Consider the following 144,179-nt stretch of genomic DNA (forward strand, 5'->3'; position numbering starts at 1 on the left):
GTCTTTAAATCAACATAATACTGGAGCGCCTGTGCAGCGCAAAATAAGGCAAAGAAAAAAAAAGAGGCATAGAGATTGGAAAGAAAGAAGTAAAACTTTCTTTATTCTTGGAAACATAATCACGTATATAAACAATCCTACAGAATCTACAAAAGATCAACTAGAAATGATAAATGAGGGGAGCAGGGGAGCAGAATACAAGGGCAGTATACTAGCAATTAATTTGCAATAGCATCGAAAGCGTGAACATAAAGAGTAATTTAACAAAATGTGTGCAAGATCTGCACACTAAAAACTACAAAACTCTAGGTCTACACTTGAAAATGCACCCAAAGGCAGGCACTCTGGGCTGCACAAACACACACTCATTTCCAACCCTCTTGCCTGCCTCTGTCTAGGAGCTGAAAAAAGCTACGTTTCCATTTTTATTTATTTATTTATTTTGCAGCTACCCTTACAGCTAATGATAGTCAAAAGACCCATTTGTGGTAAATGAGAGAGATGTAGGCTAATCTTCCAGGCCACTTTTGGGACAGCTGCACCCTCCAGCTTCCTGCCGTGGATGTAGATGTGTTGCCCGAAGCTGTGGAAACCTTCCAACCAGGAAGTGGCACACGAAGGAGACAAGTATTCTAACAGCTCTGACCCCCTACTTTGATATTTCCCGTTATATGAAATAATTAATTGCAATTATTGCTTAAGTCAAAGTTAGTTAGCTATCCTGTTACTTACATTCCATGGTGATACATGACCTCACACAACTGGGAATAGATGGGTAATGGCCCTCAAAATGTTAGGTATTCTGCTGGGCGTGGTGGCTCACATCTATAATTCCAACACTTGGGAGGCTGAGGTGGGAGGATCACTTGAAACCAGGGGTTTGAGACCAGCCTGAGTAGTGTAGTGAGACCCTGGCTCTACAAAAAATGAAAGAAAATAAAAATTGGCCGAGGCAGTCAGATCACTTGAGGTCAGGAGTTCAAGACCAGCCTGGCCAACAGAGTGAAACCTTGTCTCTACAAAAATTACAAAAGTGAGCCGGGTGTGGTGGTGTGTGCCTGTGGTCCCAGCTACTTGGGAGGCTGAGGTGGGACGATTGCTTGTGCCGGGAAGGTGGAGGTTGCAGTAGCGGAGATTGTGCCACTGCACTCCAGCCTGGGTGACAGAGTGAGACCCCATCTCAAAAAAAAAAAAAAAAAGAAGTAAAATAAATTAGCCGGGCATGTTGGCACACACCTGTAGTCTTCTGGAGGCTGAGACACACGGATTGCTTGAGCCCAGGAGTTTGAGGCTGCAGTGAGCTATGATCACACCACTGCACTGCAGCCGAGGTAACAGAGTGAGAGTGAGACCCTGTCTTTAACAACAACAACAACAACATCAACAACAGGACAGGAAGTCTCATTTGGGAGTTTCACAATTCTAATTGGGTTAATGCAGTTTTTCTTCATTCTCCTTAGTCACCTCAGTTCAGGACAGCTCCTATAGAACCCCTTAAAGCTGACATCCATATGGAGAATAAGCACTTACAGAGTAAGGGAGGCTAAATTTGGGACTTGCACTCAACAGACAGTGCTCTGAGTGTCTGCAGGATCCCTTCCCCATCTTCCTCCAGAGGGTCCAGGAGACCACAGTGGGAAGCAGAGGTGGCCCCCAGGAGTGTGCACTGCTGTGTTTATAGTCTTTGAAGCCTTCCTGTGATGATCTAAGTGAAGTTGTTGAGAGGTTTAAGAATTGGGAAATCCTTTTAAATCTCTCTCTCTCTTTTTTTTTTTTTTAACATTCCTAATTTGTCTTATTCTCTTTTTATTTATTTATTTATTCATTTAACTTTAAGTTCTGGGGCACGTGTGCAGATCTTGCAGGACTGTTACAAAGATATACATGTGCCATAGTGGTTTGCTACCTCCATCCCTCCATTGAATTGAATCTCTTATAATAGCTATTAAATCATAAATTTCCTGTAATTAATAGAACTCAGGAGCAACTGATAACCATGACATTTTTGGGGGGTCAGCTCTCAGTCAATGGAATAGCACTAACACCCATGTGGTTTTTTTTGTTTGTTATTTTTTTAATTAATTAATTTATTTTTGAGACAGAGTCTCACTCTGTCGCCTGGGCTAGGGTGCAGTAGCATGATCTTGGCTCACTGCAACCTCTGCCTCCCAGGTTCAAGTGATTCTCCTGCCTCAGCTTTCCGAGTAGCTGGGATTATAGACATGCACCACCACACCCAGCTAATTTTTGTATTTTTAGTAGAGACGGGGTTTTACCACATTGATCAGGCTAGTCTCGAACTCATTACCTAGTGATCCGCCCGCCTGGGTCTTCCAAAGTGCTGGGATTACAGGTGTGAGCCACTGTGCCCGGCCATGTGTTTCATAGACGTTAGAATTGCTGTTTTCTAGAGACAAATGCACACTCTCTTCTCCCACCCGCAGAGATTGAGCTGCCTAGTATTTGGACTCACTGTGCCAAAATTTGTTTTCATCTAACAAACCAACAATTCTAGATAGCTAATCGCCCCAATCACTTTTCCATTAACTGCTGGAATTTGACAGGTGCCCCAGAAATATCTTGGGACATTCATTTGAAATTTAAATGAGGGGGCACATTTAGGGAGCTTTGGAAACACGAGGGCAGCTCTAGCTTTGCCCTCCTCAACCCCATGTGTGTTATTGTGCTACTCACTGAGTCCAGTATGAGAACCAGCAAGCTGGCCAATGCATTGTGCGCTTACGAACAAGGCACTCATCTATTTCAGGTCCCTCTTCTGAGTGCAAGAGTCTATGCACAGTCACTTCCTGATTTCTTCCTGATCACTACCGTGCAGGGTGAGGAGAATGGATAAGATCTCTCAATTTTACATGTCATATCATTAATAGACCACTTAAAAAATAGGTTTAACTCGTACAAGTGCATAATCAGCATAGCAACTGATGTAGAAGAACTATTTGAAAAATCCAACACCCATTCATGATAAACTCTTTTCTTTTTTTAATTTTTCTTACTCCTGTCCCTCTAGAGACATGATAAACTCCTTAAAAACTAGCAATAAGGCTGGGCGCGGTGGCTCACGCCTGTAATCCCAGCACTTTGGGAGGTCGAGGCGGGTGGATCACTAGGTCAAGAGATCGAGACCATCCTGGTCAACAAGGTGAAACCCCGTCTCTAGTAAAAATACAAAAAATTAGCTGGGCATGGTGGTGCACACCTGTAATCCCAGCTACTCGGGAGGCTGAGGCAGAATTGCTTGAACCCAGGAGGTGGAGGTTGCGGTGAACCGAGATCGCGCCATTGCACTCCAGCCTGAGTAACAAGAGAGAAACTCTGTCTCAAAAAAAAAAAAACTAGCAATAGAGGGGAATATCTTCAAATTGATATAGGGTATTTATAAAAACCTACACTGAATGGCATACTTAATGATAAAGGCTGACTATGTTCCCCTGTGAGAAAGAACAATATAAGGATATCTGCTCTTACCACTGTTACTCAACATAGTTTGAAAAGTCGTAGCCAGCACAGTAAAGCAAGAAAAGTAGTCAAAAAGATCAAAAAGGAAAACCCAGAATTGTTCCTATTTGCTAATGACCTACTTATATATGTAGAAATCCCCTTGAACCTACAATAAATAAATAAATAAACAAACCCTATAACTAATAAGTGAGTTCAGCAAGTCCACGTGATAACAAGATAAATAAAATAATCAATTGTACTTCAATTGTTCATTGGTATACTACCAAGGAGATATGCACACCAGAATTAAAAATACGGTCCCACTTAAAATCATTTAATAAGTACTAAAGTGTAAATCTAAAAAAAAGGTACAGAACTTGTATATTGTATACTATGAAACTACAAATCACTGATGAAAGAAATCAAAGAAGACCTAAAGAAATAGTGAGACATCCATGTTTCATGGATTAGCAGACTCAATATAGTAAATATTTCAATTCCCAAATGGATATTCAGGTGTAACATAACTCCAGCAAGACTTTTTTTGCAGATATAGACAAGCATTTGTAAATTTAGATGGGACTGCAAAGAAATCAGAAGGGCTAAGACAATTCTGAAAGGGAAGACTGAGAGGAATTTGTCTGCTCCATTTCAAGACTGATTGTATAGCTATACCAATTAAGATTGTGTAGTACCGGCAGAGGGATAAACACACAGATCAATAAAGCAGAAGAGGAAATCCAGAAAGATATCCATGGAAATGTTCCCAAATGATTTTTGATAAAGATTCACAAGTAATTTAAAACAGGAAAGATGGCAGAATGCCATGGTTCATGCCTGTAATCCCAGCACTTTGGGAGATCACCTGAGGTCAGGAGTTCCAGACCAGCCTGACTAACATGGTGAATCCTTGTCTCTACTAAAAGCACAAAATTAGCCGGGTGTGGTGGCACATGCCTGTAATCCCAGCTACTCAAGAGGCTGAGGCAAGAGAATCACTTGAACCTGGGAGGCGGAGGTTGCAATGAGCTGAGGTTGCTCCAATACACTCTAGCCAGGGAAACAAGAGCAAAACCCTATTTCAAAACAAAAACAGAAACAAAAAACAAACAAGAAAAACAGGAAAGACTGCTTTTCACTGAATGATTGCTGGAGCAACCGGACATCTACAGGCAAAAAAGTAAACCTTTCCCTAAGCTTCACAGTTTATGGAAAAATTAACAAGATGGATCAAGGATTTAATATAAAATGTAAAACTATAAAACTTTTAGGGAAAAAAGTCATAGAGAAATCTGCAAGAACTAACGTTACGCCAAAAGTTCTTAGACTGGACACCAAAAACGTGATCCACAAAAGAAAATATTAATAAATTTGAGTTCATAAAACTTAAAACCTTTGGTCTACAAAAGACCTTGTTAAGAGGATGAAAATGTAAGCGACAGACTGGGAGAAAACACATATCCACAAACCACACATTTTCAAACCACATATCCAACAGTGAACTAGACTATGGAATATATTAAGAACTCTCAAAGCTCAGTAGTTAAAAAAACCTCAATCTAAATAGGCTAAAAACAAAAAGAGACATTTCATAGATGAGGATCTACAGATGACAATCACATGCAAAGTTGTGTTATTGGAGAAACTCACTATCATTAGGAATATTTACTGTCTCTCACACCTTGCTTTGCCTTTGTCTACAGCATTTATCATCACAGTATGTATCATGTATTTATTTGTTTCTTTATTGTCTGTTCTTTTCAAGTAAAATGTAATCTCTATGTGGGTGGGAACCCTGGGTTCTGTTCACTGCTTTTTCACCAGGACCAGAATTGTGCCTGGCTGGTGGTAACCACTCAGTAGGTATTTGTGGAATGAATGAATGCATGCCCTTGCAAGTTTAGATGGAACTCAGCTATGAGTTTTATCCAGGGGGTCCTGGTCTTTTATTTGTTTTTTTTTTTTGAGACGGAGTCTCACTTGTCTCCAGGCTGGAGTGCAGTGTCCCTATCTCGGCTCACTGCAACCTCCGCCTGCCAGGTTCAAGTGATTCTCCTGTCTCAGCCTCCTGAGTAGGTGGGACTACAGGCACATGCTGCCGCGCCGGGCTAATTTTTGGCATTTTCAGTAGAGTTGGGTTTTCACCGTGTCAAAAGTCTCCTGAAGTGCTGGGATTACAGGCGTGAGCCCGGCCGCGGTCCTGGTCTTTTTAAAATAATAGATTTTTAAGTCACTTTTCCTTTCCTGTCTATAGTAATTTAGTTCGATTTTCTTTGTTTTTAAGTTAATTTTTTATTTTTATTTTTGAGCTGGAGTCTGGCTCTGTCACGCAGGCTGGAGTGCAGTGCTGCGATCTTGGCTCTCTGCAACCTCCGCCTCTTGGGTTCAAGTGTTATCCTGCCTCAGCCTCCCGAGTAGCTGGGAGTACAGACGTGCGCCACCAAGCCCGGCTAGTAATTTTCTGCTCCTTGGGTAATTAATGCTTTCCTCGAAAACTATCAGTTTCCTCTACATTTTCAAAATAATTTCCATAGATTTAGTAGTCTCTTATAATTCATTTTGTCTCTTTTTAAATCTATTTTTTATAAAGATCACCACAAGTTTTCTACTTTATAATTTTTTTTTGTTTAATGGATTAATATTGCATTTATTTTTTGTTGTATTTTTACCTCATTGAATTCACTTTATCTATTTATTTTATTCAGATTTATTTTATTGTCTTTTCCCCCTAATTTCTTAAAGTGACTGTATTAGTTAGAATTAAGACTAAATTGCTGCAGCCAGGGGATCCCGAAACCTCTTTATTTCTCTTTCATGGAACAGTCCAGGAGGGGTAGGTGATCTATTCCACAAATATATTTCAGGAACACAGACAGACAGTGTGATGCTGCCACTCTCTAAGATAGGGATCAGCACACTGCAGCATGTGGCCAAATTCTACCTGTGACTTGTTTGGCAAATAAAGTTTTATTGCAATGCAACCATGCTAATTTGTTTACCTATTGCCTGTGGCTGCTTTTGATCTGCAATGGCAGAGTTGAGTAATTATGGCAGAGACCAGATGGCTCACAAAACCTAAATTATTTTCCTTCTGGCCTTCTTTGGAAAGAGCTTGCTGATGCTGCTCTAAAGCAGTGTCCCGTCTGCATGACCAAAACTGGGTCACCAGCATGTCCTGGCTGGTTTCAGCTTGCGGGGAGGGAAAAGGAAATGTGGAGAAGCCACATCTACTGTACCAAGAAGTGGTACATAGCCTTCCACTCACATTGTACTGGTGAAACTAAGTCACATGGCCACATCTGGCTGCAAGGGAGTCTGGGTAATGCAGTGTAGTTGGGCATCAGCTACACACACCATGGCCCACCTACTATTCTTTCACTGTGGTAAAAGGAGAGAATGGGGTTTGGAGGATAGCTACCATTTCCTCCTTAGATAAACACAAAATGCCCATATTTTCTGTCTTCTTTAATAATGAAGAAATGTCAAACAATGCTTTTTTCTCCATAATAACTTAAACTTAGACTCAGAGTTTCTGGTATGACACAGCCTCCTTTTCACTGTGTTTTTTTTAGGTAGTTTGTAATTTCACTTTGGATTTCTTCTTTAAGGAATATTTTGGAGGATGTTTCTTAGTTTTCAAATATGTATTTTTTAAAGTCACATTTTAATTATTTATTTCTATTTGTTAAGAGAATGTGTCCCTAAAATGTATACTTTTACAAATATGTTTATGACCAAATGAATAAGGAATTTTGTAATACCTGGACACGCATATGTGTGTGTATGTATTCCTTTTTCAAATGACAAAGATTTACCTAATAACTACACACAAGCTTGATTACATTGTCATTTCTAATTTTTGTCTTTTATATCTAATTCTGAAAGATTTATTAAACTCCTTCATTCTAATACAATTTTTAGAATTAAGTTTTTACATTTCTAATAATTTCCATTTATATATTTACCTGTCAACAAATAACTTGAAAACAGGCTCATCAAATCATGTAAATTCATCCTTTCCAGGGAAGCAGAAGATAGACTAGTCCAGGTTATCCCCAAGGCCACATACATCCTGCTTCACTGCTGCTTGCACTCTGCTGGGTTTTGATCCTTCTTTGGGTCATAGTCTGGATCATTTTCCTCATCTCCTTCTTCTTCGCCTTCCTCATCCACTTCTTCACCTTCTTAATCATAATCATCATCATCATCTTCAATAGCTTCTCCAGTAAAGTATAACACTAATCTTGGGATTATATGCTCACGTACGAAGTGACCAATTTTGAAGTCGGCCGCAAGGATAGCTTCGGCATCATCATCCAGATCTCCACTCTGAGGAACTTCAGGAGGGCCAAAAAAATTAAAGAGTCACTGGAAACTGTTTTAATCACAGTACGAACTGTCCCACGTCCCTTGTGTTTCTCCTGCTTCTTAATAGTTTTCAAAGTGACATTCTTTCCTTTTTCCCAATCTATCTGGCACTCCGTACAACCCATAATTTCTGGTCCATCAAAAGAAAAGCGATCAGAATCATCTGGTTCTGACCTCATCCTATGTCTTTGGCGGCACTTCATTTGTAAAATATCACTGGGTTCAAAGTGAAATTCTAAGACAAAACTCATAGGTTGGCCAGCATCTGAGAACTTCACTTTAATATCTTTCAAGTGCTTCAGAATAGGTTCATCATGTTCCTGAACCACATCACTGAGCAAGTCAACATTCTTAAAAACAGTTAACCAAAATTCAGGAATTCCTTTGGGGTCTTTTTTTTTTTTTTCATCTTTTTCCTCATCTTCAATCTTGGCCTTTTCTTTCAAATCTTCTGACGTCTCATCTTCTTCATCTGGTTTCCATTCACGTTCTTCTTCCATAGGTTCATAAATTGCATTAATAATCTCAAATCGCTTATCAAATAGAGGCTGATAGAGAACGGCATACTTCCTTTCAAGATCGTGAACTTCCTCATAGAATTTGGCACATTTAACTTGCAGGTTTTTGAGAGCATTCGCTGGTCTTTTAACTACCTTAAGGCAGGCTTTCAGTGTATCCTGTTGGTGTTTCTACCAGACCATCAAGTCTTTCTTGAAGAGCTGGAAGAATCTAAGGATTTTGAATCATCTGAACAGTTAGCTGACGTGCTTTGATTTTTGTTTCTTCACCAGTTTCCTCTTCTTTTACTTCTTTCAACATCATCCGAATCTTGATCAAGTTCAGACTGTTTGCTATCAATGTCTGTCATGTTGTAAGAACTCCAAATATCTGCAGCTAGTACGGGGAGCCAGGAGGCTGGAGATGCGCAGGCAGTGACTCAGGGCGGCAGCAGCAGGAGGAGCAGGAGGCGGCGCCATGAGCAGGTGCTAAAAAAGTCCTGTCATGTTTTCAAATTTGTTTATTATATTTTCCTATTTATGTATTTATTTATTGAGACAGGGCCTCATTTTGTTCCCCAGACTGGACAGTGGTGTGATCTCATCTCACTTCAGCCTTGACCTCCTGGGTTCAAGGGATCCTCCTGCCTCAGCTCCCCAACTAGCTGAAACTACAGGCACACATCCAGCTAGCTTTTGTATTTTTTTGTAGAGACCGGGTTTCACCATATTGCCCAGGTTGGCCTCCCACTCCTGAGCTCAAGTGATTCACCTGCCTCAGCCTCCCAAAGTGCTAGGATTACAGCTGTGAGCCATTGTGCCTTGCCAAGTGTATTATATTTTCTTTAAACATTGTTTATTTAGTGTTATTTGTATTTTGTGTTTCTTTTTGAATATTTAATCTTAAGTCTATGTTTTCTGAGGTTGATGTCAGTTGTGATGTCTTTTTGTTAGTATTAATTGTAGTGTTCACTTTTTTCCTAAGCCTGCTTCTCTAGTAAGAGAGAAAGGAAAAAAAAAAAAGCCTTACTAGAGAAGGTATATGAGGATAAAATATGCTCTGTCTTTTGTAAGGCTGAAAGAAGATAATGGCTGGAGAGTGTAAATCATAAGGAACTACACATATAAGAAATACGGTTCATTCTGCTACTAGGTCTATGGACCTGCCTCAGTTGTTGCTCTCTGACTTCAATTATACATTTCTGGGCAGATCACATCAATTATCCATCTATTAATTATCTATCCATTATCTCTCTATTTGTATCATCTATCTATCTATCTATCTAGGTTATGATTCTAACCAATTTAATAATTAGCAGTGGGCTGTATCTACTATTCTAACATGACTATATCACACACCTGCCTATTTTCATTGCCAATACCAGGTAGAATATTTATCCCATTATTATTTTGGAACTCATAAAGTATGGAGTGAAAAGTGTTTATTTTCTTACTATTGTTATCTAAAAACATACGCAGTGTTTCAAGAAAACCAGCTACTGTGAAACATCAAATAAGAAATACTCTGGTTGGGGGCTGAGGTGGGGAGCCAGCACATTTCTTTTTTTATCAATGTTTATTTTAAGTTCTGGGGTACATGTGTGGGATGTGCAGGTTTGTTACATAGGTAAACGTATGCCATGGTAATTTGCTGCACAGATCAACCCATCACCTAGCTATTAAGCCCAGTATCGATTAGCTATTCTTCCTGATGGTGTCCCTTACCCTGCCTCCTGATAGGGCCCAGGGTATGTTGTTCCCTCCCCATATGTCCATGTGTTCTCATCGTTCAGCTCCCACTTATAAGTGAGAACATGCAGTGTTTAGTTTTCTGTTCCTTTGCTAATTTGCTGAGGATAAAGGCTTCCAGCTCCAGTCATGTCCCTGTGAAGGACATGATCTCATTTCTTTTAATGGCTGCATAGTATTCCATGGTGTACATGTACCATGTTTTCTTTATCCAGTCTATCATTGATGGACATTTGGGTTGATACCATGCCTTTGCTATTGTAAATAGTGCTGCAATAAACATACATGTACATGTATTGTTATAATAGAATGATTTATATTCTTTTGGGTATATATCTAGTAATGGGATTACTGGGTTAAATGGTATTGCCGCTTCTAGATCTTTGAGGAATCACCACACTGTCCTCCACAATGGTTGGAGTAATTTACATCCCTACTAACAGCGTAAAAGCTTTCCTTTTTCTCTGCAACGTTACCAGCATCTGTTGTTTGACTTTTTAATAATCATCATTTGGACTGGTGTGAGATGGTATCTCATTGTGGTTTTGATTTGCATTTCTCTAATGATCAGTGATGTTGAACTTTTTTTCATGTTTGTTGGCTGCATGAATGTCTTCTTTTGAGAAGTGTCTGTTCATGTCCTTTGCCCATTTCTTAATGGGGTTGTTTGTTTTTTTCTTGTAAATTTGTTTAAGTTCCTTGTAGACTCTGGATGTTAGACCTTTGTCAGATTGATATATTGCAAAAATTTTCTCCCATTCTGTAGGTTGTCTGTTTACTCTGATGATGGTTTCTTTGGCTGTGAAGAAGCTCTTTAGTTTAATTAGATCTTATTTGTCAATTTTTGCTTTTGTTGTAATTGCTTTTGGTGTTTTTGTCATGAAATCTTTGCCCGTGCCTATGTCCTGAATGGTATTACCAAATCTTCTAGGGTTTTTATTGCTTTGGGTTTTACATTTAAGTCTTTAATCCATCTTGAGTGAATTTTTGTAAAAGGTATAAGGAGGGGTTCCAGTTTCAATTTTCTGCATATGGCTAGATAGTTCACCCCGCACCATTTATTAAATAGGGAATAATTTCCCCATTGCTTGTTTTTGTCAGGTTTGTCGAAGATCAGATGGTTGTAGGTATGCAGTCTTATTTCTGAGTGTTTTATTCTGTTCCATTGATCTATTTGTTTGTTTTTGTACCAGTACCATGCTGCTTTGGTTACTGTAGCCTTGTAGTATAATTTGAAGTCAAGTAAAGTGATGCCCCCAGCTTTGTTCTTCAGTTTAGGATTGTCCTGAATATACAGGCTCTTTTCTGATTCCAAATGAATTTAAAAATAGTCATTTTCTAATTCTGTGAAAAATGTCAATGGTAGATAAATGGGAATAGCATTGAATCTATACATTACTTTGGGCACTATGGCCATTTTCACAATATTAATTCTTCCTATCCATGAGCATGGAATGTTTTTCCATTTTTTGTGTGTGTCCTCTCTGATTTCCTTGAGCACTGGTTTGTCATCCTCCTTGAAACGTTCTTCACTTCCCTTGTTAGGTATATTTGTAAGTATTTTACTGTTTGTAGCAATTGTAAATGGGAGTTCATTCATGTGCAACATTTGTATGTAGAAAACTATGTGATACCAATGAAACAAATCAAAGAAGATCTATATGACTGAAGAAAGATACTAAGTTCATGGATTGCAAGACTTAACATTTGAAAGATGTCCGCGTTTTGCAAATTATATATGCAATACAACTCCAGTAAAAATCCAAACAAACTTTTTAATAGGTATCAATATGTAGATTCTAAAATATATGCAATCTATGTAATGTACACAAAACCAAAGGAATAGCCAAGACAACTCTTAAAAAGGAAAATATACTTGGAAGATGCATGGGTCTTGATTTCAAGATTATTACAGTAATTATGATAGTGTGAGACTAGTGAAATGATAAATACACACATCAATAGAACAGAATAGAGAGCCAGAAATAAACAACTGGTGCTGAATCAATGAACATCCAGTTCATCCAGTCGCCAAAAAAACCCAAAAAACAAACAAAAAAACATAAACCTCAAACCTCAACACATACTTCACATCTTATACAAAAATTAAATCAAAATGGATCATAGGCCTACCTGTAAAACATAACACTACACAATCTATAGAAAAAAAATCTAGAATATCTTCACAATCTTAGTTTTGTTTATAAATTTTTAGATAAAATTTGAAAAGCCCAGTCCACAAAAGAAAAAATATATATAAAGTGAACTTCACAAAAATTTGCTTTTTTTGATACTGTTGAAACAATAAAGACCAGCCACAGACTGAGAGAAAATGTTTACAAATCATATATCTGATAAAGCATTCATATCTAGAATGTATAAGGAATTCTTAAAACTCAACAATTAAAAAATCAACCTAATACAAAATTAATCTAATAAAAATAGACAAAGGATCTGAATAGATATTTTATTAAAATTGTTTTGTGCAGTTGGAAAATAAACATATAAAGATTCTCAACATAATTTGTCATTGGGAAATGTAAATTAAAACAGCAAGGAGCTAAAACCCTGTAAGACCAATATCAAAATACCTTGAGGATGCAGGCAACAGAAATTCTCATTCATTATTCATGGGAATAAAAAACTGGTACAGCCATTTTGGAAGACAATATGAAAGTTTGTTATAAAGTTAGAAACAGACTTATATGACTTCAGCATCACACAGAATCTTTGCTACCTACAAAGATTAAACAGGAAAAAAAGAAAAAAAAAAAAGGATCCTTCATTCCTATTGTGTGTAAAGGCCATAAACAAACCCCTAAAAATTGAGAATTTTTTCTGATACTTAACAAATTTCATACCTTTTTCAGATGCAGGTATTATACACCAAGCAAATAAAATTCACTTTCCAAGTGTATTACATTTCCAGGTGCAACTTAATCTCAGATAGAACCCTGTAGTCTTACTGACTTGAGAAATCAGACAATAGAGTCTGGAGGGAAAACAGCAGCTGGAAAGTGAAGAAGGAGGTGGGAATCCCGGAGAGCAGAGAGACCCAGAACAGGAGCCAAATTCTATGTATAAACTTTGCTCACATTTCAGTCTGACTCTTGTACCCATACAATGGGCAGACCCCAAGGGGCCAAATTTAGGTTGAAAGAATCTCTATATCAGAGGCTGGGTGTGGTGGCTCATGCCTGCAATCCCAAGCACTTTGGGAGGCAGAGGCTGGTGGATCATCTGAGGTCAGGAGTTTAAGACCAGCCTGCCCAACATGGTGAAAGCCCGTCTCTACTAAAAATACAAAAAATTAGCCAGGTGTGGTGGCATGTGACTGTAGTCCCAGCTACTCGGGAAGCTGAGGCAGGAGAATCACTTGAACTCGAGAGGCGGAGGTTACAGTGAGCTGAGATTGTGCCACTGCACTTCAGCCTGGGTGACGGGAGCAAGATCCGTCTAAAAAAAAAAAACAAAAGCAAGCAAACAAACAACAACAACAACAAAAAACTAGAAATACAAAAAAACGGGAATATGTGAACCACAGACAAGAGAAAAGGTGATCCGTGGGAAGACCCTGGGAAGGAGCAGTGGCTGGGATGAGCAGAAAAGGATTTGAACACGATACTGAAAGACATAAAAGTACATGCTCACTGAATGAACATATAGGAAATCTCAGCAGAGAAAGAGAAATGATAATAAACCAACTAAAGATTATAGCACTTAATCTGCCATCAGAGTACATTTAATGAGATGGTCATCCAGAGTTACGGAAAATAAAAATAACGCTAAAGTTTGCTTGCAAAGTACTGGAGTTGTCCAAGAAGTGCCATGGGGGTGTGTGTAGGTAAGGGAGGTAAATGGCTACTTTTGTGTGGAACAGGGTACAGGAAAGGAGTCGGAACAATTAGTGTGTTATGGCATGTTCTCAGAAGGAAAATAGTTGGTATTTTCGTCTACAAATAAAAGAAGAGTCATGTGTGATAAGATTTAAAAAGTAGAGGAAGACCGGGAGTGGTAGCTCACGCCTGTAGTCCCAGCATTTTGGGACGAGGAGGTGAGCTGATTACCTGAGGTCAGGAGTTCAAGACCAGCCTGGCCAACATGGTGAAACCCCATCTCTACCAAAGATACAAAAAATTAGCCGGGTGTGGTGGCGGGCGCCAGTAATACCAGTTACTTGGGAGGCTGGGACAGGAGAATCGCTTGAACCTGGGAGGGGAAGGTTGCAGTGAGCCGAGATCGTGCCACTGCACTCCAGCCTGGGCAACAGAGCGAGGCTCCATCTCGAAAACACAAAAACAAAACAAACAAAAAATAAAACTCAGGGGAAAAGGGACTGTAGTGATTAAAGAGACGAAAACATGCAAAGAAACATCAAAGCTAACAAGGGGAAGAAGTGGAATGAATGATTAACTCTATCAAACTCAGAAAAATAAGGTAAACGAAAAAGAGAAACCATCCTTCAAGTAATAAGCACCAAGAGGAATAAAATCAGTCTTAACTATGAATGAACTGAATAAACTCATTAAAAACAAAGACTGTTAGATCAGGTGACAGATTAAAAACTAATAGTAAGGTATCGCACACACAAAATTATAGCAAAAGGTGACCACATCACAAACGGATAGTGAGATTTTTTGAGTGTCAGCTTGGTGAGGTCAGACTGGAAGGACGACAGTCAGAAGGGAGTTTCCTTTCAGTGGAGGTTAAAGGCTCCCAGCATGCAAATCCTGTGGCAGCAAAGGTGAGGGAATGGGTGATTTCCTGGCAGTTCCAAGTCCCCACATGGATCCAAGAACAACTGGAGGATTTGAAGTGAGCAATTGCCTGAGTAAAGATGATGGGAAGGAGGAACTGGCTACCGGAAAGGGCGCCTCAAGCACCATCCGCCTTTTAGAGAGCAGGCTGAATTTCCGATAGTTAAGCTCTTCCAGAATGGCAAGAAAATGAGCCCCATCCTCAACCCTCCTCCCCAACCAACCCTCTTTCTGAAGCCAGAATAATTTGAGTTCCAAAGGCTAGTAAGTTCAGTAAAAAGGAAACTAGGTATCAATTTCACATATTAATATGGAGTCAAATGTTTAAACAAAGTATTAGCGTAAAGAATCCAGTAATGTGTCAACAACAAGCAGATTGTTCCCGAAATGCCAACGGGTTTCAAAAAAAGATGAAAACGCCAATAAACGAAAGCAGAAAACCTACATGGACGCATCAACAGATGCTGAAAAGGCATTTCCTAGAAGTTGGCAGCCAAACTTGGTAATTCTTGCATGTGATAGAGGCGACCGTCTGTTCTGCTCGGAGGGGGCTTTTCAACAAGAGGGGCCGGATGCAGGCGTCACATCCACCGCGCCCCAGGTCGCAGACCTCGGCCGTCCGTCCTGGCAGTCCCAGAGCCGCAGGCCCGGCACCGCCCGCGTCCTCGGCGCGGAGCCCGCAGCCAGGTGCGGCCGAGACCCGCGCGCCCGGGGAAGCGGCGCCGCGGACGCCGGAGAAGGTTCGTGGGGACAGGCTGCCTTGGGCCCAGAGCGCCCACGCAGGACGAGCTGCGCACCACGGAGGGCTGCTGTGGGGGCGCCAGGCCGCCTTGCTCCGCCCCTGGCCACGCCCGCGGCCCCGCGGTCTCCAGGACCCCGAGCGCGGCCACCCGGCCCAACCCTCCGAGGGAGGAGGGTCCAGGTGCCGCAGACTCTGAGCCCCTGGCCCGGCGTCCGCCTGGCAGGTCCCGGCACTCCTCGCTGGTAAGACCCGCTATTGCGTGCGCGGTGCTTTCAGAATATAAGGTTCTTCAGGAAACAAACTTGTAGGAGAGACGCCTGGATTTTCCCCAAACTATAAGGGAGTATCTTAACTATATTTAAAAAATTCATTTCAGTTAACATCAGGAATGAGACACCAATGTCTATTACCATTATTAATATTTTCTTGGAGGTTTTAGTAACTGTAATAAAAACAAAAACATGACATAACTGACATGGACATTAGAAAATACTGTATTACTTTTGGTCTAAATTGCTCCCCAAATTGGATTTTCCAACTCGAACTCCATAGCACCTTGTTCTGTGGTTCCTTGTATGTCTCCAAAGGGTTAACAGAGATCTTTTATTCTTTGTGTGTGTGTGTGTGTGTGTGTGTGTGTGTGTGTGTGTGTGTTGGGGTGGGGGGGTTGGGGGAAGAGGGAGGGGGAGAGAGGAATTTGATATGTCAACCCTAGCCACTTTTATGATTATCAAATAGCCATTGAGGACATTTGTACTACATTAGGATCAATCGCTTTCAAAAATACTTACTCACTAGCAAATTATCAATAATTTAGATTTAACCAAGTTATTGGTAACTCCTTATCACCACATATTTATCTTCTGCTTTCTGGAGATGTCCATATTGATTCGATTTTTGCTTCTCTGGGTTATTTGTAATTAAAAAATACAAAGTATGTTTTCTGAATCCTTACATATCAGAACTCGTCTTTTGCTTCAACACCTGGTTGATAACTTCAACACGGCTCCAGGGACTTCCTTCAGTGTTTCAGGTAAGTCTCATGCTGTTTCAAATTGTAGGTCTCTGGGCCCTGTGTATTTTTTCTCTTTATCCGTCTAATTCAGAGCTTAAAGCCTCCATGATTAGAGCCTTGGAAGTACAAAGTTAGGAGAATTAGAATCCTCAATGGCTCTCTAGTTTTGGTCATTGTAGGGAAAGCATTTAGTGATGATGCACTTGTGAAGAGAGTACACATGTAGCCTCTCCTCATGTTGATGCAGAAAACCAGAACAAAAGGAAGTTTAAGGATGATTACACACTCTTCAGGGTATAAAATAAACTTTTCCATAGAACAGAGATACCCCATGTCAAAATTATTTTATTAATTTCTAGTGTCAAATTTTGAAAAGGTTTCTTTTTTTTTTTGAGACGGAGTTTCGCTCTTGATACCCAGGCTGGAGTGCAATGGCGCGATCTCGGCTCACCGCAACCTCCGCCTCCTGGGTTCAGGCAATTCTCCTGCCTCAGCCTCCTGAGTAGCTGGGATTACAGGCACGCGCCACCATGCCCAGCTAATTTTTTGTATTAGTAGAGACGGGGTTTCACTATGTTGACCAGGATGGTCTCGATCTCTTGACCTCGTGATCCACCCGCCTCGGCCTCCCAAAGTGCTGGGATTACAGGCTTGAGCCACCGCGCCCGGCCCTTGAAAAGGTTTCTTAAAAAATGTCTCTTAAATATTAAGATGGCCGAGTCTTTCAGGGAAAATGTTTGTAATTCATCCAACAAATACTTGATTAGCTGCCCTGTGCTTGGAACTATGTGGATAGGGTTTTGCCCTTATGTACTAGAAAATGTATTATCCTGAGATGATCTAATCAACTGGAATATATGTTCACAGGGCAAATAAATTACTGTTCAGTGAATGAGACTGGAAGGCTTTGTGGAAGAGAGAGAATTAAAAACGGGATGGAGGATGGGTAATGGGTAAGATTTCGGCATGTAGAATTCCCGTGCAGGAGGAGAAATCCAGCATTCCGGGGATGGCGGACAACTGGAGGCAAAGGGACAGATAGCACAGGCTCCGGTGTAAGGAACAATGAGTAATTCCATATGAAAATCATGGAAAAAGGCAGAGGAGGAAATGGCCAGGTGCTGTTAAGGATGGGAACATTTTCAGGGTCGCTGACTAAATAAAGCTAGCACATCGGAATAAAAATAGGCATATCATATAAAATAATTTATGACAAAATACAGAAGTAGCACCTGCTGGTACCACTGCAAAAAAAAAAAAAAAAAAAAAAAAAAAAAAATTAACTCAGCTGGGGATGAGTTGAATTTACCGGCTGGAAGTTTTTAGACATTATAGTCTTCAAGACATTTACAGGGTTAATATTTGCTACAGCCACTGATTACCATTAATTCTGGGGTGGAAAAAGCCGACATAACTTAAAAATCTTTAAATAGGGCATCATGGTTCAGGTCATTAACCTCTTTACACAATGAACATTCCTAGGTCACAAGAATCTGTTTACAGGAACTTGCTTAAAAATATGAGGTGTGTGTGAATCCTAGTAACAGATCGATTATGTATTTTTAGAAACAGCAGTTTACTAACATTAATCCAGTAAGACTACTAGCAACACTAGCAACACTTTGAAAGGAGCCTCAATAATTAAAGTTCTCTAAAGACAAATGGGATAATCAAAAGTAACACCTTTCTAAAAATTCTAATACCATAGAGCAGAAAACCTTATTCGAGGGGCCTTTACACATCCCCCTCTCATTCCCTCAAAACCCTGGGACCTTGACTGAGGTCTTACTTTAAATGGACTATCCGCCTGTTTTCAAAAAAGAGATCCAAATTTATAGAATTTTCTACTTGTGCATTTATAATACACATTGGGTTACATTTAAAATATCTATTATCTTTTTTTTCTGTTTTTTTTAGATGGAGTTTCACTCTTGTTGCCCAGGCTGGAGTGCAATGGCGTGATCTTGGCTCACTGCAACAACCACATCCTGAGTTCAAGCACTTCTCCTGCTTCAGCCTCCCAAGTAGCTGGGGTTACAGGTGCCTGCCACCATGCCTGGCTAATTTTTTAGCAGAGATGGAGTTTCACCACGTTGGCCAGGGTGGTATTGAACTCCTGACCTCAGATGATCCACCCGTCTCGGGCTCCCAAAGTGCTGGGCTTACATGTGTGAGCCACCGCGCTGGGCCTAAAGTATCTATCTATTGAGTAAAGCAAAGTGAGCCTATTTACATAAAAAAAGACTGTTCTCTTTCATCTGCAATAATGGCAGCCAAAGAATACAGTGAAGAAGATGTTCTGTGCACTACTTCATGGATACAGTCTCCATCACGCACGGTGCTCTTTTGCCATTCCTTTTCTAAAGCAGACAGAACCTGGGGATTTATGTGCTGTGCTGTTAACAGTGTATCACGGAGAAAAGGTGTTTCCATTTCCTTTAAGGTAAAACCAGCTCCTCCAAAGAATGGCAGTGACATATTCTGAAAAAGTAAGGCAAAAGAGCAAAAGTATATTCTTTCTGTGACGTCCTCGGACTATTTCATATGAATTTAAAACATATTTAGTGTTAATTCTAAGAATATAGAAATGTTGTGTTAATTTGCAGAAATTAAACAAGGAAAAAGAGGAAGGAACTGCCAAACTGGAATTATGTTCATTTTCTTTACCCCTCTGAAAGTAGGAAAGCTGAAAAGGTAATGGAAGAATTTTTCCTATTATACTGAAAGAGGTGCCATGAGATACATAACAAATTATTTCACAGTTGGTTCCTGGACAGGTATTAACTAAATTTTTAGAATTAATATCTGTCTCGGAAGCTGTGTCATTGACCATTTAGCAGATGAGTTTTAGCTGAAATGATATGTGTGTAATTGCCATTTTGGTCCACATGAATTGTCAAGGGAGCTTTCTTCGGCAAAATTTTAGGCAAACAGCCCAAAGGAAACTCTGAAAGAATAATTTATGGTACTGACAATAAGTGTTAAAGAAATGCTAAATGCCAGTTTTATCTCCCAGAAACAAGCAACTAATATCCTTTTTTGAATTCTAAACTCACTTAAAGTTTTGATGCACAGTCTTTTGACTTTTTTAAATTTACAATATCTATCCTTCCTCTAAAGATACAAAACTTTTAAAACCAAAAACCTAGATTTTACATTTCATTTCAACAATAAAGTTCTGTCCTAGAGCCAGCTATTAGAATATTGTATTTATCAAATGAGAAAATACTTATAATTTGAAGAAAAAATGTGATAGCAAATAGAAAAGTATCATCTATTAAAATTTCAGGAAGATCTACATTATCTAAAGCCATTCTATAATTTTATTCATATATTTTGTGGAATTCACATATCTTATTCTTACAGCAAACATAACACTGTAGGCCACAAGAAGCTGCAGTACTATTGTTTAATTAGCAGCAAATTAATATTTTATATCTGGGTATATGGACAATAAATAGCCTGCTTCTTTGGATGTGAATGTTTAAAATGTAGTATCACTGCAGCTTCATAATGTGATTATTTTACAGAGCTTATACACACACAAAAAATATGATCTTTGTCTATATTTTATACAAATACAACAGTAGTTTGTGAATACATTTTAAGTACATGATATACATGATAAGCCACTTGATTTCCCAATATCACAGAATAGCAATTTCAAATGCAATAAAAATATACAAAATTCAGCCTGGAATGCAGATTTTTTTCTTTTCTATTTTGACTCAAAACTTTATCATTAGAACATTTTTAGAGTACTAGTCCAAACACTTTTTCATTAGCTAAAAATACAATTTCAGCAGTCCAGCTTATGTTCAGGTATGATGCAATCCGTTTCCTAATGGATTCCCAGTTTTTGTTAAATTCAAAGGGCTGTTAGTAACATACAGCATGTTCTTCACTCCACACCCTATTATAAAGCCCACTTTCCATTCTGAGTTACAGTCACCTTGTGGACAAAAGCTGGGTTTGTTCTGGTAACATCTGCGTGTCCGAGATCTCCTTTTGCAAGTGCACATGAATACGTTGTGGTGGTGTAAAAGTTTGTTAATGACAAATTAAGTCACAGTATAAAAATATATTGTACACTTTTACACCTAATGTAGTCCTTTTTCTATGGATAAAAAAATATGACTGAATGAGACAGAGAAGTTTGTAGCACCATGAAGAGTTGTAGCCCAAGTTACATTAGCAGCATGATCCAACATAATATTGAAGGAGTGTTTCTGAGAAGATAAAACATTCATTCTGGTTCATCTGTACCACTGAAGCTTATACAATGAAGTGTTTTATACATTAGCAATAGTTCTGTGTCATTTCTAGTCTAGATAACATCAAAAAGACACTGCCTTCCATCCTCAGAGGGTTGACAACATCATAGAAAGGCCCTAAGTGTGATCTGGGTTTGCCTTCACCAATGCTGGTCGCATAATCTTTTCTTCCATGATCCCAAAGGAACTCTCTATGGGTTTTTTGCACAAAACTATACAATGTATGTAGATCTATGTGATCACAACAGACCATCTATGTTGTTGACATGGCTGCTGACAGTGTGAAAAAAACAAGACAAATTCAACTTAGGCACACATTTACCAGAACTAACAGTCAGCCATTGCTAATGACGAATACTCGACATTTAAAAAATCTCCTCCAATGTCACCTGGATCTCAGTAGGCTAGAAGCAACTTGGGTGAACTGGTATTTTTTAACTTACGTACTGGGAAGACAGTGTGCTTTGAGACACGTAAACCTTGTAAAAAAATAAACCATTGTAAAACCTTATGAAAAGACACACACTGATTCTGTGCAATATAGCAAATTGATAAGAAAACACTGTAAAAATGTACCTGTTTAAAATACCATCTACCATTTTTGTACACAAAGCATTATATATCAAAGGCCTAAGATATATATCATCTAATGGCACTTGAAACGAATTATAATAAGTCTTAAAATAAAAGGCATAACCTATAAGAAAGTTTCTGTAAAGGTTTAGATTCATTTTGAAAGTGCTATATCTTGTAATATGTGTAGTATAGAGGTTGACCAAGCTCTATTTTTTAAAAAAATATTGGCCTATAATATGTGTATTGCTCACTAGATGAATGATCCTGAAAATATGTACTCTTTAACATTCATTATTAGCTTAATAAAGCAATCAGCTCTGGCTCATGTTTCAGTCAGTATATGGTTTTTAAAAACCGCTACTGTCCAAATTAACACAATATATCACTATATTCCACAAATGACTAAGAAAAATCAAGCAGAAGCAACAAATAGGCCAAAATACACAGCTTCAAAGGAACACTAAATGAAATTAAAAAGTTGCATGAAGAGTGATTCATGATCAGCCAGGACAACTGAAGTTTTTAAAAACTGAACTTGGTAATGATTTTAAAATGAAAGTTTTAACAGTGATCAGTAACTATAGAGTACTCGTATACATCAATGGATAGCATTGCTTACAGTGCCAAGATCCTTCCACACTCACACTTTCGTGTTTGGTGACCTAATTTGTACACACATGTGGAAGTGAAACTGAATGAGGTTCAATATCTTGTCTGAGGTCCAAATTCTAAGCTACGTTTATTTAATGTTAATCCCTTTTTTTTTTTTTTTAACCAAGCTAAGGCACTACCAGAAATTTCAAGGATAATGATTCTGGCCACTGGAGAATGAAAACAGCATTGGCAATACTCATTTTTAATCATACCTAGTTGACATAGAAATAAACAATCTTTTTCTAGGAAAAAAAAAGGAGCCAATTCTGTGTTACAGCCTTATTAGAACATTGTGCAATTCAAATAAGGAAGTCTGCCTCATCTTCAATAGAAATTCTCTCAAAAAGGGTTTAGTGACCACTACAGTCAATTTAAAAAACAAATTTGCTGAATTCCCTCTTACTCTGAAATGTTATTTCAAGCCTGTGGGGGCGGCAACAGGCAAAGAGGTGTGTATTTGAAAATTAAGACTCCACAATTTTAACACTGGTGCCCTGAAAGATGTGCCTCCATGTATCTGAATTCCATGCAGGGTGAGATTTAGGTATACCTATATATATATATGTATACCTAAATATATATATACATATATATACCTACATATATATATATATGTATATATATGTATACATACACATATATGGCGCTATTCCCCATTTCCAAAATGCTTTATTTAATAAATTCTGGTACTCCCTTTTTTAAGTTAGCAGTGAATACAGCCTAGTAAGGCCAATGTCTCAGTTCACTAATGTGATGATTTATTAAGTAAATTTTAAACAGAATAAAAGTAGTGCTTCCACACTTGCTATTTGTGATTTCTATTTAAACATAGGTTTTCTATTTGTGCTCTGTCACCAATTCTTTTCCTTTCATATGGTGATTAAAGCAATATTGAACACTAATCATTCAACTAAAGATTTAGGTAAGCAATCTGTTTCATAGAAACTAAAGGAAGCAGTAGTGAAGCAGAGCGAAGAGCCTACTTTCAGAGCAAATATTCTCCTAACCAAAAGCTAGGAGCAGTTTGAAAAATTTAAAAATGTACTTCCTTATTAACATATATAATTTTAATGCCTTTGGAACACACTTTTTTAATAAATGCAATTTTTCATAATAAAATTTAAATAAGTATAAAAACTACTGCTCCTAGGATTAAAAAAATATAGGAGCATGATAAAATATCAGGAGCCAAAGCTCCCTCAGAGAGCAACTTTGATTCTATGAAGTGCGATATGTGTGTGTGTGTATTATATATATATATATTGAAGCCCCCATTTACATTATTACAATTTACATTTCTCCACAAATTATACTACTCCCAAATATTTTAAATAACGTATTATATTCAGTAATCTGCACTCATTTTTAAAAATTCTTGGTAAACATTGCAATCTGCAGTGATAACTGGCCCTACAAAAAGGAAAGAAGCTTCCATATAGGGCTAATGAGTGCTCAGAAATATTTTTCTTTCTTTTTGTTTTTTTAAAGAGATATATACTCTTCTATAAACCTCCCACCCTTGCCCTGCCCCCAACGGAGAGGGTCCCAAAATAAGGTGTTAACAAGTGCTTATTAGATATGTTTCTTAGGTTAATATCCCAACTGACCCTTAGAAAAATACAATAATTAGACCTTTAAGAAGACTTTGTTGGTGGTCTAACGTGAAGAAAGCCTATAATAATTATTCAGTGAATATAACGTTCTCAATTGTTATTTTCATGGTAACCAAGATAGTCTTGTTTTACTTTACTTTCTTCCCCTCTACGAATTCAACTTATTTGCAACACTCCTACCACTGCCCACAGATGCATGAAAGTGGGATTTAACTGCACATATTTCTAGTCACTTAAACCTTTGTGGTAGTTCCTCAGGTAGTTTTCTAATGCATTTAACTTCAAATTCTCCATCTAAAAAAATTGCAAGGAAAGATTCATATTGAATCAGAAAGATAACTTGGGGGTAGGACTGTTGTTTCTGTTTTCTGCTTTTGGTTCTTAAGGGAAAGAAAAATGTATCAAATTCAGCAAGAAGAGATACAAGCGATATGCTTTTACTTTACTTCTGAAAAGTCCAGTTTTTAATCCTGGCTACCAGGGCCATGATCCCTAGATAGTTCCCAGATGTAACCATGTGCTTCCCATCTATCTTCCTGCTTAGGAGTCTGTCACCCACAGAGGCTGAGTCAGTCCACTCTGGGATGAACACACCTCATGGCTGCAGTTCCACAATGGCCCTAGATTATGGACTAACGATGGATCAACAATCCAAAAAAACTGCTGGCTGCACTTGACCCACCACTTGGCTAGGAAAGGTGGAAAAGACGAAAGAGACACTGACTCTGAAGACTCCAATGCCATGCACTATTACTATTATTAAATGAAAAGATGGCATGTTAAGAAGGATGAAACACAACAAAATATCCTGTATACTAATTTAGGACCAACTATTAAGTGACACGAAACGCCATGTCACCTTATAAAGTCTCTTTCTGATGTAAATACTGGTGCTTTGTATTTAGGGGTTGTTTTCCTTAAAGGCTCATAATAAAGATGGCAAATATTTTAGCTAGACAATAGCGAGTCTTCAAAATACACTGATCTGAAATTATGGTGTATCTAAGAAACATCTGTTATCTCCCCTAAACTGGACTCTTAATTCATTTGAAGCACTTGATTATTAATGCATTTAGAAGCTAGAAAAAATTTTAAACCTTGACTTATTCACATGCATTTTATACAATTTACATTCTATTGCTAAATTTTTTAATGAGCCAGATGTCAAAAGGTGGAGCCATTGTTATTAGACAACAATGAAAATTATAAGATCTAAAAGTAATTTGAAAATGGGATTTGTAAGTTTACCACTAATAATGGCTTTCCTATAGGGAAAAAAAAAAACCTCTTAAAATATGACAATTGGCAGTGAATCAGGACAAAATACCCAGGTAAACATAACTGAACACAAATGGTTCCAAAGCTCGTTTTAAACGCTAGTTTCTATTATACTGGCTTAATGAAAATTTGTATTATACAAAAGCAGAAATTTTTATACTGTTTTAAAGTAGGCACTAAAATAAAAATGGTCATCTAGGGCACGGCTATACATATATTTCTGTAATAAATCCATGTCCCAGAATCCTACTGAAAAGCTTGATGGAAACGTGGGAGGGTGGTGCTTGTGCTTAAACTGCTGGTGAAAGCTGCTGACAGTGAGTGCAGAGACCCAAGCCCTATAGTGTTTGCAGGATCCTGAAGATCCTGTGTTTGTGGGGGGAGCTGGGAAACAGAAGAATGTGCTTCTTCCTGGGAATAGCTCATTCCAAGGCTCCCCACTGATATAGGATTATAGGGAGGACCATTTAAAGGTATGAAATTAAACAACTGAGAAAAATCCAATGCTGGTGTGTTTAGGGGGTCACTGATGGAGATAGAGCTTTTGGATAGGGAGAGGTCCCCTGCACCATCATCTAGGGACCCAACCTGAGGATCCAACCCTAGCTTAGATGATGATGATGCTTGAGAATCTTGGGATGAAGAGGGCACGCCACCTTGTAACTCCATCAGATAACTCTCAATTTCCCCCTTTAATGGCTGTTCTTTTTCAGGAATAGAAATTGCATATGAGGTAGAACTGAACGGATATTTGAAAGAAAGGTGGTGAGAGGGATGAACAGTGTCCATATCTATTGGGCATGTCATTCCCAAAGGTAAAGTTGTGATCATTTGGTGGGCAGATCCCGAGCTCTGCATGGACTGAAATGGAGTGTTGTAGAGGTTTAACTGCAAAGTGTTTGTAAATGGCTTTGATAACAGTTCACTGGAAGGTAAGGACATCACTGGAAGGAGCTCGTCTTTTATAGGCACAGACACATTGCAGGTAAATGGGTCAAGGAAATCCACTGGTTCTGTTTTGACCTTCAGAAGCTCTTGATTGTGACTCTTCTTCATATGTCGAGTCAGGTGATCCTTGCGTCCAAATCTCTGTGCACAATACTGACAGAGGAAGTCCTTTCTTCCAGTGTGCACCACCATGTGTCTCCGGACATCCTTTCGGGTGTAGAACCGGCGATCACAATGCTCGCACTGGTGCTTTTTTTCTTTAACCCCACCAGACGACTTGCCTGCATGGGATTTAAGGTGCTCCAGAAGCACTCCTGTGCTTTCAAAAGTTTGCAAACATACCTTGCAGGTGAGGTCACCACTCGTGGCGGCATGCAAGGCCAAGTGACGTTTAAACCCAAGCTTGGTATTGTAGTTCTTGCCACATTCTTCACACTTAAACGTCTCTTTGTTAGGGTCGTGTGTATGGAGGTGATTCTTCAAATGATCTTTCCGGTGAAACATTTTCTCACAATAATTACACTTGTGGGTTTTCTCAGGAGAGTGAGTAGCCATGTGCCTTTAAACACAGATACGGTCTATAAGTAATTATCATGACAAAAATGGCACGTATTCACTTTTCAAATGGAAACTAAACTACTACGCTAACACAGAATTCCCTCAGTAATGGAAACTGTTTTAACTTAATGTATACCACAAGGATAGTTAATATACCTAATTACTGCAAAACTTGAGCCATTTAAGTTGCCACTTTAGTTTTTGCTGGTTTTCAGCTATCATTACAAAAGCAAATGAGCAAGACTGAATATACTCACGTAAACGTCCATACCCTTTTCTTGTCGTAATTTCTTTCTACAAATGGAAATTCTACTCATTAAGCATTTTATCTTAAAAAGTCCAAAGACACTAACACATAAAAGTATGTGATTTAGAATACTAAAAACTAACCAATGTCTAATCTACTTAACATTTCCTCTGCAAATCAGCTGAAAAATGTGTATACAAATACATACGCTTACAATGGCTTCAAATAGCCAACATAAGAGAAAATATAATCTGAAAGACAAATAGAGTTTAATACCTTTGTAATTTGTACTTAGAAACAAAGGCCTTGGTGCAGTCTTGTTGTATGCACTTGTAGGGCCTCTCTCCTGTGTGAGAGTAGGAGTGAACCTTTAATTTCTCAACACTGTTAAAGGCCTTGTCACACAGTTGGCAAGGAAAGTTTTTTCTTGGTTTGGTTTCACCACGCTTACGTTTCCCTGAAGGGACTTTCTGGGTATCTCTTACTTCTGACAAATCACCAGGAATGACAGTGGCCATCGCAGCCTAAACCAGGCCTTCTTGTTGGACACTTGGGAACTGCCCAACTCCACTAAATGATATAGCTTTAGGTGGCTTCTCAAGTTTCATGTGGTCGTAAAAGAAAGCAAAAAGGGACTGGAAAAAAAAAAATAAGAAACAACTAGTTTGTAACTAAACTCAATTTTTAAAAATTTTATTTGCTATGTGATGCTTTTGAATTAAAAAAGAAACCAATAAAATGGATTCAGCTGGTCTAATGTAATATCATTACATTACATTAGAAACCCCATAGGTTTCTTTATATTTGTCAAAATACATAGAAATGCATTGCTCAGAATGAACAGTTCATACATACCCTGAAATTCCACTTGACACATGTTATACTTAGGCATAGCAGTAGTGATTTCAGGAACTCTCATGAAGCATCAAAACATGACTCTAAAAGTCGTGGCATTAAGCTTCAATTTTTACAAAAGATGAGAGAACATAAATCTGACTAAGAACGTTTCAGCCAATATTTCAGTCTCTAAAAATAGTTTGATCTGTACACATCAGCTCTAGTCAGACTGCATTGTAGGAAAACAGAGATAAATAAGCAACTGGAAACTCTTTTAGGCATCTTATGAACCATCGAGTCTGTGGAAGAGGTACTTCAGCAGAAACTCTAGAGGCCTGAAAGAGTTGAATGCACCACCCAAAATAAAAATTTAACCATTGTACCAGTGTCATCATACTCTGAGGGATTCCTGAGTCAAGAGTAGAAATGATTCATCTTTCTAACAAATACGAATTCTTCAAACAGTAAAACTTTTTGATGTTTTATTAAGTGAAGAGCATGGCTCTTTGTCATTTTGGGAGAAAGACATGGCGAATATAATTTTCCTCATTGTTTTTCACATCACAGAAATTTTAGGCACACTGAAGTTAGTAGGTAAACTGGAGTCAGCAGGCATCCCTGAGAGCTGAGGGCATCGGCCTTTGGACACACCTGCAACCCCTGTGCAACAGACCTGTGTGGACCTCTGACTTAGCATACAACACATCCTCAAAGAGGTGTTTCAGGCTGGTAAAAAGGTGTATCAGAATTTCAATTTGTTATTGGTGCTGCAAAAAGGAATGAAATGTACATATTGTACAGCAAGGAGTATATCTTTTTAAACAAAAAATTCAAAAATGAATTAAAACCTTTAAAAATCCAACAAAACATAGTAAATATTATAGACTCTATTTCTTAGGGTAAGAAAACCAACTCCTCAAAGTTCCAGTTCTTCAATGTTTGTGAAGGCTAGTTGAGTGATGCACCTTCTTTTTTTTTTTTTTGAGACAGAGTCTTACTCTGTCGTCAAGGCTGGAGTACAGTGGGGCAGTCACAGCTCACTGCAGCCTTGAATACCCCAGCTCAAGCTATCTTCAAGTGCCTCAGCCTCCCGAGTAGCTGGGACTACAGGTGCATGCCATTATGCCTGGCTAATTATTTTTAACTTTTTTTGTAGGTACAGGGTCTCAGTATGTTGCCCAGGCTGGTCTTGAACTCCCAGGATCAAGCAGTTCTCCAGTCTCAGTCTCCCAACGTGCTGGGATTACAGGCGTGAGCCACTGCACCTGGCCTGTGATGTACCTTTAAGAGACTGTAGAAATAATACTTGCAACCTCATTCAAAAATGTCTGATTTTTTAATTGAAAACTTGAATATGACTAAATGACTGTTAGCAACTACTAATCAACTGAATTTTCCATCCTATTACATGTTTAAAAAAAGAAGACCAACTTCCTTATATCATCTGTGTTTTGACATCAGACTGTCTGACACTGACACTTGCCATCACAAGCTAAGTCTATTAGGCTGACTTTCACGGATTTTAGTCATACTTTCACAGGAGCTCTAAATAGCTACATTTTTGTAAAATTAACTGTATGTTACAATAGGTCTTACTGTATTTTAACGGAAAGGCTGTTCCTAAACAGGCAAAATACAGCATTTATCCACTCGCTTGATATGGGTAAGTTAATCAGTATTTGCTTCAAGTGTCTTTCTTTATTAGGTAGATACAGGCAAGGGCTTTGTGCTATTCAAACTGTCTAAAAATCCACCTTGCAGTTTAAAAGTGACATTAACACAATGCAACTGACATTACTAACACTAACATATGCTCCTTTTGTTTTAGATTTTCTGGATCTCAAGGACTTCTTGCTCTTTTTCTGTTATATCCTCATTTAAAAGCTAGCTCCTCGGCCTCCCTCAGAAATATCTATTATACAGCTATTCTTCTGTAACCAGTAATGACGCTACAAACTGGTATAAAGCATTCTGCCAAGGCAGGAAACAAACTTTAATTTTCATTATTTGATTTCCTAACATGATACTTTCATGCACCTATTTAAAACATCATGGGAAACAAGTTGATCATTTTCCAATTGTAAAATCTACATGGAATGCAAAGTATCTAAATCCCTGTATATAACTAATATTTGAAAATACTTCAAAGACTGGTCATATTTGCCATTGTGTTATAAAATCTAACTATAATGGGCAGAGAATTCCAGTTAAGAAAAACAACTTATAAGTTATTAAAAAAAATTATTAGAAGTGCACCAATATGTAATATACAAACATTTGATTGTACTAAAATTGGTGATAATCAATATGGAGTAACAAATGAATTCTGTTATCTTTGGATGTACATACTGAGCAATGGAAGATTGCACTGATTTCAAATATTACACTTTTCTAAGACCAGCTGAAATTTTTTTCATGGCTGATAATAACTTTATTTTAGTATGTTACAAAACTCAAATTAATTATCACAGGTGCATTTCAAACTATAGGATAAGGTTATGAGCTCAATATCTAATAAAAGATCATATTCATAATATGCATATCAATCAAATACTTTAAAGGTGCATGCATAGAATTATAGTGATTTTTAGTTTAATGCATACCTGATTACAGATGGAAAAAGCCTCAGACTTTGATCTTAGCCAGTCCCATTGACTCTTCGTGGAAGAGAGTGGAATCCAATCCTTCCCATTTTGGCCAATCTATGAAAAAAAAAGTAAAAATGGACTATCCTCTAAACGGAACCAGTGTATAAATGATGGAAAATACAGGATAAAAGAATTGCGGTTTCATGGCACATGCTTACATTCCATACTCTGCTTATGAGTCATGCATTAATTTTCACCAACTATGTATGTTTTTAGGTCTAAGCACATTTACATGACCAAATAAATGCATATATAAAAAGTAAAATAGTATTACCTAGATCAATAGCAATTTGTGATGCTGAATGACTCCCCACTTCTTTCCAAAATTCATTTATTTATTTTTAAACTCTAACTTACTGATGGAAATGTGTATTAGGGTTACTGCTTATATACCAAATGATCAAAATTTTATTAAGTTTATTAATGTTATGGAAGTGACAAACTTAGGCCCCTTTTGGAGGGTACATCTGGAGCCACCCAAAGAACAACAGGCTCCTGGTGAAAGCACTCACACCCATACTGTGGACACTAGCACAACTGGGGCTTCTCAGAGTTACACATTTGCTATCTGCAACACCTGCCAATTTATTTTTCAGAATGCTGCAAGGATGGCTGAAATGTAGCAACAACTCTGCACTCTAGATTTCAAAAGCATGCAAGAGAAGTTAAATATAGATTTGCTGCAGAAGAAGGGGGTGTTAGGAAGAAAGCATCATTTGGTTTAAGAGGTCATTGTTGAAAACACTTAAAATAGCTTAAAATGTGTATTAGTATCATGATCATTAGTAGACTGAGATCATACACAGGAAAAAAATCTGTTAATAATTCTTGATCGTACAAGTAATCATGAAAAGAATAATGGTCAAAAGGCAGAATAATCTAGAATTATCTATTGTAGAGAGCACAAGGCACAAGAGATCAGTAAACTCAGAATATTTTAAAGATGAACATTCAGAAATCATGATTATAAAGGGAAAATTAAATCAAATAGTTAAAGTATAATAACAAAAGGACATGTTAATGATAGGTTAAAAAAAATAACTTTCAAATTCTTAACAACAATCTAAAAATGTCCCCTGCAATAAAATTTTTATACTTGAAGAATTTGATGATGTCTAAATAAATTATTTAAAAGAAGGCATTCAAGCATCATTATAAAAATACTAAGGGTATATCTGAAAGCAGCATTATTTTTATAGCTTAAAAGACAAGAAAACCAAAAATTTAGACCTATAAAAGATATTTTAAACATTAAAGCAAAAGCTCCATTCTTTTGTAAAGCACAGGACATGCATAAATGGAAGAACGGAATTCTGCACATCAAAATTACAAAATAATAAAATTAACTTTATAAATACTTACTTGCCCAGAGCACATACTGAGTTTTTTGTAGGGTAATTAAAGATATGAAAGACCATTTTGTGGGTATTGTTATTTTAAGAATATAAATACCTGACACGTGTGGAGTGTTTTCATCTCTATTATCTCCCTGGAATTCAATGAATCTGAGAGGTGGATGTGTTTACCATCACTGCCATTTTAAGGTGAGCAGCCCACAGTAGAAGAACAACTTGACAGCGTTTGTGTGGTAAAGAAGGGATGAATGCCCTAAAACCACGACTTCACCTTTTTATTCTACTGTTTTCTATGACAAGGCAGGTTAGCAAACCAATCTGCAAGTGGATAAATCCTGTCACTATACTTAAAAGACCAGAAGAGGGGATGGTGCCTATTTTCTCTTCTAGAGTTGCCAAATATGCCAAATATCCCAAATATCCAAAAGGAATTAAATTTAGAACTTAAAAATTTAAAAGACAGTTTATTAAGTCAGTTTTTAATAATTTAAACAACTATTAATGTAAAATAATAGCTAATACCTCTGAGTGGATAACAATTTGGGTAGAAACAAACAGAAAACCCAAGTTAACTAGTAAACAGTAAGTTTATATATTTTTTCCTTTTTTCTCCAATCCATATATATTTTATTGCATCTCAAATACATTCATAAAATCTTTATTTATGCTTATTGTTCAATGGCATTTTACAATAAAAACTTTAGCATCTAAGTATTTCAACACAGTTTAAAATTATGTATCATGTGACATATTCCAATAGTCTAGAAATTACCCATGCTATATATTTTACAATCTAAAATAAAATAACACACCAGTCATTCTACTTTGTTATTCTAAAATATAATCTCAAAGTTCTTAATTTCCTTAAATTGAACCTATTTTGAGTTCTTAGGAGTCGTCAAATAATTTCAAAGTTCTGTTAAATATTTCCCCCCAAAAAAGAAATCAGGACTGGTTAGAAATAATTATTTGGATGGATATAATACAAATATACAGTTTGTATTTATATAAACATATTTGGAAAGTTAGAAAAAATTATCTGTATATTCTCTTGTATAGTATTAAGAAAAACTTAAAAAGCACTAGGAGCACTATTCTGAAAAGTGCAGCAAAACTTCGTTTTATATCTGTTTTTCCTTTCTACTTAAAAAACAAAAACAAAAACAAAACTCATCAAAGATTGGTTATTGTGCTTTTCTTTCTTTTTTATTTTTTGAGATGAAGTTTCACTCTTGTTGTCCAGGCTGGAGTGCAATGGTGTGATCTCGGCTCACCGCAACCTCCACCTCCTGGGTTCAAGTGATTCTCCTGCCTCAGCCTCCCGAGTAGCTGGGATTACAGGCATGCGCTACCACGCCTGGCTAATTTTGCATTTTTAGTAGAGACGGGGTTTCTCCATGTTGGTCAGGTTGGTCTTGAACTCCCAACCCCAGGTGATCCGCCCGCCTCGGCCTCCCAAAGCGCTGGGATTACAAGCGTGAGCCACCGCGCTCGGCCAACGTTATTGTGCTTTTCGAGTGATGAAAATTTTTCTTTGCCTTGGTCTGAAGAACTGTGAACCAAAGTAGAAAATACATATGCCCATATCAAAGTGCTCTAAGATGAACAGCAGTTTAGAATACCCTTCTAGTTTTTCTTGGTTCCAGAAGAGGCATTTTTTCCCAGGGCAATTTTACACAAACAATAGTTAGAGAGAGCATGGCGTGTCTGTGCACACACACACACAGGTTTACCTTCCGATGTTTTACATTATTCTAAAACAGTGACTCATATAGAAAAGTAACAAGCAAAAATGAGTCATTTACTAAAATCAATTCCTATGAGATAGCAGCAAAAGAATAGGCCTGTATTGAAACTGCTTCCATAGTTCTGATAAACATTTTGCTGAGAGATGTGAATTTTTCACTTACCTGCATCAATAATTCTTTCATATTTAAAAGTCAAAGATTTAGCTAATTAAGGGCAAATACCATCAACATCAAAGTTTTATTCTCCTTTATGCTAATAATAAGATGTCTTTAGTAAGTAACACAGAAAATGTCAAAAATTTCCTTAAATCAGGTTTTTTATATAGAGTAAATAAAGTAGGTTGCAAAAGGAAACTTACCAGTTCTTAAAATGGTAACTGATGTGAATGCAACACAAGAGAGTTTTGAATGATGTGAAAGAATCTATTACTAAGATAACAACTGAAGGCAGTCAATTTTGAGGTAAAGGCAACAGTATACTTAGAACATTTTTAAGAAACAACTTTGGTGTTTCTGTATGATTTCTAAATTTTTATAGCATTCACTTTCCATAGGTCTGCAAAATCACTTATTTGTGAGAAATAACAGGAAAAAACTATCTTAAAATAATGTAAGAATGAAAAATAACTGTAGACAGTACAAGGGCAGAGAGGTTATGCCAGTTTTACTCACTGTTGTTTCTCATAAAAGGCAGTTAAAATAACTGTTGAATGAATGAAAAAAATTAAAACAGGGCAAGTGCTTACCAGCACCACAATGACCTACAGGCTTGCTTAGTCATCGTAATAGACATAAGACAATTTATAGTTGGCCCTCTGTATTTGTGGGTTTTGCATCCATGGACGCAGCCAACCACAGACTGAAAATATTTTTTAAAAACTGCACTTGTACTGAACATGTATAGACTTTTTTTGGTAATTATTCCTTACACAGTACAGCATAACAACTATTTACATAGTATTTACATTGTGTTAAGTATTATAACTAATTTAGAGATGATTTGAAGAGTTCATGAGAGGGTGTGCATAGGTTATATGCAAATACTATGCTATTTTATATCAGGGACTTGAGCATCTGTGAATTTTGGCATCCCAGGGAAGTCCTTGAATTAATCTCTCATGGATATCAAGGGACAACTGTATATATCTATATTCAAGTCAAACATAATGTAGTATGAACACAAGGTGGTCTAACAAATTGAATAAGCTAATAGAACAGTATTTTGTTTGAAACTAAGCAGCTATTTGAAAAGTCTTAAAACAATAGCAATTATAATAAAAGGTTTTTAAAAATACTTATTTTGCCTCAGAAAACAAGCATTCACATTCTCTAATGTTAATACTAAGAAATCAACTAATATAAGTAGATACCATTAATTTGGCTCCCATTTCTAATAAAAATTTCCAAAGCGAAAATATGCCTGGTGCCTGCATTAATCCCTGGTAGAGGCAGAAAGGACGAGACTCTCAGATGGGCTGCTGGTCCCTACAGAGGGTAACAGAAAGGAGCCAGAGCAACTACTGAGAAGCAGGAGACATAGCCAAGACATGCACCTAACTCGCCTGAGTTATAGCAGGTCCCCAAAAATGCATTTTATAACTAGAATGTGGAAAACTACAGTATTTACTTTCCTGAATTAAATGTCATGGTTAACTAAAGTTAATAAAAAATAAGGAGGCCCTTTCTGAATTACTGTGTTTTATATTTTTAACTCATTTTGAGCAATTCATTAAAATAGCTCTAGAACATCTTTTTGAAATTTACCATAAAAATTAGCCTCACTGATGTTTAGAAATGTTTTATATTTAGTATACAGATAATAAAAACTAATTGAGAAGTGAGGGGCAATGGCCTGTCTATAAGAACCAACAGGAAAAAGTCAATGAATTCCAAAGTGGAATCAGGAAACCCCAACATCAGTTCTCTTATCTGTACAGGTAGGATGTTCCTTTTCAGGTCACTCATTTTCTAGAGTACCCAGAGAAAGTGAACAGATAACCAAGTGAAGAAGGAGTATCAAATGAATTTTATCTCCCAATCCAGACATATTTTCCTTGGTTATTTATTTCATAGAGCAAAAATACCACATTAAGTTAAAAAGTTCTTTTTCTCTTTTGAAAGCTACCTTTTATTCTTTTTGGAGACAGGGTCTTGCTCTGTCACCCAGGCTGGGGTGCAGTGGTATAATCTTGGCTCACTGAAATCCCCAACTCCCAGGTTTAAGCGATTCTCATGTCTTAGTCTCAGCAGCAGCTGGGATTACAGGCGTACACCATTACACCTGGCTAAATTTTTGTATCTTTAGTAGAGATGGGAGTTTTGCTATGTTGGCCAGGCTGGTCTCAAACTGCTGGCCTCAAGTGATTTGCCCGCCTTGGCCTCCCAAAGTGCTGGGATTACAGGCGTGAACCACCTCGCTCAACTAAAAGCTCCCTTCTAATGATCCATAACTTAGAAGCACTTCATTTTCACTGCTATGTGGGGTGGTGGTGGGGGGTTCCCTATGATTATGTATTTTTATCAAAATAAAAAGATTTAAAAATACAGTGGATGGTACAACACTGAGATATTTTCATTTTCTTCACATAGGGCCATTAGTATTTGCAAAGAGGAAATGAAGAAGAAATTGTGCAAAAGGGAAGCAATGATGCCTTAGAGACAGCAAAGAAGGGCAATTATATCTGAAAGCAAAGTAAAATTGCTTAATCAATACTTTATTTTTAGAGAATTTCCTGTGCATTTTTTTTTTTTTTTTTTTTTTTTTTTTATAAAACATTCCTAAATATTGGTGATCTGCTTCTGATTACAAAGTAGGTAGCCCACAGGTCAGCTCAATCTGAAAACTGCATGTATCCCAAATTGTGGTAAGTTCTTGATCTTATTACCATTAACCCCTTAAGTTTCTGGGGGGTACAACAAAAATGTTTGATACCAACTATAAAAATGTTCACAATGAAGGACCCTAAATGACTGGAGAACATGCCTCCATTCATGTATGGTTAATTGCCTAATGCTGTTAAAATCGCAAATACAGAATAATCCAGATGTCATGTTTGAACTGTCAAACACCATATTGAATCTTTCTATAAATTCAAACACATAGACCTCAGACTCTTTATAAGAAAAGCACTAAAGAAAGAAAGTTTTACTTAGCTATAAATTTAAGTTTTACTCAGCTATAAAAGCTCAAGCAGAAAATTAGTTTTAAGCCATCTCAAAGTAAAATGCACTTTAAAGATGGGCTTGTGCTGTGGCATAAATGTATACGTGCTGATGCTTGAGTAGCACTACAAAATGTAATGAAAACAGAATTCAGTCTGGTTCAGGTGTGCACATGCCATCTATCTGTCCTCTGTAACTTATGCCCATGTGGATGTCCAGGACAAAATCACTTCTAGAAACAACCATTTCTATTTATTCCCACACAGTTAAGGGTAAACAGGATTAGTTCTAGGCAAAACTGTAATCAGGGGCAGCCGCTTTCTCCTCTGCCTCCAGAGGACCCCATGTACACCCTGGGGTAGAACAACTAGAAGAGATTTGTTATCTATATTCCTTGACCATTTCTACTTGATCAAGAATGACCTTGAAAGCCTTACCTCTCTAAACCTTTTACCCTTAATATGGACTGGAAAGCAATTCTTGAAATGTCTAACATGGCTCTTCCCCAGCGACAGTAAATTCATCTGCAGGGAGGCTATTACTCATCCTTGTATCCCCAGCACTGGTCAGTGCCCTAGCATGTGGCAGACATTTGATAGACACTTGTTGAACAGAACTGTGGTCCCTTTAAGGTAATTTCAGGAATCAAAGCTAGCAGGTAAATATGTTTCAGGTCTCCTAAAATTTCAAATTGGCTATAAAGCAAGCTCAGAAGACAAGCCCCATAGAAATACATGGTTAGTTTGTTTTGGCAGAGAGGTAAGAACTTAGGGAAAGCAACACCACCACTTGGGAGTCCGTACTGCTTCTATGTCCCCAGGAAAGGCATCGCCTGCTTCGGCAGACCTCAAAAGCCAGGGAGTCTAGGGCATGTGCTACCCAGAGCCCACCAAGCACAGAGACAAACCTGGCAGCACTTAGCCAGCCTGAATGTTCAGAACACTTCTGCTTTAAGTGTCCTGTTCCATAGCTCCTTAAGCACATGGAACCTGTATTGATCATGATTTATCATTTAGAAACAGCCAGTGAAGTTCTACAGGAAGGAACAAGGAACAAAGTAAAATTCAAAATCTTTAAAAGAGAATATTCTTCATGTGAAAATAAAATGTGAGGATCATGTTTAAAATATCAGAGACGAGTTTCAACCGATTACAGATTAGGAGAATAAAAAAGAAGAAAACCTGCACAAATATAGTTTGGCTAAATAAAAATAATCACTTTTTTTTCTAGCTACTAAAAAACAACTTCATTAAAACAAGTTTAAACTATAGTAAAGTAGAAAAAAAAAATCTGTCCTAACACTAAAGAACCACTGATATCTTTTTATTAAAAAAATAATTATAGTATACAGATATCTAAAATTTTAATGCTAAGTTGATGTTGATGCTTAAACTCCATAGAATGTTGTTTTTATAGAAAACTGTCACCAGATTAATTCGTGCACCTTTAATTCGATTGTCAAGCTCTGTTCATGTATCTTGTGAAACCCTGCCCAAGGCCTCCTTTCCCCCATCTACCCTCAGTGAAGAGTTTAGGAGCCCATCCCCTGGTATCTGGCACAGCCACAATTGTTTTTTCCGCATTCTCCCCATCCTAGAGCTGAGGGCCCTGGAATCTCAACCTCTACCCTATCTTGAAGGTCGTGCTGACAGACTTACCTGGTACCAAATCCATGTGTGCCTGAATTTCCAAGTATCGCTACACCTTGATTCTGTGACACTGAGCTGCACCTACAGGTTGGGAAATCTAGATACTTGTATGTGTCTTCTTCCCAACAATGCTGGCAAATTGCTCTTGTTGCACTGGGTTCCTTATTCTAGCATCTGCCACATCCTTGTGAGCAAGTCTAATCCCCCTTTCCACCGGCCCATAGGTAATAGATCTTTCCCAGGAAACAAAAATAAATAAATAAAAATTAAAAAATAAAAAAAAATAAAAAAAAGATATAAGGGCAACATGGGATAGTGTATCAATGAGCCAGATTTAGAGAAAGAAGAGCTTAAAAGTTCATCTGTGGGCTCTCTGGGGAACAGGAACAAATGAGTTTTTACAGCAGCTATGTGTTTTTGTGCAAAGAGTGAGGAAGATTGCTCCTTGCTAGTGTTCCAAGCCTCCCATTCGACCATAATTATTACTGAAGTCCTGCTGATCACAGTACATACTGATAGACCCTAAGATCGTAAGTGGCATGCTTATTATGTGGCATGCTTTTCAAAGCTTTTAATATCGTATCTTATAGTATTTAGGAACTGGATAATTAATCACTTTGAAAGTCATGCCATATAATGATAAAAGCCACCTACCTGAGGCCCTGCTCCAAACTCTAGCAAGGCAACCTTATTAATAGACCGTCACAGAATGAAGCATTCTGGGTGCCAAATACGGCCAAGGCAGCACCAAGAGGCAACCTAAAAAGAAAAGAAGAGTTAGTGTGAAATTCCAAAAGTCAGGCCAATCTAGTTAATGGCATATGAACCAAACCGCTTTCAATCCATTATCGCTTATCCACATTCTTTGCATTTTTATTGAAAAATCTATCTTATCCTATTAAAAACATTTATAAGTACATTGAAAAATGAAAAGTATACAAATTAATATCCCTAGAGTTATATATTTTCCCCCGAATCACAGTTATCTAGATTATTGACATTTTTAAAAAATTTTATTTTATTTATTTATTTTTTTATAAAGACGGGGTTTTACCATATTGGTCAGGCTGGTCTCGAACTCCTGACCTCAGGTGATCTGCCCGCCTCAGCCTCCCAAAGTGCTGGGATTACAGGCGTGAGCCAGCGCGCCTGGCTAGATTATTCACATTTTTATTTGGATACATTATTTCAAGTTTACGGTCATTTCTCAAAATTGCTGCTTATTTTCTTTATTTATGTTCTAAACACAGCCATTATCTTCTCTGCAACATAGTTTTCAGAAAAATCTTTTGTGGTGTCTATCTTGTACTTAACAATCGCTATGGGAGAAATCTTGCCTCATGAGTGCTTTCCTCAGTCCGAGACCAGGCCATCTGTCCACAGAGAAGAGTGCAAGCCACTGAGCACTCTAAAGCAGAGGCGGAATAAGGAGCCAGGGACAATTTCTGAGCTCTTGAATTAGTCTTTATGATGTGATTATTGCTTGGTTTCAACTGAATTCCCAGGTCATGTCCATCTTCGACAACATACAAAGAAAATGCAAAATGTATTCAGAAGTATTCAATGTTTTGGGTTATCTTCAGCATCTTTCTGTTGGTGCAGGTTATGGAGACCGACCTCTAGGGACATTAACTAAGAGAGAAAAGGAAGCCAGAAGTTCGAAGTGGAAAATCACTTGCTTCATTTCTGTATACCAGAGGGTCAAGGCTCAATTACACACGGTTACTACTCTACTAAGACGAATATCTGATAGTGATGGAATAAACATTAGCAATACCTATTATGTATGGTACCAATCTGAATTACCATGGGTGCAGATAGACATGATTCTCGTTCTGTAGGAGCACACAAGCTAGTTGTGGCTGCAGAACATAAATTTTTTGTCAAGTTAAGAAATAGAAATGTTAAATACAATCTGCCATAAGGTGGTATCAGAGTGACAAATCAACATTTAAAAATAGTATTATATGGTATAAAAAAGTACCACAGAAGATCAGAAAAGAAAATAATATTAAGGATATTTGATTTTTGCCTCAAAAAATGTACAACTAAGAAAGATTAAAAAAAAAAGTGTGTGTGTGGTTGTAGGGGTGGGCATGACTGCCAAAAGAAGTTAGAGATTAGAACGACAGATGATTAGATTCTAAGATGACTTTCTGGCTGCTGTGTAGCATAGTTTACACATGCTTTACGGATTCAGGTAAGAGAAGTGCCCAATGGGCTGGACTGCTCACACTTATGTACTCCTTACGAGATGTTTGGCAACCGTAAAACACTAAATGGATTGAAAGCACTGAGAATAGCAAACACTTGGGGAGGTAGGACCAGAGAGGGGAGAAAGGAAGTGCTGGTTTAAATGAGACACAGAAGATATGTGTTGGAGTTATCCAAAGCAAAGATGAAAACCACCAAAAATAAGATTTACTGGAAGTCCGCTTATGTGCCTAACAGTATTCACAAAAAAAGATACGAGGAAGAAAGACAACGATAGTTGTACAGCCAACTCTTATAGAGACAGATTCAAGCCAAATTACAGATTAATTACTGATAGAGCCTAAAGATCACCTCTATGAGGCAAAATCAGGTAATTTAAGGGAAGAAAGAGCAAAGATAGAACTTTTCGTTTTTTGAGACGGAGTTTTGCTCTTGTTGCCCATGGTGCGATTTCGGCTCACTGCAACCTCTGCCTCCCAGATTCAAGCGATTCTCCTGTCTCAGCCTCCCGAGTAGCTGGGATTACAGGCATGTGCCACCATGCCTGGCTAATTTTGTATTTTTAGTAGAGACGGAGTTTCTCCATCTTGGTCAGGCTGGTCTCAAACTCCCGACCTCAGGTGATCCGCCCACCTCAGCCTCCCAAAGTGCTAGGATTACAGGCATGAGCCACTGTGCCCAGCTTGAACTTTAAGGAGAAGGAAGAAAAATGTGGAAGAAACCATAAAAAGATAGAACTACTAAGAACTGAGGGAGAGAGATCCAAGATGGCTGATGATTAGCAGCTCGGGCACGTACCTCCCAGTGAAAGCGCAAAGAACGAGAGGACGCCACACTTTCAGACGAATATTAGTTGCTCACGGACCACGAGATTCCCAGTGGAGGAGCTCCACGGGTCGCCAGGGCGACTCTTGTGGCCAGCGCGGCGGTTTTGCTGGTGCCTTAGCACGCCAGTTCTTGGTGCAGAGTCCGGATATTCCCGGGCAGAAAAGCACCATCAATCTTAACACCGCTGTTTTGGCCGGCTCAGTGGATTGCTCAGATTTCGGCGCAGGGAATCAACAAGTTGGACGTCAGAGACCCAGTTAGAAAGTAGGTAATTATAAAGACGACAGACGGACAAATATATAATGAAGGGAAGAAACCAGCGTAAAAAGGTAGAGAATACTCAAAATCAGAATGCCTCTCCCTCTACAGGGGATTGCAATTCCTCATCAGTAACGGAACAAGGCTTAATAGATTACACCGGTATTCCAATAACAGAAGCAGGTTTCCAAACGTGGGTGATAAGAAACTTCTGTGAATTTAAAGAACTTATTCTAACCCAATGCAAAGAAACTAAGAACCTTGAAAAAAGGTTTAACGAAATGTTAATGAGAATGGACAATTTAGAGAAGAATATAAGTGAATTGATGGAGCTGAAAAACACAACACGAGAACTTCGCGAAGCATGCACAAGTTTAAACAGTCGAATTGATCAAGCGGAAGGAAGGATATCAGAAGTCGAGGACCAGCTCAGTGAAATGAAACGAGAAGACAAGAATGCAGAAAAAAGGATGAAAAGGAATGAGCAAAGTCTCCAGGAAATATGGGACTATGTGAAAAGACCTAATTTACGTTTGATAGGTGTACCTGAATGTGATGAAGAGAATGAATCCAAGTTGGAAAATACTCTTCAGGATATCATTCAGGAAAATTTTCCCAACCTGGCAAGGCAGGGTAATATTCAACTCCAGGTAATACAGAGAACACCACAAAGATATTCTTCAAGAAGACCAACCCCAAGGCACATAATTGCCAGATTTATTAGGGTTGAAATGAAGGAGAAAATACTAAGGGCAGCTAGAGAGAAAGTTCAGGTTACCCATAAAGGGAAACCTATCAGACTTACAGCAGATCTCTCAGCAGAAACCCTACAAGCCAGAAAAGAGTGGGGACCAATATTTAACATCCTTAAAGAAAAGAACTTTCAACCCAGAATTTCCTATCCAGCCAAACTAAGCTTTATGTGCGAAGGAAAAATTAAATCTTTTGCGAACAAACAAGTACTTAGAGAGTTCACCACCACCAGGCCTGCTTTACAAGAGCTTCTGAAAGAAGCACTATACATATAAAGGAACAACCAATATCAGCCTTTCCAAAAATATATCAAAAAGCAAAGAACTTTAACACAATAAAAAATTCACATCAACTAATGGGCAAAACAGCCAGCTAGCATCAAATGCTGGTATTAAACTTACATATATTTTAATTGGATAAAAAGCCAAAACCCATCGGTATGCTGCATCCGGGCCCATCTTACATGAAACAATACACAAAGACTCAGAGAGAAGGAGGAAGATTTACCAATTGAACAGAGAGTAAAAATAAACTAATAAACAAAAAGCAGCAGATGCAATTCTCACCTCTGATAAAGTAGACTTTAAAGCAACAAAGATCAAAAGAGGCGAGGAATGACATTACATAATGGCAAAAGGATCAATGCAACAAGAAGAGCTAACGATTCTATAGATCAACGAGATAGAAAATTAACAAGGATATTCAGAACTTGAACTCAGACCCGGAACAAGTAAACTTAATAAATATTTATAGTACTCTCCACTTCAAATACACAAAACATACATTACCACCTCACACCTATTCCAAAGGTGACTATATAATTGGAAGTAAATCACTCCTCAGTAATCGCATAGCATTTCATAGGTTTAAATTAAATATTGGTTGGCTGTTTGTTTGTTATCTTCTTCCCTTACTCCTTCCTGATTACATCATTAAGTATAATTATCAGTATAAAAGAGGTTTTCAATACCCATTACTAAATTGCATTCTAGCCTGGGCAAGAAAGCAATACTCCCATTCTCTCTCCCTCTTTCTTTTCCTTCTCCCTCCTCCCTATTCTCTCTCTCTCTTTCTCTTCCTTTTTTCTCCTTCCTATTCTCTCTCTCTCTTTCTCAAAAAAAAAAAAAAAAAAAAAAAAAAGAACTACAGAACGGGCCCATAGGTTCCCCATTTAGGCAAGAAAAGTTACTGGGTGGGACGGAAGGGAGTGAGAGAATGGGGGGAGGGAGAATGAGAATAAGAATGTGTAAAAAAGGATAGCTCATTGGTGATAAGGAAATGACATTCAACAAGAGGATGTTTTCTTTCTAGGAGCTTTGTACCTAAAGAGAAGACAAAAACAAGGTAGGGGGTAACTAAGGGGGAACTCTAGATTCCAGGGAGAGACTAGAGAATGTATCCATGCTGAAGATAAAGAGGTGGGGAAGTGGGGCATTCTTGGAAGAATCAGAGTAGACTGGGATCAAGAGAAGAGGGAGAGGCTTTTGCCCTGGGTAAGAAAAGAGGCTTTCTAAAAAAAAAAAAAAAAATCAAACTAGACTTAGGAGGGAGGTATATGCATCCTGCTAAGTTTTTTGGTAGCAAAGGCAAGAAATGCATGGAGTTTGCTCACCTTGGCCAGTGCTGAGTAGAAGGGTCCTATGTCTGGAAAGAATGAGAAAGGAGAATGGCACTTGGTTAGGGAAAATATTTGCCTTTGAGAGAAGCAGGGGAGTGTCCAGAGTATTCGTGAGGGTTTTACAAAAACAAACAAAACTTGCAATAAGGGATTAAACTACTTGGGTACTACTGATGGGAGTGTAAATTGTTGAAACTCTTCTGGAATATATTGTGCAACGATGTAATCAAAGGCATTTAAAAGTTAATACATGTTGACCTGATAATTTATTCAGAAAAATTAAAGCAAAAATATAAAATATTTCAGTTTAAAGATGTTCAGCTGGGCATGGTGGTGCATGCCTGTAATCCCAGCATTTTGGGAGGTTCAGGTGGGCGGACCACTTTAGGTTAGGAGTTCGAGACCATCCTGGCCAACATGGTGAAACCCTGTCTTCACTAAAAATACAAAAAAATTAGCCTGGCATGGTGGCGGGCACCTGTAATCCCAGCTACTAAGGAGGCTGAGGCAGGAGAATTGCTTGAACCAAGGAGGTGGAGGCTGCAGTGAGCTCAGATAGTGCCACTGTACTCCATCCTGAGCAACAAAATTGAAACTCCATCTCAAAAAAAAAAAAAGATGTTCAAAGTATATTTTAAGATTAAAAATTGATAATGTCAAATAAAAGGGGTGAAGTGTGAGATGCATGTGATAGAACAGCTATGCAGCCATTAAAAACCATGCAGTTAAAGAATACTAAATCCCCTGGGAAAGAGCAGTTAAAGAAAGTAAATCACATGGGGAAAGTTATAATGTTAAAATTGTAGAAAGTGGGACACACAATAAATATATACATTATGATTCTAATTTTTTAAAAGTATGCACTTAGCTCTCCCTCTCCCAATACTGTTAAATGTATGTAGGTAAGTTATAAACGGAAGATTAGGAAGATATAAGCTTTATACTTTTCTATATTATACAAATGTCTTTATAAGCTTTATAATCTTTACAATGTCTCTACAATCTTTACAAATGTCTTTATAATCAGAAAAAATTATTTCACCAAAATAATGTTTTTTAATAAATGCTGCTGGAAAAGTTTTATATCTACACACCAAGAATATGAACTTGGAATCATATCTCATATCATATAGAAAACTTAACCCTAAATGGATCATGAACCTAAATGTCAAACCTAAAACTATAAAACTTCTGGAAGAAAACAGAAAAATGTCTGTAGCATTTATTTAGCTAAAAATTCCTTGGTCATAACACCAGAAGCACAACCCATAAAATAAACACACTGATACATTTCATCAAAATTTAAAACTTCCCCTCAAAAGACAATGTTAAGAGAATAAAAAGGACAAACCATTAGAAGATTAGAACAACGGGCTGGGTGCAGTGGCTTGCGCCTGTAATCCCAGCACTTTGGCGGGCCGTGGCGGGTGGATCACCTGAGGTCAGGAGTTCGAGACCAGCCTGGCCAACATGGTGAAACCCCATCTCTACTAAAAATACAAAATTAGCTGGGTGTGGTGGCACATGTCTGTAATCCCAGTTACTGATGACTGATAAGGTGACTGATAAGGGAGGCTGAGGCAGGAGAATCGCTTGAACCTGGGAGGCGGAGGTTGCAGTGAGCCGAGATCATGCCACTGCATGGCAGCCTGGGCAACAGAGTGAGACTGTCTCCAAAAAAAAAAAAAAAAAAAAATTAGAACAACATCTCTGCAAAGCATATACCTGATAAATTACTTATAACCAGAATATATAAAGAACTTCTGAAACTCAACAATAAAATAAAACTCAGTTAAAAAGATCTGACCAGATATTTCACCAGTGAAAAGATATGAATGGCAAAGGAGCGCACGAAAAAAATCACTGTTCATTAGGGAAATGCAAATTAATACCACAGTGAGATAATGCTATCTACCCATTAAAATGACCAAAATTAAAAACACTGGACAGTATCAAATGCTGCTGAGAATGCGAAGCAAATAGAATTCCTATCTACCATGGATAGGAAGGTAAAAATGGTACAATTGTTTTAAAAAACAGTTTGGCAATTTATTTAAAAGTTGTACATGTGTCTACCATATGACACAGTCATTTCACATCTATTTACTCAAGAGATCTGAAAACATAAGTCTTCACAAAGACTTGTTCATGAATATTCATAGCAGCTTTGTTTATAATAGTGAAAACTAGATGCAACCCAAAGGTTTATCCTTGTGTGAATGGATAAAATCAAGTTGTAGCCGGGTGCAATGGCTCACGTCTGTAATCCCAGCACTCTGGTAGGCCAAGGTGAGTGGATCACTTGAGGTCAGGAGTTCGAGACCAGCCTGGGCAACATGATGAAACTCCATCTCTACTGAAAATACAAAAATTAGCGGGTGTGGTGGCATGTGCCTGTAATCTCAGCTACTCAGGAGGCTGAGGCATGAGAATCGCTTACTCAGGAGGCTGAGGCATGAGAATCGCTTGAACCTGGGAGGCTTGAACCCAGGAGGTGGAGGTTTCAGTGAGCTGAGATCACACCACTGCACTTCAGCCTGGATGATAGAGCAAGACTCTGTCTCAATTAAAAAAAAAAAAAAAAAAAAAAATGCCAAAACAAAAATAAGTTGTAGATTCCTATAATCAGCAACAAAAATGAATAAGCTATTGATACACACAGTAACACGGATGAACCTCAAAATAAGTATGCTGAATGAAAGAAGTTACACAAAACAAAAAGTACATACTGTACAATTCCATCTAAAACGCCTAGGAAACGTAAGCTTCTTCATAGGGACAGGAAGCAGACCAGTGGTTATCTGGGGACAGGAGACAGGATAGGGAGGGATCCATCACAAAAAGGCATGAACAAACTTTTAGGAATGATGGATATGCTCACTATGGTGATAATGGTGATGGTTTCAGGGATGCATGCATATGTATGTCAAAACTATGCAAGCACACTTTCCATATGGACAGTTTGCACGATATCAATTATGCTCTGCAAAACTGTTAAAACAACAAAATGGCAGAGTTTTCATATTACAAAAAACAAAATTAATGTTGAGAAACTTATCATCATATAAATTTACAGAGGTATGAAAATAAAACTGTCTGCAAACTGATAAACTAAAATCCTTTAAGGGCAATGACTCAAAATGACTAAAATCTTTCCATCACATTCAGAGGGAGAAAAAAAAGAGGAAAGGAATATTGGCTTGAATGTGAGTTGCATTCATTCCTTACTAGAAAAGGATATATATCTAGGCAGGTTTTAGAGCCACATTCTCAGCTGTCAGACTTGGAGGAAGCCAGTTCAGTTCACCTGTTGCGTTATGGGCTGGGATATCACACTACATGATTTAAAGGCTCCAAGAATACATCTAACTGGAACTGAGACCTACAGATGATAAATAGTTCTGGGATAAGTTCCATTTATCAAATACCAAAGGAAGTACCCAATGAAATGTTTCAAGTCAGCCTCTGCAGAGACTTTTAAAAAATATCCATCAGCAGTTGCCTTAAAAGAAAGAAGTGCCATGCTAATTGATAGGTTTGCCTTTGATTAATTCAATAAAACAAATGAAGTAACACAGAAGCCAAGATAACACAAGAACAAGTATCAGCCAAGCATGGGCAGGTACTGCAGGTAAAGGGAGTCACAAACTGTCCTGTAGGTTTAGGTAACTTCAGGAGATTCACTGTTTTTGGAGCTAAGAGCAAGAGAGACAGACTGGGGCTCTGCAGGAGATAAGAAGGGTGAAGGAGCCATGTATGTGTCTTGTCACCAGGGCCTTAACCTTTAAAAATTATCTGTATAATTTACAAATTACCTTAAGTGCAGGTGCCTATACAACTTGCTTCCCCATTTTTAGATTCTTCAGAAAGCAACCAGTCTTTGTGTGCCTTTGTTGCTCTCTGAAACAATTAAGCGGTCTCTCCTTTCAGTTTCTAACTATGTTCTTTTTTTTTTTTTTTGAGATGGGATCTCACTCTGTCACCCAAGCTGGAGTGCAGCAGTGCAATCTTGGCTCACTGCAACCTCCGCCTCCAGGGCTCAAGTGATCCCCCTACCTCAGCCTCCCGAGTAGGTAGGACCACAGGTGCATGCCACCACGCCCAGCTAATTTTTCATATTTTTGGTAGAGACGGGGTTTCGCCATGTTGCCCAGGCTGGTCTTGAACTCCTGACCTCAAGCGATTTGCCAGTCTTGGCTTCCTAAAGTGCTGGGATTACAGGCATGAGCCACCATGCCCAGCTGGTTAGCACTTTTTAGAAAACAAAACATGACCTTCCCAATTATTATTATTATTTTGAGATGGAGTTTTGCTCTTGTTGACCAGGCTGGAGTGCAATGGTGCGATCTCAGCTCACTGAAACCTCCGCCACCTGGATTCAAGCTATTCTCCTGCCTCAGCCTTCTGAGTAGCTAGGATTACAGGCATGCACTACCACCACGCCCGGCTAATTTTGTATTTTTAGTAGAGATGGGGTTTCACCATGTTCCTCAGGCTGGTTTCCAACTCCCAACCTCAGGTAATTCACCTGCCTTGGCCTCCCAAAGTGCTGTGATTATAGGAATGAGCCACTGTGCCCGGCCTGACCTTCCTAAATTATAAACTCACTTAAGGCTTTGCAGTTTTTGCTGACAGTTAATTAACAAAATGGGGTTCAAACCCATCAATGCAAAGTCCTAGGTTCCTCTTTCTTGAAACTTCAGCACCAGGATCTGGGGTGGTCCCTACACTTCATGACAACACACTCCTCAGTTTGCCCCCATTCCCCTGGTCTCCTTCCCTGCTGTGATACAGAGATGTGTTACACAGAGAAGGTCTTTCCATCATCTCAGACAGTATAGTTCTAGAGATCACCTTTGCACTGCTACTTTAAAACTCTGACTCGGAGAGGGCCCCCAAACACAAATCCTTGCCCTGATTCAGAGCCTAAAGCAGCACAGGGGAAGAGGAGCAGAGAGGCGAAGGCAAAAATCACAACTAGGCTTGAATCCTGTCTGACCCTCACTATCAATGTAACTTTCAATGACTTATTTAGTCTCTCTTCAGCATTTTCCTCTGTAGGATGGGAATAAACACTTAACTTGCAGTACTGTGTAAGTTAAAGTGATGTATGTAAAGTCTTTGGCATAGTTCTGAGGGCTCAAAATGCAAAGCTACTGTACTGAGTGTTACTCAGAAGTCAGTGCTGCCTTGGCCTGATATGGATTTAAAAAATAGGGGTTTGTTTTTGTTTTGCACAGACTTTTATACAGAATCATAGTCAATGGAATCTTTGAAGGACAAACAATGGGAATATTTCCTGAGAAGAAGGCTCACATATGAGATTTGTATTAAAAGTGATATTTCGTGAAGTAGCATACTTCTGATCTTCTCATCTTAAATTTTATGGTGGCCATGGTCAAACATAAACCCAAATCACAGCTAAAATAAAACTGATCCATGGGAATCCAGCAGTCATTCTGCATGTTAAATTGAAAAGTAATTTGGGTAATAATGTCATTATTGACTATCTAACAATGGACTGACCCCTGTATATGGCTTAACTTTGGTTGGTAAAAGACGATAATGCACCTGTGAAAATATAATTACTAAAAATCAGAAAACCGTGAAAATATAATTACTAAAAATCAGAAAAAATAGCTACATATCAGAAAAAAAAAATCTACTCAATTGAGGTTCACACAAACCAAAATTCCATACTGTGAGTTCTACAACATAGGATGTCTCTTTCACATGGCCTCTCAAAGTCATCCCCTTCTCTTGTCCTCCTCAAATGAAGGCAAGGGTTGGCAAGAGGTTGTGTGGAACTGAATCCCATCTTGCAGAGCCATCTGGTATGCAGGGAAGATGGAGGGAGGGGCCAGGGATCTGATACTGGAAAAAAAATGAATACTCAGCTAAGATTCATAACATGAAGGAGGCTGCTGTAACAGTAGTAACTCTGCAGTCTCAAAACAAGCAATGTGTGATAGTGACGATTCTACATGATTACATGTGTATTCTTCTTACACTCTGTTTACCCCTTGAAGAAGAAATGTTTCTACACTTGATCACAGCCAAAATGCCAAGAAGCAATTGAAGAAGAAGAAATGTTTCTAAACACAAGATGCAACTTTAAGTAAACTTACATTAGGTCCACCTTATCAGTCACCTTTAGCACTGACACAGTGTACGTCAAATTTGTCTATAGGCACCCAACACAACGCTGGACTCGTTTGCTTTCTTTTGCTTTAAAAAACTTTACTGGCATTGATTATAAAGGAATGAGTGATACCAAGACCTGAGTATGTCCTTTCTCATGTATCTACCTGTGCAACATTAGACATGACTTTTTACTTTTCTTTAACTTGCATATCTTTAACTGTAAGAAGAACAGAGTTGATTCTTGAGTAATTGGGTAACTGGGAAGCAAGGGAGAAGGCCACCGATAATCATGGCTAAAACAAAATTAGTCACTGTGATTTGCTGACCAGTGGTCCCTTTGCTTGTTGAAATGAAACCTGTGTGGATAATATAAAACTATGGATTGATCCATGCTTGGGGAAAGGGGAAAAGATGACTCCAGAAGTAACAACAACAACAAAAAACCAGCAAAGACAAGAACACAAAATCAAACACCGCATGTTCTCCCTCATAGGCGGGTGTTGAACAAGGAGAACACATGGACACAGGGAGGGGAGCATCACACACTGGCGTCTGTTGGGGGGAAATAGGGGAGGGACAGCAGGGCGTGGGGAGTTGGGGAAAGATAGCATGGGGAGAAATGCCAGATATAGGTGAAGGGGAGGAGGGCAGCAAATCACACTGCCACGTGTGTACCTACGCAACAATCTTGCATGTTCTTCACATGTACCCCAAAACCTAAAATGCAATTAAAAAAAAAACCAGCAAAGAAACTCTTGGTTCTGTCTCCAGTATCTTCCATTGGGTCTCAGTGAAGACCGCAGAATGTAAGCTCCATCAGAACAGGATCCTGCTTTTTACTGCCCATTTCTGTATGTCTAGTACCTACAACAGTGGATACATACAGGGGTACTCAAGTATGTGCTGAATGAATAGAAAGAAGATGACAGGAAGGACAGGAGGAGAGCTTTCCATGCTGTTGGCCATGGGGAAGAAAGAACCCACGGAAGAAAACAGTTGTCCAATCTATTTGCTCACCTTTGTGAATAACTGGGAATTGACAGGATGCTTTAAATCTGAAAATTCTCTTGGATTTCCCTTGAGTCTCCTGAAATCAAGAAGACATTGTTTTTTCTTGACTTGACCCATCTGCTACAGATACCAGGACACTGCAGTCACTGTTGCCATCTTGTGGTCATGTCTAGAAAGTTCGTCTTCCCAGTATAGTCCCCCTATCTGCACAGAGCTCTGGGAAAGGGCTATAAGAACAAACTTACAGATAAATAAATCCTTATCATTTAATTTAACTATCAAGGAATCATGGTGAACACAAAGATTAATCAGTCACCAGTTCTACCATCAGGGAGCTTGTGGTCTGGTAAGGGAGGTATCCCAAAAAGATACTCATAATTTATAATTATGGATAATATAAAACAGAAGGTAGAAGATGCCACAAGGTAAGTATAGATCAGGTACACTGGGAATTCACAAAAGAAAAGATCTTTCCAAGCTTTGGAGATGGGAATTTGGGAGGAAAGAGCTAAATGAACTGAGACTGTGGGGGAGGTAAGATGTGGACCTGCAGAGGTGAGGCTGGAGAGGTGGTTAGTGCATCTCAGTCAGCAGGGGAAGAAGAAAAGTGCAGACTAGGGTAGAAACACTTATTCCTCCTGTGACTGGAGCTGATGTTAAAGAAAGCGGTGGGAAGGAAGGCTGCAGAAAGGCAAGGCCGGAGCCAACTGGAGCCTGAGAGTCGCTGCTTTAGCAAGTGTAACTGGAGATGGAAGCGCTGCGGGACGGTCACTCAGCCAGCGGTGTGGAAGAAATCTCGCCTGGTGACTGCAAGTCAAGTGGACTAGCTCATGGCCTTGGGTGAATGACTTACCTTTCTTCAGTTTCAGTTTCCTCAGCTATAAAGTGAAACAATGAAGCCCTAGAGAGTTGTTGTGAGGGATAAATGATACCGCATGTAAGGCACATAACATAGAGCGTGACACACCAGCAAAGGTTTTGAAGAGCAGGGTAAGGACTGGGGGGAAGATGGCATATGGCAGAGACCATGGCATCACAAGGTGTGGAGAGGGGAGAGGAGTGACCACCAGGAGAATGGACAGAGTGGAGAGAGCAGTAAACAGGTCGAAGGTATGCCACTGAGTAGCAGGGAAAGCCAGAAGGCTCTAGGGTCACAGAAGCCAAGGGAAGAGAATGTTTCAAGGAGGCAGTGCCAAGATAAGGACTAAACCCTACTTCCTCCTGGTTGTGTGACATGCAGGTTTTTGGCAATCTTGAAAAGAACTATTATACTTCGGGGGAACCAGAATAGAAGCCTGGGGTGGAGGAAGGAGTGCTGCATGAGGAACCTGGGGCACTAAGTCCACGTCCCTCTTTGGAGAAATGCTATCAGCTGAAGGGGAAGGTAGAGAGGAGAGTGAGCTGTCACTGTTTTATTTCTTAAAAGATGGCAGAGATTTGTCATGTTTAAATGCTGACAGGAGGGATCAGGTGGAGAGGGAAAGGCAGAGAAAGGATGGAATTAGAGAGGATGGGATACAGGGCACAAGAAGAGATAGAGGAGGACAGGCGTGTGCAGATGCTGAACCAAAGAGCATCAAGGCACAGGAGGAGGACACAGATGGTAATTAATTTTGCTTCAAGGAGTAGGTGACATATGCGCAGTTTTCAGGGATGAAGTAGGTGTTGGTCCAATGGACTAAAGGGGTAAGAACATTCCAGCATGGGAAACGGCAAGGGCATGCATGGGAAATGCGGGTTGACATGTTGGAGGAACGTGGGAGCCTGGCACCATGGAATATAAAGGGAATGGGGGGATGTTCCCATGACAGGGCTGGAGAGTGACCAAGGAGGGGCAAAACACCACAGGTCCCGGACTCATGCCGTCACTGCAGGCCTGCTTTACACGCACTGCTTCCAGATCACCTGGTAATGTTACTGTCCTCAGTCATCTGGAAAAGGCAAGAGGAGAGGACTCTCCCAGGGCTGGGAGAAGGCAGGTGAGACAGAGAGCAGTGGAGAAGCGGAACATTCTAGAGCACCAGCAGGAGCTAGCAGTGGCAGCAGGGAGCATATAAGGCCTGAGTGAGAGAGAAGGAGGCCCAGAAGCATAAACCGTAGCAGCAGAGAAAAAGTCAGCAGGAGCAAGGAAGGAAACAGAGGCAGAAGACGCGAGCCTGTGGTCAGCAAGGGCCATTTCCGGGTTCAAATTCACAGGGGTGGGGTGTTCCAGACAATGACCAACTTTATAAGCATTATGCAAATGTGAGGTATTTTTAGTATGCACTGTAATTTCAGAGCAACTTGATGATGACTTTTGAATGTCCTAATACTTTAGATTCTCAATTGACATTGCTCAGATAGGTAATAACTAAAGGTACCAAAAGAGGTGCCAATTTGAATCCTTTTTTTAAAAAAAGGCAAATCATTGGATAATATGAATAATTACTCCCTTAATTTATCTGCTTTACTAATTCCAATTAGTTCAGAGTTTGGCAGGCGTGTTTTTCTCCTCACCTTAACAGAACCCATGGTATTAACATAGGGTGATCTTTCATTTATCTGGCAACATCAATGATCCAAAACATAGGAAAACCAAACAAACAAAAAACAGAACGCAGGTTCTAAACAGTCAAAGTAGATGCTACAAATCCACACATATCAAGCACTTCAGTGGGTACTATTCACCCTCACTCAGTGCCAGTCTTTCAGGCAAAACCACAACAAGTTGGGTTACCTGGGATTTTGGAACGGGGAAGATGATCAACCCCAGGTATCAAAGGGAAATGCAATGACGGCAGGTAGGTGACTGCTAAGAAGGAAAAACACAACTGATCAGAAGGAAAAACACAAAAGACAAACTAAGACAAAAGAAATCAACAAGTGTAGAGAGAGACAAAGTTGCTGTACGTGGCTGTGGCCCATGGTGGGGAAGGTGAAGGAAATGGGGACCCCTGTGTACCACCAGCGACAGCGACTGGAAGTCTTCCCTGGAGGTCAAACCCGCCATGCAACTGCCAAGCCAAAGAAACGTGGGCACTTATCTTTTTGCCCACTCATTTTACACCTAAGTACTTAAGAAATAACCTGAGACACCTATAAAGATTCATGCCTGAGGCCATTCATTACTGCATTATTTAAAGACTGGACTGGAAACTACCTACTCACCAACAACTGGGGAAGGCTAAATAAACTGCGGTCATTCATTTTCAAGTGGTCTAGCTTTCGAGGAATACACCGAAGTAACATACAAGCACATGGGAAACAATCTTTATACTGTTTCGGTTTTTTAAAAGATACAAAACAAAGAAGATCCTAATTCAATTTTTTAAAGTTTTACATAGTTTTGAAGAACATTCCAGAAGGAATTATCTGTGAGTATTTAATGCATTTTTTTTTAAATGATGGGAACACGAATTCTACAACATAATACTATAGCTATGGTAAATAGCTATATTTACTATATTAGTAGTAATGTTATCCTGATTGCTTATGGTACTTAATTCAATATGTATTTCTTCCACATTCAATCTTTCCAGCTTTCCATTTTAAGAGACTATAACATGTTTGGAGGCAAAAAGCAGAACCTGAACCTTACAGAGCATGTAAAGGATACAACAGGGATGCAATCTGCAGAACTCAGACTTGGGGGAAACGCTACAGGACAGACAGATACAAAAACAAAAGACAAACAGAACAACCATTTCTTCAACAAATAACTTTTAAGGAAGAAAAAAAATGAATAACTGTGGGTCAAAAAAGACTTAAGAGACATATCAACTAACAGTAGGTATGGACCTTAACTGGATTTGGATCATGGAAATCTTTAAAAACAATTAAGAGATAACTAGGCAGATTTGAACACTCTCTAGATAGCAAGTGATATTAAGGAATTATTTGTTCTTTTGGAATGTGAAAATTGTATTGTGATTATACCTTTAAAAAGAGTCTATACTTTTTGGAAACACCAAGAAATATACAAATGATACGAAATAACTGTATCAAAAGAGTCTGCAAGAGAGGCAATGGGTGTGGGTAGGGGACGGAGGAAACAAGACTGGGGGCTGAGGTGTGGTAACTTGAAACTGGTGATGGGTTTGAGGATTCATTCTATTGTTCTCTGTACTTCTGTATATCTTTAAGATATTCTATCATAAAAAGTTTAAAAAAAAATACTCTAAAGGCAGCACGACACTTCACCCTATGCAGTGAATCTATATGTACGTGTACCGCAAGCTCTGGGTGCATAATAAAAGCTGGTTGACATTGACAAGTCAGAAAAGTCAGAAATGATTTACACAGTTTATGATGTTTACATCTTCTGAAAACTAAGGAATGCACATGATCATTTTTGCACGCTTGACCCTGCTACAAAGGCCACAGAACAATCGACTGATATTCTCCTCTACTGAGGCTAAACAGTTATTTCTAGGCATTCGAGACACATGTACATGTAACACAGTAGAAAATGTTTTCATTAGGTAAACTATTTTTTAGAAATAAATATTCCTGTAATCCAGGCACTTTGAGAAGGTAAGGCTGTTGGATCACTTTAGGCTAGCAGTTTGAGACCAGCCTGGCCAACATAGCAAAATCTCATCTCTACTAAAACATACAAAAAAATGTGCTGGGTGTGGTGGCGCACGCCTGTAGTCCCAGCTACTTGGGAGGCTGAGGCAGGAGAATTACTTGAACCCAAGAGATGAAGATTGCAGTGAGCTGAGATCGTGCCACTGTACTCCAGCATGGGTGACAGAGCATAACTCTGTCTCAAAAAAAAAAAAAAAGAAGAAAAAGAAAAAGAAATTTTGCTATTAGGCTAGCAAGCAACTATTCAGCATATGATGACTAGGTATTTTTTAACTAATAAAGGTGGAGAATAAATAAGCATAGCAACATCAAGGAGCTGTATCAGGCCAAGGTGGTAGGTAGAAAATGGTGGCTCATGGAAGCAGTGGGTGCACTACAGTGGGAGAGACTTGGGTCAAGTAGCGGGCAGGTGGAGCAACCAGGAAAGCATCTACTGGACTGGGCACTGGGTGAGAGAGAGACAGAGAGATCGTGTGTGTGTGACGTGTATGTGATGTGTGTATGTGGCGCAGTGTGTGCATGCAGCAGGGGGCCATCATGAAACCTTTAACCAAGTTGCTTCGGGGGAGTGGTGAGGCAGGAGTCTGCTGGGTGTGGTTCGAGAAAGGAGATGGCAGAGACAAGTGAAGACTCTGAACTGTTCTGGTCTGGAGGATCTTGAACACCTCCATTGGCTGAAGGGAGAGTCAGTGGGACTAAACATGATCCCTTAGTCAATGAAACAGTGGATGAGCCTTGGGCAGAAGAACAGAGCTTCTCCATAGCCAGGAAAAGGAGGGTTAGAATGCAAATAAGGTGGGTGGTGAGAGAAGAGGCTGCCGAGGGTGAACATCTGATAGATTCAATTTTTTCAATGAACTTGGGGGGTAAAGTTAACTAATGACTATGAGAAATTTCTAGTTTTTTTTTTTTTTTTCTTTGAGCCTGAGCCTTGTTGGCCAGGCTGGAGTATAATGGCACAATCTCAGCTCAACACAACCTCCGCCTCCTGGGTTCAAGCGATTCTCGTGCCTCAGCCTCCCAAGTAGCTGGGATTACAGGCATATGCTGCCACAGCCACCTAATTTTGTATTTTTTTAGTAGAGATGGGGTTTCTCCATGTTGGTCAGGTTGGTCTTGAACTCTTGACCTCAGATGATCCACCTGCCTCGGGCTCCCAAAGTGCTGGGATTACAGGTGTGAGCCACCACACCCAGCTTCAAAGATTTCTAGTTCTATCAGAGACTATTATCATCACTATTAGCTAAAATTTCATGAAATAGAGTGAACAGGCTTGTTCAGAACAAACAGAATGCATTTGACCTTGAATGAAGCAGGTGTTATGCTGAGAATTTTTTTCATGCATTATTTCATTTAATACTTGGTGACTTAAATTCTCTCTGCTCATTTTCTTCCTCTGTGAACTGGGAATCAGGACAATACCCATGTTAGGGAGCTACTACCAGGATAAAAGGCATCAATATGTGTAGGTGCCATACAGTCAGCACAGGGCAAGCACTTCAGTCAGACAGCACTATTATTCCAGACAAAAGAGTCACTTCCCAGCACACGGGGTCAGTTACACAGGCAGCTGGCCCACCACCTGCACTCTTCACGGAAGCTAACCAGCCTCCTTGGGCCAGCAGGGGAGAACATGCAGGGGACAGGCGTCAGAGAGGCTGGGGTAGGGTGGTGGTGGAGCCATGACCCAGAGAGCCAGCGTTCAGGCCTGGTGAAGGCTGCAGGTGGTGAGACAGGTGCAAGGAGGCATGAAGTTCATACTAGCAGCTGGAGAGAGCACTGAGCAGGTTCCCTTGCTTGAGGCCACCTCAGCCCAACTCCAAGGAAGCAGGAGATCCTGAAGCTCAAGGTTTCTTGTGGGACAACAGCAGACAGTGCAAGCAGGGAGGGAGCCAGTGACCAGGGAGCCCTGGGTTGGTGAGAAGACACGGCCCAAGATGGGCAACACGAGTCTCTCCTTTGAGCTGTTACAGCTCGGGGCACCTGTCTCACAAAACCTCCCAAGTGCTTGCTGTGTGCAGGGTGAGAGGTGATATCAAGATGATGGATCCAGTCCCGCGGGTGTGGCAGGACACACCTAACTGCAAGGCAAGGCAGCTGCGTGTGTGCTCACTGCTCTAACATGGGCACCACAGGGGGCTTTGGGGAGCACAGAAGCACCATGGAACCACAGAGTTGGCCGAAAAGGTGCTGTCTGGGGAGCAGGAAAAAAGGGAATCCCAGCTGGGTACGGTGGCTCACGCCTGTAATCCCAGCACTTTGGGAGGCCGAGGCAGGTGGATCACCTGAGGTTGGGAGTTCAAGACCAGTCTGGCCAACATGGATAAAACCCGTCTCTAGTAAAAAGTACAAAATTAGCCGGGCCTGGTGGCAGATGCCTGTAATCCCAGCTACTCAGGAGGCTGAGACAGGAGAATCGCTTGAACCCAGGAGGTAGAGGTTATGGTGGGCCAAGATCCTGCCATTGAACTCCAGCCTGGGCAACAAGAGTGAAACTCCACCTCAAAAAAAAAAAAAAAAAAAAAAAGAGAATCCCAAGTAGAAGGAGCTGGGGAGCCAAAGGCACATGATCATAAATATACAAATGGCATGAAGTAATTTCACACCCGCAGGAAAATAAGCCTGAGGGAACGGGGACAGGCATGGGTAGGGACTGGCCAGGGAGGCACTGTTGAACCTGGTGATGCACCAGTATTTACTGTGCTGGTTTAACCAAGGGGCTCTTCACTCTACTGTTGTACTCTCAAGATAGCTGTGATTCACATGTATGTCATGCTCAGAGGAGAGAACCAGCTATATGAGTGTGTGATGCCTCCACTGCATACTTCCGGCATTTTAATTAGGTTAAAGGAAGTTGGTGTGACCTTCTGTCTGGCTATGGGTGACCTGAGGAAGATAGGCAGGGTTCAGGTACTTTCAGGGGCCAAGTGCTGAGTGCCAGTCACACACCTGGCTCTATGGGCACACCCAACGGGGCATGAGGACACGTCACTGTTGGAACTGGGCAGCACCATGAGCATTTCTCACCCCGAGTCTCAGGGATGGTGCAAGTACCGCGGGCATAAATGTGTAGCGTGTGCACATCTCTTGACCCCGTGTGCCTCCTCTCACTGCCCCTGCTGCGGTATCCTTCAGCTGGCTTGCCTCAACTCCTCTGCAAGGGTGTGGGCCTCCCTCCTGCGTGTCTGCCTCTCTTTCCCCTCCTGGCATGTGTACACACATGTGCATCCTCCTTTATGCGTGTGTCTCTTTCTCCCCTCATCCCATCCAGACACATGGGGGCGTGCATGTGCGTGCACACATGTGCCGCGTACCTTTGGAGTTGCTCTGTCTGTGGTCTTGCGTTCCCACGTGCGATGCAGGCACCCCCTCCCTCCCTAGTGTGTGTGCGCTCCTCCCTCCCCTCCGGGGCTGTGTATGTTTATGGATCTCTGGGGTCCTCCCACCCTGGCGTGTGTTTGTCTCTCCTCCTGACTCTGGGGGGGTGTGTTTCTCTCCCTCTCTGGGGGTCTTTCTCTCTCCCTGCTGCAGAGCAGGTGTCTGTGTCTCTCTCCCACCTCTGCATGCTTCTGTGTGTCTTCCCCCTTCTGCGCATGTGTGCCTCTCTCCCCCCATCCTGGTGGGACTGGTGTCCTGCCATCATGTCTGGGGCTGTGTGTTTGCTCCCGCCGTGGGAGTGATTATGTCGCTGCTCACATCCTGCCATGAGTGTAACTCTTTCTCCCGCCCTTCCCGGAATCTGTCTTTCCCACCTCCACCTTCTGTATGTGTCACTCTCTCCCCCAATCCGGGTGTCCTCAGTGTCTCTTCCCAGCCTGTCCTGGGGAGTGTGCAGTGTCTTTCCCCGCTTTGGGGTCTCCCCTTAAGCAGGGGAAAGACAGAGTCAGAGTTGCTGGTGCATCTCTTTCCCTTCTCTGGGTGTGAGCTGGGTGTGTTTCTCGCTTCTTTCTCTGTGCTTGCTTTTCTCCCACTGGCTCTCTCCTGAAATATAAATATAAACATAATTTACACATACCTGCACAGACAGATACAGCCTTCCACACCCACTGTGGTTAGGTCCATGTATGTCTCTCTCTCTCTGGGAGTTTGGGTCTCCCCTGCTCTGGGTATTCTGGGGGGTGTGCATCCTCTCCCCTCATGTGTCTGTGTGTCTGTGTCTGTCTTTCTTTGGGGATTTGTAGTTGTCTCTGTAGCCCCCACAGTAACAAGGCTTGCTGCGGTGAGGGCTGGCCTGGTGGCGTTTAGGGGGTGTGTCTGTACTTGTTGGGCAGGGCTCAGCCATGGAGGGAGCAGGGAACAGGGAGGGTAGGGAGCAGCAGAGACAAGCTGAGCCACCCCCTATCTCCCAACCTTGCTGTCCCACACTTCACAGTTAACAAGGGGCTGGGTGTCTCCAAAGAAGTGCTCCCAGGCCTCTTCTTACTGCCTTCTATGGGGCTGAATGTTGTCCCAGACACCCTCTGGAATGGATGACCCATATCACACAGCCTCTAACTGCTGCTCAGGGCTTCCTCTAGCCTCTCGTCACCACAATCAAACCTCTGGACTGCCCCTGAAAACAGAGCACTCCTCTCCAGGAATTTACCATGTGCCGATTCTGAGGGAGAGAAAGCAGGGAGGAGGACAGCATGCGGTCCTTGCCCTCCAGGACTTAGCCCTAAGAGGAAGCTGCCTACACACGCACGGTATGGAGCAGTGCTCCAGGGCCGGTGAGAAGGACGTGGCTGTGCGAGCACAGAGGGGTCACCACAGCTGAGGCAGGCAGGCTGCGGGTGCCCCAGCAACACGGCTCTCAAAGGCGCAGGGGAGGAAGGAGGTGATGGGGACACCCAGGGTCCTACAGCCACGTGCAAAGGGCAGCACATACGAGGATGAGGCTGGAGGTGACAGCCACCCTGCAAAGGACAACCCCCTCTCTGCTCCGGAGTACTACTGCCCTCTGGGCCAGAGGTGCCCACAGAGGCTACAAGACAGTCTAGAAAGGTGGCTTTCTGCCTGGTCCCCTATCTCGCTCCCTCTGCCTCCAACATGTAGGGCTCCTCTGATATGACCTCAGGGCCTCTGTCTGGAGTGTCCCTCCAGGTCAATCCTGGCCTGCCCCTTCTCATCATTCAGGCCTCTGTACAAAGGCCCTTTTATTAAGAGGTCTCCCTTGATCACTGTCTCTTAGGGTCCCTCTTCCCCTGGCCCCCAGGACTCCTCACCTCTGAACTCCTTCTTACTTCCTCCATGCCGCCTGCTGTGCCCCGAGGGAACTCTGCTTACTACTGTGTCCTCTGTTCAACAATGGTGAGGTCTGGCTTAGTACCCAGCATGGTACTTGACTTGTGTGGCAGGTACTTTGTAAAATTTGCGGAACGAAAAGATATAAAAGGAAAGGTGTCCTGTACATAGATGTGGAGATGTTAGTGTAAACAGAAAAGAGACATGGAGGCTCTAGAGAGAGGTAGAGACCGAGGCTTCATTAGCATGAAGCTGTAAGCTAAAGGTACTGCAGGAGTGGGAACCAGTGCTCAGGAAAAGTGTACATTGAGAGAAGTGGACTGGGGAACCCTGCGAACCCTGGGGAACGCCAAAATGCTGCTGGGTGCGGGAAAGGCGGAAAAATGGGTGCTATCCAAACAAAGTGCAAAGGAGGTGCCAGAGAAGGAACCGCAAAGCCAGTCAAGAGATGCGGGAGTTTGCAAAACGTGGAATCCTGCAGAAAGGCTGAGTGAGGATAAAGCGAAATGATGCCACCAGGGTTGGTACCTGGGAGGCTGCTGATGGATGTTCCCCTTCAAGTGCAGACTCAAAATGAAGGGGCAGGATGGCTAAAGAGTAAGGGGAGATGAAAGAAACAGACAGCACATGGACCTCTCTTCCAGAAAGTCTGGCACTGAGGAGGAGAAAGGTACTTAGGGAATGGGGATGATGAAGCCAAAGGTGTATTTTATTTTTTTGATTCGGGAAGATCTGAGCATATTTTGCAAGTGGAGAGGAAGAGATGGGAAATTCCAAGATGGGAGGGGTGAGTGACAATACAAGGACCTACGAAGGGCCGGAGTAACCAGCAGGCTCCAGCAGCCTCAGCAAACAGCCCTGGGGCCCAGCCTCCCCAACTAGACCAACCCTTCCTGGCACTAGGCAGTACCTCCCCCACAGGAGGGCTGGGCACCATTACAGAGGAATCCAGAGGTAGAGAGGGCACTGACAGCTCCAGCCTTCTCTGGGAGCTAAGCTAGACATCTGGTGAGAGGGTTACAGGAGAACGTTAGATGCTGAGAATCGCTGGTGAGAGGAATGAGCAAAAGGACAGAGAAAGGGGACTCAGGTAAAAGAGTGGGTTTGCATCATGGAAGATCCAGCTGTGAACCTCAATGGGCGCCCTCTAAACAGAATAAAACCCCTCCTGTGTGGCCTTCAGTACCTGATGCCTCCTGGCCCCAGTCTCCCTTTCTAGCTTTCACCATCATCATTCTGCTTGCCCCTGACACCCTGACACTCAATTATAGGAGAATGGGTTGCATGCTGCACATGCTGGGCCCAGGCATCCTTCCCTGGGTGCCCTGGCCTTCCCCCCCATTCTTGACTCTACAGTCACCTCCTCTGTGAGTCTAATTCCCCCAGGTGGTATTAACTTCTTCTATGTGTCCACTTTGTTAATGTCTCTATAACACAAGTATTAAACCTACGAAGGAAGTTCCAACTGAATATAGAAAAGGGTTCCATGACTGGGGGCCTAAAAAAATGGTAGAGCCAGGCCGGGCGCGGTGGCTCACGCCTATAATCCCAGCACTTTAGGGGGCCGAGGTGGGTGGATCACGAGGTCAAGAGATCGAGACCATCCTGGTCAACAAGGTGACACCCCGTCTCTACTAAAAATACAAAAATTAGCTGGGCATGGTGGTGCACGCCTGTAATCCCAGCTACTTGGGAGGCTGAGGCAGGAGAATTGCTTGAACCCAGGAGGTGGAGGTTGCAGTGAGCTGAGACTGCGCCATTGCACTCCAGTCTGTGTAACAACAGCGAAACTCTGTCTCAAGAAAAAATGGTAGAGCCATTCACAGAATCGCTGAAGTCTGAATTGCTAGCAGAATGAACCTCGTGGTAAAGACCCGAGACCGCTGCGTGCAGTGGGCCCCTCTTCCAATGTGGGATATGTTCACGTTTCTGTAACTCTAGTCTGACATCCATGGGGTCAATTTATTCTGGACTCTGGATCAACTTAACTTTCCTAATTCATCCTCCCCTGCTCAAAAAGCTACAATGCCTTCCACAGCACATAGTGCACATTCCTCAGGCTGGTAATAAAGGTTTTTCACAATCAGATCTCGACACACCTTTCCAGCTGCTCCTGAACTGTCCCCTTACAAACCATCCATCCTCTCCAGTCAGACTGGTCTTCTCTGTCTCCTAACCTCTGCTGAAACCATTCCTCTCACCTCAACAGCGCTGCTTCTTTCTGCCCATTCCTAACTCACATGCCCATTTCAAGATCCACCTCTCCCTCCCTTGAGCACCTATAGTTTTTACAGTCTGTACCATTCATTTAGTATTTTAAAATATAATGCTCTGAGATCTCCTTATACATTATCTCATCATCCAAAGGCATAAAAGCAGAGAAGTTTTAAATTTTTTTCTTTCTTTCCGGATTCAACATTTAGCCACATTTCCCATGTTAATCATGTTTTCATTTTACAACAAATTTAAGGAGTATTTAAGGAGTATTTATGTGTTTATTGTAGGGGAGACGCAAAGGAAGAAAGAGAGAAATCCCCAACTCCCCCAAACCCATGGAGATAATTACATGACTAACAAAATGGAGATGTTAAACTTGGAATTTTATAGTAATTAGGACAATAGCATATACCGTGTTAAATTCTTTTAACTCTCCTGGGTGGGAAGCTCACCAGTGGTATTTCTAGCTTGGAGGTCCAACGTCTAAAACTAACCAAGTTCAGCAATATTTTCAATTGTCATCATGTAGAATTACACTGTTTATTGAACTAAGACCATTCAAAAATTTGGGAAAAAAATGTTTATTCATTATTCTGAAATCAAATAGCTTTGCAACAAATTTAAGGCAAAAATTAATAAAACTACCTATTTAAGATCCTTATTATAAGACAAAGTTTATGCTTATATTTTTAGAAAAATATCCTTTAGCTTAGTGAATTGATAAATTTCCCCAACTCCTTATGTACAGCTTAAAGATAAGTTGATATTTAGCATTTTCTAACTTGAATTACTCTGTCAACTCTATGCCTGAAATTATCATTTTTGTAAGAATGTATTTTTTCTTAAATATATTAACTTCAATATGGACATAATTTAGGTTTATGCTACCCAATTAACATATAATAATTAGCTGCTATAGGTCTGTCCATTCTAAAGATTTACTTATAAAAAATAACAGAATTCCAATTTCTAAAATCATTATTGCTTCTTGCATACACATTATCCCTGCATTTCCTGTCTCATGAGATTGCTATAAAAACTAAATGAGATAATATAGGTAAAAGCAAAGACTGATAGGCAGCCAAAGTATTTTATGGCTGAAGCATAGTAATAATACTCAAAATATTTTGGGTGTTATAATTTAAAAGACATGTTGGCTAACGATTCCGGGAATAATTCAACCAATCAAGTTAAGTTTCTTTTTCTTTTAAACATAAACAGTTTCTTTTTGTGTTCATTTTTTGTTTTGTTTTTACTAGGAAAAACTTCCAACTAAAACTTGGCTAAATAAAAAAATCTTGTAACATCTCATCTTTAAAGGATCAGAACCTCTGCTTTCTTATTTGATCAATTTCAAATTAGATTTAAAATACTAGTCTAATTCTACTTTATTTCAACGAAATGATGGATGAAACAGATAAAGTTGCTTATCTTTAAAATTTTCTGAATTTCTTATTTAGCAGTTGAAGACCACACTTCTGAACTGTGAAACTTAAAAAAAAAAATTCTAGATTTGGTACAGCATTAAACACAGAAGCAGAGTATACCACAATGCCTTTTATATTAATTTTAATACATATGCTCATTTTCCAGAAGTGGTTTTGGATGTTATTGCTTGATTTTAAAAAGCACAGAAAACCAGTGCACGTAGTAGAGGCACTGCCATACGCAGGGTGGCAGCACTGAGAAGCAAACACATGCAAACAGCAAGAACACTTGGAAGGGCCAATGGAAGCACACAAGTGTGCCTGAAATCTGATTAGGACAAAACTTCTTAGACACACGGGTATTTTGGTTTTAATTAGGAAATTCCTTCTAATTCTGGAAGAGGTACCATGCATTGTAGAAAGGCTATTGTGAGTCAGCCTCTGAATGTGATCAATTGAACTTCTCTCACAACAAACTGCTCTCTCTACCTTTACGGCACTGACAGATAAAAGGTGAACTGAGAATGATTAAATTCAAGCACCACATCAGATCCAATGTTTAAACAGAACAACTGTATCTCTGGCATATATTTTAAAAGATAATCCAGGCTATGATTGTAGGTGCTCCCAGATAGGAATTTAAGAAAAACATTATTGAGAACACATTAAATAAAAGCAGTTACAGAAGTAGAATTTTAAAATAACTGACTATCAGCAATCTCTCAATAGCAATTGTGTGAGATAGGAGGTACAGACATTAGATTATACTTTCTAAAAAGGAGGGTTTTTAAGAGAAACATCTGTAAACAGTACTTTAAAAAATTGAAATACCATTAAAAGTATTAAATGCTTGATAATTAAGAATTTAAATACAACAGACATTCAGCCAAGTACTAACCTATTTGTCACTATTTTTCTTTGAAAAATAATGAAAATAATTGAATATATCATGATCTTTAAGTAATTTTGACCATATATTTGAAAAAAATAGTTTTATTAACTGTTAAAGGCTAGATGCTCAAAAACTTCTACAGACTTTTATATGTATTCACTTTATTTACAAACTTCTAGGCATAAAAAATAGATTAAGATACAAAAACAACTATTACAATTAAAATATGTGTATTTCAGCAGTAAATCAAGTTATTCAGTTAAATAAAGCTTTCATTCATGTCTAATTAAGCCTATTACTTGATAGTTTACTTTCATTTGATTTGGGTAAGCAAATATGACAATATATTTTACAAAAAGCATCTTTCAAAGTGTAATATATACCAAGTTATTGCTGAGAAATATGTCTTATACCTTTTTCTTAAAAATAAACTGAGCAAATTACATTAAAAACCAGACCTGATAAATGTGCTTTACATAGAGCATAGTTAAATCAGTTATTTGTTGGCATGACAGTAGCCCTGAGAACACTCACGTTTTATGAAGCAAGATAAAGAAAAACATAAAATGTCACTAACTCCTGTTTTGTGTGCCTGATCATTACAGACACTTTCCTTCTTTGGAAGGTTTAAAAATCTCCCAAATAACTAGTAGGGCTGCTTCCACCACTCTTGGTATAATTAACCCTTTTCATTATACATTTATTTCTATTCTAATGCTAAAATCCTATGAAATTGAATAGTAATCTTCAAATATGCTACTAATATTAGAAGAGAAAAATCTAGTTTGAAATTTATACAATTAAATTACCTCAGTCAATAATAAATCAGCAAAACACATGAAAAACATTTTCTCAGATTAATTTAGAAACAATTTTAAAGGTGCAAGGAAAGTAAATTCATGTTTGAGGTGTAGCTTATAATCTGATATGCTGGTCATATTAATATTTGTTTTTAAGGTTATAATAGGTTATAAAGTCATAACAATCCAAATATATAAAGTGACAACTGTTCCATAAGTTACAAATATATAACATAGAATGATGGAGCTAATTTCTCTTCAATGGAATGCAATACTTAAATAAATTATGTTTAGGAAATACAGAAAATAGTTTAAGAAAAGGAAAGTGCTCATATATAATAAAACAGCATTTTCCCTTTATTGCCCAAAGTTGATAAAAAGTAAAACCTACTTATTATAACTGTTTTAGGGTATGATGAAAAATGATGTGAGCTCTATGTAATTCCAGCATTAAGACAATACAAGAAAAAACCAAGTTTCTGAGAAAATCTAGTAGACTTAAAATTCAACCAGTGCTATTTTGAACCGGTACACTTGAACTATCTGAAGTTTCCAAGTTCAATTTCTTAAAATTCTCATGATCAAGAAAAATTAAATAAATATTTGCTAATGTATCTTCAAAGGAATAAAACTGATTATGACACTTTACAATTTTGCCTTTGACCCAAAGGGGCTAAATTCCTCATTTGCTAATTGATTTCTAGTTTAACAGTCTCCAAAAACGTATTTTAAAGTTAAAGGGCTCTAATGTCCAAACATTGGTTAAAGAGATATATTTTTAAAAAACTGAGATGGCAGCCCCTTACGTGTAGCACTTATTCTGAGAATATTATCATATTCAGAAACAAAAAGATAGGAAATCATATTATGTAATGTGTAATTCCAATACTGGTTTGCAATAATAATTCAAATATTTAATGACTGAAAGGCTAAAATGAGGCTCTCATTCTTAAAAAAGAAGAGTTCTAGACTCTCTAATGGCACATCCTTCACAATCTGTAAAGGATTCTGTCACCTTTTAAGAAAAGATGTCCCCTTCACTCTCAAAATATTTTCTAATACTAAAGGCAACTTCTATCCCCAGAAGATAATACCAAAAGTTTAGATTCTCTTTCAGAAAAGAAATTGCTAATTAATAAATGGGAAAGAAAAAATTCCTTTAATCGGCAGCATAGACCTAAAAATATTCCAGAAATTAAGAACTTTGTTGGTGAAATGTTATCGTTATCTTGTGAAAAGCTTTTTCAATGTGACTAAATCTGTAAGAAATTATTTAAATTGCTCTAAAAAAGTCCATAAAGCAAACTATCCTTAGACTGAGGTTTTAAAATTTATTTCTTTAACTTAAAGTTTTAAGTTTTCTGATGAACAATGAAGAAAATGATTTTCAAAAATTTCTAACATTTTCAGGACACTTCATGAAGATACACATTTAAAATAATCTTTAAAATCTTTTATAAAAATAGCAGAAAGTAATTTTTCTTATTTAAAAAATTCTAAATAACCATTACAAATTATTCTTAGAATTTAATTTAGTTTAATTCAAATCTAAGAAGATAAGGAAGGCAGGCTTTGGGGATCTATTTTAAAAAGGTCATTATAAAACCAGCAATTTGTATTAAAAATATTCTCTAGTAGATCTCTCCAATTATCACTCTAATTTTTAAAGCAAAATTACAACTTTGCCTTGTAGTTGGTTGTTATTTATTCACATAAGATGAATTTTTAATTTACCACAACTGTTATTTTACTCTGAAATCCTTATCTACTAAATTATTTACCATGAAATTTGGATATTTTAGTCCATACTTATTGTTATATACTTTCATTGTTTAAAATTCTTATTTTTAAAAGGCATCAAAAAAACATTTTTGCTTCCTAACATCTTCACATGGCTAGGTTTTCTATGTTTTTAGATTAAGAAGATTTCACTTTTAAATGCAAGGAAATATTTTAAGCAAATTTCTTGCCCTATTAACCTAGGACATAACTGCATAAGTTCATTCATTCTACACATGCACACACATTTTTTTAGGTAGTCATCTCAAATTCCCAAAACACACTGTGGTTAGTTTTAATACCATGATCCTGTAGTAACTCTGTTTACAAGACATCCAGGGACTTTTAAATACTAACAATTTTAATGCAATATCACACCACCTTTTTAAAAAAATAAGATATTTCTGTTTTATAATTTTTTTAAATGTTCTGATAAGCATTTTTTTAAAAAAGAGCAAAATTCTTAACAACAAACACCAATACCTATGCAAAATCAGAAAACAAAAATACCCAAGTGCCCTTGGGAGTTCCATACCACCATACCGTTGTCAATACCACCCTGTAAAGAGGAGGCAGGGACAGCTATAAACACTGAGTAGAATGCAAACCTCTGGGCAGCAGGCTAATCAATTTAAAAGTAAAAATCAAATTATGTCCCTGTAATAATTTCTACTAGGCTTTCATACACATACATTTTTCATAACTTCAAATATTAATAGCTCAATACTTTGTATAAAAGGTTATAATCTAAAAATCTTAATTTAATTTCTCAAATTATATTTTACAATGAAATTTGCAAATAGGATATAAAAGTTAACCTAACATAAATGAAAAGTAGTAACAGTGGATTTCAGGTTTGAGAATTTCAAAAAATTTAGGCAATAAAATAAATACAAAAAAGCAAAAATTAGTTACCTCCAAAGTATTCTTATGGTAAAATACAAAATAATTCCCATGCATGAATTCTAAAATAAGGTTAACTTTACAGCTAATCAATCCAATTTACCCTGCCCTCATATTTTACTTATTTGTAAATACTTTTCCATGACTATCTAAACACTAATTGGTTAAATATGCTGCCTACATTAATTCCTGCTAAAATTAAAGAAACTAAAAGTCCACCTTTGTTTTTCAGAAGTGACTGATATACTTTCAAAGTATTCAATGTTTCAGAAAAGGTGTTTATCAGGTTCTCAAGATATTTAAAAATGGCTCAAGGGATGATTTATAGCCCTTTTACCTTGATCATATTCACTACCTTGGATTTTGTTGAACAGATTCAGTTTTCTCCTTCTGAAACTCTTTCCTTACTCAAATAATTAAAGAATCTAAGTTGTTATCAATAGAAAGAGAAAAATTAATATTTATTTCTTATACACTTGTAAACACACCAAAAAGAATACGTATTCCAAGAAATGTAAAGTAAATTTCTTCAGTAAAAGTTTCTTTTTCCTTGGGGGTGTGTGTAACTGATAAATTTTTACATATCTTAATTTTCCAAACAGGATTCTAAAGAAAAAATATTAAAACATTCTTAGATGAAATTATCATTTTGACTACACAGCTCAAGAGGCAAATGATTACTGAAACAAAACTTCAAAGATAGCTATAGATATATGTTTTAGTTACCTGGCTTTTCAAATCTCACTTAAGACAGGAGCATTACATTTAATTTAGGAAACAACAAATTTAATCCTTAGAAAGGAAAATTTGAAGAATACCAAACCAAAATGTACACAGTGACAACCAGGATTACATTAAAAATGAAGGAATAACCCCCACCTGTGCATGATATTAAAACACAAATAGTACCCTTCAAATTTTAAAACTACATTGATAAAAGCAAATTCACTAATTTATTTAGCTGTAAATGTCTATTTACTATTTACTAAAATATTTGAGTAATAATATACAGATATAGAATGTGTCAATATTAGCCCACACTTATAAATCTTCCACAGCAGCTGAATTCTTTGTAGAATTTCAAGTAGCAAAATTAGGCATATAAATTTTAAATAAGGCTATCAATCTCTGAGGTTTCTCTGATTCCAACTGAAATAAAGATTTTGAGTACACAATATCATCACATTATTTCGGTATATTTGTATAATGTAATAGTCGCCTCAGAAAAAGATGTTCAACAAATTGTATTTCTAAGGCATCACAAAAGCTCAGTACAATCAATTTAAATTAAATATTGTGCTGTGCCCCATCTAAATAAGACTCTCTAAGGGATTACAGATTTTGGATTTGAGCACTCTGAGTGCATTTTCTAAATTAGACAAGTAGCTAGTTGCATAAAATACAAACATGAAGAAAGTTTTACACCACCTTGTATGAAAGGAAGAAAAAAAATCACAATACCATCACTTTTGTTTAGATTGACAATAAACCAATCATTAAACTTAAGTGTCTCACAACCTGAATAACACGATGATCTAATATAACTTGAATTCCTTCAGTTTTTTAATAGAGATTGAAATTTATTGATATTAGTATCTGGTTTGTCAAAGTGGCAATTATTCAAGATCTAAGTCTCATTTACTTTAAATGCATAGCATAATTCTGACTACTTATAGTCAATGTAAGTGTCTTGAGCCAAAATACAATGAAAACGTAAGATAAACTGAAAAGGCTTTGTAAGTATCAATGGCATTCTGAAACCTCTGGACAGAAGATCACTGGGCAGAGGGGAGTTTCCCTTCTCTATTGATAGCTTAATCCTTTTCCAATCAATTTTGATTTAACTGTGGGTGATGGGATTAATTTTTTAATGAGTTCTTAGAAAGCTGTAACTGCTTCCAAAATCAGAAACCACAAGATGATGTACTCAAACACATTACCAATGTGATGTTGTTATGGAGGTGTTTACAGAAAGTTGGAAGAATTCAGTTGTAAACACAAGTTAACATACAATGGATTACAAAAATAATAACTTGTTTATATAGTATAGCAAGAAAAAACATTCTATATAAAAAGTCTAAATATTCAGCTCTAATTTTAATCCATGTCTATAAATCATAAAACCGGGAGGAAATAGGGATTTATTTCAGAAACTCCATATACCTGTAGAAAATGGAACACAAGTAATTTCTACTGAAGATTAACCTTAATTCCCATTATAGTACACCTAACAATTTATATATTTTAAATTTTGAAAATATGGTGGAAATCTAAAACATGAGAGCCGATAGTAGTTTATGGTCAGTAAACATTTTTTGTTAAATAACACAAATAAATCCAACTCAGAAGATGAAAGCTCATATGTATCAGGATTTAAAAAATCTTTTCACTTCAAAGGCGCAAGTTACACCCCATGTATAGGATGGGCTTTAAAAATGGGTATGTAAACTTTTCCATGGTGTTGGTGTGTGTGCTTTCCCCCTAAAGGAATGCCTACTGCTTACAATTTTAAAGAATCTTCACCACTCTGTAATTTTCAATCAGAAGTCCTCAATGTACCTTAAGCCAAATTGAATATCAGGTACTTTACAGCTTTTACAAAATGGCTGTAAAATCACATTATGGTCATACACAGCTCTTTGATCTCACTGCACAGAATTCATAACTGTTCAATAATGCTATACCATTACACCACACACCTTAAACTATTTCCATTTTTCCACAATTCCTTCCAAAATCAGCTTCCAAAGCAAAGCAATGTAACATGAAAAGTTCCTGGGAGAGCTTGTTACACAAAAGAACAGCTTGGATACAAACTACACACATATCCATCTTCGGTTGAGGCTGTTTATCCCTCCTGTCCCTCCATCACTCCTATGGGTGGGTGCACTGGAGTAACAGAAAGGGAAGGCTCTTCCATCACCACACCCTCCCAGCACCTCTGCTTTTGGTCCTCAGACAGTGATTCTGTGTAAGTGATGAAAACCGTAAGAAAAGAGAAGCTATCCCTTTAAAATGCCCTGCTCTGTCCCATATCCCACGTGGAACCAACATCAGCAGCACTTTCCCATTAACATCAATGTGATGCAAGAGACATCATCGTTTTATATATATAAAACCAGAAAACCTCAGCTTAACATTCTTTAGGAAGGACGAACAGGTGAAGCAAACGTGTCAGGAAGGGGAAACCAAGCAACTCCACACCCCTCCCCAAAAGGTACTCCAGCCTTGCACTCCAGCCTCTCTGAGCACCATCACCTCTCTACCCCTCCTCTGCAGAGCCCAGTTTAAAGAAAGGAGGGAGCCACTAACAAAACTTGAAGCATAAATGCGACGAAAATGTAATCTAAAGCCGGAAAGGTTTCTTCTTCCAATCACACATATTAACTCTATTAAGAAAATGGCATCACTTTTTTTCCACCCAAAAAAACCCCGCAAAGATCATTAAAAGAGAGTTATAAAATAGCAAATATACTGTTTATCTTATCTCAGATCAGTCCACATTACCAATAAGTTTAGCAGTTTCTGCACTACCACCTCCCCCCTCGCTCCCCCTGCTTCTCTTGCATCGGATTTTCACGTTTTCTCATTGTCGGTTGAGTTATAAAAGGCTTTTGCCCTTCGAAAGTTTTAAAAAATAAATAAATATTAACTCCTTGGTCCCTGCAAAGTCAAAATGGACTTCAGGGGAAAGGCGGTACATACTTTTACCTTTAGCGAGAAAAGGGGGAGCATCCCGGATTTTTAGGGATTTTTTGCGATTTTTTAAAAATTTTTATTTGGTTATATGCCTGAGTTCTCCCTCCATTTTGGTTGTTTATGATACTGACAACAAGCTGTCCCTGCTCTGTGCCGATCTCCTGCTTTCATTTAGCACCCCCTCCCCCTACCCCCCCTCGCAGCCACACACCCCAGGCTCACACCTCCCCGCAGACCCCGCACCCCGACCCCGGCTTGCCCACCTGAGGAAAGGGCAAAAACAAATTCATTTCTCCAGAAAAGAAAAACCTCTTTTGAAAAAGGGGCAAAGTTACCCCAAGTCACTCAAAGTGCCCCCCAAATATTGCCGACTGCGGGTTTCCGCCAGGCCCTTTGGGAAGGGACCTTCCTCCGGGATGTTTTGGTGGAAAATGCGGAGAGTTTACTCTCAAAACTGAATTTATATTAATTTTTCCCTTATTTTTCGGGTCTCTAATGTCTTCCGCTCTCGCTGCTGCCGCTGCCGCTGTCACAATATTCACAGCACCAGAGAGGAGGAGGAGGAGGAGGAGGAGGAAAACTTTTCAAACTTTCCAGACCCTGAATAAAGGGTTTTTTTTTTTTCCCACCGACCTCACCTTCGGGTCCCCAGCCGCATCGCCCCCTGCCCTGTCAGAAGCGACTTCGGGAGTCCTCGCAGCCCCGCGTAATTATTTTATTTTATTTTTTATTATTATTTTTCTCTCTGGGGTCCTAAGCAGGGGCTGAGAGTAGCACAAACTTTTCCTCCTCCTGCTGCCGCCGCTGCTCCTCTGCCCCCTCGGCTAGTCCCATAATTTAAATAACCCTGATATTTCTCCCGCTAAACGCCTCGCCGCCGCCCCGGACCCCCGGAGAACTCACCGCGGGGCTTTAACATCCTCCCTCCGGCCCGTCCGCCGCCTCTACACCGCCCGCGGAATTTCTAATAATTTTTTTCTCATATTTCGGGCTGGACGCGGCGGGCCTGGAAATTGTTTCCTTACGCCTCTTTCCAGCAGCCATTGTAGTGTATGCGCTGCCCCTGCAGCCCAACTTGCAGCTGCCGCCGCCGCCGCCGCCGCCGCCGACGTCGCGCCCACCGCCGCCTCCCCCGGCCTGTTTGGCCTCCGCCCCCGCCTCCCGTCGGCCCGCCCCCGACCCCCGCCCGCCGCTGCCCCCGCCCCTCGCGCGCGCTCCGCCCCCGGGGCCGGCCACTCGGCGCCGCCGCTGCCGGGAGCCGGCTCGCCCATTGGGCTGCGGCACCGCCCGTCAAGCGGAGGTGTTAAGAGACCGGCCGCGGCTGGGGGGCGCGGCGGGGCGGGGGAAGAGGGCGGGGTCACGCGCGCCGTCCCGCCCACTCCTCCCTCCTCGGCCCTCCTTTCGCCAGCCGGGGGCGGGGCGAGGCCCGCCCGCCCCTGCGGCCCAGGGCCCCGCGCGGCTGTCAGTCTGGCGGCGGCGCTCGCCAATTGGGCGGTTGGTCGCCGGGGAGCGGGGGCAGCATGTTCGGATGCGCTCTACTTAAGGTCCTGCTGCGTGAGCCATTGACGTGTTTGGAGCTGGAGACGGCCTGGGTGCTTGCGAAGCGGAGGCCCGAGGTGAGTGGTCCCCCGCCCTACCTCCGCGGCGGCCTCAGTAAAGCGGAAAGAGAGGGGTGCCCCTGGGCCGTAGCGGGGCCCAAATCCACTTCAGCGGCGCGGAGGCGCTCCTCTAGGCTTCGCCGCAGGGCGGACCTCCTCCCGTTGCTCTTCCTCCCGCAACACTGGTCAGTTCTCTCCGGGGGCGAGGAAGGTGACCCCTGCCTAGTCCGGGCAACCCCAGCTCTTCCTCCACTCTCCTTCTCGGCAGCCTTTGAAGCGCAGTTGCCGGCCCCACCCCGAGTTACCTGCGTTTTCCTTGCCCCCTGCCCCTCTGGGCACCATCGCAGGGCACAGCAAGGTGTGTTCACCTGTGCGCGCCGGTCAGGATCAGACGCTGACAGGCTGCACCGCGGAAGGCAGCAAGGCTTCGGGTTCGCCCCTCGTTTCTCCTCTCCCTGCCTGCCTACCTCTGGCAGGCCACCCTTGACTTCTTGCCCCTGCCCCTCTGCACCTGGCAGTGGGTTACCGGCACGGCGTGTGCAGCTTCCGGGTTTAGCAGAGCCGCGGACCCTGCCCGGGCTCCGACCACGGGGCGTGTGGGCATGAACGTGTTCAGAAATGTTCCCTTCCCCCCTGTCCTTTCAGAGCTACTTGGAGAGGGGGGACGTGAACCACTGGTTGGGAAATCAAGAACTCCTTTATTAAGCGGTTTGCCCTTTGGAGTGGATTTTAGAGTTATTCCCCGAATGTGCTGTGGTTTTGTGGCCCCTCCTTCAAATCTTTGCTTGGTTTTTCTTTCTGGCTATCCTCTGCAAGTAGTAGAGCCTTGTAACATTTGTTTAGTACATTCAAAAAGTAATAGATAAGGCCTCTTTAGCGGAGCACTCGATCTTGCACTTAAGCCCCGCTCCTCACTGTAAATTGACATTTCCTCTTCAATTCCAGTTAATACATAAGGAACTCATGCAAAGGCAGGGACTTTCGGAAATCCAAACTTAGAGTGTCTTGTATTTAGAATACGGAAGGAAAAGGAAATGAAATGAAACTCATGCAGCAAACTTGAACTGGGTATATGTGATGTTACCTAGGTATTATTTTTTAAAAATTTCTGACTGATGACAGTAAAATACAGAGTAGGATACTTTCATGTAAGGCACAAAACTTGAATTTAATGAAAGGTTGTCTGTCTGATCCTTGTTGAGATTATTACATCTATGATGTATGAACAGCTAAGAAGAGTTCTGGGTTCTCACATCATAGGATAGATGTAAAAAAGAAAGCTGTGAATTTACTTAGTACCATCATCTCTCAGGAAGAAGTCAAGCCTGAAAAAAAAAAAAAAACTGTCTTCAGGAGAGAAAGAAGCTTGTAGTTATAATTGAACAGCATCTTGATTTCTTTTTCAAGACGTTTCTGTTGACTGGATATTTTCTTGTATTGTTCAGTGAAAATTATAAAATTATTATTCAGTGATTACTTAAAGGACCCCAAAATAACCAAACTCTTTTCCATTCTTTTTTTGCAAAGGCTGGTCTCTTTTGGCGTGCACATCCTGATCTATCCATTGTAGAATTGGGCTGGGTTACTCTTGATTGAGTCTGCCTCCACTTTTCAGGAGTTTATGGGGTTTGTTTTTCCTGAATATGCTTCATTTCTTTTTACATGATTGAAATCATTTTGAAATAATTATGACTATTGGTTTTTGAATTTTCTTCTTTCTATAACATTTCTTCGAAGATCATAGGAATACCAATTTCAATTGAATTCCATTATAGAGAGCAACTATATCCTGGGATATAGTTGACATACCTATTAACATGAGTATATAACTTGACTTGGAATAATGAATTGGCTCTGAGGGAATGGTATCATCTTTAATCAAGACTTTTGCAAAGCTGTATCTCTAGAAATTGAATTGGAAGATTACTGAAGCACAGTAGCATTCCCTGATGTCCTGCAACCCAGGGAAATAATCAGTTAAAAAGATGCCACTGGAAGTAAAATTTCAACTTGTTTGTTTTTTAAACACTATCGCTTTTCAAATGTCAGCTAAGGGATAACTTGACTTTTTGATGTGTTGGCTACCCTCGTATTGGCCATAAAATAGGCACTCTGGTACTTTAGTTGATGAATGCTTTTGCTAAAGTTGGACTGTACTGCATTCCATTCTTTTTTGGTATGCTAATTGGTATGTAATAAGGAAGTAATTGTTGGAATGCATACTGTATTCTTCAGTTTTATTAATACATTTAGTTGCTTAAACTTAAGAATAAGAGTAAGCCACAACTGAATTATAATTGAATTATCTTTCTTTTTTTTGTTTTTTTTGGACAGGTCTCTCGGTCACCCAGGCTGGAGTGCACTGGTGCAATCACAGCTCACTGCAGCCTTGATTTCCCATGCTATAGTGATCCTTCCACCTTAGCCTTCCAAGTAGCTGGGACCACAGGCACATGGCATGACACCCGACTAATTTTTGTATTTTTGGTGGAGATGGGGTTTTGCTATGTTGCCCAGGTTGATCTTGAACTCCTGAGCTTAAGCAGTCCTCCTGCCCTAACCTCCCAAAGTGCTGGGATTACAGGCACGAGTCACCACGCCCGGACCATAGATACATTTCAATCCAATATATGGCCTTTGTGTTGAGGCATGGCAATACAAAGGCAAAACACATTCAAGTTTTTATTCACAAAATACAGGGGATACATGAAATTCCTCACTAAATGATCATTGTGCCAAAATCAAAATTTCAGGTACTTTTAGGGCTGTTGAGAGGTACTGATTTATTTTCTGTCATCTACTGTGTAATTATTTTTTTCTGTCTACCCTCAGTGAGAAGACTATTAAGATACCCTTGGAAATGCTGAGGCTGAGAGATCCTGACATAAATCCTTGCATGTTGGTAGGATGGTTTGCTTTAATTTTCATGAGGGTTAAGTTGGAAAAACAGGAGGCTTCTAGTTTTGTGGGCATTTGTTTTCTGCAGTTGTTGAATAAAGTTATTTTTTCTACAAAAAATATTGCTAGCTAGCATATCCTGTTTTACTAGAGCATTTTTAGATGTTTATAATTTCTCTAACAAACATTCATCTTTTCTTTAGTTTTCCTTATTTGTATAATTTGCAAGCATTTGGTTGTCACTGTAAAACCAGACAGGAATATGTACCACTGAGAATATTTAGTCCAAACATGGAAAACTGGAAGGTATGATATTTTTAAACTGTCACTGACATTTATTGTTTCACTAGTAATAATATCATCATGTCCTTGACAACCTGGCTGAGGGTAATGTGCTGATAATAGAATTAGCCTATTTAAAGCCTAAAGGTTTTCACAAAGGTATCTCATAAAATGTTTTAAGGGTAAGCTTTTATTGGCATTTATTTGGTATGATTTGCAATACTTGTGGATTCAGTACCTTTGAATAACGTAGTTATCATACTGGTACCATGAAAATTATACTCTTTCATTACATGCATTTTCCATATATATACATTCATTAAATATTTGGCATAGCAATTTAGCTTTGTTCTGTTTAGGTAGAACATGTTTCTTAGATCTGTGATGCAAATTATCTACCCGTATAGTTAAAGCTTTCCTTTAGATCTGTGGTCCCCAACCTTTTTGGCACCAAGGACCAGTTTTGTGGAAGACAATTTTTTCACAGACAGGGAAGCAGGCGGGCGTCAATAGGCATTAGATTCTCATAAGGAGCTTGCAACCTAGATCCCTCACACGCACGCAGTTCACAATAGGGTTCACACTCCTTTGAGAATCTAATGCTGCCACTGATGTGACAGGAAGGGGAGCTCAGGTGGTAAGGCTCACTTGCCCTCTGCTCATCTCCTGCTATCTGGCCAGGTTCCTAACAGGCCACAGACCAGTACCCCTTTGTGGCCTGGGGGTTGGGGACCCCTGCTTTAGATGACTTCACAGAATCATACCTTCCACTTTTAAGTTTGTTACCCAATGTACTTCCAGTTCACACAGCTTAAATTCCAGTTCACACAGCTTAAATTTAATCCCCATGTGGCATCTACTTTCCTTTGAACTTATAGCCCTGTGTTGTTGACTTTGGTTTTGAAGTGTTATCTATTAAAATTGCTTATATAATATTTGTGTAATGGAGTAAATGGTAGCCAAAAATACATTGAGATGAATGGTGTTAATTTAGATTGTCTTGATGTCGACCAGTGATTAGTGATTTCCTTGGAATCTTGAAACCAATGTTATGATCAAACATTCAAGCTGAAGTGAAAATCTGGAAAAGCAGGAGAGATGCACTGTGAGTCAGGAGACGGGTTCTGATTCTAGCTGTGCGGTAGTGATTTAACACATTGCACCTTGCCTCGGTTTCTTACTAAAATGGTTACTGGATTAATTGATCACAGTTATTTGGCTCAAATTCCTGTGACCATATATTCAGAAAACTGGCGCAGATTATAAAAAGGAAGGTGTTAGCCTGAGCACAGTGCATACTGGGATTGTTGGTGAGATTGTCCAGTTTTTATTAGGGTCTACCCATAAAAATAAACACAGATGAACTATCTCACATTATTTGCTTCTGGGGAAGCAGCTTTTTTTGTTTGTTTGCTTTTAGATCCCATTCTACCTTTTAAATGATGCCTCTCTTACGTCTGTAAGGAATCTGATGCTTCCATCAGATGTCTGGATGCAAATAACTATGACAAGGAAAGGTGTTCTACTTACTTCTTGAAGTACAAAAACTGCCGGAAATTCTGGGTAAGCCTAGATTGGTTAGTTTTGTGTTAAAACCCATCTCCTGGGCTTGAAACTGAAGCCGAAAATTAGTCAGTACCCACAATCCTTTCCCACCGGTGGCTGCGGGGAAACCTAACTTCACCTTTCTCCTCTGTGTGCTGCTTTAGCCCAACAAGATCGTTGAGAGCTCTTGTTAGCTGCCTCGTCATCCTCTAAGCTGTAAGAATGCAGTTTTAATATAGATGGGTCTTCCTAGGCTTTTAAGTATCTGTAGCCTTAAAACAATGTTTTGTTATAAATTTAGTTTTCTTGAAGATGAACAGAATGTTTAACTTCCCTCATCATAACACATCATGTTAGGCTTCCATTTCTGCCTTTTTCTCTCTTAGCGCCATCCATGGTGGTTAAAATGGTCCGTTTTTCTGAAGACATTGGTGTATAATTTCTGTTTCCTTGAACCACTGGATCCAGCTATTTCCTTTACCTTTGCTAAATGCGCTGTTAGTTTTATTTCACAGTTATTCAGTAGCTCTTCTTGATGGACTGTATATGCTTCTGTGTTTTGTTCTTTGTATATTCCCATCCCAATTGCTGTTAATGTATTCCTATGGGAATGACTACTTCTATTTAATTGTTAATATTTTTAAAACATTTATCTGGAGTCCTAGTATTAGGTTTTGGATTTTTTTAAAACTTGATTTTTAGAATTATCTTTTTGAGGAAGCAATAGCAAATTACTGGCAAATGATTAGCATTTAATACATGACTGATTTGGTTTCTTCTTTTTTATTTTAATGCCTATACACAGCATTCTATCATGATCCAGAGAAGACAGAACGGAGTGAAGCCATTTATGCCTACGGCAGCAGAAAGAGATGAAATCTTGGGAGAAATGGGAAAGATGCCGTATTGAATGTTTGCATTAAAATTGTTTATAGAACTTAGAAGCAGATGAATACTTTTAATAAATGATTGCTTTAATGTTTAAGTCTGTATAGCCCTCACCCATACAGACCTTACGTTCTTCAAGTGGGGACAGTGACGTGGCCCTGTGTCCTTTGTGTTTGCTCTCAGTGCCACGCCGACCCTATGTTGCTGCTAGCTGTGCTGTGGCGTGAGTTTGCATGACATTCTAGAGGTATGGAGTTAGGTAAGGCTACATGAGAAAATGAGCTTTTCCACTGGGTTTTGAAAGAAGAGTCTGACGTGAACAGGTAAAGACTGAATGGGGCTGAGGTGAAGGCAGTGTTTCCAAGGAAAGGAAATGTTATGAGCAAGAGTGTGAGGCAAGGGAAGCTGGAACCACATTCAGAGTTACCTGTAGACGGCTCCACCTAGAATCTCAGGTGGGTAGAGCAGTGGTGGGGGAAGACCGGAAAGGTAAGTTGAAGGTCAGGGATGTGTGGCAGGCCTTACATCCCAGGCTCATTCCTCAAATCAGTTCTTACTTCACTCACTTATCTTTGTTTAAATAAGGTTAGTATATTCACTAGGGGCAAATGTTTTTTTCTAAATAAATGGCATTAAAAAGAACTGGTTTTCTTTCTTTAAAGAAAGGCTTAGTTACAGGATTCTGTAAATATTGGATAGCTTTCTACAGCTGTAATATCAGTTCTTGAACCACAGTAACGGGAAGAAAGACAGATGGATTCCCTTGGAAGTAGGATTTCTATTTGCCGGATAAGTTGGGCAGGGAAAGGGGTCAGGGTTCAGCAAGCGAACTCAACACTGGAATGAGACTAGAACTTCACTTTATGATATAAACACAATATGATTATTCAGCATGGTGACTGGGGTGGATTTTGAAGCAGCCCTCCTTATGCCCACTGCCTTTTAAAATCCAGTTTGTTGGCTGGGCGTGGTGGCTCACGCCTGTAATCCCAGCACTTTGGGAGGCCAAGGCAGGTGGATCACAAGGTCAAGAGATCGAGACCATCCTGGCCAACATGGTGAAACCCTGTCTCTACAAAAAATACGAAAACTAGCTGGGCATGGTGGTATATGCCTGTAATCCCAGCTACTCAGGAGGCTGAGGCAGGAGAATTGCTTGAACCTGGGAGGTAGAGGTTACAGTGAGCTGAGATCGTGCCACAGCACTCTAGCTTGGGCGACAGAGTAAGACTGTCTCAAAAAAAAAAAAAAAATCCAGTTTGTTTCATTCACAGAGTAGTTTTATGAAGACATACTATTATTGAATAAAATTTAATGTGTACTTGAAAATGGATTGCTTGTGTCCCTTCTCTTTATCTGGTCTTGGGTCAAGAACATTGTTTTAATGGCTGCTGGCAATGAACTATCCGAGTCTAAAACCAAGCTCGTTTCTGTGCCACATGACCTTGATTGTTAAATGTGATTCTATTTGAATAAAAAATGGATCATTTCCAAAATTCTTTTGTATTGACTACTATAAATATGATGGATTAAAATAGGACATGAAAAGAATGAATACATACCTGCGTGAGAAGCGTTTTAGTACTTTTAAGCACAACTTGTTAAAGGGCTTGGAATTTTAATGACACCTCTTTGAATGTACATACAAATACCAACATTCATCCTGTAACTAGTTGTCCTGACACAGCTCTTGTTGAATCTTTATTTTCGGTACCTTTGCCTTATTACTGAGCACTTCAGGTAAAGAAATGGACAGCCTTCCCACCAGGCCCTCCTGCCTGCTGGGCCTCTGGGTTGAGGTTGAGGTAGGTTCAAGAACTGCAGCTGGCTCACCTGTGGCTCTGTAGGGAGCTATAGTTCCGGAGATGCAGAAAGAAACTTTTTTTTGAGCTGAGTCTCACTCTTGCCCAGGCTGTAGTGCAGTGGTGTGATCTTGGCTCACAGCAACCTCTGCCTCCCAGGTTGAAGCGATTCTCATGCCTCAGCCTCCCAAGCAGCTGGGATTATAGGAGCCCGCCACCACGCCTGGGTAATATTTATTTTTTCATTACAGATGGGGTTTCACCATGTTGCCAGGCTGGCTCGAACTCCTGGCCTCAAGTGATCCACCTGCCTTGGCCTCCTAAAGTTCTGGGATTACAGGCATGAGCCACTGCACCTGGTCCAGGGAAGAAACATTTAAACACTCAGGACCAAGGGGTAGCTCAGTCCAAGGCTGGATGTGGGGGGCAGGACTAGCCTGCAGGGTTCAAATGATCACCAGAGCCTCCTTCCTAGTATCATGGCACATGGAGTCCATACAACAGGCCTCTTACATGACTCCCTGAAAGACTTTTAAAAAGATAACAGCCTTATTAAGATATAAGTCATACAGAAACTATTTAAAGTATTCAATTCAGTGTTCTTGTATATTCACGAAGTTGTGCAGCCATCACCACAATTGATTTTAGAAAGTAGTCATTACCCCACACTGAAACCCTGTACCCATTAGCACTTACTCCCCATTTTATTTTATTTTATTTTTTATTTTTATTTTTGAGACAGAGTCTTGATCTATCGCCTAGGCTTTAGTGCAGTGGTGCAATCCTGACTTACTGCAACCTCTGCCTGCCAGGTTCAAGAGATTCTCGTGTCTCAGACTTCCTAGTATCTAGGATTACAGGCATGAGCTACCACGCTCAGCTAATTTTTGCATTTTCAATAGACACGGGGTTTTATCGCTTTGACCAGACTGTCTTGAACTCCTGATCTCAGGTGATCTGCCCACCTCAGCCTCCTAAAGTGTTGGGATTACAGGCATGAACCACTGTGCCTGGCTCATTTTATTTTTTAGAGATGAGGTCTCACTCTGCTTCCCAGGCTGCAGTGCAGTGGTGTCATCGTAGCCCACTACAGCCTTGAGCTCCTGGCCTCATGCCATCCTCCTGGCTCAGCCTCTGGAGTAGCTGGAGTTGTGTCTGCGTGCCTGGCTCTCATTTTCTCCTAATGCCAACCTCCAGCACAGGCAACTGGTAATCTACTTTCTGTTTATCTTGTTGCCTGTTATGGACATTTATAAAAATGGAGTCATATAATGTGGTCTTTTGTGACTGGCCTGTTTGACAACCTAATGTTTTCAAGGTTCATGTATGTTGCATGTGTCAGTACTTTAGCATTGATTATATGGATATACCACATTTTATTTATCCATGAATCATTGATGGGCATTTGAATTTCCACTTGTTGCCTATTATAAGTCATGCTGTTTTTTGAACATTTTGTACAAGTGTTTTTTTGTGTGTGTTTGTGTTTTTTTTTTTTTGAGGCAGAGCCTCGCTCTGTTGTCAGGCTGGAGTGCAGTGGCGTGATCTTGGCTCACTGCAACCTCCGCCTCCCGGGTTCAACTGATTCTCCTGCCTCAGCCTCCTGAGTAGCTGGACTACAGGCACGTGCCACCACACCCAGCTAATTTTTGTATTTTTAGTAGAGACAGGGTTTCACCATGTTGGCCAGGATGATCTTGATCTGTTGACCTTGTGATTTGCCTGCCTCAGCCTCCCAAAGTTCTGGGATTACAGGCATGAGCCACCGCACCTGGCCATTTTGTACAAGTTTTTATGTGGACACTAATTTCTCCTTAAATACATACCTAGGAGTTGAATTGCTGGGTCAGGTGTTTAACCTTTTGAGGCATCAACAGTTTTTCAAGGTGGCTGCACTGTTTGCCAATCCCGTCAGCAGCGTATGAGAGTTCCAGATTTCTCAATCCTTATTAACACTTGCTATCTGCTTTGGATTACAGCCATCCTGGTGGGTGTGAACTGGTATCTCCTTATAGCTTTGATTTGCATTTCCCTGAAGGCTAATGATGTTGACCAAATTTTAATTGTACATTGGCAGTTTGTATCTCTTCTTTGGAGAAATGTTTATTTGGATCCTTTGCCCATTTTTAAATTGGGTTGTCTTAATTATTGAGTTTTAAAAGTTCTTTATATATACCAGATAAAAGTTCCTTATCAGATATATGGTTTGCAAATTTTTTCTCCATTCTGTGGGTTGTATTTTCACTTTATGGTATACTTTGAAGCACAAAAGTTTTCAATTTTGATGAAGTCCAATTTATTTTTTCTTTCGTTGCTTTTGGTGTCACATCTAAGAAAGCATTGCTTAATCCAAGGTCACAAAGATTTCCACCTTTTTTTGTAGTGTTATGGTTTTAACTTTTACATTTAGGTTTTTGTATATTTTGAGTTAATTTGTTTATATTATGAGGTTGGAGTTAGGCTTCATTCTTTTGCATATAGCTATGCAGTTTTCCCAACACCCGTTTATTGACAAAGACTATTCTTTTCCTCATTGAATTGTCTTGGTGTCCTTGACATGTGAGACTTTATTTCTGGCCTAAATTCTAGTCCATTGATCTGTATAGGTCTATCCTTATGGCAGCACCACACTGTCCTGATTACTGTATGTTTGTAGTAATGGCACAGCTATGATTGGTTTCTGTAAGCATGTTTTGTATGAAGTGCTTCCAATTACGAACTAATTGTTTTGGGATTTTTGATCAGCAAATTCTTAACTTATATGTAATGACTCTGCCCAGGCAAAACTGTTCAATTTAAAATTTGTCTTCAGTAATTCCCTAATTCCTAGTTTGCCTCTTTACACCTACCCTGAAAACTTTAGTATACTCTTCTTATAACCTGGTTGTTCAAGATCTCATGGCGACACTTTTGAGTGGCAGTTTTTCTCATCACCGCTGCTAAATCTGCCTTTATTGTATTTCCCTTTCTAAGATTCTACTTTGGGAGTGGTGAAGCTAATTAACTTGATCAATTAATTGTGTCAGGATGTTAGTGGGCGCCATGAGAAATTTTGGCATCAGGCAAGTCTTTGATATCAATTATCAACTAACAAAATATGGAGAAGGCATTTTACTGTGTTCATGTGCATCTGTGTCCTGTATGAACCATCTTATTACAGATTCTCAGTGGTTTGGGGAGGATGGTGCACTGTGTCTGGAGTATGGAAAAGCATTTTTTTTTCTTTTTGAGAATCATCATATCTGGTATTTGTAAGCTCGTGGAGGACATAATATAATTCACGGTTATAGCCATAATGCCTGGCCTGCTTCTAATGTATAATAAATGATCAACAAATGTGTGTTTGGGGAGGTGATGGCTCTTAAAATTGACCACATTGAAAAACATCCAGGTTCAAACAATGCAAAAGGGCATACAGTGTACAATAAATCTTCCCCAGAAGCAGCCAGTGTCAAGAATTTTCAGGGTTTCCCATGCATATAAAAGCTTATCTATACGTATTTGTTTTACATAAAAAGACCATCATAGTACATGGACTATGAGGATACTTGCCTTTTTCACTTAATGATACAGTTTGGGATAATTTTCTATCTGTGATTATAGATTTACTTTATTTCTTTCAGTGGCTTCAGTTTCTGTTTCATGGTATATCATTATTGAACCAATCTCCTATCAATGAGCATGTTATAAACAAGGTTGCAACAACCATCTTTGTTCTTGGGTCTTTGCCTGTGCAAGTTTTTATCTGTAAAATTTCTAAGAGTGGAATTTCTAGGTTAAAGCTTTCTGCATTTAAAAATTTGTAGATACTGCAAATCAATTGCCCTCCAAAAAAGAACCACACCAATTTATACGCTCATAAACAAAGCCTGTGAGTGTTTCTTTCCTGACACCCTCAGTCCCACTGGATACTTTTACTCTTTCATCCTTACCAATCTAATCAGTGAAAAATGGAACTCCAGGTGTATTGGTTTTCTTTTGCCCATTTAAAAAATGTTGGTGTGAATGATTTGGGGACCCTTGGTATATCAAAGAAATAACCTTTTTGTCATTATGTATTCTATGTGTTTTCCCTAGCTTGTCTTTAACTTTATTTTTGGCTTGTAAAGATATTTCTGTACAGTGTTTTGCATTTCGGTGTAATTAAGTGGATCAATTTTTTGTTTATGATTTCTGGAGCTCAATAAATATTAAATGAATCCAAGTACAAATACTGCTGTTACCGTTCAATTCTACTCAATGAATATTTGCCAGGTGTCTATAATGTGCAAAATGCTATGCTAACATCGTGGAGGAGCATGGATGAATGACACTGTCCTGGCCCTCAAAGAATTCAACTCTCCTGCAACGGAGAATGAAACAAGCGCCATAATCGGAATACGAGCAAACTTCTAAGAGGGGAGCCTCAATAAACACAAAGTGGCAATAAACACATGGCATGTTGGAGAAGTTCTTATGGGAGCCAGGGTATGTGAAGGGAGATAGCCAGAAAAAAGTCTAGAAAGGTAAAGTGGGTGTAGATTATGAGGGGCATTGAATGTTGCGCTTGGTATTTTAGACCTTATTCTGTATATACAAGAAAGCTATGAAGGGTTTTGAGACAGAGAGGATCAAATCTAGTTTGTATTTAGAAAAATCTGGAGGCATTGAGACAGACAGGTTATTACAGTGATTCTGAATCACATCACACTGCAGCTGTCTTTTCTCATCGATTCTTGCCCCTGACCCACTACCACCATTCCTTCTTTATGCTATGACCAGGCATATCTTTCTAAAACACAAAATAATTCCTCTGCTTGCAAAAAAGAATTCCCAAGACCTGCTCACCACCTCAGGCACACGTTCACATTTCTTCCCTTGGTTTAGACAATCCTCTGAGAGCTGGCACATTTATGAAGGGAGCAGGTTGAGGAAGTTGGAAAGTTATTTGATTTTGGACACATAAGACCCAGCCCCTGTCCTCAATGACCTTAGATTTTAGTGAGAGAGACAGACATGAAAATATCTAACTACAGGCTGAGCATCCCTTATCTGAGATACTTAGGACCAGAAATATTTTTTATTTTGATTTTTTTTGAATTTTGGAGTATTTGCATTGTACTTACCAGTTAAGCATCCCAAATCTGGAAATCCAAAAGCGGTATGCTCTAATTAGCATATCCTATGAGCATCAAATTTGGGATTTCAGCACATTTTAGATTTCAAATTTTCAAATTTGGGATGCTCAACCTGTACCTCCCTTCCATGCACACTTGCCAATGTATCCTATTTTCTGAACTTGAATGACCATCTCTTGACTGCTTCAGTTAAAATCTCACCTGTCTGTTCAGGCTCAGCTCACGTGTAATCTCTCTAAAGCCTTCCTGGTATGCCCGATCAGAATTCTTCTCACCTCCTCTTAATTCCCCCTCATCTCTGCTGTGACATTCACTTTGTGTACTCTGGGTAGCTGGGTACATTACTGAATGTACATTATCATTACATTTGTAAAATTAGGCAAATCAAGTCACCTAAATGCACCTAATTTTTTCACCTTCAGTTTTTATTTTGCAGAGGAAAAATAAGAGAATAAAATGTAGTGTAAGCATCAATTGCTTTATTCTGAAAAGGATAAGACTAGTTTTGCTTTTCGGTTATAAACGCAAACACAAGTTTCACTGATACTCTTCCATATTATGAGTGGTGTCTGTCATTGCTTCTGTCCGTCAGCATGTGACAGCCCTGCAAGTATAACGTGTGGTGTTGATGAGGTCTGAAGCCAGGCTGCCTGCCCCATTCAGAGCCCGCGGTTTCTCTCAGAGCTGCTGGGCTTTTCCTCTGACAACTGGATGGTGCTATTGTGCAATGAAATGCAAAGTCTGTTTCAGAACACATGCTTCTTTCCAGGAAAACTCTAAAATTTCATTTAAAAAACTATTCATCTACAAAAACTTTAGGTGACTGTACACTCAGTTTTTCTGCTTCTTTTGTCATTGTTTAGTGACCACAAATAAATAGGCTTGAGATAGACTCAGATTCCTCCCGCCAGTCCTGGTGGTACTCCTGAAGATACTAAAGGAAAATCAGGTTCACTTCAAAGCCTTGTACTTCAGGATTGGTGGGCTGAGGGAAATGGGGCCAGTTATAATATAAGGAAGTTTAAGCAGGACAAGAGGAAATGATAGAGACTAAACAGGTACTAGCGAGAAGAGAGTGGTTCACTGAGTGCAGGATGGGGGCTGTGGATCGCAGTGAGTCCTGAAAATAAAAGACCATCTACCATAAACATGAAGGTCCTCATGCCAGAATCTCAACCACAAATCCCGCTGCACACACAGAAGTCAAACACAGCAGGGTGTGGAAAGAACGTTGCACTCAGAGTCCAAATATCTGGGTGTGAGTTCTGGCCCCACCTCTTATCACCTGGATGGTCTCGAGTAGCTTGCTTCATCTTCAGCACCTTTCCTTCTACCAAATATATACTTAAAAAATAACAACCTGTGGGCTGTTGTGAAACCCAAAGAAGGTTTCCATGTGTTGTGCAAGTAGACATTACTAATATTTGAAATGCATCTACATAGATACTGGATGTATTTGTAGTAAGTAAAAGCCTCAGCTAATTCTTGGTCGACTCTGGTAAAGCCATAATATCAACTACTATAATCTTCTTACTCAGCCACCTCTCTGACCTCTCCCCCACCCGCCCCCCAAAAATCCAAAATGACAATTGAGAAACTCCTCCACTTCTCCTAGGAAAAGTTACAAAAAGCCAAATTGTTTGTTCTTTTATTTCACTCCTTTACTTTTAGTTTTATTATATGGCTTGTCCAGGATGTTCTCTTCCTGATAATTTTCTTCTCCCTCACATCCGACCATGATCCTAGTTCCTTAATGTATACCTGGAGTCTCCAGTAAGCAAGGAGTACAAAAACACTTTATTGGGGGGAAGTGGGGAGATTATAAAAGGAATTGGACCTGTATACCAAATCATTGAGAAGAAACTTATTAGCATCCATCAACATTTAGAGCATGACATATATAGGTAAAGCTGACTGTCGGCGAAATTGTCCCACTACCCATAACCAGAAGTCCTCTCCTTTCTTTTCCTTCCAAAGCTGTGCTGCATTTCCTTCAAGAACTGCTCTAGTCTCTTCTTACTTCCACTGAAATCTGTGTGCTAATTCGGCCTCTCCTCGTCCAGTTCCTGAAGCACCTCTTCAGCCTCACCTGCAGCTTCCCACTTTCCACCTTCCCTATGCCGTAGTGCTGAGTACAGATCTAGGCGGCTCTGTACATGATTGTATGTTGGTGCCTATCATTTTATCCACATCGTACACATAGGTTTTATCTGTCACGTCCTGCATGAAAATGCAGAAGCAGAGGCCCTTTCAGTTTATTGTCAGAAACATGACCACCTTTAAGACGCAGTACAACTCCGTGAAGTCAGTATTTGTCCTGCTTTGTAGATGCAAGATGGAAACTCACAAAGTTTAAGTGACCTGCCTACTGAATGGGGTTCTATGTTGCCCCCCGTCCCGTTTCTCCTGTGGTGAACTCCACCCGCTCAGTGTCCTTCATTTCCTTTGCAGCTCCTGACTGTGACTATTATTTAAATTACTATTCATCATTTCGTACTTACTGGCTGGTACACACAAAAAAATCCTTCTGTAAAAGATGTAAAAGTGAAGGAGGACATTTATACTGTAGGAGAAAATTATAAATTTACCAATACCATTGATTGGATAACTGATTCTCTACTAAACTTTCTCATGAACTCTAAGAAGTCTTTCAGAATGTTTGATTATGTGTATCCTGTCAGCCTCATCCCATCCTCATCCCATCCACTGTTATCTTCTGATAGCAGTGAGAGGTGACATTGGTGAGAGATGATAACACGCCCTTTGTCATAAAGTAGAAAGGAAGAATAAGGCAAAAAACCTTGATCATCTGCAAAGTGGACGTCTCCCCGCTGGATAAGTAGGCTGGTTTTGTCATTCTCTTGTACTGGAGTTTCCGGACACATACGTGGACTCCTTAAAGACTTGGGAGTTGTGGACAGGCGTGGGGTGTTTTGGGTTTACGGCACACACCCTGGGCAACTAGAGTGTCTTCTCATCTCCCTGTTTCTTTCACTTCATAATACATATATGTCATCTTGTAGAAGAGAATTCCAAACCCTTGACAGCTTCTGTATTTAATTCCTACTTTTGGAGAATGTCTTTCATAACTTTAATAGACTGCATTTGTCTACCTCTCTGGAAAACAAAGCCAAAGAACCACCACTGCAACAGAAAGCCCAGGCTGGTGGATGCTCCCGCAATCCTGCTAAGCCGAGGCTGTACCTCTCCAGCCTTCTCAGCGTTATGACTTCCCATGCCTATAGCACAAGGATGTTAGACTGGAGTTTGGGTCCGTTTCCTATGTTTCCTTTTAAAAATCTCATTACTTACTCGCTTATTTATTTTTAATTGTTGTATGGGGATGGAAGAAAAGATATGAAAAGATGAAGCAAGAGGATACACGATGGGAGGTGTGTCACTGGTGACTAGAGGTGTGGTCTCTGCTGTTTCACTGGCTGGATTTATAATTCCCCTTACTTATTTTTTTTTTTTATTTATTTTTTTGAGACGGAGTTTCGCTCTTGTTACCCAGGCTGGAGTGCAATGGCGCAATCTCGGCTCACCGCAACCTCAGCCTCCTGGGTTCAGGCAATTCTCCTGCCTCAGCCTCCTGAGTAGCTGGGACTACAGGCACGCGCCGCCATGCCCAGCTAATTTTTTGTATGTTTAGTAGAGACGGGATTTCACCATGTTGACCAGGATGATCTCGATCTCTTGACCTTGTGATCCACCCGCCTCGGCCTCCCGAAGTTCTGCCCCTTACTTATTTTTAACCGGGAACTTTGGATAAATTCTTAGACTTAAAAGTCTCACGTTCTGTAATTGTAAAATGTCAACCTCAGAGAGTAACTGTGGATACTGAGTAAGACGATGTCTGTAAAAAGCTTAGCACCCTGACTGGCTCATAGGAAGCACCAATAAATATTGGCTACTTTTATTATTTATTGCTACCTTTTGAATAGAACGAAAAGTAAAAAGATGCTTATGAAATCGCCATCAAAACAATGGGGTTATATTCTAGTTTTTATCTGCTGAAATAATAGATCAATACTCCCTAATCGCCATGCTATTGAGCTGCTCATGTTCTCAAAATTGCATCCTAGTCTTGAGTAAGAATTCATTTGCTGAGTGATTACAAAACTAATTATAGTTACTGTATCTGGATATCTCTAAGGGAGAGGGCAAGCTGGATAAAGTTGTATGGTTTGGCAAGTCATTAGTCTTCAAGAAGATAGTAACATAGTAACATATTTCCAAAGATAGCCAGAGCATATTATAGTAATTGATTGGAATAGAGATCTTCCTCCTGAAATGTTTATGGCTCGGAGGTTCTTCTCTAAACTATAAAATAAATGATGGGGTAAATTTTCTTAGAAGGGATGAGTAACCAAGAGAGGGAATGCATTGTATAATGAAACATTGGGCACTTTGAAGAATATGGGCTAGGGTGGGACAAGGAAAGGATGTACTTAGATTAGATAAAAGTTCTGGGCAATGGGGAATGTGGGAAGAAGGTAACAAAATGGAGAAGAGGCTGGACGCAGTGGCTCATGCCTGTAATCCCAGCACTTTGGGAGGCTGAGGTGGGCAGATCACAAGATCAGGTGTTCGAGGCCGGCCTGACCAACATGATGAAACCCCATATCTACTAAAAATACAAAAATTAGCTGGGTATGGTGGTGGGCGCCTGTAATACCAGCTACTCAGGAGGCTGAGGAGGGAGAATAGCTTGAACCCAGGAAGTGGAGGTTGTGGTGAGCAGAGATCTTGCCATTGCACTCCAGCCTGGGCGACAGAGCAAGACTCTGTCTCAAAAAAAAAAAAAAAAAAAAAAAAAGAGAGAGAGAGAGAGAAAGAGATTGAAGAATGAATGACATGGACAAAGTTTAATTTGAAATTTTGCCAAGTAGGAGAATTGCTTGAACTTGGGGGGCAGTGGTTGCAGTGAACTGAGATCAGGCCACTGCACTCCAACCTGGGCGACAGAGTGAGACTCTGTCTCAAAAAAAAATTTTTTTTTCCAAGACTTTTCACCTAGAAATGAGGAAAGCAAGCAAGGAAAAGATTTAGAGATGAGTATGGTGTGTATAATTATTTGAGCATTAAAGACATAGCTATCTTTCAGCATTCATTTATTTGTACAACAAATATTGAGTACTTGGCATGTGTTACAGTGTCCTTGGAACTGAAGGTTCATTACTGAACAAAATAGGCAAAAATCCCTACCCTCATGGAACCTATAAGATAGCGGATAGAAATACACAATTTTCAATAAGCCCAATAAATGAACTAGATAGAATATCAGGAAGTTATAAACGCTGTGAATGAAAGGATCCTTAAGGCAAGATAAGAGAGGCCGAGGGTGGGTGCCTAGAGGGTTAGGGGTGGGGAATTAAAGGATGCTGGGGAGGAGGCAGTGTGACTGTACTGAACATGACAAGGGGCAGGGGTGGCAAAGCCTGTTCCTTCTTGGCCACCATCCAAATGGGTGACTTGGCTTATTGCTATCCTGTATAACTTTGTTTTTCTAATGAACCTCTCCTGGGTTTCAGAAGGTGCAAATGAAAGAGGTCATATGAGTGTCCCTGTGAGAGCGGGAGTGGGCATTTAAGGAACTTGGAAATAATGTTTATTGAGGTAACGAAAATGCAGCAGTGAATAGTAGTGTCAAAGCTTTCTAGGGCTCAGGCAGCAAAGGACTCTAGGGATGGCAGGACAAAGACAGTGCAGTGAACTTTGAATCTGCAGACAGCAGGTAGTGAGTCTGTGTATTGTCGTATATAAAATAAATATAGGCTATGCATGAAGTTCAAAAATACTTTGAATTTTGAACGCATAGAATGCCAAACACCTTTGGCAGATAGCTCCTTCTCTGCTGTGTTGTCTGTTGCATCCTTGCAAGGTTAAAAAAAAAATATGCCAAACATCTTTGAAGTAAAATCCCTTAGCACAGGTCCTAGGTGGAAAATTCAGACCTAGGTTCTAAGGTCCTAGGTGGAAAATTCGGTTAGTCCTCTGCTATTCTAATGCCAAGCTCCTAGATGATTGCCTCAATTTCTTACTTCTCCAGGACATTGCACTGTGTCCTGAGTCAAGCCTGGAGCTGTACTCAGGGTCTGGTATAAGATACTAGTGTGAGATTGGAGCGGTGCAGCCTGAGGTAGAAGGAAGAAACACTTTCCCCTCTTTTAGGAAATGTTTCATTTGTTGTCCTGGCTGCTGGAAGCCACACTATCCTAACCGCATTGCTTAGTGGACCTTATTTCTGACAGAGGCAAGCACAATGAGTCCATGTTTCAAAATGTGGAGGGCCCCTCTAAGCCACAGGGAGAATTTGTCAACCTCTACTCTGTTATAAATTTATGCCACAGCGGGGGTACTGTTCTCCAATTCCCACCTCTTGACTAGAAAATCAATTCAGGAGAAAGAGAGGAGCAAGGGCCCTTGTGCCAATTTCTCAGACCTTCCCAGGGCTACCCGCAGGGTGAGCTCAGCCCCTGGTATCTGAACACTACACAGATTGGAATACACGATATGGGGCGAACATTCTCTGAACCACCTATCTAGTTAAACAGGGTTTTTAGCCTCTCATTCTCCAAGTTGAGGCTTGAATGCTTACAAAATAATAAAACAATATATCACTTCTCAGGATATGCTGGGGGCAATGATGTCTGAATGAACAGAATGAATGAGACAAAATCACCTCCACACTACAGAACACTGGCGTTCTCCCTGGGCAGCCTAGCCACACAAGATGCTGCTTACATCAAAATATTGCATAATATTCCACCCAAGTTAAAACAATGGAAACAGCTAGATGATGATAACAGGAATTGTACCTAAACAAAGGACGAGAAAGTTTCTTAACACTGATAGGCAAATACAGAATAAATAAGTGAAAACTAGGCACTTGAATGTTTTCGCAATTTTTTTTTTCAAACTTGGGGGATTCTTTTGCAGCAGATTTTCTGGGCCCCAGAAAGAGATTACAGGAGATGTAAAAAACAAGTGAAAGACAGAAAGAAGCAGACAGAGCCGGAGGCACAGAAGGCATATTTAATTTTAATTCGAATCTGAACATTTTTACGGAGACTTTAGGGTTGGTTGGCTTGGCTGCGTAACTCAGCTACAAGTTGCAATTGTTTCATGTTGTAGAAAGAAGGAAGGGTTTCATGGAATTGTATTTTCCCCTTTGGTTTTCCTTGCTCTAGTGAAAATGCTAAAATGAGAAAGTTTACTCTGTGGTTGATTCTAAACAAGTTCACTCAGCATCCAGGTATTACTGCTCCATTGGCCAACTGAAAAACTTATTTTTAAAAATGTATTTTTGACTTTAAACACTTAAATCTATTGTGGTTTATCATGTCAATGTATATTTTGGAGCGTGCACAGCTCTGCGGAAGCCTGTTGAAATTCCTTAAAGGAGTCTGTGAAAGGACCCAGCTCCAGAGGTGCAGCTCCCTGTTTGCAGAGAGCGTGGATCTACATCCCAGACACCTCACAGCATATTCTGAAAGCGCCCCTCCTAAAACGGAGCTGAATTCAGGCCCCAGTGGGGTAAATGTGTTAACCAACCACATAAGTTGTTTTCCAGTTAGTACAAACAAAATTCAAGAACCAGCCTCTGTGTGGATGAGTGAGCTCACATTCTGAAATAAGAATAACTTAAATTTGTACAATGACTTCAATTACAACTTAATCCAAGCTTTTCTCAGCTGATCTCCAATAACAACTTTGTAAAACAGAGCAGATTCTAAAGTTTCTATTTTCACAGATGAGGAAAATTGAGATTAAATATTATTCAGCGATGTCCAGGGCCACAATATTCTACCTAATCCAGTAGATGAAGGAGCATTTAATATGCATGTTTGCTTTTGTTTTAACTTCAAATCCAGGGCACATCCATTATATAATATAAAACCTCTTCCCCATCTCTACTAAAAATATAAAAAATTAGCTGGGTGTGGTGGCACATGCCTGTAATCCCAGCTACTTGGGAGGCTGAGGCAGGAGAATCGCTTGAACCCGGGAGGTGGAGGTTGTGGTGAGCAGAGATCACACCATTGCACTCCAGCCTGGGCAACAAGAGTGAAACTCTGTCTCAAAGAAAAAATAAAAAATAAAATGAAAATAAAAAATAAAGACTCTCGAAAGTAAATTCACGGCCAGGTGTGGTGGATCACACCTGTAATTCCAGCTCTTTGCAAGGCCACGGTGGGCTGATCACGAGGTCAAGAGTTCAATACCAGCCTGGCCAACATGGTGAAACCCCGTCTCTACTAAAGTACAAAAACTAGCCGGTGGCGGCACACGCCTGTAATCCCAGCTACTCGGGAGGCTGAGGCAGGAGAATTGCTTAAACCTTGGAGGCAGAGGTTGCAGTGAGTCGATCACACCACTGCATTTCAGCCTGTGCGAGAGAGTGAGAGTCCGTCTCAAAAAAAAAAAGTAAAGTCACTGCAAGTAAAATACTTTAACATTCATAATATTAGGCCAGTGAAAATTTTTATGTTAGAAATATTGGCAGGAATTGTTGTTTTGTTGTTTTTAATTTTCCCAATTGTCAGTTAAAGTAGCACAAGAAAGATTTTAAATAAATTAAATGGAACCTCAAGGGGGAAAAATTGTTTCCCCATCTAGAATGTTCCTGGATGCTGAGTACTTGTAATTCACTCAGAACATTTTTTCAAAGGTCCTCACGCTGTTCAGGGAAGATGGGTATTTATAATGAGCTCCTGTCAGGAATGGGAACATTACTTCTGCCAAAAACATTTTTCAAAGATATTCCACAGTTAATCATTATAAGTTGTCACCCAAATAGAGCAATATTGCTGCCACGACTGTTGCTGCTGCTACTACATTAATATTACGATAATTATCTATCTATCTTATCTATCTATCTATCTATCTACCTACCTACCTACCTACCTACCTACCTACCTATCTGAGATGGAGTTTTCCTCTTGTTGCTCAGGCTGGAGTGTGATGGCATGATTTCGGCTCACTACGACCTCTGCCTCATGGGTTCAAGTGATTCTCCTGCCTCAGCCTCCCAAGTAGCTGGGATTACAGGCGTGTGCCACCACACCTGGCTTGTACTTCTAGTAGAGTTGGGATTTCACCATGTTGGTCAGGCTGGACTCAAGCAATTCACTGGCCTTGGCCTCCCAAAGTGCTGGGATTGCAGGTATGAGCCACTGCGCCCACCCACAATTACCAATATTTAAAAAATGCTTAGTATGCATCAAGCATCATGTCATTCACTTTCTGTGGATACACTGCTTTTCCTTCTCATTTATTCTTCTTGACAACTCTCATTGTCATATTACAGAAGAAAAACCTGTGACTAGAGGTCAAATAATTTGCCCAGAGTCACGTAAGTAGTATGGGATGGAGCCAAGATTTGAACTCAAAACAAGATAATTCTAGAACTCACAAGCATAAATGTAATGTGACATTATCTTCCCAGCAGAACTCATAATAATAGCTAAAGTGTATTGATTGTTTATTGCAAACTGGTTACCAAACTTGTTTTCAGAAATAAACTAAGGAGATTTGAAGAGGTGAAATGATTTGCTCAAGTTCACATGGCTAGTAAGTTAGGAAATAGGGATTCATTTAGAATACTTTATCTGCCATTCAATTTTAATGATTGTTATATGGTATCTTAACACTATATTTTATTTTAAAAAATTTATATTTGAGGGTATGTGTGTCTGTTTGTTACATGAGTATATTGCCAAATTGGCTTCTAGTATACCCATTACTCAAATAGGGAACATTGTATCCAATAGGTAATTTTCAACCCTCAACCTCCTTTCGTCCTCCCCACTTTTGGAGTCCCCAGTGTCTATTATTTCCATCTTTATGTCCATGCTCATTGTTTAGCCCCCACTTGCAAGTGAGAACATGCAGTATTTGGCTATTTCGGAGTTACTTCATTTAAGATAACGACCTCCAGCTCCATCCATGTCACAGCAAAGGACATGATTTCATTCTTTTTTATGGCTGCATAGTATTCCATGATACGTGTATACCACATTTTCTTCATCCAGACAACCATGATAGACACTAAAGTTGGTTCCATGACGTTCTTTTGTGAATAGTACTGTGATGAACATACAAGTACAGATGTCTTTTGTACAATGATTTCTTTTCCTTTGGTTAGATGCAAGGTAGTGGGATTGCTGGGTTTTAATTTGCATTTCTCTGATGATGTTGAGCATTTTTTTATGATTGTTGGGTGCCTGAATTTCTTCTCATGAGAAATGTCTGTTCGTGTTCTTTGCCTCACTTTTAATGGAGTTGTTTTTTTCTTGTTGAGTTGTTTAAGTTTTTTGTAGAGTCTGGATATTAGTCTTTTGTCAGAGGCATATTTGCAAATATTTTCTTTTTTTTTTTTTTGAGACAGAGTCTCACTGTATAACCTAGGCAGGAGTTCAGTGGTGCAATCTCAGCTCACTGCAACTTCCTCCTCCCAAGTTCAAGCAATTCTCCTGCCTCAGCCCCCAGAGTAGCTGGGATTACAGGCACGTGCCACCAGGCCCAGCTGATTTTTGTATTTTTAGTAGATGTGAGGTTTCACCATGTTGGCCAAGTTGGTCTCGAATCGCAAGCGATCTGCCTGTCTTGGCCTCCCAAAGTGCTGGGATTTCAGACTTGAGCCATCACGTCCAGCCTGCAAATATTTGCTCCCATTCTATAGATTATCTGTTTACTCTGTTATTTCTTTTGTCGTGCAGAGGCTTTTTAGTTTAATTAAGTCCCATTTCTCTATTTTTGTCTCTGCTGCATTTGCTTTTGGCATCTTCGTAATACCTTCTTTGCTTAGGCTAATGTCCAGAAAGTTTTTCCTAGGTTTTCTTCTAGGATTTTATAATTTTAGATCTTATGTTTAAGTCTTTCATTCATCTTGTTAACTCTATATTTTAATATGACATTAATATCTATTTTTTAAAACAAAATGAATGTACTTAAACATGATAATTTCTTCTTGCATTTTTTGTATTTCTAAAGAATTTTCATTATAATTTTCTTTAGTTATAATTTATAGAAATTATCTTCATTTTTACCTATATAAAATTACCCTTTTTTGGGGTCCTCCTCTTTATAAGATGCTTATTCTGCATAAATCATTCTAGGTTGAAGGTCTTTTTGTTTTTGTTATTATTTTGGTACTGTGAAGTTGTTACTCAATCGTTTAGGAATTTTGCTCTTTTTGTTTAGGAGAAATTTGTCTGTCTAGCTGTTGTTCTTTCTTGGGTAGCCTGTATTATTTCTTGGGATGTATTTAGGCTCTTTTTATTTTTTTTTGTATTTTTAATTTCATGTTAATTTGTCTAGGTATGTACTTCTTTAGGCTTATGGAATTTGAAAATGTATATTTTTCATCAATTTTTAAAAATTAACCTTCATTGTTATCCCTTAACATATTGTCCATCCCTCATTCAGTCTTTGTTTTGCTTCTAGAAATGTAGAAAGTTCTCTATCCTCAAGTGTTTTAACCTCTCATATTTCTCTTGAGATGCAGTCTTGGTATTTCTTCAACTTTATGTTCTAATTTGCTTCTTTCTTCATCTGTGGCTAATCTGCTTTTTCAATTGTCCATTTAATTATTACTTGTAATTATTCCACATTTTAATTACTAGAAGTTTTCTTTATTCTTTGCTTGATATTCTTGATTATTTCATAATCTCCCATTCTTTATTCATTTGTTCAATTCTGTATATCAGGGGTCCTCAATCCCTGTGCCATCGGCTGGTACTGGTCCGTGGCTTGTTGGAAACTGAGCCACACAGCAGGAGGTGAGTAGAGGGAGAGTGGGCAAAGCTTCATCTTTGTTTAGAGCTGCTCTCCGTCACTTGCGTTACTTCCTGAGCTCCGCCTCCTGTCAGATCAGCGGCGGCATTAGATTCTCATAGGAGTGCTGTGTATGCGAGGGATCTCGGTTGTGCACTCCTTGTAAGAATCTAATGGCTGATGATCTGTCACTGTCTTCCATCACCCCCAGATGGGATTGTCTAGTTGCAGGAAAACAAGCTCAGGGGTTCCCCTACTTCTACATAATGGTGAGTTGTATAATTATTTCGTTGTATATTACAACGTAATAATAATATAAATAAAGTTCACAGTAAATGTAATGTGCTTGGATCATTCTGAGACCATCCCCTACCCTGGGGCATGGAAAAATTGTCTTCCATGAAACCGATTCCTGGTGCCAAAAAGGTTGAGGACCGCTGTTGTAGATAGAACATCACGTAGATCTTTATTTAAATCTATTAGTCACACACATATTATTATGTGAGTCCATGTACGACGGTCCCAGTATTTAGTATTTCTGCAGATCATATTCTCTTGCCTGTTGTTTCATACGTTTTGCGTGCAGTGGTGTTCCGCTCCGTTTGTGTTTAGTGTCTTTTGATTATGAATATATGTTCTTTAGAACTTTATCTGTAAGACTTCTTTGTAACTACATTTCTCTAGAGGGGATATGCTTTTTAATAATTTGGGAACGTTTAATGTGAATTGTTGGCTATTAATTTTTAGCGAAATGTTGATAGTGGGAGCTTGAGAAACACATCTATAAGAGGGCCTATTGGTATTTTTACATTTTCTGGAAATTCTTTTTCTTCTTCATCCACTGGAAAGATGAAGAAAAGAACATTTTCTTTATGTGAATAAAACAAACAACATTGAATAGGGATACAGAGTCATACAGTCTGATTCTTAAAAAGGGGGAGTGGAACCCGACAATTCAATCACTTCCCCTTCCTGTGAATGATTTCACAAATTAAATTACAGGTTTCAATTCTCTAGAAAAAGGGACTGAGACATTATATCATCCCAAATCCAAATTTCCTGGTCAGGAATGCTCAAACTTTTGAGTCAACAAGGAATCACTTTCATTTCATGGGACTGTTATGAATGACAGAAAAGCTTGATAGACCTGGAAAGGCTGGAGCCGCATATATGGAAACTTCCCAATGGTTATGGAAGGCTTATGGTGCAGAGACCTGAGACCACGAGATTCAGGAAATCACATTCTGTTTGTCCTAAGGATGCTTCAGACCTGATTTTAGAAACCTCATATTGTTTTTGTGAGAAAATGTTGCAAAGGGCTCTGTGACTGGTTCTGTTGCTGTCTCTCTCGATCCCAAGCCTTTGAAGAGCGGCGTCTCTACACAGAGCAGGGAGGATCTGCAAGAGCGTACTCTCTTCTAGCTTTGGCAGGGTATAGGGATTAGCCAGGTGCTGAAGGTGGCTCACTGCAAGGCTGGCACAGGCATGATGATGTGTTCATTCTGCTCCACCACACGGTAAAGTGGAAACTACTATCACCGTGTCAGATAGCAAAGGTGATCTTTATTCTTGCCAATAGCTCAATGAAGAAAATTATCTTCCATCATGGGAGTACCCCTTAATTCCATCTTCTCTATCTGGGCAAATCTAGAGACGAGACATGCTGAGTGTCCATAGAAAAGAACTGGCTTTTTAATTTAACGTATTAGTTTGAATTCAAAACATGTACAAGGTGCTCTAATGGAATGGCTTTTTAACTCTCCAAATTTCTGGAAGAAACTCTTCTGGAGCTGTAAGCCCCCAGGAGAATATGTAGTCCTGTTCGCCTACTACCATTGCAAAAACAGTTGAATGGAATGACTGTGCCTGAGTTGTTATCTGAGATTGTATTCACCAGGCACTTCATAGAGAGGGAGGCCCATCAGGGAGGCATTTTGGCCCCCAATCCAGGGTGGTGCAATGACTCTAGGACTTATTGTACAAGACCTACCTAAGCTGACAGGCAGTCTCAGAGGTGTGAACAAAGATGAAGTGTGTGAATCAATGTCAGAAGTGACATATGGCCATGGCTTGAGTAAGAGCACCAGACATCAGCTCACGAATGACTGGTTAGAAGCGTTTTATGGATGAGATGCATGGTGGTGATATACCCAGTCAGACATCCAGGAAGTGAGTCTATTGTATCATTTCATGTGACCTTTGACAAGCCACTTGACTAGTCTGGCCCTTACTTTTCTCAAGTGGGACTTGTTCATCAACCTTTCCCGACTCACTCTGAAGTGCTCTGATCTCTGTTCTAATCTATCGAATAGATTTGTAGAACTATGCTTTGGGAACCATTGATGTAGCAACCTAAAAAACTGACCATATTTAACTTCCCAAGCCATTGAAAGTATAAAGGAAGAAAGCTTACTCACTGCTAGAATTTCGTTACAGAGGAATTTAATTATAGCATGTGGGGATGTGTCATTCAACCATAGCTATTAAGAGTCATGGTCAACTGTTTTATTAAGTCATTTGTCGTCGTCAGTAACTACCAGTCTGTAATTACCTAATTCTATTCCACCAGTTTGTGTGAAGGGAGTCTTGTTCTTTTGTCCTCTGCATCTAAACCCTAAAATAAATCATGATTATCATACTTACATTCTGTTGAGTTTAAAAAATTTTCTACTCCTGATTTTCTGTTACCTGATTTCTGCTTTTCTTGGCGTTAGAATCATAGAATCAATAGTGTTTCAGAACTACAGGTGATTTTAGATGTTGTTTAATCTCACCTCCCTTTTACTCATTTGAAAATTGAGAACAGGAAAGATTTAAAAATTTAGAAAGGCCTACAGCTGGTGAGTGATGGAGTCATGCTCACGATCAGGTGCCCAACCCTGCAGGTTATGGAAATGCCTGCAGAATTCCATAACCTCACAATTTCAGTGAGGCCCAGGAGGTTCTGGTTCAACCAGAAGGCAAACCCAATCTAGTCTGATTTGAGAGATTCGGATATAGCCAGCTGAACTTATAAGGCCCAGGTACAGAATCACAGTGTTACCAGAATGTGGGCAGCCAGCTAGAGACGGTGTGGAAAAGGGATCATACAGGTAAAGTCAGGGGCACTTTGTTACTCTAGGAATGAGCTACAGTACAAGGAATTTAACTGAGATTAAATATTTGGATGTTTTGCAAATGCTAAAATATTCAGGCAGGCACTTTAGGATGCATCTTGCCCAACTGTCTACTTCTTTTATTTAAAAAAATGTGAACGTATACAACATCATTTCAATTTACTTTACCTAAAAAAGCAAATGACAGAATGTTTTTACTATGATTCATTCAGTCATTCATTCAGCAAATGTTTGTTGAGCCCCGACCAAGTGCCAAGCACAAGGAGAACACATCTGCCAAGATCAGATGGGGAGAAGACAAGAAAAAGTGGGGAACCTGGTCTGTAGTCAAGAGATGATGGAGGCTTGGAGCAGAGGGTGCAAAAGACATGTGCCTTAGAGATAAGGGAAGAAACCTGTAAACAGGTGACACCTGGAGAACAGGGAGGAAGATTACAGGTGATTTCATTGCCTTTAAAAAATTTCCTTTTTTGTGCACAGTTGTGTTTTGTTAATAAGTAATAACTGGGTTTTAACCTGGAATGATGATCCTGCTACCATTTTTTAATGGATTATTTTTTGTCTTGAAATAATTTTAAATTCATAGAGAGATTGCAAGACTAGTGCAAAGGACTTTCAGTATGCTCTGCTGTGATCCACCAGTTGTTAACATTTTGCTACATTTGCACATTCTTTTTCTTTTTTTCCTCTCCTCCTACACATATAATTATATACTTTTTCTGGACCACTTGAGAGTACATTGCCTTTTAGTCCTAAATACTTTAAGTATATATTTCTTAGGACACTTGGCTTATGTAACTATGTACAATCGGCAAAATCAGGAATTTTTGTATTAATACATTAGTATTGTCTAATATATAGTCTTTATGAGAATTTTACCAACTGTCTCAGTAATGTCCTGTATAACCTTTTTTGTTTTTTTGGTCAAAGAGCTAGTTCAGGATCACATGTTACATTTAGTTTTCATGTCACTTTCATTTCCTTTAATCTGGATCAGTTTCTCATCTTTTTTTTTTTTTTTTGGCCTTTCCTATCTGGCAATTCTGCAGCATACAGGCCGTTTATTTGTAGAATTTCTGTTAATTTGAGTTTATCTGTGATTTCCTTATCATTGGATCTAGAGTTATTTAATCTGGACTTCTCGGCCATAGTACTGTCTAAATGCTATGGTGTCCTTCCCAGTGCATTGTATCCACAGGCACATGATGTGGTTTGCTAATATCACTGATAAAGTTAATTACTGGTGGCACTAATTTTAAGGTAAGACTACATATTTTAAATGGTAGATTCTTTTGTTTTCTTTGGCTCAGAGTAGTGTCACTATTAAACAGTGTTTTAAAATTATTTATTTAAATTAATGTGGGCTCACATTTACTCCACATTATGTTATACATCCCTCCAGAGAAAAGGGGTGTGCACATAATTGCTATGTCAGACCAGGTTATTAAAATACAAAAGCAGGTCAAGTATAAGTCAATGCTGACAGAAGCAGGATAACTTGTTTTCAGATTCTGGATATGCTTATTTTCTCGGGAGTTATTTGGATGTTTTTCTCATCTGTTGACTAAATCTATGAGCCAAATGTAAGTTGTAGCATTTGGGGACTTTATGTACGCTTTCAACCTTCTCCTAATCAAAAAGACAAGAAATAACTAACTTCGGCAAGGATGCAAAGAAAAGGGAACGCTTATCCACTGTGGACGGGAATGCAAACTAGTACAGTCACTAGGAAGAACAATACGAAGGTCCCTCAAAAAACTACAAATGGGACTACCATATGATCCAGTCATCTTACTATTGGAAACTTATCCAAAGAAAAGGAAACCAGTATATTGCAGAAACATCTGTACTTCTATGTTTATTGCAGCACTATTCACAATAGCCAAGATAGAGAATCAACCTAGGTGTCCAACAGCAGATAAACGGATAAGGAAAATATGGATATATATGCCATGGAGTAGTATTCAGTCATACAAAGAATGAAATCCTGCCTTCTGCAGCAACGAGGATGAGCCTGGATAACATCATTTGAAGTGAAATAAGCCAAGAGTGGAAAGTTGAACATTTCACATTCTCATTTATATGTGGAAAGCAAAAAATGGTTGATCTCGCAGAAGTGAAAAGTAGAACAGAGGATGCTAAAGGCTGGGGAGGGTAGAAGGAAGGGAGGGATAGGGAGAGATTTGTTAAAGGTTATGAAATTACAGCTAGATAGGAGAAATAAATTCTAGTGTTCTGCACCACTGTAGGATGACTGTTGTAAATAATATTGTGTTAATTATATAGTTTCAAGAGCTGGAAGGAGGATATTGAATGTTCTTAACACAAAGAAATGATGAATCTTTGAAGTGATGGATATGCAAAATCCCTTCACCTGAGCACCATACATCATATGTCTCAAAACATCACTAGATACCCCAAGAATATGTACAATTATTATTTATCAATTTAAAATATTAAATTAAAAATTAAAAAAGAATATATTCAAAATGATTCTATACTACTTTAATGTATGATAGATCACTTCATAGTCGTTCCTATTGGTAACTATAAAGAAAAATGATCCATTTCTTTAGATCCATGCTGAAATTTCACAAAACCTTTTGGGTTTTTGGAAGAAATATACTTTATTTGTATGAATCCATTTATAAGCTACTCAGTATCTGAAAATTTGTCTTCGAAGATGTTGGTAGGCTAATGCTTGACTTTTCTACAAAAAGGCCATTGGATCTCTCTGGCATCTTTGCTTTTGAACTAATCATGTCAAAATGTGATTTGCCTATAAGCATGTGAGTTGTTTTGTTTTAATAACATTTTAGCCATAGCCGAACCACTATGGGTTCAAAAGAAACAGGCCAAACGCTTGCCGCAGAGTGGACCTTGCAATTCTTTCCTTTGGGTGTGAAATGATTCTCTTTTAAGATAGTGTGCAGTAAATCAGAATTACCAGTCATTTTACATTCCCAAGAACAACAAGATTGAGTGATGGAAAGTGAATGGAAATAGCATTTCAGGAACACCAATGTTGAGGGCTTAGACGGTGCAAGGGAGGGAGTTTGGCTGGAACATTTGCTATCACCATTGCTGTGAACCACCAATTCCTTGGAATCTTGTGGAATTCAGCGTGATGAAGCAGCAACGCTGCCGAAGGGTGAAACAGCAGTGGCTCCATGCTGCCATCTGGTGGTATACTGCTGCATTGCCTCCCCCAGTGAGTCCTAGTCTCCAGCTCATGGGCTCTTGGCTGGCCCCTGTGGACCAAAGAGAAAAACTGGAAGTTTGGGTTGCTTGTTCATTATGAGCCACAGGAGTTTCCTTCCTCTTTCGGTGTCCTTTTCTCTCCTCCTCTGTGGAATATAATCCCCTTCCCTTCAGATAACTTGGTGCCTTTTGTATCATCTTTCCTTTCACCATCAAACAATAACAGCAACAACAACAAAAAGAAAAAACAAAAAGAAAAACAAGAAAATGACTAACATTTATTGAATCCTCCCGGCTGTCAGTCACTGAGTGCTTTCTAAATATTATTTTCTTCCATCCTGGAAACAAACACGTGGGAGAAGAGAGAATTATTTTTCTTTTTCTTTTTTTTTTGAGACGGAGTTTCGCTCTTGTACCCAGGCTGGAGTGCAATGGCGCGATCTCGGCTCACCGCAACCTCCGCCGCCTGGGTTCAGGCAATTCTCCTGCCTCAGCCTCCTGAGTAGCTGGGATTACAGGCACGCGCCACCATGCCCAGCTAATTTTTTGTATGTTTAGTAGAGACGAGGTTTCACCATGTTGACCAGGATGGTCTCGATCTCTTGACCTCGTGATCCACCCGCCTCAGCCTCCCAAAGTGCTGGGATTACAGGCGTGAGCCACCGCGCCCAGCGAGAATTATTTTTCAATCTACATAGTTAATAATAGTTGAGCCGGTGACGATGACTGGCTGGTCTCTCTAGAGCTTGAATTCCTTGTCACTACATTGCCTTTGTACAGTGTCCGTGTGACACTGAATAATATATGGTTGAGCCCATGGAAATTTTGTTTGGTCTTACTTCTAACTGTGGAATGAAAGTTTATCTCTTATGTCGAGCCTTAGTGAGAAGGTTGCAAAAATATTTTTGTGATATCGATGGGGCCCTCAACCAGTGCCCCTTAAAATCTGTCTATAATTAAGGCAGTCACTTTTCTGAGGTGGCTGACAAATCTAGAAAAATTGGAATGAGTTAGTGATTGTAACAGTCAAATGAGAATGCACACGAATTAGATTTGGATGTTTTGCACCTAAATTATTACTGTGCAATAATGTTGACTATATTCCTAGTTCATATTCACACATGACCAATTTAATATATTCAGTAGACGGGTAATGATTCTTTTCATGATGCATTTGAGTTGGGTACAAGTTCTCTGATTTGGAAAACTTAGAACTCTGTATGATTGATTTTAAAGTGAGGCTATTTCTAGAATACTCAATAAAAAATACATATTTTATTTTATTTCTTAGTATATAATTTAAGTAAAAATAATAGCCAACAAACCAATATCTAACCAATCAAATATCGATTCTTATGAAACTTATGAACATAATGTTGTACTAGTCACTGTATTTCCAGGATTTTTTTTCTGATCTGTTTTATAAATAGACACACATTTATAATTATAATGTAGAATTTGAGCTTGTGGCAAGGGGTAGGTATTCCATCAACACTCCCTTCTGTGGCCCCAGCTAAGCCCCGAGCACTGGCATTTCTGAAACCCTGTTTCCTCCCGCTTTCTTTATCTCCCCCTTTGAGATCTGTGAAGATTCCAGAGTGGGATCCCAAGCTGGAAGCACTCTACAGACGCAGCCACATCTGGAGAGATACAGAAGACCTCCCAAAGATGAACTAACACGAAATGCATGGGAAGTAATTTTCTTTAAGATACCTGGCATACCTACAGACTTCATTTCAATGACCAGTTCCTGAATAAGATGGGAGAGAGCATGGCAAATCTTGTCTGGTAAGGTGTCATTGCTTCAGGTATGCCATAGCGTGCTATGTCCCATGTCTAGCTCTGAGATGAATTGAGGCTGTGACACACATGAGACCACAGCCTCCACATCCCACTGAGCCATGGAACACAGCCAACAGGGCTAGATGGTTCCATATCCAAGTGGGGAACCGACGAGGGTTGGAGGCATTGTCTTCACGTGGCCAAGCAATGGTGAGGGCACGGTGGAGAACACAGCAAGGGCTCTGAGGCACATATTGCAATTTGGCTGTGTCAAAAGCCGTTTCCAAGGTCCTTGTCCCTCCTCTACTGGGGGTCTGGAAAGCTCACACACCCACTTTTCCAGATGCTCTTGCAGGCAGAGGTTGCCATGTGAGCTAGTTCTGGATAACGAGATTGAAGCGGAAGCCATTAGATTGGGCTACCAGTGAAGTTTTTGAAAAAAGGCAACTTTGGCTGGAATGCTTCCTTCAGCACTTTGCCCTTCCTTCTTTATCCTTCCTGCTTGGAACCAGCCCTAGACACCTATGACTAGGCTTCTTTTTGAATGGATAAACAAACACCTATTTTGTTTAAGCGTCTTTAGTAGGAATTTCCGATATTTGCCACTGAATGCATTTCTAAGTCACGAAGGCGCTGAGAAACGTGTGATTGCTGATGAGCACCAGGGTGGTGACGGTGTTAGCTGGACTAGCCGACTCTGGGGATTCGGGAGGCAACGTTGGAAGTGGTAGCGGGGAGAACTGAGAATTAGCCACCAGAAGGGCCGTAATTAGAAACTTTAGTAGGTTTAGTAGGGATGGACTTTCTAGTTTCAAAGCAAATGGAGTGGGAGGCTGAACCTGAGATTTACACTCTGGGTTTTGGTGTTGTTGGGATTTCTTTGTACTCATCAGCTGGTGTCGCCTGAGGAAACTTGGGTTGCAAATTTTTTAATCTTCACATTTATAAATTTTAATATATCAATTAGCTCATTTTTTTTTTTCTTTTGAGACGGAGTCTCATCTCTCAGGCTGGAGTGCAGTGGCACAATCTCAGCTCAATGCAACCTCCGCCTCCTGCATTCAAGGGATTTTCCTGCCTCAGCTTCCCAAGTAGCTGAGACTATAGGTACCCACCACCACGCCTGGCTAATTTTTGTATTTTTAGTAGAGACGTGGGTTTCACCATATTGGCCAGGCTGGTCTCGAACTCGTGACCTCAGGTGATCTATCCACCTTGGCCTCCTAAAATGTTGGGATTACAGGCATGATCCGCCACGCCCGGTCAGCTAATTTCTTTACAACAATCCACTATGTGCTTAACAGTTCACTAGATCAGGGTTTGGCAAACTTTTTCTATAAAAGACTGGATAGTAAATACTCTTGGCTCTGCTGGCCATTCAGTCTCTGCCTCAGCGACTCAAAGCTGTCATTGCTTCGTGAAAGCAACCACAGACAATATGTACAGCCAAAAGCAGACAAGAAACAGCCCGCATCCTGGATTTGGTGTGAGAACTACATTTTGCAACCCTTTGTTCCAGATCTATCTTATAATGACACAAACACACACACATACAAAGTTAGGGTTGGATGCGGTATCTCACACCTGTAATCCAGCACTTTGGGAAGCTGAGGTGGGAAGATGGCTTGAGAGTAGGAGTTTGAGACCAGCCTGGGTAACATAGTGAGACCTCATCTCTAAAACACAAAAATAAAAAATTAGCTGGGTGTGGTGGTGCCCGCCTGCAGTCCCAGCTATCTGAGAGGCTGACGAAGGATTTGAGGCAGCAGTGAACTATGATCACAGGACTGCACTTCAGTCTGGGTAACATAGTGAGACCTCATCTCTAAAACACAAAAATAAAAAATTAGCTGGGTGTGGTGGTGCCCGCCTGCAGTCCCAGCTATCTGAGAGGCTGACGAAGGATTTGAGGCAGCAGTGAACTATGATCACAGGACTGCACTTCAGTCTGGGTAACAGAGTGAGACCTCATCTCTAAAACACAAAAATAAAAAATTAGCTGGGTGTGGTGGTGCCCGCCTGCAGTCCCAGCTATCTGAGAGGCTGACGAAGGATTTGAGGCAGCAGTGAACTATGATCACAGGACTGCACTTCAGTCTGGGTAACAGAGTGAGACTCTGTCTCAAAAAAAAAAAAAAAAAGAAAGTTTTTGTCTTAAGTTAGATGTACAGTTAGTTCTTGAACAACAGGGGTTTTAATCACAAGGGCCTACTTATATATGGATTGTTTTCAACGAATAAAGTTGGCCCTTCTTATCAGTGAGTTCCACATCCACCAAACGTTGTGGATGTAAAATACTGCATTTGTAGAATCTGAAACCTGCATATAGATGCTTTATGTACTGAAGTCCCACCTTAGGACTTGAGTATGTGCAATTTTTGTTATCTTGGGCAGTCCTGGACCCAATCCTTCACGAATACTAAGGGACGGCTGTGTATATCCCTTTAAATCATGTTTACATTGTTCCTTTCGTAGCAAAATTCCTTCGTCGCCACAGTTTTTCTTAGGATTTTCCCAGTAGGAGTTGAATGATATCATGCATTTGGCTTTCTGATGCATGCTTCTCCCACAGCAGTGCTTCCAGAAGTGTGTTCAATAGAATACTAGTTCCATGGGATGTCTGATGGAAAAAAAGGGATAAATACATTTGGAAAACAATGGGTTTAAAAAGTTAAAGCAGGCCGGGCGTGGTGGCTCATGGTTGTAACCTCAGGACTTTGGGAGGCCGAGGTGGGCGGACCACCTGCGGTCAGGAGGTCGAGACCAGCCTGGCCAACATGATGAAAACCTCGTCTCTGCTAATAATACAAAAATCAGCTGGACGTGGTGGCAGGTGCCTGTAATCCCAGCTAACTTGAGTGGGTGACACAGGAGAATCTCTTGAACCCAGGAGGCGGAGGTTTCAGTGAGCCGAGATTGCGCCGCTGCACTCCAGCCTTGGTGACAGAGCAAAACTCCATCTAAAAAAAAAAAGTTAACCAATTTCTCTATCTCATATATTACGACACGTATTCGGTCGCCCAATCTAGAAATTTGTGAATGCATTGCTTTCTCTCTTACATCTGATCCATCTCCAAGTGATATTGATGCCACCTCTTAAGTATTTCTTCATTAGTCCCTGTCTCTCCGTCCCTATTCCCTTAAATATCCCTATTTCAGGTTCTGGCTTCCCTTCACACTCAATCTTTTCTATCCGCAAACCCCAGCTGCCGGTATCCTATGTCAAACATGAAAATCTAGGCTGGCCATGATAGTGTGCACCTGTGGTCACAGCTGCTTGGGAGGCTTGGGTGAGAGGACTGCTTGAGCCTGGGAATTTGAGGCTGCATTGAGCTATGGTTGTGCCACTGCACTCCAGCTTGGGCAATAGAGTAAGAACCTGTCTCTCAAGAAAATATGCAAATCTAACCTTGGCACTCCCCTACTTTCAACCCATCAATGACTCCTTTCTGGCCAGGGCAGCATTTTCTAACTGGTGATCACTGGGATGTTAGATGTGCCGCAGGAAATTCTGCATGAAACTTTACATAAACCCATTTAGACAGAGTTCTTTACCTCTCGGACCTCTTAACACATGAAAGTACCTTTGGCTGTTTTTTTTTGCACCGCTCCTCACAGAGCAGAGCTACCCCACAGGCAGTGTGCCCAGAGTAGCCCCACTTTGGCTCCTTAAGAGGGGATACTAGATGCAGTATTTCTCAAACCCAACTGAACATGCGGAATCCCTTTTTCATGGGGCACTGTGAGGGATTAGCATTTCAATGCAAACCCTTTGAGAAACACTACCTTGCATATATTGCAGAGTTCCAATGAATGGGGATCCACTCAACTCTATCTCCCCAATGTAAGAATTAGAGGGTCTACTTTGATGTTGCCCACTGTACTTTTCTTGGCTAGATGGTCCACTTTTCCCTTATTAAGCAGCCTGGACAAGTGCAAAAAAATGTTAGAGGTTTTAGAATCAAAGAGGTTGGCTTTGGAATTTCGTCCATTTTCTAAATGTAAGAACTGGAGCAAGTTTCATCAGTTTCTTTGAGTCTCTTACTTCATCATGAAATTCAATGTAAAACCTGCCTCATATGGTGGCTTGAGTAAATGATACACCGTATACAAGGTGAAAAGCTGAGTGACTGGCTTATAGGAAGTGCTCAAGCCACGTCATTTCTGCTGTTTGGACTTTCATGGGAGCTCAGCAGGAATGCCACAGAGCCCAGTCCGTGTGTTTGGCTCAGCCCTAGCTGAATAATAACCGAGCTGCTGTTACAAGGAAGGATCTTGACAAAATATCTCACGCAACTTACAGAGAGTATTGTGCCCTCAGGAACGAAACTGTGTTTTAGGTGGCATTCTGTATTTGTCTGTTCAGACTGACAACTCATTGATCTGATCTGGTGATTTCATCTGCTTTCCTGTGTCTAGTGCAATGCCGGCGATGCCTGTTTGCCAAAGCCTCCACCTCTGCATTTCTTAATAATTGCACCTTGTTTGCTTTTTGGATCACTTTGTTTTTGCTATTAAAAGTAACGGCAAAATAATAATCAAATTTTTTCCTTGCATTAACAAAACTTTTTCTGAATTTATTAACAAAACACGTGGTAGTTTTGTTTGTTAATAAATAATAATCTGGTTTATCCACTAGTTTTTATTTTTTTAACTTTAATTAACGATATCTAGACAAAGCACCTTACAAATTTTAAGATATAAACAAAGTATGATGTATTTGCAAATGGGCATGAAATACTTATTGAAGAGATGTAAAGTTTTCTTAAACATTAATGCTTTAAAATAATCTGAAAATAATACTTAATAAAATATATGGTGGAAAGAGGAAGAATTTAGATAGGACAGCTCCTAGAAACAATGTAAAAATGGGAAATTTCAGCTTTCACCGCTCTGTTATACTCCATTTTCTCAGTAGATGGCACCCTTCCCCTACCTTCAGAGCTTTTATTTACACTAAGGTGTAAAGGGCTGATAATCCATTAAAACAGTTACTAAATCCTTTTTGGTAATTAGTTAATTAATTGCAGCCCTAAACAGCACCTACCGTACCTTGCACAAACAACGAATTTCATGGGTAAATCAATATTTCAACTACAGTAAAGAGGTTTATCCCTGTATTTCACTTTAGCATTTGCGAAATTTAATTCTTTCATCTATCCCTTGATGACTTGCGGCCACATTCCGAAATATTCTCTTCTTTCCAGCATGCTGACTTGCTAGATCACTTACTCTAGACAGATGACCCATCTACTATTTTATCAAGAAGATCAAGCCATTCACTTTTTCATTCATTCATTTATTAGGTGGGTGCAAAAGTAATTGCAGTTTTTACTATTAAAAGTAACGGCAAAATAATAATCAATCAACAATCATTCAATCAGTACCTACTATATTCTAGGCTCTGTAAAGCCCAGAGGATGTAAAGATGGATGAGTTACGGTCTTTGCCTTTAAAGAGCTCTAAACTCGTTTGGAGGAAGCAGAAACATAACGAATGATTTTGTCCATAGTTTGCTGAGTTTCTTTGATATTTTATTATCATTAAATACTTTTTCTGCATATATTGAGACAACCGTATAATTTTAAATCCTTTAAATTTTCTTTCCTGGAAGCTTAACATTGGTCTTGATTGATTCTTCTTTTTTTAAAAAATGTATTGCTTGATGCAGTTTGCCATCATTTTATTTAGGATTTTTGCATCTATGCTAATTGGTGATAATGGCCTATAATTTTTCTTTTTCAAACTGTACTTGTCAGTTTTGTTATAAAAGTTATGTTAACCTCAAGAAATGAGTTATGGAATATTCTTTCCTTTTATATTTCTTGAATGATTAGTCAAGCTCACCCGTGAAACCATGTGTGCTTAATGTTTGCTTTATGGGAAAATATTTAGCTGGTTTATTTTGCTTAAGGGTTATAGGTACATTTAAGATTTCTATTTTATCTTGAAGTACAGTTTGGCAGGTTATGTTTTCCTAATTGTTTGGCTGTCTCATCTAAGTTTTCAAGTTTATTGACATAAGGTTGCTCAAAATATTCTCTGAGTAATTTACATGTCTTTGCAGGATCTGGCAGTTACATTCCACGTTTTATTAGACTTTCTGAATAACCAATTCCTGGTGTTTTTTATCCTTTCAATTTTGTTTGTTTTCTATTTCTTGAATTTCTACTCTTATCCTTATAATTTTCTTCCGTTTGCTGTTTTTGTGTTTATTCTGTAAATTATTTTCTAACTTGTTAAGTTAGAGAATTATCTTATTAATTTTTATTTAATATTCTCTTTTCTATTATAATTACACGTCTATGCATTTCCATCCAGGACTTGCTCTGGCTACATAGATAGGTTGCAATATTTATATTTTCATTAATATTCAGGTATAGACAGTTTCCTATTCCTGTTTTAATTGTCTTTGATCCACATATTATTTATAAATATGTTTTATAATTTTCAAACAAAGTTTTCCTCGCAATCTTTTTGTTGTTATCTCTAACCTAATTACCTTGGGTTCGAGAATATGATTTATGTAAGACCCAATCTTTTGAAATATGTTGAATCTTAAATTTATGGTGTAGCTGGTGGAAAATTTTCAGAAACGTTTCGCAATACTCAAAATTTATGTATATTCCCCAGCCTCTAAGATAACTCCCAATAATCCCCACCTCCTGTATTCATACCCTTGTGTAATCCCTCCCCGTAAGTGTGAGCTGGACTTAGTGACTCGCTTCTATGAGTATGAGTATGGCAATATGGCAAAACAGCACATCACTTCAATATTAGGTCGTGAATAGACTGAGGGACGTCTGCTTCTGGCATGACAACGTGAGGAGCTCCGTAGACCAACTTTCCAGTGAAACGAATGAAAATTATAATAAAAACTCCAACTAAAATCTCTTAAAATGATCCTAAGGGTATACTACGACTGAAGAAACATTTATCCAATAAAATCACAATTAATGAGACCAAAAGTTGGATCTTTGAAACTATCAACAAATTGACAAACTGTTAGATTTGGTAGAGCTCCAAGAACAAGCAAGTTACATGTGGACAAAAGGTGGAAGAGATTTCACAGTAATGAATAAATGCAAACAAAGCTGGAGGATAAGACCCCAGGACTGAATACGCTCTGAGAAAGGCCTGGGCAGAGGAACCGAAGGAGGCACGTCAGGGAAGATACGCTCATCATAGCCTCGGAAATTGGCAGTAGTTGGGAAATGAGGGGAGGAGGGCCTGGCTATATCCCTAATTTCGCAGGGTGGTAAAGAGGAAGATGACTAGTATATTGCACAGAGGACCTGACACTGGATTGCGGGAGCTAGAGGTTGCTTGGGGAAAAGTAAAAAGCCTTCTGACACTTTCAAAAGGTGGCTGGTCAAGAGCGTGATTAGAGCTAATTTATGTATCTATAGAACCTTCAATACAATGAAGATTCTACCAAACCAAAACTATCAGTACTGATTTATAAATGAGTTCATTTATAATCCATGACTGGATTAGGGACTCCAGTCATGGACATACTAGAGGTCCTTGGATGCCTCGAGCCCTGAATGGGTCAACAGCTCTCCATCCTAAAGAGTAAAGGCAGACACCACTGGACCCTGGAGATCTGTAGCAGTGGACCACGGAGACCTGGCTCCCATGCACCAGGCTCAGCTTCTGGGCCTCACACTCCAGCAGCAGCCCCACGTGCTCTGGCTACCCAGTACTCTCACCTGGGGCTTTGTTGTTGGTCAACACGGTGAGCCGCTTGAGCGGTCCATAGGTGAACACACAGGAACCATCATCAATGCCAGTGCAGCTGTCCTGGGGTGTGTCCACATCTGCCATTCTATGTGAAACTACTGTGAACGCTTCACTGCCACCTCCTGATAGCGTCTGCACTGGTGACCACAGTGTCTGCCAGCACCACTGCCCACTCCAGAAGCGCTCCATATCCAGGGCCACCTTGGTGGGCTCCAGTTCTGTCAAGACATATTTGACACCTGTATCACTTCTGAAGCGCGCCAGGCCGCTGTGGGTGGCTTTTCCTTCCAGTTTGAAAGGATGCCTCTCCGGGCCACTGTGGAGGTACCCCAGTCTCCCCAACTTCTTTCGGCTCCACAGCTGCAACAGCACGAAGAACTATGTGAAGGACAGTGTGTGCTGCCTTGCGCCATAGATGAACCTACAACATTTTATGATAAAATACTCAACAAACTCAGAAAAGACAAAACTTTTCTTAACCTGATGAAGGGCATCTACAAAAATCTCACTGTTAACATTTTATTTAATGGTGAAAGGATGGATGGTTTCCTCTGAGATTAGGAACAGACAAGGATGCCCACTCTTACTGCTTCTATTCAATATTGTACTGAAGGTTCTATCGAGGACAATTAGGCAAGAAAATGGAATAAAAGTCACAAAAAAACTATCAGAACTAATTTATAAATAAGTTCAGTAATGTTGCAATGTAGAAGTCAAGCATATAAAATCAATTGTATTTCTATACACTAGCAATGAACAATCTAAAAATGAATTTAAAAATTTTGCAATAGCATAAAAATAAATAAAATACATAGGAACAGAGTTGACAAAAGAGTGTAACACTTGTACTAGGAAAGCTGCAAGACATTGTAGAAAAGAATTAAATTTCTTTATTTTCTTATAATTTCTCTATCTCATGCTAACAGGTCAAAAAACTTAATATAGTTAAGACGGAAATACATATCAAGTTGATCTGTAGATTCAATGCAATCCCTGTCAGAAACCTACTTGCATTCTTTCTTTCTTTCCTTTTTTTTTTTTTTTTTTTTTTCCGTAGAGATGGAGTCTTGCTATGTTGCTTAGGCTAGTCTTGAACTCCTGGCCTCAAATGATTCTCTCACCTCTGCCCCACAGTAGCTAGGATTACAGTCGCCTGCCATCGTTTCTGGCTCTTTGCATTCTTTGTAGAAATTGACAAGCTGATATTAAAATCCATATAACTCAAGGGGTCCAGAATTGCCAAAACAATCCTAAAAGGTAGAACAAATTTGGAAGATGCACAATTTCGAATTTCAAAACTTACCAAAACGCTAATCAAGGCAATGTGGTATGGTAATAGTATAAGGATAGGCATATCTATTATTGAAATAATTGAGAGTCCAGAAATAAACCCATGTATTTATGGTCAATTAATTTTGGACAAGGATGCTACGAACATTCGATGGGGGAAAGAATAATCAGTTCAACGAATGTTGTGACAACTGGATATCCAAATGCAGGAAAATGAAATTGGACCCTTATCTCACACCAAATACAAAAACCAACTCAAAATGGATGAAAGACTTAAACGTACGAGCTAAAGTATAAAACTCTTAAAGGAAAACGTAAGGGTAAATCTTTGTGACCTTGGAATAGGCAAAGTATTCTTATACATGACATCAAAAACACAAACAACAAAAGAAAAATAATTAAATTCCACCAAAATTGAAAAACTTTTGTATTTCAAAAGACATTATTAATAAAGTGAGAAGACAAGTCACAAAAGGGGGAAAGTATTTGCAAATCATATATCTGAGAAGCAACCTGCGTTTAGATTATATAGACAACTTCTTCCTCTTTATGGACTAGCTCTGAAGAAAAACTCCTATAATTCAATAATAACAAGAAAAATAATAATCCAATTAAAACATAGTAAAAGATCTGAATAGATATTTTTCCAAAGAAAACGACACAAATGACCATAAGCAGGTGAAAACATGTTCAACGTTGTTAGTCTTAATAAAAATACAAATAAAAACCACAGTGAAATACCACTTCATACCCACCGGGCTAGCTATAACAAAAGAGTGAGATAATAAGTGTTGGTTAGGATGTGGAGAAATTGGAACACTAATACATCGTTAACGGGAACATAAAATGTAAAATGATACAGCTGATTTGAAAAACAGTCTGGCATTTCCTCAAATGATTAAACATAGAGTTACAATTCAACACAGAAATATTATTATAGCTATATACCCAGATAGAAAAATAATAGTGTATATTCACATAAAAACTTGTACTTGAATGTTCATAGCAGCAGTGTTCGTAATTGCTAAAAAGTGGAAACAACTGAAAGTCTATCAGATGATGAACAGATAAGCAAAATGTGGAATACTATGCAGCCTTGAAAAGAAAGGGAGTGTTGATACATACTACCACACATACGAAACTTAAAAACATTATACTAAAGGAAAGAAGCTAGTCACAATGACCGTGAATGATAGGATCCCATTTATATGAAAATGTCCAGAATAGGAACATATACAGAGACAGAAAGTAAATTGGTTATTGTCTAGGAATGGGGAAGAGGGATGGGCTAACTGGGGATGGTAACAAAAGGGTATGACCTTTCTGGGGTAAGGAAAATGTTCTGACATTGATTGTGGTAATTATTGCACAACTCTGTGAACAGTGAATATACTAAAAACCATTAAATGGTACACTTAAATGAGTGACTGGCATGGTTTGTGAATTATATATCACTAAAGCTGTTACCAAGAAAAGAGGAAAAAAAAAATCTGTGTCTTCCACCTTGGATGCTCTCACTTGTGCTCACCCACTCCCAGCCTGTTTTAGATTGCTTGCTCTGGGGGAAGCAAGCTGCTAGGTTATGAGAAGTCCATATGACGAGGAAGCGAAGTCTCTGGCCTACCAAAGTTCTAACAACCCTGTGAATGAACAGATCCTCCCTAGCTGAGGCTTCAGATGACACTACAGCCTTGGCAGACAGCTTGACTACATCTTCTTGACAGTCTGTAAGTCAGAATCACCCAGCCAGTTAAGTTGCTTCTGGATTCTTGACCCATAGAAACTGTAGATAAGAAATGTTCGTTATTTTAAGCTGCTAAATTTGGGGATAATTTGTTACACAGCTATCGATAACTAATATGCCACTTTTTGGTTGCAACGGTTTAGAGAATACCAGTAGATTAAGCTTATTTATTTTTTCTTCAGGACTACTGATTACTACTCATTGATTTTTGTTTCCTTGAGGAATCAATTATTGAATGGGTTATGTTAAAATCTCCTATTATGATTATAAATTATAAATATTGCTCCTTTTAGTTCTGTTAATTATAAATTTATTAGCTTTACCTATTTTGAGAATACAATGTTATTATTATTATTATTTTTATTTTTTTAAGAGATGGGGTTTCTACACGTTGGCCAGGCTGGTCTCAAACTCCTGACCTCAGGTGATCTGCCAGCGTCGGCCTCCCAGAGTGCTGGGATTACAGGCGTGAGCCGCCACGCCCAGCCTGAGAATACATTTTAAGTAAATACAAGGATTAACCTATCAATTTCTCCATTTACTTTGTGGTTTCCCGGTGGTATAGTTCATATTGAAAAGGCAGGAGAAATTATTGATTCTTTCTCTTTCTGTACCAGTTTTCAAGAGAGTAATTTCTTCTATATCATTTCTCTAAGGATAACACGTTTATTCAAAAAAAGTTATCATCAACCTATGGGTTTAAACTATTAATTATTAATTGATAAATTATTGATGAATTATTAATTGATAAATTTGAGCTTCAAAAAGCTCAAATTCAATCTGGCCAGTGGGAACCTCTTCGAGTTGTCTCCCAAGCCCTTTGACACAACTCTAGCAGTCTTTGATAGATAACTTCCCTGCTATCTGGTATGATAACTTTTCCAGGCACGTCTTGTGTATTTCATGTTCCAGTCTTGCAATCAGCTTCAAGAAACCCTTGCTTCCTTTAGTGACTAGGTGAATGGTATTTTAAGACCACATTCTGGGGACTTGGAATATTCATTGCTACTGAGCTACTTTTTCTGGGCCTCACACACACATTCAAATAGGACTAGAAAATATTTCTGGAAATTTTTCCTTTGTTATATCTGTATGTCCTTTCTTCACACTCAGAATCCTGGTTCTAAGGGATACAGAAGATTATAGAATTGGAATGATAATTAGTCATTCTTTTTAAAGCACACATCACACAAGCAAGTTTTAGAATAATAATACTAATACTACCAACCTCAACATACCTACGGACGAGAGTGAATATTTTTGGTATGTGCCCTTCCCATTTCCCCTTATTTTTATAACTATACAATATCTAAATTGAGCAAACAGACATTACAAACCAGACTTTTCCCCTTTTAACTCCCACTTAATCTTACTTCTAGTAGTAATTATATTTGTAATGCTTACCACCAATTTTTTTTTTGAGATGGAGTCTTGCTCTGTCATCCAGGCTGGAGTGTAGTGGCACCATCTTGTAGCTCAGTGTCCCGAGTAGCTGGGCCACAGTCATGCATCACCATGCCTGCCTGGCTAATTTTTGTATTTTTAGTAGGGACAGAGTCTCACCATGTTGGTCAGGCTGGTCTTGAACTCCTAGCTTTGAATGATCCTCCCACCTTGGCCTCCCAAAGTGCTAGGATTACATGCATGAGCCACCATGCCAGACCCGACAAATCCATATGTTGTTGTCTGCAAGGGCTTGGCCAACTACAGTTGTTAGAGGGTACGTGGTTCACACAAGACCTCCCTCCCTCATTTCTGACACCAACTGCAAGTGTGGAGGAGTTTCCCAAACCACACTCGTGTTCAATAATTTGGTATAAGGGCCCACAGAACTCACTAAAGCTATTATACTTGCGATTATCACTTATTATAGGGAAAGAGTATGGATTAAAGTCAGCCAAGAGAAGAAGCACATAGGGTGGAATCTGTGGAAGTAAAAATACGGAGCTCCCATTGTTCCGTGCAGAGCTGCTGGGCAGGTACCTTTAAGTCTGCTGCAGCGGAACTCATAACCACCTCTTTTCCCAGGTGTTTTGACCTAGGAAGGTCAGCTTTATTTATAAGTTCCTGTCATGCTGCTGCCTTTTTTCAGAGATGCCCTCCCCTGCACGGAGTAGTCGAGTCACAATCTGCCAGCAGAGGCATTGCCGAGCTGCTGCAGGCTCTGCCCAGCTGCTGTGTGAACTGCCTCGGTTGTGGCAGATGCCCTTCCCCCCACAGAGCTGGACCATCCTGAGTCCAGCTGCACTTGCTGTGAAACTGTCAATCCAGAGCGTTTCAGATGGCTTGTTTTGTGGGGGTGGTACCCACCCAGCCAGATCGCCTGGTTCCCTGTCTCAGCCACCTGCCTTTCACTTGAATGGGCGGCTCTGTCTCTCAGGCGTTCCAGGCAAAGCGGCCGCCGAGATTTGTGTGAGTTTCTGTGCACCAACCCTCTGCACCAGCCATGCTGAAAACTCATGTTGCCTTTTGGCCTGGGAATCTCCTGGTTTGTGGGCAGTGAAAACTTGTTTGGAAATTCCGTGAGCTCACCCTCTGCGTTGTTCTTACTGGGAACTGCACTCCGGAGCTGTTCCTGTTTGGCCATCTTGGATCCTCCCTCCTGTATTTTAAAATTTCTAACATTTCAACCATTGCATCCACCCAGAAAATCCTCAAGTTTATATATTTAATTTCAAATTTCCCACTGATTGTTAAAATAGCCCTGCAGGGATGTTGTAATAGTAATAGTAAACACCTCAGTTTTATATTTTTAAAAAACTGCTACTCATATAAGCAGTTCCCCTTTCTGATTCTTCTGTTTTCATTAATGGCTCCATCTCTCTTTGAGTCACAGAATACCTTGTTTTCCATTCCTAGTTAAAAGCTTAGTTCAGTAGTTCGAGACCAGCCTGGCCAACATGGTGAAACCTGATCTCTACTAAAAATACATGCTTGTAATCCCAGCTACTCAGGAGGCTGAGGTGGGAGAATCATTTAAACCTGGGAGGCGGAAGTTGCAGTGAGCTGAGGTCACACCACTGCACTCCAGCCTGGGCAAAAGAGCAAGACTCTGTCAAAAAAAGAAAACTCAAGTCAAGACTTTTTAGACTTCTCTTAGATTGAATGATGGGTGCGGTGGTGTGTGCCTGTAATACCAGCTACATGGGAGTCTGACGTGAGAGTATCGCTTAAGCCTAGGAGTTTGAATCCAGCATGGGCAATATAGCAAGATCCCGTCTCCAAAAAGAAACTTCTCATTTTGGGTATGGGGATGTTGCAGGAGAGGGGGAGTCAGTGATGACTTGCAACTTAATGGCTTCGTCCCTTTTCGTGTATTCATTACAGCAACGCTAGGAGTTGGGAAGATGGGAGCAGTCAATACCAGAGAATAATGAGTTCGATTTTGGACTTGTTGAGATTGAAGTATCTCAGAAATAGGTGGGTATGTTTAAGAAGGTGATTAAATATGTGGATGTGGAATTAAATAAAATACATATATTTTGGGTTTGCTACTAATTAAATCATGATTGTGGCCATGAGACCACCCAGGAATAAAGTGTTTAGTGAGGGGGTTGAAGATGGAACACAGGAGATGGCAGCCTACAGTAGAAGAAGGAACCAGCATAGCAGACAGGAGGAGCTGCCGGAAAGGAGGGAACTGAGTCTAGAGAGTGATGTATTAAGGGGCTATCAAGAGACTGCCGAGTGATGAGCAGTCAAGGATTTGGCACTTACACAGGCTACAGAAGAAATATTTCACACCCAGCAGAGGAAAAGCCTAGACAATAACCAGCAAAAGACAAACGACACCCTCACAAAATGCTTTAGACTCGTAAACGAAAGCTTCCTTGACTATGTTTGTACATAACCCACCAGTCTGCCATTTTCAGGGACACTCTACATGCACTTAGACGTCTGTACCCCTTGACTACATCCCTCTCAGAATGTATTTTGGATGGTTGCTAAGTGATTTTTTTCTCTCACCACTTCTGACACCAGATGAAAGGTTTTTCTCCTTCTGACATCAAATGTGTGGTATCTTTTCAAAGTCCACTTCTTCAAATTCTGACACCAATGAGATGTCCTACAATGGAATTCAATCCTGACACTATCTGCCTGGAATTAGCATCAGGTCACACAAGGTAAAGGGCTTGGTCCCAAAAGATTGCTGCCACTTCATATGCCAGTTTTGGGCCATATGCACGTGTGACTGATCACATGTCCCACTCCTCAGGTTTGATAATTTGCTGGAATGGCTCATAGAACTCAGGAAGGCACTTGTCTTATGTTTACTGGCTCGTTAAAAAGGCTACAAATGAACAGCCAGATAGCGAGGTATATGGGGCAAGGTCCAGCACAGGAGCTTCTGTTCCCATGGAACTGGGTTATGCCACTGTCCCTGCACCTTAATGTGTATACCAACTCAGATGCTCTCAGGACCTGTTGTTTAGGAATTTTTATGGAGGTTTTACTATGTAGGCATGCTTGATTAAATCATTGACTATTGATGACCGACTTAGTATCCAGTCGCTCTCCCCTTTCTCCCAGAAGGTTGGGAGGTGGGGCTGAAAGTTCCAACCCTCTAATCACTTGGTTGGTTCCTTGGGCAGTCAGCCCCATCCTGAAGCTGTCTAGGAATCCAGCCACCAGTCATCTCATTAACATTCAAGACACTCATCACTCCAGAGATTCCAAGGGTTATAGGAGCTATTGGCCTGGAACTTGGAACAAAGACCAAATATTATTTATTATACCACAGTTGCTATGTGTAATTCTGGGCATCGATGTGTGTGTGTGTGTGTGTGTGTGTGTGTGTATGTGTGTGTGTGTGTGTGTGTGTGTGTATGTGTGTGTGTATGTGTGTGTGTGTGTGTGTGTGTGTGTGTGTGTGTATATATATATATAATGCTGTCCAATTACCTGAGCCTTCTCTGCTCTCAGGTGTCACGTGCTTGCTATAGACAGCAGCAACCTTTGCTCAAGGTAATCTTTCCCATTTGGGAAATAATTGATTGGAAGCTCCCTGCATCTCCCTGTGGCTGATTTTACTTATTTTGAATTTGTCTTATTTGGGCCTAAACTTCCTTTCCTAATTCTTTCACGATTAGTGTCAGTTGCAGATAAACCTTGGACACGTTATTTGGGGTAAGGGAAGAATATGGCTGCGGGACACTTGAAGATAGGATTTGTGTGGTGTGGGCTAGAAAGTAGGTTCTCTATAAGATACAGAGCAAGGGCAAAGGCATTCGTTAGGGTTCCCAGGTGTGATGTACATGGTACATTGACTAAGCTAAGCCAATGGTAATCTATGGAGACTTCAATTTCATAAGATTCAGTGTAATCTATGTAATTCTAGGCTTACAAAACAGGTCATTCTCTAGGTGACTAATCTCATCCAAGTCTTTTCAAGGTGGAGTTTCACCTCTTCTGGTTTGATAGGTCAGCTACTTTCAGATCTAGAATCATAGGCAATGTAAATACCCAATAATGTTGCACAATAAAGAACCACCCCAAAGCTCTAGGGATTGTAAGGATAAGAATTTGTTTATATATTCATTTTTTTTCTTGCTTATCAAGAGGAGGCTTTGCTTTAGGCTGTGAGTCAGCCTAACACCATGTCTCTTAAAGCATCTGCTTACTCGTTTTCACTGAAACTCCTCTGTCCAAAGCAAAAACAAGACACCTTACCTGACCAAGCCCAAGGTTAATGGAGCACAGAATTATACTCGGCCTGAACCTAGAAGAGGGAGGGAATGAATATTTGTTAAGTAGTAATTTAATCCTTAACAGTGATGAAGCTCAGAGTGGAGAACATTTTCAATAGCACAATTCAGAAGAGTTGTCTTTTAATTGGAAACTTCTTCTAACTATAATGAAGACCCCTGAGAAATCCCAAATTGTTACCTTTAAAAAAGTGAATGTAGTATTCCTTGCGTTTCACATTTAATATATGACATGATTTTATTTTATTTTTTTGAGAAAGGGTCTTGCTATGTTGTGAGGCTGGACTCAAATTCTTCGGTTTAAGTGATCCTCCCACCTCAGTCTCCCGAGTAGCTGGGATTACAGGCTTATACCATTGCACCTGGCTTACAAAATTCCTTAAGCTGATGAACAACTTCAGCAAAGTCTCAGGACACAAAATCAATGTACAAAAATCACGAGCATTCCTATACACCAATAATAGACAAGCAGAGAGCCAAATCATGAATGAACTCCCATTCACAATTGCTAAAAGAAAACACTTAGGAATACAACTTACAAGGGAAGTGAAGGACCTCTTCAAGGAGAACTACAAACCACTGCTCAAGGAAATAAGAGAGGACACAAACAAATAGAAAAAAATTTCATGCTCATGGATAGGAAGAATCAATATTGTGAAAATGGCCATAATGTCCAAAGTAATTGATAGATTTGATGATATTCCCATCAAGATACCATTGACTTTCTTCACAGAACTAAAAAAAACTACTTTAGATTTCATATGGAACCAAAAAAGAGCCCGTATAGCCAAGACAATTCTAAGCAAAAAGAACAAAGCTGGAGGCATCATGTTACCTGACTTCAAACTATACTACAAGGCTATGTGACCAAAACAGCATGGTACTGGTACCAAAACAGAGATATAGACCAATGGAGCAGAACAGAGGCCTCAGAAATAATGCCACACATCTACAACCATCTGATCTTTGACAAACCTGACAAAAACAAGCAATAGGGAAAGGATTTCCTATTTAATAAATGGTGCTGGGAAAACTGGCTAGCCATATGCAGAAAACAGAAACCGGACCCCTTCCTTACACCTTATACAAAAATTAACTCAAGATGGATTAAAGACTTAAATGTAAGACCTAGCATCATAAAAACCCTAGAAGAAAACCTAGGCAATACCATTCAGGACATAGGCATGGGCAAAACTTCATGACTAAAACACCAAAAGCAATGGCAACAAAAGCCAAAATTGACAAATGGGATCTAATTAAACTACAGAGCTTCTGCACAACAAAAGAAACTACATCAGAGTGAACAGGCAAACTATGGAATGGGAGAAAAGTTTTTCACTGTAGCCATCTGACAAAGGTCTAATATCCAGAATCAACAAGGAACGTAAACAAATCAACAAAAAAAAACAACTCCAGCAAAACGTGGGTGAAGGATATAAACATGCACTTCTCAAAAGAAGACATTTATGTGGCCAAAAAACATGAAAAAAGCTTATCACTGGTCGTTAGAGAAATGCAAATGAAAGCCACATTGAGATACCATCTCACGCCAGTTAGAATGGCAATCATTAAAGAGCTAGTAGACAACAGATGCTGGAGAGGATGTGGAGAAATAGGAACACTTTTACACTGTTGGTGGGAGTATAAATTAGTTCAACCATTGTGGAAGACAGTGTGGTGATTCCTCAAGGATCTAGAACCAGAAATACCATTTGACCCAGCAATCTCATTACTGGGTATATACCCAAAGGATTATAAATCATTCTACTGTATAGACATATGCACACATATGTTCATTGCAGCACTATTTACAATAGCAAAGACTTGGAATCAACTCAAATGCCCATCAATGATAGACTGAATAAATAAAATGTGGCATATACACTATGGAATACTATGTAGCCATAAAAAAGAATGAGTTCATGTCCTTTGGAGGGACATGGATAAAGCTAGAAACCACCATCCTCAGCAAACTAACACAAGAACAGAAAACCAAACACTGTATCTTCTCACTCATAAATGGGAGTTGAACAATGAGAATACATGGAACACAGGGAGGGGAACACCACACACATCCGCCTGTTGGGAGGTGGTGGGAAAGGGGAGGGAGAGCATTAGAACAAATACCAATGTATGTGGAGCTTAAAACCGAGATGACAGGTTGATAGGTGCAGCAAACCACCACAGCACATGTATACCTGTGTAACAAACCTGCACGTTCTGCACACGTATCCCAGAACTTAAAATAAAATAAAAAAGTATACATACTTTATATTTTCTATATAAGAATATATATATGTATATATTTTCTTAATAGAACAAGTGAATTGCTGAAAAAAAACCCCGAATAACTATAGATGTAATTTAATTCACTAAAATTTTACTGACACATACTTTACAGTATAATGCAGGTATTGTGAATAGTGACATCTGTAACAATACAATAAAATCATTTTTCAACATATTTCGCATTACATGATATTGTCTTCTAACTATCTAGGCCGTCAGTATGTACCACTGTTCCTGCCAGGGTGGAAGACATCCAAGCTCATCAAGTTGCCCCATGGGCCTGGTTGGTCTCCTCAAGGGACAGTGCCATATTGGAGGGCTTGGCATCAGTCTTCTTAGCTGACAGGTAGGACATTCAGCTGCAACAGCAGCAAGATCAGTCCCAGTGAACGGGAGTCCATGATGTAAGGGAACCGTGTTGGGTCCATGTACGGCTTCCTTCTCTGTCCCATAGCTGTGCTCTTATGAGCCAGTGTGCAAAAATGCATAGTTGAGGCCAGAGGCTGGCTGACTTCTATCTGCTAAGTCATTCTGTCTATTTAGTTATTTAATGCCTCTTCTAAAGGGATGTTCTCTAGTGGGCATTAAAATGTGATGAAAGCATCTTCGCACTTTATGGCCACTCCCATTCGTTCATTGATAGGCTCCATCCCCAGACCTCCTTATCTCTGAAAGCTCTACATCTACAGGTGATAAGGGTCTTTTTAAATAGCACCAAGGCTGCCCTCTGACCTTCACGGTTTGCTTTACATGGGGATTCACCAAACCGAGCCAGTCATTTTCTTCCTCTAATGCATCAAGGGTAACCAGAAACAGCCACCCAATTCCACAGTTTTTACAATTATCATTTCTCCCGTATGTGTCAAATGCAGAGATGTTGTACCAATCAGTTCATCCCATCCCAGCTCATCACAGGGCGATGTTTGAGCAGCTGCATTGATACGACATGCCAGATCTTTTCACTAGGGTCCTCCTTGTTAGCAGTTGACTCAATTCCAGTTTCTTTCCTTAGAACCTGCTTTGTAAGCCCACTCCCAGTGTCAACAACTGTCTTAGATCAGATTCCCCAGCAGCAGGGCCTGCGACGAGATCTAAGCGTACGAGCTCTGTTAATACTGGATTTGCCTGATCTCATGACTGACTTGGTGAATCTGAGAGTCTTCATCTCGTATGGGAAGTTCTGGCTGTGCAGTTACCTGAAGTCCTATAGTCAGCTGCTCCAGGGCCCAGTGAGATGTTACGAGCCGATTTTCTATTGTGGATAGCAGAATCTTGCTCCGGAGAACTAGAAGCATGCCTGCAGTTGTGGTAGCGAATATAGAGCTCGGTACCCTGCAGGAGGCGCTGCACGTGATGGAAATGGAAATATGCGGTGTAACGAAGGCCGTGTTGTTAGGTGCGAGGTGGTAAGTGTTCAGATTCTTCCAGATGCTGTAGAAATCTGGGAATACTTTTTTGGCAGTGGAAACATTTGGTTCAAATGGATCGTACTCTACCTTGGAAAATGTATTACCTGCTGAATATGACTGTAGCATGAAGGGGAAAGATAAGACAAATTCAGAATTTTTCTGTGGTTTAGGTGCTCTGCAGCTTTGAGTTCACAGAGGGGAGCTCAGGCTGGAGAGCATAGTGTGTGAGTAGAGGAGGGAGGGGACCCAGCACTCTCTACCTGCAAGCTGAGTTGACTGAGAGGGTGACAATTTGGAGCCGTGGAGGGTTGAAACGTCAGCAATCTCTGTGCCTCATGGAAGGTCCTCAGAAGCTTAGATCCCAGACGATGGCCTTAGGGGAAGAAATACTGTGGTCCTAAGCTTTTCCGCAGCACCTTCCATCGAGGATTGACTGCCAGATCTGAGATCCAGCCAGCAACAAACATCACACCATGGGTGTGGCCTTTCCCCTAAATCTTTCCCGCCTTATCCACCAGAGACAGAGACAGGCAAGGGCAGAGCGCAGGTGCCACTTACACAGCAGCTTTCAGGCTTAAAGCTTCATCCAGGCAAGATGTGTGGCAGTGGTTTCAATGGCCAATGAGGTGGGTGAAATAAACACACAAGAAGCCTATTGAGTTATTGGAGGCAATTGTATTGCGAAAGTGAAGACAACCTTGACACAGGCTGTAATTCTTCCTCCCTCTAGGCAATCTGTGCAGCCTTGAGAAAGAATATAGTCTGAGAAGCTCACTTCAGCTGTGGGGAATATGAAACAACAAAGAGCCCTGTAGGTTCATGGAGGGCAATGAACAAGATGGCATTTCACAGAGCAGAAGCAGGCAGGGTTGCCTGAGAAAGGAAGCACTTGTGATTCCTGCCCAGCAAAATCCCATCACTGTGGACCATACTGTGTTTCTTCTGCCCGCTTCCTGGTTTTGAATGGAAAGTCTCTTGGCTTCCCCCAACTCCACTCCCCTCCCCCTCCCTTCCCCTCTCCTCTCCTCCCCTTCCCCTCTCCTCTCTTCCCCTTCCCCTCTCCTCTCTTCCCCTTCCCCTCTCCTCTCCTCCCCTTCCCCTCTTCTCTTCTCCCCTTCCCCTCTTCTCCTCTTTTCCTTCCCCTCCTATTCTCTTTTCTTTTTTTACCCTCTCCTCCTCTTTCCCTCTCCTCCCCTCTCCTTTCCTTCTCATTTCTGACTCTAATCATGGCTGTCCTGCTTCTCATGCACCACTGGGTGGAGTAAGATGGGGGTGAATCACTCACCTTGTCTATTCTTGGTCATTCAGCCACGAGGAGCCATATTAGGATCTGATGGCGGGTGCTGCTTAGCGTCGTAAGTTCTGGACTTCTGGCGGCCTGCAGTGACTGAGCGTATGTTTAAGGTGGAGAGGGTCTGTGGGTTCTATCTGATTAGAATAGAACACATAAATGTATGGGGAAGACTGTGGCAGAAACTTTAACATCCAACATCTGGATCTTATCTTTTCTCACAGTAATAGGACCCCTGGTGTTTAGGTGGCTCAGGGTGAGGCAAAATAAAGACCTTATTTCTCAGCATCCTTTGCAGACTGCTTTAGTCATGTGATGAATTCTGACCAATAGGATGTGGTGTTTTGGGGTGTGCAATGCCCACGGATTGTCCCGAAAGGGTGCAGGGGTGCCTTCTGCCCTCTGGATTCTTGTGGGCTAGACTGTGAGCATAACGGCTGAGGTTTCAGTGATCACTGTAGACCATACTCATCAGTGATGTTCAGGACGTGAGCCTGCATAGCTGAGCAAAGGCAGAGAAGGAGCTGGGGTCCCTGACACTGTGCAGCACCCTACCAGCCTTCAGTGGCTACTTGAAGGCTTTTAAACATCAAGGAGAAATACATTTCTGCTTTCTTCAGCCCTTATTGCACTGGGGTTTTCAGTTACCCTTGCTGAATGAAATCATTGCTGACAGAGTAAGCAAGCCTGATGCAGAAAGAGTGGCCAGGAAACTATTGCCCCAGCAGGGAGCTGACCGTGAGAGCCTGAACTAAGGCAATAGCGGTGGAGATGGTGAGGAAACCATGCTAAAGAGGTCAAGAGGTAGGGCAGACTGGATTTAGTTACTAAATGGATGAGGAGGTGACAGATAAAGTAAAAGTAGAGCATTACGACGGGGTTTCTGGCTTGGATGGTGTGAAGGAGCAATGGGCATGGTTAAGAGTCCTCAGAAGGAATCTACAAAGTGAGAGAAATCCAAGGATAGAATCTTGAAGAACGCAAACAATTTAAGGAGTGAACAGCAGAAGAGAGGTGTCAGCAGGACCACCTGGTTGAGCGATTAATAACGTCAGTTATGAGAAATAAACTGATGAGGAATGAAATCCCTGGGGATCTTTTCATAAAAATCACCGTGACATGGTGGACATGAAAGCTGGGTGGTTTAGGAGCCAATGTGAATCAAAGAGATGGACAAATTACCCGGGGCTGCGTTTTATTTATTTTTTATTTAATTTATTTTTTTAGAGGCAAGGTCTCACTCTGTAACCCAGCTTGGGGTACAGTGGTGTCATCATAGCTCACTGCAGCTTGAACTTTTGGGCTCCAGCAGTCCTCCTACCTTAGCCTCCTGAGTAACTGGGACTACAAGTGTGCACCATCACATCTGGCTCATCTTTACATTTTTTGTAGAGGCGGGGTCTTGCTATGTTGCCCAGACTGGTCTCGAATTCCTGGCCTCAAGAGATCCACCTGCTTTGGCCTCCCAAAGAGCTGGGATTACATGCGTGAGCCCTGCTCCCAGCCCTGGGCTGCATGTTAAATGGTATCAGTAATAAAGAAGTGAAAGAGTTGCTGTCATAGTGGGGTAAAGGTTTTTGTAAATCCTACTTATTTTTATTTTTAAGTATCACTTGGTCTCTATGTGTTTATAGGATACAGGGAGCAGCTCTTCGTGTAGAAGTTGAAATGTGAGAGAGGGAACCTCCATTGAAGCCCTGGAAGGCACTGAGGGGAGGGCGCTGGCTGCACCATCAGCCTTGTGCAGGCTCCCTGCTTCCTCTGAGGCTGAGATAAAGAAGGAGCAGGTAGAAATCAACACCTATAAAGGTACTGGTTTGGGGATCTGGGTTTTTTTTGTTTTGTTTTAGCTTCAGTTTTCTTGGTGAGGTAGAAGAGATTGATCCCTTAGAAGAGTAGGTGCCGGTGTTCTGGAGGGCTTGAGAAGGGTCTGAATGGCCACAATGGCACAGTACCTATTAGCTGTGATTGTTACAATATTATCATAAAACAAGTATTTTTTAAAAAGCGTTTCTAAGTGGAAAGGAAATATACGACGGAGGAAGGGGAGAAGGAACCAGGCAGACACACAAAACCTGGCTTTGCATGGAGTGCTGGTGTGATTCCATTGCTAGCCTTTGTAAAACCCAGTGGTAGAGACAAATAGGAGGGGCGCCAATGAAGTCCTAGGCATTGAAGCAATAACGGTGGCACTGAGATGAGCTGTGTGATGCCAGCTGCATCCCGCCGCTCAGTTGTGCTGATGCCCAGGAGGGATATTCAGATCACAAATACTGTATGGGCATGGACAACAGTGCCTTCTCCATCGGCACCCCACAGGCAGCCTCCCCAAGGGATGAGCTCCCATGGCTGATGCACTTGCTATTGGTTTGGTTTCCAATATGGTAGCAATGTTATTAGAAAAAAAATAAAAAAGAAAGAATCCAGACCAGAGGCCCTCCTCAATGTCCCAGTTGAGGCTTGGTCATTGACAACAAAGAGAAATCACTCAGCAGGCTGGCGGGGACGTGAGCTGAGGAAGCTTGGATGAGCCCAACATGGTTCACGAGCCTGGAACGTTGAGGGTGTCTGGTACCAGACATGCTCTTCCCAGAGCAGCTCTGCGTGGTGCGTCTGGCTTCACAACAGTTTTTGTCTGGCAGCTCAGACTCTCAGTCCTGTTATTCTCAAGTGCTGACACTTGGAGGTTGGAATTAGTTTCTTTTAGGCATTCTCAATTCACTCTGCCTCCAAGATTCTAAGTGATTTCATCTGATGAACTGTGATCATCTCGGCGTGAGGACTCGGAGGAGTGTAAACGTCATTTGTGGTTTGCTTTCTTTTTCTATCTTGGCATCTGTTATGGACTGCATGTCTGTGTTACCCCAAAATGCATTTGGTGCTTTGATGGTATGGGACTTTGGGAGGTGATGAGGTCAAGAGAACCCTTAGGATGGAACCGGTGTCCTTAGAAGAAGGAGAAATAGGTCCTTCTCTCTCTCTCCACACACACCAAGGAAAGGCTCTGTGAGGACACGTCAAGAAGTCGTCTGTCCACAAGCCAGCAAGAGAGCCCTCACCAGACAATGAATCAGCTGGCAGCCTGATCTTGGACTCCCAGCCTCCAGAATTCTGAGAAATAAATTTCTGTTGTTTAAAGTACCCAGTCTGTGGCATTTTGTTATGGTGGTCCCAATGGACTAAGACAGCATCACAATGTAAAACCACACACACACACACACACACACACACACACATACACACACACACACAGTGCATGGCACGCATTTTTACCCAACCAAATTCCTCCTTGCAGCAAGAACTCTTCTCTGCTTTGGAGCGGCTCGGTGAGTTCAAGATGCTGGAAGATCCTCCTGCAGCACAGAATGCTCGGGCATGGGGCACTGCCCTGGCCCTGTAGTCCTCCATTTCTTCAGGCTTGCTTAGGTGTTGGGCTCTTGGTCATGGCTTCATTAGGACTAAATATCGGATGGAAACGGGCATGACACACATACCAAGAGCACTCCTCCCTCCCCAGGGCATTAAATCACCTTGTTATTTAGTGCCCTCTAGAATCCTCTAATTTACATGTGGTCTCTTCTCATAGAAGCGTCTCAAGTAAATCTGAATTTGTTTAGACAATTTTATGGGTATTGTAAAACCACAATTGAATTTCAGGCCTTTGTTGCAGTCCAGCCAAGATGCATTCCAATTAGAAACAATTGCTATTAATGCTGTTATGATGTCGGGGATCCTACAGTGCTCCTGGACCTTTGCTGTACTGAATCCCCAAAGAGTCTGAGCTTTATTCTTCAGCTAAATAGACAGGACCCTCGAAGATAAGCTTCTGGAATTGTAATACTGAGCAATATTGTGCTCTCTTAATTAACCTTGTTAACCAAGGATTTAGAACATCAGTGGGTTAGTCTAAGAGGGCCTTTGATCCTCTCAGTACACATCTGCAGTTGAGTAAGATGTCACTCTGTGAAATAAAACACCTTTATTCTTTGGCATACACCAAACACCTTCATCATTCTTTGAGTAACGATCAACAACAGTCTTGTTTAATGAAATAATGTTTGTCAAATACTTAATTTGATATATGTGTAATACTGCCAGGCACAGTAAATGTTAGTTATGATTGTTATAATATTATCATAAAACAAGTTTGTTTTTTTAAAAAGCCTTTCTGAATGGAAAGAAAAATACAGGACAGGGCTGTCAGGTTCGTGCAGGTGACTCAAGACAAATCAGACCATGGTGTATTAGACTTTACACTCCTTGGGACTGCTGCCCTGATGACAGCATTTTACCCCAATATAGTCAAACTCTCAATTCTTTAGACTCTTACAGGGTCTCCCAAGGTACTGCTCATCCCTTCCTTGCTCCCCACAAGAGGGAAGAGACAAAGGCTGCTGTTTCTCTTGCAAGGCTGCCCCTGCCAGCCTGGGAAGGAGTTCCAGGGATATGGTAATTAACATATTTTTCTTAATCTTGCTTTTATAGTTAATCTCCAAAGCATGAAAGCACTTTGCCAGTTGATTAAACTGTAATAATACAATAGATCCGAAGTGAGGGCAGCACTGATGAATATAAATGCATAAAATTGCCCATTCTGCAGAAAAATGCCTCAACCTAAATCCCAACTTGAAGTACAAAGTTAAACACTTAAAACTAATTGCATGAATATATTTTTTGGATCAATAGATAGCAAAAAACCTAACTTAGTAGAATTTCATCTTCAAAGTAAGAAGCAACTATTCTTTGGTCTCTTCTAGGAAACAAAAGTGATTCTATTTAAGAGCTCGGTCCAGGATCGCTGCCTATGAGGGGCGTTCAGGCAATGCCCAGCAAGGCTCTCGGCCACAGTGGTGCTTGACGGGCCTTTAGCCAGACTGGCACTTGGTCTGAGTATCCAGTGCATTCAGAAGTAAGCATTTGTGTAGCTGTTTTGGAAAGAAGGGGATTGGAGGCAGGCCTTTTCTACATTAGGTGGTTACAGGTTCAAAAAGGCCAGAGTGGAGAGCAAAGGGGTGGGAATTCAGAGCTGTGTGTCCTAGGCAGAGAGGTTGTTCCAGCTAGATACCTAGATGTCCTCTTTGCCTCTCAGCCCTGCTCCCTAAGGCAGGTCAACCACAGCCACCGGCTCCATTCGAACCACCTCCCCAACCACCAAAGTTCAGGGCAGCTTGTGGACAGGCATATTACTTTCTTACATCTGTATAAACAGAAATGACAAAAATGGACTGTCTTCATTTTGGAAAATAAAAATAGAAAAAGAAAAAACCAAAACTCAACCAAAAAGGTGATAGCAACATGATTTTCAAACGCATTGGTTGAAAATTCTAGTCCAGGTAACAGAGTAGGAATGGTACTTGTGGTCTCCAGATACATTCCACTGTCAGACAAAAATACGTTTCTTCATTGAAGTATGTATTATGTAACATTGTGTGTCAGATGACATCAGCCACAGAATTGGTCTTTAGAGCTTCTTCTTTCGGTCAACAAAGCCATTCATTGCATGAAGGATGCCCAAATAGTCAGCTATAAGCAGTCCTGTCTTGAGGGGCAAAAAGCTAAAGAGAACACAAGAATAAAAGTTCTTGGTTATCATTCACGGTAGCATCTTTACCGGCTCTGCTGAAAAGCAGTGTCACTTCTTGCTGAGATGAAATCATTCACTCATGCATCCACTATTCTGCCTGAGCGCTACCCGCCTCAGGGTCACTGGGCCTTGCTCACTGTATTGGAGGATGCTTGCCCAGGGCCTTGGCAGGTCCTGTGGCTTTGCTTCAGTTATTCAATTCACTTCTCATTTCGATTTCCAAAGCGTCACTCCACTTTACAATGACACAGAGGAAGCAGTGAAGTCTTGTGGTGTAGGCATGGGCTTTGTGGGCAGATGAGCCTGGCTGGAATCCTAGCTCTGTCATTTGCTATGCCAGCTTAGGCAACTGACTCAGTTCGAAGCCCTCAGTTTCCTCAACTGTAAAATGAGGTCATCAAATTGCCTTTCTGGGACTACTGTGAGGACGAGATGCAGTAGCTCCTCAAACCTTGGGCAAGACCGAACTAACACTGTTTATCTATTCTCCATCCCCACTTGCTCTTCTGCAAGCCCACCATATACACATGACCCTCATTTCAACAGAACACTCTGCTCCACTGACCTTAGCATTCAGTACTGCAGAGCAAGGAAACAAAGCAGGCACAGGAAACCTGAGACTCATCCTAAGGTGCGGGTAAAGGAAAGGACCCCATGCTCCCTGTCCCCCTGTTTGGGCACCCCAAGATCTCCAGGTGGTTCATCCCCTCCACAGCTTCAAGTCTCTGGTCAAGTACTACCTCCTTTATGAGACCCCTCTCCACCCACCAAACACCATTCCTAAAATTAAATCTCGCCGAAGTGTGGTGGCTCATGCTTTTAAAACCAGCGTTTTGGGAGGGTGAGGTGGGAGGATTGCTTGAGGCCAGGAATTTGAGACCCATTTCTAAAAAAATAAAAATAAATTAGCTGCATATAATGGTGCACAACTGTAGTCCCAGCTATTTGGGAGGCTGAGATGGGAGGGTGGCTTGAGCCTCGGAGTTTGAGGCTACTATGGGCTATGATCACACTCTAGCCTGGGTGACAGAGCAAGACCCTGTCTCCAAAAAATATTAAATAAGCAAAATTTTAAAAAAAGTAAATCTCAACTTGCACCAGTCTACCTCCCACTGTGGGATTTCCTTTTTCCCCTTTTCCTGCTTTGTATTTCTTCAGAGCACTTATGATCTTTTCTTTTACCTTATTTTTTTTTTTTTTGAGATGGAGTCTCACTCTATTGCCAGGCTGGATGGAGTGCAGTGGCAAGATCTCGGCTCACTGCAACCTCCGCCTCTTGGGTTCAAGCGATTCTCCTGCCTCAGCCTCCCGAGTAGCTGGAACGACAGGCGTGCGCCATCACGCCCAGCTAATTTTTCTATTTTTAGTAGAGACGGGGTTTCACCATGTTGGCCAGGATGGTCTTGATCTCTTGACCTCATGATCCGCCTGCCTTGGCCTCCCAAAGTGCTGGGATTACAGGCTGAGCCACTGCGCCCGGCCGACTTTACTTGTTTGTTTCTTTTCTGGGCCCTCACCCCACAGGAAGTGATTTCCACATGAGCAGGGACTACTGTCTGTCTTGTTCTTTGCTGTAACCCTGACCCCAGATCCTTGGATGGTGGTGATTCATGACACACACAGCACTCTCTGAATGTTTGCTGAATGTTTGGTGGAGTGCTTGATGTGACTGCCTTTACTGAGCTTCTTCACGTTGCCTTTAGCTTACTCAGCAGCTATCTAGCCCTCTCTCAAAACGTGTCCCATAACTAGTATGTCATAACATTAAACATAATCTCCACAGTTATTTGAAGTAGAAAAATTAAGTTCCATTTTCTTACCATTGGCATTACTATACTATAATCTGCTTTAGGCAAGAGGAACTTAGCGTGTTGTGAATGCATGCCCTACTCAATAAACAGCGCCTTACACAAATCTATAAGCTATGACAAACATTGTCTCTACATTGTAAATGAGGAAGCCAAGACCTGGAGAATAAAGGGCGTGCTCAGAGTCACAGACTTAGTAAATAGTGGGATCATAAGCCTGGATCTCAAACTGCTTGTCAAAGACCCTTTGCTCTGCCCCACACAGCCTCAGCCAGGCATTCAAATTCCTCCCACGCCAGATGAAGCCTGGAAAAATGATAGGATGCAAGAACGACATTTGGTTCGTTGCACAAAGTAGATATAATTAGCTAATGAGATAAGAAATTTCTGTGCGCAGGATGGGCAATGGCTGCTGGCCATGTGGTGGATGTGAGGTATAGTATCTATTTGCAAATAACTGAGGAATTGTTATCGGCAAGACTGATGGAATTGCATGTGGAGCTCGGGGAGAAGCACCAACCAATGACAGAAAGTTCAAACTAGACAGATTTCAACTCAAGGTGCTTCCTCACACAGCAGAAAGCCCGGTGAGGAAATATTTAATTAAATGACCCATTACAGTTTAGAAAATGGATTCAGACAGCAGGAATCAGCGGTTCAGCACGACTATCCTTGTAACTGGGTCAAATGTTCATTTAGTGCCTATGAATTTCAGCACTGAAACTTTATGAAGAGCAGGGAAGGGTGTGCAAGAATGCTTTTTGTGCTTCTTTATTTTTTAAGACACAGGGTCTCACTCTGTTGCTCAAGACGGAGTGCAGTGGTCTCATCATAGCTCACGGCAGCCTCAAACTCCAGGGTTCAAGCAATCCTCCTGCCTCAGCCTCCTGACTAGCTGGGACTACAAGTGTGCACCAGCCCTTAAATTCCTGGGCTCAGGCAGTTCTCCTGCCTCAGCCTCTCAAGTAGCTGGGACTACAGGCATGCACCACCATGCCTGGCTTATTTGTTTATTATTTTTGTAGAGATGAGGTTTTCTATGTTACCTGGCTAGTCCCAAATTCCTGGCCTCAAGCAAGCCTCTCACCTTGGACTCCCAAAGTGTTGGGATTGCAAATGTGAGCCGCTGCTCCCAGCCCTTTCTTGTGCTTTTAAGAGGTAGTTTGCTTTTAAGGTTTTTCCCTCAAATTCTTTCACCCACCTAGAGCTAAAATTTATTATATATTGCCAGTTGTACCCATACCACAAATTCCTGTAGCACTTGGCTTACTATCTGGCCTTGACTTTGGGGCCCTGTACTTGAGGAGGCATGGACACAATATCTATTCTCATAGGATCATTTTATCATGAGCACAGGAAAATCTCTCCTAAAAAGTCATTTTAATCTCTCCATCTGTCAGTACATCCACTTCTTTTTCAGAATAATTTGATACTAACGTGGCAACCTACTTCCTGAAGGGTTGGATCCCATTTTCTTGACTCATGGGGGGCACTGCAACTATGTAAATTTGGGATTGTTTCTACAATGGGCCCAATGATGGGATTAACAGGACTTGGTAGAAGTAAATTAATGAATTTTAATTTATCAGTTTTGTTTTTTTTAAGGGAGTCTTGCTCTGCCAACCAGACTGAAGTGCAGTGGTGCGATCTCAGCTCACTGTAACCTCTGCCTCCCGGGTTCAAGTGATTTTTGTGCCTCAGCTCCCCGGGTAGCTGGGATTACTGGTGTGCGTCACCACATCCGGCCAATTTTTGTATTTTTAGTAGAGACGGGGTTTCACCATGTTGGCCAGGCTGATCTCGAACTCCTGACCTCAGGTGATCTGCCCACCTCAGTCTCCCAAAGTGCTGGGATTACAGGCGTGAGCCACCGCACCCAGCTTTATCAGGAATTTTTAAGGTGGCTTATCCTGGTGGGATGTGGAGTAAATGGTAGACAGGCATGTTAGGGAAGTAACAGAAGCTGAAGTAATTACCTTTTTAAAAACATAATGAAGTATAACAGCTTTGGCATATACAAGTACATTTTTTCTTGTAGAATAGCGTCTACGATTTTTCCAACTGCATATTCTGGTTCCAGAATTGGCAACAGAGAAGGACAGCTAGGATATAAAACAACGACAATTTAAAAAAACCCACAAAGGCCAAATTCACAAATTAATGAAGACAACTTTTCAAATTAAGGATAAAAGGTTGTAAGACATTATCACTTATTTCCTTTTCAAATTTCATCTGTTTTTATATTTACTCCCTTATTGTCAATGTGTCAGTGCAGTAAGTAATAACATAACTAAAATATGAGCTGAAAGAGGATGATTCTCATTAGTACCCTGATAAAGCAATATACATATATGTGAAATCATATTAAACAAATGTTCCAAACATTTGTAAGGTAAGTTGTTGAAAACACATTGCCTGTAGTCTCCATGAGATACAGAATTGGGCATCTGTGACTGCTATGGACCGGGTATTTGTGTCCCCCACAAAACTCACATGTTAAAGCCTAAATTCCCAATGTGATGGCATTTGGAGGTGGGGTCTTTGAGGTGTAACTAGGTCACCAGGGTGGAGCCCTCATGAATGGGATTAGTGCCTGTCTGAGAAGAGCCTGTCAGCACCTTGATCTTGGACTTCTAGCCTCCAGAACTGTGAGAAAGGCATTTTTGTGGTTTAAGCCACCTAGTGTATGATATTCCATTATGGCAGCGCCTTTTATATGACCAAGACAGTGTCTCTTCAATGATTTCTAGTCCTTCTGGAATCAGAGAGGGGAGAGAATGAGATTGGATGGCAGGAAGGGGATGTGGACAGGAGAGCCTGGGAGATGGAGGAGCAGATCCAGGGCCTGGGGGCGACCAGAGAGATACTGCCTTGATAAACCATTCCCATTCAAATTGGTATCCTTCACACAGACACATACGAAGAAAGACAGAATTCTAAAACCATTTATAAATCATACTGAATCGCAGACAAATACCTTTTAAACAACTTTAAAAAACAGAACAAAATAAAAGAGATAGCAACTCATTTTTAAGAGTGTAGATTCTTTGCAATCAAAGGGCGTACTTACCCTGTGGTACAACCTTCAAACATTCCAGTTTTTATAAAAAATGGGCACACAATCGTGGTTTTGATCCCCTTTTGTTTTTGGACAAATGTTTCTACAAATACAGATTCAGCAAACCCAAAGGCTGCAAATTTACTTGCACAATAATCTGAAAAAGACAAAGCATGATAATGTATATTCCAATGTTTTAAAATTGCATTACATTAAGGTTTACCCGTAACGCTAACAGCAGCAGAAAATGAGACAACTATTTCAGAGTTCTCCTTTTGTGTAATGTGGGTCTACTCCCACTGGAAGAAATGAGCAGGGAGTGGGAAGGGACATGGTTAAGTGAAGGTCAGTGTCAGTTGACAATGACCAAGTGGACTCCAGCACAAGAAGGGTGGAGATCCTGCCTCGGGTCACGTGGCCTCACTTACAAGTCAATGCATTGCCAGCCCCTGTGCTAGTTCTTACATGGGGCCCCGTCTCAAAACATTGCAATCCCACTGGGGCATGAAGACATTCAAAAAAAGAAATGAAATGCTGACTGACGTAGGAATCTAGGTAAGAGAGGCCAGCATGGGTTGTGGTTCTCAGATCAAGTTTTCTTCCAACTATAACTCTTTCTTTCACTTCCAGAAAAAAAAACAAACGATTCGGTAGCTTCAACTTCCACCTCTTAAATACCTTGAAAATGTAGGGTGGGGGCAGAGGGACCAGTGGAAAGTGGCATTTGTGGCATTTGTGTCCATTTTGAGTTTTCTGTCTCTTTTTTTTTTTTAAACGAGTCTCACTCTGTCACCCAGGCTGGAGTTCAATGGCATGATCTCAGCTCACTGCAACCTCTGCCGGGTTCAAGCAATTCTCCTGCCTCAGCCTCCTGAGTAGCTAAGATTACAGGCATGCGCCACTACACCTGGCTAATTTTTGTATTTTTAGTAGAGACGGGGTTTCAGCATGTTGCTCAGGCTGGTCTTGAACTCCTGACCTCATGTTCTGCCCGCCTTGGCCTCTCAAAGTTCTGGGATTACAGGCGTGAGCCACCGCACCCGGCCTCCTAGCTTTCAGTCTTTAATCATACTTGTTTTAACAAAACATCTGACTATGCAGTTGACTAAGTGAAAAAGTTTGGAGAAGAGGTGGGGTGCTGTGGCTCACGCCTGTAATTCCAGCACTTTGGGAGGCCAAGGCAGGCGGATCACCTGAGGTCGGGAGTTCGAGACCAGACTAACCAACATGGAGAAACCCTGTCTCTACTAAAAATATAAAATTAGCCGGGCATGGCGGTGCACGCCTGCAATCCCAGCTATTTGGGAGGCTGAGGCAGGAGAATCACTTGAACCTATGAGGCAGAGGTTGTGGTGAGCCGAGATCACGCCATTGCACTCCAGCCTGGGCAACAAGAGCAAAACTCAGTCTCAAAAAAAAAAAAGTGTGGAGAAGAAGTGGCATTGGGGAGCATTAACACTTTCCTTGTCCCTCACAGTCAGAAGAGGCATATTTAATTTGCTATGTTATGGTGCAGCTACTGCAACTGGCAAGAGCCAGTTTATAAGTGCGAGGCATGGGGTTGTCCAGTCGCAGTGCTGTCCAGACAGTGGGTCAGAGGCTAGAGACAGGGGAGTGGGAGGAGGAGTCCAGAGCAGCTTCTAGAGTCACTGGAGTCGTCAGGTATAACTGCAGCTCACTGAGTCCCTTGACTTCTGAGATTCTGATGAGCAGATATGGCCCATGACCCAAGGAATCTGCATGCTAAACTAGCACCCCTGGTGGCTCTGATGCAGGGGAGTCAAGGCTCACATGGTGGGAAATAGAAACACTTGTTTCTAAGATGAGCTGTGGGTGGGAGAGTCTTGTATCTGAGGACAGGAATATTCTGTCTGAAAAGGATTGACAGGAGCTGTAAATACACCTGAATGATTTCAAAGGCCCATGACTTAACATATATGAGAGAGGTATGAATAATATCTGATAAATTCTAAGAAGGAGAGAGGAAGGGAAGTCCTGGGTCATAGGGTGGATACACTGGTGATATTTGGGATGACTGGTGGTTCTGAAATGAATAGGTAATGTCTATTATCTATTCATGTAATAGACATACGGAGCTAAGACTGTTTTGTGAATCTTGAACTATGCCACTTTGCTCAAAAGCATTAGGAAGCACCCAATTGGTAAACTGGCTTATCTGTTATCTGAATGTTGCTGCTACAGTTCTGTTGGCTGAGTTTTGGCAGTCCTTGTGAGCCAAGATCCGGGACATTTGCTCTAGGGGATGCCCTGATAGGTTAGGTCAAGCTTTCTGTTCCTTCTAGAGCCAGCTCCCATGCTGGGCCTCCTTGGTTGATGGTCTTGAAGGACCTCTCTGCCCCTCCTGCTACTGTCAAGTCAGTTGGCTGTTGCAAGGGAGATAAAAATGCCTCCCACTTCCTGCAGGTCTTCACCAGTGGGAAACAAAGCAGTTGACTTTAGGTTTCTTGAGGTGAAGGAACTTTATCCAAACTCATAGCAGTGGGGCGGCCACTTAAAGAAAACTTCAGGAGAAGACAGGGTCATCCTCCTTACCATCCTGTGACAGTGCCCGTGTGGTTTGGGGGACAGTTGTTATGTTGATCACTTGTGCAAAAAGTTTATCAGTGAGGCCTCTCCTTCAAACATAGGGGACTGCATAAGACCTAATGATTCCAAAGGGCACGGTCCAATTTCACGTAAGTTTATTTGATGGGCAGTTTTGCTGCATGATGAAGTTCTCAACCACTTACTGACCATACTTGTTAGTTTATTATCCCTTATCATTAGGGTATTAAGTCAATGCCAATCATTCAGAGCTATTATGCAAGTTAAAGTTACAGGGAATTTTGCAATTGTAAATTGCTATGTTTTTCTCACCTGCCAGCCCATTTACTCCAACTAATCCAGCTGAACTTGAAATGCAAACCAAATGTCCATGGTCATTAGCAATCATAGCAGGTAGAAAGGCTTTATAAGTCTAAGAAGACAAAGGAAAACTTTTAACGTTTAATGTCACATTGCAAATTTTCTCAGATGTTTATATAATTATGTGATTAAAAAATCTTTTTTTTCAGCTGAAAAAGTATCTGAAGGTATGGGGATATGAACACTTAAACATCTGGAAAGTAATCATTTTAACCTATTTAGGCTGTTAAATCAGTTTTTTTTTCCCTATGGCAATTCCAGTACTATTAAAATAATTTATTCAGACTTACGTTTTTGCTCACATTTGTCTTTTAACAACACAATATTAAGACAAGAATGGAAGGAGTAGGGGAAAACCTCTGTTGTGGCAGCCACTACCCCAAACCTCACAAACAGGATGCTTTGGATTTAGATTGCCTTCTCTCTCTTTAGCTTGATTTTGAGTTTCAAATTTACCCTGAACATTGTTCACAGGACATCCAGCTGTTGGCTTCCATTTTAAAAGAGGACTTTATTTTAAACTCACCACTACTTTTTAAAATAAGTTTCTTATTTTTGTTCCATTTCATAGAACAGAATATCTATTAGAAAGAGGGCACATCTGTATACTGTCCAACACCTTCACCCTTGATTGGGGGCCTGGAGAAAGGAGGTAAAGGAGATAGAAATGAGCTTTTGAAGAAGACATCTTCTGCAACAAGGGAGTAACTAATCACATCCAAAGACAAGGGGGTGAGAAAAGGGATCTCTTATAAAGGCCAAACCTCACTTGTTCGCCTGCATTGCAATAAGTCTCAGAGAGAAATTAACAGGTAGAGAGAGGTGGGAAATCAAAACAAGGCAAAAGGAAGCAGTGCAGCAGAACAATCTGGGGGCCGTCGTGAGTCGGGACACTCCTCAGCAGGGACGCCGTCTTTGAGGGCCCTGCCTTCAGGTAGCTCTCGGATGCTCTAGCAATTAAGTCACTGTCTTTGTGCCTGGCAATGTGCAGATGCTCAAAGAATGTACAGGAACTTGCCCAGAAAAAGTAAAGAGAGTAAGAGGACATGAGGGGTGGTGGGAGCCAGGGAAACACCAGCATTTAAGGAAGATCTAGAAGAAGAGAGAAAGAGTAGGAAAAGAACACAAAGCCAGGCCCAGCGCGGTGGCGCACGCCTGTAATCCCAGCACTGTGGGAGGCTGAGGCAGGAGGATCACTTGAGGCCAGGGTTCAAGACAGTTGTCTCAATTGTCAAAGCCTGAAGAAACCTTGTCTCTATTAAAAAAATTAGTCGGGTGTGGTGGACCGCACCTGTAATCCCAGCTACTCAGGTGACTGAGGCACGAGAATCACTTGAATCTGGGAGGCAGAGGTTGCAGTGAGCTGAGATCACACCACTGCACACCAGCCTGGGAGAGAGAGTGAGACTCTGTCTCAAAAAATTAAAATAAAATAATAAAACAAAAATAAAACTTAAAAAAATATATCCGGGGAGGCAGCAAGAAAGTGCATGCGTGGTGTGGGGAGGCCTGAGATGGCTGGTCTCAGCAAAGGCCAGAAAAATGCAACTTCTGGAATTGAGTGGGTAACTTTAGAAGTCAGGGCTGTGCTTTTAGTGCTGGCATCAGGTGGTAACCAGAGCTACCGGCGGAACCTCCCGTTTCTCTGGTTGGGTACGAACGGAGGTGACTGTAGGTTTTGGTTTGCCCATGGCAGAGCTGATTAACACTTGCTCATTAATAATGCTGCATTTCAGTTTCAAAAGTGTCCTAGCTTAGGCAAATTACTAAGCTACCCTGTCATGTCTAAGTGCAGTTACCCACTATGTAGCCTGGAGCAACACTTTTAAGTTTTATGATCCCTTATCTCACTGAAAATATGTGAGCCGCCTGGAGTATTCTCTAACGTTTGCAGCTAATCAATACATAGTAGTAGGACCACGAGGATGCTTCCCTGAGCAGAGATTCTGGGGGCTGTAGATTAAGTGGGATCAGGAGAGGACAACTGCATAGACCAGGACAGGTCCAAAATTGAGAAGTCTGTGCTTTACTTAGATGCTAATAATATTGTGAAAGAGCAAGAGGACAGATCTAAATGCCAGAGTAACTTCACATTTACAATGACGAGAGATAATCATTACCCATAAATGTGATTTGAAATTCACATCAAATGTCTTTTCCAAAAGTGCATCTGGACAGTCAAGGAAGTTTTTGCCTGTTACGATTCCGGCATTGTTGATTAGGATGGAAACATCACCAACTTCTTTTTTCACCTGAATTGAATAAGAAGAGCAACACCACCAATGTAGTAATTCCTTATATGATCTAGGTTTTATTTTCCCATGTTTTATGTTTTTTGTTTTTGTTTTTATCCTGGTTAATTCATCCTGAGTTTATGTACTCTAAAAATACAGTTTGGGGCTGGGTGCAGTGGCTCACACCTGTAATTCCAGCACTCTGGGAGGCCGAGGCAGATGGATCACATGAGGACAGGAAGGAGTTCGAGACCAGCCTAGCCAACATGGCAAAATGCTGTCTCTACTAAAATTACAAAAAATTAGCCAGGCACGGTGGCACGTGTCTCTAGTCCCAGCTACTCGGGAGGCTGAGGCAGGAGAATTGCTTAAACCTGGGAGGTGGAGGTTGCAGTGAGCCGAGATCATGGCAGTGCACTCTAGCCTGGGTGACAGAGCAAGACTGCATCTCAATAAACAAACAAACAAACAAACAAATAAATAAATAAATACAGTTTGGTTGATTTCCATTGCTGAGTCTACAGTGTACCAGAGATCAAATTTCGATGCACTTTTCCCATTTTTCTCTTTTTAAAATGATTCTATCATCGAAATGCGACTTTCTGTTTAGTTAGAGCTGT

General features: G+C 40.4%; 3 protein-coding genes and 1 pseudogene across 7 annotated transcripts in view; 1 reads left to right on the plus strand and 3 right to left on the minus strand.

Moving 5' to 3' along the window:
• Positions 1 to 7,506: 7,506 nt before the first annotated feature.
• Positions 7,507 to 8,707, minus strand: LOC105724817 (nucleosome assembly protein 1-like 1; annotated as a pseudogene).
• A 14,855-nt stretch (positions 8,708 to 23,562) lies between these two features.
• On the minus strand, positions 23,563 to 73,535 carry PLAG1 (PLAG1 zinc finger). 5 transcript variants are annotated; one of them, XM_012463755.2, is made up of 5 exons: positions 73,373 to 73,535; positions 38,789 to 38,893; positions 30,176 to 30,274; positions 27,012 to 27,370; positions 23,563 to 26,489 (listed from the first exon to the last, which is right to left on the minus strand). In XM_012463755.2, exons 4-5 carry the CDS (start codon positions 27,251 to 27,253, stop codon positions 25,229 to 25,231), a joined length of 1,503 nt encoding a protein of 500 aa, XP_012319178.1. In that variant the 5' UTR covers positions 27,254 to 27,370; positions 30,176 to 30,274; positions 38,789 to 38,893; positions 73,373 to 73,535; the 3' UTR covers positions 23,563 to 25,228. The 5 variants fall into 5 exon arrangements, with proteins under 5 accessions (XP_012319178.1, XP_012319180.1, XP_012319179.1 ...); XM_012463757.2 differs by lacking the exon at positions 38,789 to 38,893; XM_012463756.3 differs by lacking the exons at positions 38,789 to 38,893; positions 73,373 to 73,535 and having other exon boundaries at positions 30,176 to 32,072.
• Positions 73,536 to 73,996: 461 nt separating this feature from the next.
• CHCHD7 (coiled-coil-helix-coiled-coil-helix domain containing 7) lies at positions 73,997 to 79,772 on the plus strand. The gene is made up of 4 exons (XM_012463754.3): positions 73,997 to 74,085; positions 76,900 to 76,969; positions 78,712 to 78,810; positions 79,598 to 79,772. Exons 2-4 carry the CDS (start codon positions 76,928 to 76,930, stop codon positions 79,700 to 79,702), a joined length of 246 nt encoding a protein of 81 aa, XP_012319177.1. The 5' UTR covers positions 73,997 to 74,085; positions 76,900 to 76,927; the 3' UTR covers positions 79,703 to 79,772.
• Positions 79,773 to 131,914: 52,142 nt separating this feature from the next.
• Positions 131,915 to 144,179, minus strand: part of SDR16C5 (short chain dehydrogenase/reductase family 16C member 5) — an 18,681-nt gene continuing 6,416 nt past the window's right edge. Inside the window, exons 3-7 of the mRNA XM_012463753.3 lie at positions 143,446 to 143,577; positions 141,278 to 141,377; positions 138,413 to 138,557; positions 137,319 to 137,444; positions 131,915 to 133,505 (exon numbers count right to left, since the gene is read on the minus strand). Coding sequence (XP_012319176.2) covers positions 133,412 to 133,505; positions 137,319 to 137,444; positions 138,413 to 138,557; positions 141,278 to 141,377; positions 143,446 to 143,577 — 597 coding nt within the window. The 3' untranslated portion in view covers positions 131,915 to 133,411. The remainder of the gene's footprint in view (positions 133,506 to 137,318; positions 137,445 to 138,412; positions 138,558 to 141,277; positions 141,378 to 143,445; positions 143,578 to 144,179) is intronic.

The sequence above is a fragment of the Aotus nancymaae genome, unplaced genomic scaffold, assembly GCF_030222135.1.
Source record: "Aotus nancymaae isolate 86718 unplaced genomic scaffold, 86718_ANA_hifiasm-v0.15.2.pri h1tg000036l, whole genome shotgun sequence".
Classification (NCBI taxonomy): Eukaryota; Metazoa; Chordata; class Mammalia; order Primates; family Aotidae; genus Aotus; species Aotus nancymaae.

Bases quoted from the DNA above. Each gene is read 5' to 3' on its own strand.
- CHCHD7 (XM_012463754.3), top strand. From the start codon at position 76,928: ATGCTGAGGCTGAGAGATCCTGACATAAATCCTTGCATGTTG. The intron at 76,970-78,711 runs GTAGGATGGTTT...TACGTCTGTAAG, and splicing joins ACATAAATCCTTGCATGTTG to GAATCTGATGCTTCCATCAG. The intron at 78,811-79,597 runs GTAAGCCTAGAT...GCCTATACACAG, and splicing joins AAAACTGCCGGAAATTCTGG to CATTCTATCATGATCCAGAG.
- PLAG1 (XM_012463757.2), bottom strand. From the start codon at position 27,253: ATGGCCACTGTCATTCCTGGTGATTTGTCAGAAGTAAGAGATACCCAG. The intron at 26,490-27,011 runs GTATTAAACTCT...CTGTGTTTAAAG, and splicing joins TCTAAGTACAAATTACAAAG to GCACATGGCTACTCACTCTC.